General features: G+C 42.6%; 1 protein-coding gene across 1 annotated transcript; it reads right to left on the bottom strand.

Annotated features, from left to right (window-relative positions):
• Positions 1–16,493: 16,493 nt before the first annotated feature.
• Positions 16,494–81,281, bottom strand: LOC121838937 (keratin-associated protein 5-11-like; the record flags this gene model as incomplete). The annotated part of the gene is given in 6 exon segments (XM_042294903.1): positions 16,494–16,509; positions 42,267–42,495; positions 58,230–58,238; positions 79,424–79,533; positions 80,920–81,112; positions 81,278–81,281. Coding segments are annotated over 6 exon segments (561 nt in total), but the record flags the coding sequence as incomplete, so codon positions are not given.
• Positions 81,282–104,668: the final 23,387 nt, after the last annotated feature.

Below are 104,668 nucleotides of genomic sequence, written 5' to 3'. Positions count from 1 at the left end.
GCTATGCTAGGCTATCGATAAACTTACACAAATGGTTGTCTTGCTTTGGCTCTAAAGCATATTTTGAAAATCTGAGATGACAGGTTGATTAACAACAGGCTAAGCTGTGTCTCAATATATTTCACTTGTGATTTTCATGAATAGGAATATTTTCTAGTAATATCTATGTCCGTTGCGTTATGCTAATTAGTGTCAGTCGATGATTACGCTCCTGGATCCGGGATGGGGTGTTACTAGAGGTTAAAGACTATCAGAAAGAATGTTTGTGCTTATTTGTTTTGATCCAAAGCCATGAACGAGGAGTCACTCAGTAGTATGTCGGTGCCGAGGCTATATGACTGCGCCATCAACTTGGTTATGTAGCAGACATCACCTGCTCATATTCAGTCAACACATATATCTTAAATATATCATGGAATTTAAATGAACATTTTAATTTCTCTTAGAATAAAAACCTTAGTGTAACAACAGTTTCAGTAAGTAACACTGACTTGTAGAAACAACAAATATGTGTATTTTTGGGACAATTCCTACACTATTGTTCTAAATTCAACCACCTTCTTCATTATCATCATTCAGTTCGTTGAAATTCAATTTTGAAGTTGTGCACAAATATCAGTTTCTACTTGGTTCATGTCGCCCATTCATTGTCAGTTAGAGACACATTAGCGCCTAGAGACACATTGGCGCCTTGGGACCCAAAAGCATAATCCGAGCTTTAACTCCCCCTTGCGCTAGTCTGGAGCAATGAAGCAGGGACTCAGGGTACCGTACTAAACCACAAATGACCTCTAAATCCCGCAGCATAATCTCAGAACTTTTAGTTGAGCAACCACTGTAAGACCCGTTTCCATTGGCACTTTGAATTGAATCTACCCTCACAATGCTGTAACTAACATTACCCCATACTCCTGCCAATGCCAGCCAGATTCAGAGCCATGTATTTAGCTTGCTGACGATAGCTAGATAAATGGTTAGTGTCATCACTAGTGTAACCGGTGCTGTACTGCACCTCTGTAACTCTACGTTGTGTGTGGGGTTGATTGAGACTATAGACGTGGACTTTGGAGATGAGGTAGTTTTAATTAAGCAGCATTCACTCTGCATCCTGCATCCAAAAGGAAATAAAACATTTGTAGAGCACATATGTTCTGTGAATCGTCGCCTCTTTCTCTCATAGTGCATCAAAATGATTTTTGAATACGAAAATTAGTACAGCCTCTCCTTAGTATACATAACATATTTTACATAGATAAAACCACATACCTGCATCCAAAAGGAAATAAAACATTTGTAGAGCACATATGTTCTGAGAATCGTCCCTCTTTCTACAACAGATGCACAATAGGAGGGACTGGGATCATTCGAGGAGCAAGCCATCGTTCACACATACAATAGCCTGCTAATACCTTAGCTAGCTATTAACCACATGTTGAATTCAGAATGTTGATATCATCCCAAAGAGTACAGTTACAAGTGCATCTTAACAATACCATCCACTTATGAGTAACCTCTAAATATACATCATTATTCATGAACAAAACACTGTGTGCATGACTTTGTACTTAAAAGAATCAAACTTTTCTGAAGACAGAAAAAGCGTGCCTACCTCCCATAGCGCATCAAAAATGATTTGAGCACGAGCACGCAGGGCAAAACGTAAGTACACACTCCCATACTCCCAGGATGCAGGCATGCATAATAACAAATCAACATGACATATTAATATATGAACCTGGTGAAATTCACATAGAACTTTAACATCTGCTACACTAGCATAACAGGCTAACTAGTTAGCTGAATTCCTACTTTGCTTGCCATGGTATTGGCTATTAGCTAGCTAGCAAGCTAACCAAGCAAACCAGGCGACAGGTTTGATGAGATGTAGCTAGCTAGCTAGCTTTCAATACAACCTGGCCAGCTAAAATTCCTGCTAGCTCACATTAGCTAGCTAGCTAGCTTGTTTCAACTCTGGTTTGCTAGCTAATCGTTAGGTAGCTAGCATTCGAGGGCTGACAGTTCTCATAAAGGTTTATTATGTAGTGCAAAGTGAATGAAGTATCCCGCTATGGGGTAATTTGTGTCATGTCTGACTACTGCAGTACTGCTTGTCCATGTGCTAGCTAACAGCAACAAGCCCAGATGAGCTAGCTAAACATTGCGTGATTATCCAGCAGTGATTATTTTGGTGGTTGCATGGTAACAGCGTCACCAGCCCGAATTCTAATCGAGCTGGCACCAGTTGTGAAATTGGGCTGCGCTGGCCCGGCTATCCCTCAACCCAGCTCGAATTTGAGAATTCCATTCGAGCCAGCTTGAATTTGGCCCTAATTTTAAGTGACAGTGGAAACGGGGCTATATTGTACTGCTACTAAGCAGCAGGGGGACATGGCTGAAGGGCTTGTTACTACCTCGTGTTAAACATGGTAAACACATGTTATTGCGGTTCAGGAAAGCTGTTCCTCTGGGATAGTCTCCAGACTGGGGAGAAATCCTGGACGTCTCAATGGAACACAAACCATAATCCTCCCTGTTTTACCGGCCCACAATGTATGAATGCCATGCGGGACCACTGCCACCCTTATTGTCTGTGTGATTAGGACAAAGAGGAGTTCAGCTCTGTGTGGTCATGGGCCCAGTGCCATCTGAACCAACCTCTAGGCCCTTCCAACTGGAGCCATTTGAAAATGATAGCGAGCTGAGCGCTAGCTGGGTTCTCGTCTCCTCTCCATCAACAGACACAGATAATGACTTATTGATTGGTTTTGACAAAAATCCATTAACTTAAAAGAGGAGCCCAGCTCTTGTAAGTCCACGATGACAATATCTTAAAAACTAAAAGTGATTAAAGAGTTTGTTGTTGTTGATAATATTGTTGTTGTTGTTTTTGTGTTGGTCAAGCTACTAATCATAGCTTTTTGTATCCTTTTAGGGTGAAACAAAACATAGCTGGAATGACATGACTCTTAAGATTTAGCTTCCAGACAGCTCTCAGAAGAATCACATTTCAGGACTGGATTTGGACATTTGGAAAGGAAAGAAGAACACATCTCACAGCTGAAGAAACCAGATGAAGAAACTTCAGTCTGGATATTTGATCTCTTGACAGACTAAACATTGGACATTTAATTTCCCTCCAAATAAACTCAGCTTAATTCTGTGAAGGTTGTAGCAGCGCACCCTATAGAGGAAATGTAAAAGGAAGAAGTTAATGTGTAGATCACACTTCCTCATACTTGTCCTATAGACACAGCAGACCAGTATCACACTTTTCCTAGCTTTTGGAGGGGCAGACAACAGAACAATATCACACTTCTCCCGGCTTTTAGAGAGACAGACAATTAACCTGTATCACACTTTTCCCAGCTTTTATAGAGAAAGAGAGCAGACCAGCATCTCACTTCTTCTAACTTTTAGAGAGAGAGAGAGAGAGAGAGAGAGAGAGAGAGACAGCAGACCAGCATCACACTTCTCCCATGCAGCCTCTAGAACCACTGACAGGAAACCTGTATCACACTTCTCCTCCAGAGAATCAGACAGGATACCTGTATCACACTTCTCCTCTAGAGAAAGAGACAGGAGACCTCTATCACACTTCCCCCAGCCTTTACAACCATAGTCAGGAAACCTATATTACACTTCTCCTCTAGAGAGACAGACAGGAGACCTGTATCACACTTCTCCTAACCTGGAGAGAGACAGACAGGAGACCAGCCCGGCAATGGAGTATCTTCTGGCAGAATCTGTCAGGGATTTTCTTCCTCTTCACAGAGACACATGCAGTCCTCATCTCAAACGGCACCCTATTCCCTCAGGGCCTCTGGTCAAAAGTAGTGTACCATATAGGGAATAGGGTGCCATTTGGAAAGCAGCCTGGCTCTGTATACATTTTATGTACATTCTAAAGTAGGCTGAACTGAAAGTGAACCATCCTAGTGTCTCTTTGTGTCCTCCTTCCCCACATTATGATGTTTACTGTGTTACTGTATACCAGAGGAAGCTGGAGGGTGGAGCTATAGGAGGACATGCTCATTGTAATGGCTAGAATAGAATAAATGGAAAGGTATCAAATCAAATCAAATCAAATTTATTTATATAGCCCTTCGTACATCAACTGATATCTCAAAGTGCTGTACAGAAACCCAGCCTAAAACCCCAAACAGCAAGCAATGCAGGTGTAGAAGCACGGTGGCTAGGAAAAACTCCCTAGAAAGGCCAAAACCTAGGAAGAAACCTAGAGAGGAACCAGGCTTTGTGGGGTGGCCAGTCCTCTTCTGGCTGTGCCTGGTGGAGATTATAACAGAACATGGCCAAGATGTTCAAATGTTCATAAATGACCAGCATGGTCCAATAATAATAAGGCAGAACAGTTGAAACTGGAGAGAGAGAGAAAGAAAGAGAGAAGGAGAGAATTAGAGAACGCACACTTAGATTCACACAGGACACCAAATAGGACAGGAGAAGTACTCCAGATATAACAAACTGACCCTAGCCCCCCGACACAAACTACTGCAGCATAAATACTGGAGGCTGAGACAGGAGGGGTCAGGAGACACTGTGGCCCCATCCGAGGACACCCCCGGACAGGGCCAAACAGGAAGGATATACAGGAAGGATATCAAACACATCAACATACGGAAACCACATGTTTGACTCCTCCCACCAAACTCCACTGCTGTACACACCGACCGCCAAGGACGAGATAGAAATTAATAATGCAGTATGCCACAGGCCTGACATCCTATTGCGCAAAATTATAGTCTTCTAATTGCATTTGGTTTTGTTCATTACCGAATAAATAATCCACTCAAATGAATAAATAATTCACTTGCAGTGCCTTATTGTATGCCAAGAAGCTTAGATAGCCCAGCTTGATGCTCTTATAAGAGTCTGTGACATACAGAGGGAGGAAAAATGAAATTCAGAAAGACGGCATTCAGGACACACAGGGTACCCAAACCGATCTAAAATAGCTTACCTTCCATAAAGGAGCTCTACTTGTGCATATGCCTGTTGCTGCATCCAAAATGGCACCCTGTTCCCTCTCTCTATTCCTCTCAGCTGATGTTGTCAGTGGAATAGTAGTCAGGCAACAGTTTTCCATTAGAGGGAGTGATTCTCTTTTGACTCTGATGCCAAGTCCCCGGACAATAACACTGACGTGATGTGTTTGTGTGTGAACTCTCTCATCACCGCCGGGGGATAGCAGTTAGTGGCTTCACTTCCATTCTGGAGTGCCTTATAATGCCAAGACTTATCTGGGATTATCCTGTCTGAGTTAATGCAGAGTAAGAGCAGTTAAATGGCTTATTTGATTATGAATGTCCATAAAGAATGTCACGATCCTGGCTGTCACTGTGAGACAGCTTTATTCCCGGCGTTCTCTTGCTCTGTAGACACACACACACAAGTTTGTTTTTCTATCCTTGTGGGGACCAAACAATTGATTCCCATTAAAAATGATATAATAATTACTTAAAATAATTACTTAAAATAATATAATTGTTACTTGTGTGGACTGGCGAAATTTATTTTTTATTGCCCTGGTTTTACTATCCTTGTGAGGACTGGTCCCCACAAGGATAGTAAAACCAAACCAAACTTTTTTTTTAAAACACAAAAAAAACAAATGTGGTAGGGAGGACAATGTAACACAAGATTTACTGTGGTAGAAAGGATTAATTAACCTGTACTTCTGACTCAGGGTGCATCCTAAATTGAACCCTATTCACTTTATAGTGCACTACTATTGACCAGGGCCTGTCACGCCAAATAATGTCCGCTGGTCAAATAGTTTCCCCCTCACAAATGATATTATTTCAGTGTAGATAAGGGAAGGGCAGGTTAAAATGAAAACACAACAGTCAGACAAGCCAGTGTATGAATCAAACAGATTTGCATATGAATGGGCTGATCTGTAAGGTATGAAGGGGTTATCACCCCACATGAATGGTGTGATCTGTAAGGTATGAAGGGGTTATCACCCCACATGAATGGTGTGATCTGTAAGATATGAAGGGGTTATCACCCCACATGAATGGTGTGACCTGTAAGGTATGAAGGGGTTATCACCCCACATGAATGGTGTGATCTGTAAGGTATGAAGGGGTTATCACCCCACATGAATGGTGTGATCTGTAAGGTATGAAGGGGTTATCACCCCACATGAATGGTGTGATCTGTAAGGTATGAAGGGGTTATCACCCCACATGAATGGTGTGATCTGTAAGGTATGAAGGGGTTATCACCCCACATGAATGGTGTGATCTGTAAGGTATGAAGGGGTTATCACCCCACATGAATGGTGTGATCTGTAAGGTATGAAGGGGTTATCACCCCACATGAATGGGGTGATCTGTAAGGTATGAAGGGGTTATCACCCCACATGAATGGTGTGATCTGTAAGGTATGAGGGGGTTATCACCCCACATGAATGGGGTGATCTGTAAGGTATGAAGGGGTTATCACCCCACATGAATGGGGTGATCCGTAAGGTATGAGGGGGTTATCACCCCACATGAATGGGGTGATCCGTAAGGTATGAGGGGGTTATCACCCCACATGAATGGGGTGATCTGTAAGTTATGAAGGGGTTATCACGTTTTCTTTGCCATTTCTGAAATGTAGTAATGTTTAAGACATGGATTTCATGTTATAATGTTAACAAGGTACCCAAAAGTAGTTTGAATTAATGTTTTCATTTAATTAGCTAAACAAAAAACAAAACTTGCTTAAATAAACAGTGAAATTGACGCGGAAATCAGCCTTGTTTGCATAACGATGATGAAAAGAATGTAGTTTAGGCTGTAGCGATCTTCAAAATTTGAATAATTTGGTCATCACACCAATGATATAGCAATGGACGCGAATAGTTTATTGAATCCCATTGTGATGTAGAGGGGGACACTATTTGGCCGGTACGACTCTAGTCAAAAGTAGAATACCTAGTCAGTTGTACAACTGAAAAGTGTATATTGCATTTAAACCAACCCCTCTGAACCAGAGAGGTGTTGGGGAGGCTACCATAATCAACATCCATGTATTCGGGAGTTAACCGGGCAGGGGCAGAACGACAGATTTGTACCTTGTCAGCTTGGGTATTCAATCCAGCAACCTTTCAGTTACTGGCCCAATGCTCTAACCTCTAGGCTACCTGAGTGCACTATATAGGGAATAAGGTGTCATTAGGGACACTGTAATGAGAATCACTGTATGGGATGTCTATGAAATAAATGACATGCCAGCATCTTAACTGTATTGAATTGACCCTGTGTGATGAAGTCAGTTTATAAATATGGTTTTACTGTTTTAACATGCCTCAGATTGAAGGTCCCGACAGATCCTGGCAGTTTGGCACATTTGGAAACTAAAAAATGCGTTAATGACTGGATAGTATTTACCTTTAAATGCCCTTGAAATAATACTTGCACAGCAAACAGATGTGTGAAAGGGAAGAACTGTCTCCCTAAGATGCATATTTTCCTGAATGTAAATATGTCTCTATTCTCTATTATTTTATCTCTATTCTACGCAAATGGCACCCTATTCCCTTCATAGTGCACTACGTTTGATAGAGTGCCATCTGCGTCTCACAGATCTGACTTTGAACTTTTGTTTCACACTGGGTTAAGTTCAGTCCATCTGCTCTTGCCCTCATCATAGACATCAAAACCATGGCTGTCCCAAATTGCACCCTATTCCCTAAATAGTGCACTACTTTTGGCGAGAGCCCTATGGGAGTCACCCAAGAGAATTGTTTTCAGTGGAGGGTTCAGAGGTGGTCTCTCCTTTAAACAAATGGAGTCTGATTTAAAATTTGGGTGGTTATTTCAAGAAAGGAGCCTTGTACTGTAGATGGGATTGTTTTCAGCTTCACTAAATCCATCACAGCCAGTTCCAAACCAACAAACATCTTCATCTAATTCTGGCCTATATTCATATAAATATTCCTTGACTAAAATGACCAGTTCTGTGTTATTTTCTAGGGGCATGGGCTAGATAAAATCCTTTTAGGTATTTTTCTCCACTTCAGACCCGGTTGTTTTTGCTTTCTTCTTCTTACGGGTGAGAATAACAAGAGAATCGCTCAATAAAACCCTGAGGAGTGCGGCTGGCTCATTTGTGCCGGGCAGAGGCTAGGGCTGAGGCTGGAGTTTAGATGGCCTTTTCAGCGGTCAGCTTTTGACAGCCAGGCAGTCTGGTGGTAATGGGATGCTGGGGCCTGGCTGTCTGGTTGTTATCTAGTCTGAACTATAAGCCTTGACTCGGCTTCTCTGCTGATAAACATGACCCTACACTGTATATATGGTACATGGATGTTCTGTTATTAAGTGTATTATTCAACTTTCACTGCGTGTTTTGTCCATTAGAAACAGGAACTGGGTCAGAAGATCCTTACCATTGTGAATAGCATCAAGCTAGACTGCAACCCAAATGACACCGTATTCCCTATGTAGTGCATTACGTTTGACCAGGGTCCATTTAGGACACACTCTCTCTCAGCCCTGTCTCTGATGGTTGGATAAGCCACTCTGTACTGTATCAACTGATTACTCTGTAGCAGAATATGCAGAGCCTTCCTCATCATATCGAAATAAAATTTCAGAAACAAGGTTCAATTGCTTTTTATTTTAACATATTATAATGCAGGAGGCAGAGAGGTCTGTGAGACAGAGGGGGTGGGTGGCGGGGGTGGGGAGGAGAGGTAGAGGGGGATGTGGAGGAGGGGGGCTTGGAGGATACTGGGAAGTCTGATGCTCTGCAACAGATTTGGATTCTACCCAGCACCTAAAATATTCCTTTCAATAAAGCACAAATCTGGTTCATCCATGACCCTCTGACCTGCAGAGTGTGCAAGGTGAACACAGGCAACAAGCCAAAAAAAAGAAGAAAATGGAACATGGTAAGATGGGGGTGACAACATGTATTTTGTTGGTGAGGAGTTCAGTAACATTGGGCTAAATTACCTCTGGGACACTGAGCTCAGAATGCAAGTCTCTCTCTACATCTCTGGTTTAGAACCAAACTGATTGAACTACGTCCCAGAAGCTTGGAAACTCACCCAAGCTCAATAAAATGGCTTCTCTTCAGCTCTTTAAGACACAACATTAAGTAAAGATTACTGCTTTGAAAATCAGTGTGTTTTCGTCTTCTTCTGTAGTTAATGAGAGAGTTCACTTAGTAAAGATTGTCTGTGTTAAAGCTTGGAATCAAATGTGGCAGACATCCAACATTCAACACATTTCATTTGGATTATAAAAGTGTTCAAACTGTTATTTGTCAGTAGATAGGTAGTCTATTTATTTGGATTCTCATAAGCTACAACCAAATTAACACTATTTTACTTATTCATTTTTTGATTTAAGTCAGTTGTACAGGCAGAACCCAACACCCCCTCTGCTGGAATGGCAGCCTACTCAGAGCCATGGACAAAGAGAAGCCAGCCTCTGTCTGACATACCGTAGCCTGGGAGGGAGAGGGCATTTTACTATAACCTTGACTAGAGTCAGAAAAGACCAACTCACCAACCCACGGCTTTGTAGTCATGGGCCACTTTGTGTCACCATTAACCCCCATCCCCCACCCCTCCCCAATGTCAGTTTACTATCAGACTGCAGAGGGCCCGGTGGCAAAACATTTAATGAAATTAAATGTCAAATGAAAGAGTGAGAGGACAGAAAACTTTGGTCACTGCAGGGCTGGAAGGATTGCTCCCTGAAAGAGAAAAAGGGACTTACCGTGAAAATGCTGTGTTCCTCTAAATGTTCTTATCCGATGTAGAACTAAAGATGAAATTACGCTCTCAAATTTGAAGATAATTTACACCTTCCCTCTGGATTTTCTTTCGAGAAAATAGACCTCATGATCTCCTACCAGCAGACCTGGGGTCAGTGTGGTACCAGCCTGTAGCGATCATCCTCGCCCTGTAGATGTCTATAATTGTCTGGGATGAACTGTGATCTGATCATCCCAAGAACCCTGAATATGAGGTGTGCGCAATGGCTGAAATGGGATCAGTGTGATAGCATCCCCAGGTCCCTGTAGATAATGTCAAGATGGTGCCAACAGAGAGGGCGGCCTCACTTGTAGTCCTTAGGAAACTTTTTAAAATGTAATTCTTACATTGTTAGCACAGAAAATCTTACGTTTTATTGCGAACAGGCGGGAAGAACTATTGGATATCAGAGCGATGTCAACTAACCAGCACTATGACCAGGAATACGACTTTCCCTAAGCGAATCCTTTGTCTGGGCACCCAGGGCATTCAAACTGATTCCAGAGGCTGACCCAAAACAACGCCGCCACAGAAGCGGCCTTCTGGTCAGACTTCAGAGGCGCACACACCACCCACCACTTCAGAGTATATTACTCGCTAATGTCTAGTCTCTAGATAACAAGGTAGACAAAATTAGGGTAAGGGTTGCTTTCCAGAGAGACATCAGGGATTGTAATATATTCTGTTTCACAGAAACATGGCTCTCTTGGGATATGCTGTCAGAGTCGGTACAGCCATCGGGATTCATTGTGCGTCACGCCGACAGAAATAAGCATCTATCCAGGAAGAAGAGGGGTGGCCTTGATGGCCTTGAGATATAAGCTATTTTTTTTGTCTCTCGGTCCCAGCTTTGATGCACCTGTACTGATCACGCCTTCTGGAGGTGAACGGGGTGGCCAGGCAGTGGCCTGGGTGGTTGTTGTCCTTGATGATCTTTTTGGATGCATCTGTAAAAGTTTGTGAGGGTTTTAGGTGAGAAGCCAAATTTTTCAGCCTCCTGTCTGTTTGGGTGGAACGTTTCAGTTTGTCTGTGATGTGTACGCCGAGAAACTTAAAACTTTCCACCTTCTCCACTGCTATCCCGTCGATGTGGATAGGGGGGTGCTCCCTCTGCTGTTTCCTAAGACCACGATCATCTCCTTTGTTTTGTTTATATTGAGTGAGAGGTTGTTTTCCTGACACCACACTCCGAGTGTCCTCACCTTCTCCCTATAGGCTGTCTCGTCATTTTTGGTGATCAAGCCTACTACTGTTGTGTCATCTGCAAACTTAATGATTGAGTTGGAGGCGTGCATGGCCATGCAGTCATGGGTGAATAGGGAGTACAGGAGGGGCTGAACACGCACACTTGTGGTAACCCAGTGTTGAGGATCAGCGAAGTGGAGATGTTGTTTTTTACCTTCACCACCTGGGTGGCAGACCATCAGGAAGTCCAGGACCCAACTGCACAGGGTGGGGTTGAGACCCAGGGTCTCAAGCGTAATGATGAGCTTGGAGGGTACCATGGTGCTGAATGCTGAGCAGTAGTCAATGAACAGCATTCTTACATAGCTATTCCTCTTGTCCGGGTGGGATAGGGCAGTGTGCAGTATGATGACGATTGCATCATCTGTAGACCTATTGGGGTATGCAAATTAAAGTGGGTCTAGGGTGACAGGTAAGGTGGAGGTGATATAATCCTTGACTGGTCTCTCAAAGCGCTTCTTGATGACAGAAGTGAGTGCCACGGGGTGATAGTCATTTAGTTCAGTTACCTTTCCTTCTTGGTTATAGGAACAATGGTGGCCATCTTGAAGCATGTGGGGAGATCAGATTGGGATAGGGAGAGATGGAATATATCCGTAAACACACCAGTCAGTTGGTAGGCATATGCTCTCAGGACGCGGCTAGGGATCCCGTGTGGCCGGCAGCCTTGCGAGGGTTAACACGTTTAAATGTCTTACTCACATCAGCCACGGAGAAGGAGAGCCCACAGTCCTTGGTAGCGGGCTGCGTCGGTGGCATTGTATTATCCTCAAAGCAGGAAAAGTAGGTCTTTAGTTTGTCTGGAAGCAAGGCGTCGGTGTCCGTGACGTGGCTACGCTTTCAGTTTTGCACGAATGTCGCCATCTATCCATGGTTTCTGGTTAGGGTATAATAGTCACAGTGGGTACAAAATCTCCAATGTACTTTCTTATAAGCTCACTCACAGAATCAGAGTATAAATCAATATTATTCTCTGAGGCTACCCGGAACATGTCCCAGTCCGCATGATCAATACAATCTTCAAGCGTGGATTCTGATTGCTCAAACCAGCATTGAATAGTCCTTGTCACGGGTACATCCTGTTTGAGTTTATGCCTTATAGGAGGGAGGAGAAAAATGTAGTCGTAGTCAGATTTGCAGGAGGGAGGACGGGGGAGGGCCTTGCATGTATCGTGGAAGTTAGATTAGCAGTGATCCAGAGTTTTGCCAGCACAAGTTCTACAATCAATATGCTGATAGAATTTACAATTGAAGTCGGAAGATTACATACAGCTTAGCCAAATCCATTTAAACTCATTTTTTACAATTCCTTTTGTTTCATCCTAGAAAAAATTCCCTGTCTTAGGTCAGTTAGGATCACCACTTTATTTTAAGAATGTGAAATGTCAGAATAATAGTAGAGAGAATGATTTATTTCAGCTTTTATTTCTTTCATCACATTCCCAGTGGGTCAGAAGTTTACATACACTCAATTAGTATTTGGTAGCATTGCCTTTAAATTGTTTAACTTGGGTCAAATGTTTCGGGTAGCCTTTCACAAGCGTCCCACAATAAGTTGGGTGAATTTTGGCCCATTCCCCCTGACAAAGCTGGTGTAACGGAGTCGGGTTTGTAGGCCTCCTTGATCGCACACGCTTTTTCAGTTCTGCCCACAAATGTTCTATAGGATTGAGGTCAGGGCTTTGTGATGGCCACTCCAATACCTTGACTTTGTTGTCCTTAAGCCATTTTGCCACAACTGTGGAAGTATACTTGGGGTCATTGTTCATTTTGAAGACCCATTTGCACCCAAGCTTTAACTTCCTGACTGATGTCTTGAGATGATGCTTTAATTTATCCACAAATGTTTCCTTCCCATGATGCCATCTATTTTGTGAAGTGCAGCAAAGCACCACCACAACATTATGCTGCCACCCCGTGCTTCACGGTTGGGATGGTGTTCTTCGGCTTGCAAGCCTCCCCCTTTACCCTCAAACATAACGATGATCATTATTGCCAAACAGTTAATTTTTTTGTTTTATCAGACCAGATGACATTTCTCCAAAAAGTACGATATTTGTCCCCCATGTGCAGTTGCAAACCGTAGTCTGGCTTTTTTATGGTGGTTTTGGAGCACTGGCTTCTTCCTTGCTGAGCGGCCTTTCAGGTTATGTCGACATGGGACTCGTTTTTACTGTGGATAGAGATACTTTTGTACCTGTTTCCTCCAGCATCTTCACAAGATCCTTTGCTGTTGTTCTGGGATTGATTTGCAATTTTGCACCAAAGTACATTCATCTCTCGGAGACAGAACGCGTCTCCTTCCTGAGCAGTATGACGGCTGCGTGGTCCCATGGTGTTTATAGTTGCATACTATTGTTTGTACAGATGAACGTGGTACGTTTGGAAATTGCTCCCAAGGATGAAGCAGACTTGTGGAGGTCTCCAATTTCTTTTCTGAGGTCTTGGCTGAATTCTTTTGATTTTCCCATGATGTCCAGCAAAGAGGCACTGAGTTTGAAGGTACAGTGGGGCAAAAAAGTATTTAGTCAGCCACTAATTGTGCAAGTTCTCCCACTTAAAAAGACGAGAGAGGCCTGTAATTTTGTAATTTTCATCATAGGTACACTTCAACTATGACAGACAAAATGAGAAAAAAAATCCAGAAAATCACATTGTAGGATTTTTAATTAATTTATTTGCAAATTATGGTGGAAAATAAGTATTTGGTCAATAACAAAAGTTTATCTCAATACTTTGTTATATACCCTTTGTTGGCAATGACAGAGGTCTTTCTGTAAGTCTTCACAAGGTTTTCACACACTGTTGCTGGTATTTTGGCCCATTATTTTGGCCTATGCCTTGAAATACATCCGCAGGTACACTTCCAATTGACTCAAATTATGTCAATTAGCCTATCAGAAGCTTCTATAGCCATGACATCATTTTATGGAATTCTCCAAGATGTTTAAAGGCACAGTCAACTGAGTGTATGTAAACTTCTGACCTACTGGAATTGTGATACAGTGAATTATAAGTGAAATAATCTGTCTATAAACAATTGCTGGAAAAATGACTTGAATCATGCATAAAGTAGATGTCGTTACTGACTTGACAAAACCATAGTTTGTTTAACAACTGTCACTAACACAGAGAGGCTGCTGCCTACATACAGACTTGAAATCATTGGCCACTCTAATAAATAGATCACTAGTCACTTTAATAATGCCACTTGAATAATGTTTACATATCTTGCATTACTCATTGCATATGTATATACTTTATTACATACCATTTATTGCATCTTGCGTATGCCGCTCGGTCATTGCTCATCCATATATGTATATGTATATATTATTATTTCATTCCTTTACTTAAATGTGTGTATTACGTAGTTGTTGTGGAATTGTTAGATTACTTGTTAGATATTGCTGCACGGTCGGAACATCTGCTAACCATGTGTATGTGAACAATAACATTTGATTTGATTTGAATTGTGTGTAATGGCTGAACTGGGATCAGTGTAATAGAATCCCCATGTCCCTGTAGATGGGTTGTGCGTAATGGCTGAACTGGGATCAGTGTAATATCATCCCCATGTCGCTGTAGATGAGTTGTGCGTAATGGCTGAACTGGGATCAGTGTAATAGCATCCCCATGTCGCTGTAGATGAGTTGTGCATAATTGCTGAACTGGTATCAGTGTAATATCATTAGGGCAGCAGGTAGCCTGGCGGGTAGGAGCGTTAGGCCACTAACCTAATGGTTGCTGGATTGAATCACTGAGATGACAAGGAAAATATCTGTCGTTCTGCCCTTGAGCAAGGCAGTTAACCCATTGTTCCCCAGGTGCTGTTGACGTGAATATCAATTAAGGCAGCTCCCCGCATTGGGTTAGTTGCGGAAGACACATTTCAGTTGAATGCGTTAGGTATCCCCCCTCCACAGGTCCATCTAGATGAGTTGTGTGATATGGCTGAACTGGGATCAGTGTGATGGCGTTCCCAGATCCCTCAAGATGAGGTGTGTATTGTATTGGGCGGATCCTCATATCTCTCCTCTCTGAAGGATGAATCAATGCAGCATGAAGAAGATAGTTTCCAGCCCATTTCCCCCTCTGATTACCCCCCCCACACACACACACACACACACACAAAGCTTCTTGATATTACCCCCCACCACACACAGCTCCTTAATAGCTTGTTGTGTCATAAATCTGCCTTTACCACCCAGGCATCACAGATGGATCACACTGGATGTTTTACATATTACATCGGGCAGCAGGTAGCCTCGAGGTTAGAGTGTTCTGTATGGTGTTTTTTCTTTTTTCTTCTCACCTTTATTTAACCAGGTAGGCTAGTTGAGAACAAGTTCTCATTTTCATCTGCGACCTGGCCAATATAAAGCAAAGCAGAGCGACACAAACAACAACACAGAGTTACACATGGAGTAAACAAACGTACAGTCAATAACAAGATAGAAAAAATCTATATACAGTGTGTGCAAATGGCGTAAGGAGGTAAGGCAATAAATAGGTCATAGTAGCGAAGTAATTACAATTTAGCAAATTAACACTGGAGTGATAGATGTGCAGATGATGATGTGGAAGTAGAAATACTGGTGTGCAAAATAGCAGAAAAAGTAAATAAAAACAATAAGGGGATGAGGTAGGTAGTTAGATGGGCTATTTTACAGATGGGCTGTGTAGAACTGCAGCGATCGGTAAGCTGCTCAGATAGCTGATGCTTAAAGTTAGTGAGGGAGATATGAGTCTCTAACTTCAGCGATTTTTGCAATTCGTTCCAGTCATTTGCAACAGAGAACTGGAAGGAGAGGTGGCCAAAGGAGGTGTTGGCTTTGGGGATGACCAGTGAAATATACCTGCTGGAGTGCGTGCTACGGGAGGGCCGTCCAGAATAGTGATGCTAGTTAGACTAGCGGATGGGTGAAGCGATTGGTTGAAGAGCATGCATGCAGTTTTACTAGCATTTAAGAGCAGTTGGAGGCCACGGAAGGAGTGTTGTATGGCATTGAAGCTCATTTGTAGGTTTGTTAACACAGTGTCCAAAGAAGGGCCAGATGTATACAGAATGGTGTCGTCTGCGTAGAGGTGGATCAATTAATCACCCTCAGCAAGAGCGGCATTGTTGATATATACAGAGAAAAGATTCGGCCCAAGAATAGAGACTGCCCCATAGAGACTGCCAGAGGTCTGGACAACAGGCCATCCGATTTTTCACACTGAACTCTTTCAGAGAAGTAGTTGGTGAACCAAGCGAGGCAGTCATTTGAGAAACCAAGTCTGTTGAGTCTGCTGATAAGAATATGGTGATTGACAGAGTCGAAAGCCTTGGCCGGGTCGAAGAAGATGGCTGCACAGTACTGTCTTTTATCGATGGCGGTTATGATATCGTTTAGTACCTTGAGCGTGGCTGAGGTGCACCTGTGACCAGCACAGAAACTGGATTGCACAGCGGAGAAGGTACGGTGGGATTTGAAATGGTCAGTGATCTGTTTCTTAACTTGCCTTTCGAAGACTTTAGCTAGGCAGAGCAGGGCAGGATGAATTTAGGTCTGTAACAGTTTGACCAGGCATCCTCTACTGACTGGATGAGGTCAATGTCCTTCCAGGATACCCGGGCCAGGTCGATTAGAAAGGCCTGTTCGCAAAAGTGTTTTAGGGAGCGTTTGACAGTGATGAGGGGTGGTCGTTTGACCATGGACCCATAGCAGATGCAGGCAATAAGACAGTAATCGCTGAGATCCTGGTTGAAAAAAGCAGAGGTGTATTTGGAGGGCAAGTTGGTCAGGATAATGTCTATGAGGGTGCCCATGTTTACAGATTTAGGGCTGTAGCTGGTGGGTCCTTGATAATTTGTGTGAGATTGAGGGCATCTACCTTAGATTGTAGGATATCTGGGTTATTAAGCATATCCCAGTTTAGGTCACCTAACAGAACAAACTCTGAAGATAGATGGGGGGCAATCAATTCACATATGGTGTCCAGGGCACAGTTGGGAGGTGAGGGTGGTCTATAACAGGCGGCAACAGTGAGAGATTTATTTCTGGAGAGATTCATTTTTAAAATTAGAAGCTCAAACTGTTTGGGCATAGACCTGGAAAGTATGACAGAACTTTGCAGGCCATCTCTGCAGTAGATTACAACTCCTCCCCTTTGTAGGGATGGAAATCTCAGAATTTTTGTTGGCCTTCCTAAGCCATGATTCAGACACGGCAAGGACATCAGGGTTGGCAGAGTGTGCTAAAGCAGTGAGTAAAACAAACTTAGGAAGGAGGCTTCTGATGTTAACATGCATGAAACCAAGGCTTTTACGCTTACAGAAGTAAACAAATGAGAGTGCCTGGGGACACACAGGGCCTAGGTTAACCTCTACATCACCCGACGAACAGAGGAGGAGTAGGATGAGCGTACGGCTAAAGTCTATCAAAACTGGTTGTCTCGTGCGTTGGGGACAGAGAATAAAAGAGCAGTAACCATAAGGTTGCCAGTTTGAATCCCTGAGCCACACAAGGTGAAAACTTGTCAATGTGCCCTTGAGCAATACACTTAACTCAAATTTTTCCAGGGTCACCATTGATAATGGCAGACCCTAGCTGTTACCCAACTCTCCGAGGTGTCTCAGGGAAAGTTGGGTTTCCAATTCACACGTGTAAAATACACACTTGTACATGTGTGATATTGGACAAATATAAGCACCCACCTAATTATTATAAACACTAATGTGTCTTTGGGGTATGGGTAATGTGTGACAGTGCTGTACTATATGATTGGTATGTCAGAGGGATCCAGGCTAGACTGTATGACATGCAGTCTGTACTGTACTGTATGTCAGAGGGATGTAGGCTAGTCTGTATTATAACCAGTATGTACTGTCCATATGTCTAAGGGATCCAGGCTAGACTGAACAATATATCCAGTCTGTACTGTACGTCAAATTGATCCAGGCTAGACTGTATAATATCCAGTCTGTACTGCACTGGATGTCAAAGGGATCCAGGCTAGACGGTATCATATCCAGTCTGTACTGTATGTCAAAGGGATCCAGGCTAGACTGTATAATAACTAGTCTGGACTGTACTGTATGTCTTAGGGATCCTGTGATGTGAATAGGGGTCCAGGCCCACAGGCTAAATGTGAAGTAACAGGAGCTGGACAATGGAAGGATAAATGTTCCTTCATCTGAAGAAGCTCAATCTTGCCCTGTTTAAACCAGGTGCTCACATACGTCCCGTGTTCTGATGTTGTCCACATTCTGATTGTGCCCATGTTTTCAGACTGGTGAAGATGATTAAAAGACACATTGTGAACTGATTGTGATCAGATCTTTCTGACCCCCTCCGGAGGTGGTCTAGCGGCATCTGGACATCTTACGAGTGTAAACGGATCCGTTATTATCCTCATTATCCCGCCCTCTAAAATCATTGATTTGATTTACAGTTGTTTATTTATAACCATGACATAAGCAGCAACCACTGTGTCTACTGCTCTAATATAGTCTCGATAGTCAGATTCCCTGAACTTTTGTGACTGAATCAATATTGATACCTTCTCTAACAAGAACATCTATAAAGCAGACAATATCAAATTATAGGAAGTTTGTTCGTTCACAATAAAACAAGACTGGCAACCAGCAAGCATGTCCTGCAGAGAGTCTGCCATCGATTCATCAGGTGAATAGATACATGTGCAGCATTAAGTTAAAGCTAGTGATCACATACATCATAATACAGAGCACCCTACAAAGACAAATAGATGTTTCTCAGGAGAGTCAGGGCTGTTTACAGGCAGCATTTGTCTTTCTAGCAGCAGCAGCATGGATCCACTGAAGAGGAGGATAGACATATATGCAAACCAATCAATTGAAAACAACATTGAAAGAGCCAAATTCAGTTAGTATTTTCGTAAGATTAATATGAATTCATTGCCACGTCCTCACCAATTACTGCCTTTTTTTGTGGAATGCACATTCTTTTTACTTATGATAAACAGAATATGCTTTCCCACCTCTTTCTAAATGTGAGAGAGTCATTTCATTCTCGAAGCAAAGGTTCTCATGAAATTCCCTTCTCCCTGCTGAAAACTGCTTTGAAATCACCTCTGTCACCATTCCCTCCATAGGAGAATGCAGACTTTTATTGGGAGATTGTTTTGCTCAGTAAATGTGAATGGTGTATTGCTTTCATTATACAAACTCTGCAGTGAAAGTGATACTTTGCCATATGCATATTTTTACGTCACTAAGTGCAACCTGCGAAATTCAATCGGTGGAAGGGAGCTACCTTGAACTGTTTAACATGAACTCATTCTAATTGAACTCTCCTGCTCCTTCCAGCTCGGCTAATCTCTGTCAATAGGATGAGACACAATGAGGTCGCCATGCCAACGACCATGTCACCAGCCAACCAGAGACGTAATCTGAGATCTCTTGCACAGCAGTGACAACATCGACTCCTCCAGCAGTGTTCTTTGGATGTTTTGTTTGTCTTGTACATTTAACATAATAGGATATGCCATTTGTCAGATGCTTTTATTGAAGCAACTTAGCATGGTGCGTGTGTACATGTTGATATGGGTAGTGGAAATTGAAACCACAATCCTGCAGAATGTTGCACGTGCCATGCTCTACCAACTCTGCCACACAGGACCACAGATTTAGACTGTGGAACATTTCTTCAGGTAGTTCTACCTTCCTATGACTCAAAAGTGTGTGTTGATAGCATAGATATCAAACATACAGTATGAGGTATGTATCATATACTGGTTCTATATACAGTGCATTCAGAATGTTTTCAGACCCCTTGACTTTTTCCACATTATGTTACATTACAGCCTTATTGTAAAATGGATCAAATACAACATCATCCTCATCGGTCTGCACACAACACCCCATAATGACAAAACAGGTTTATAGAAATGTTTGCTAATTTATTCAAAATAAAAAACAGAAATATCTTATTTACATAAGCATTCAGACCCTTTGCTATGAGACTCGAAATTGAGCTCAGCTGCATCCTGTTTCCATTGATCATCCTTGAGATGTTTCTACAACTTGATTGGAGTCCACCTGTGGTAAATTCAATTGAATGGACATGATTTGGAAAGGCTCACACCTGTCTATATAAGGTCACACAGTTGACAGTGCATGTCAGAGCAAAAACCAAGCCATGAGGTCGAAGGACTTGTCCATAGAGCTACGAGACAGGATTGTGTTAACCTTCCCCAGGCACAGATCTGGGGAAGGGCACCAAAACATTTCTGCAGCATTGAAGGTCACTAAGAATGCAGTGGCCTCCATCATTATTAAATGGAAGAATTTTGGAACCACAAAGACTCTTCCGAGAGCTGTCCGCCGGGCCAAACTGAACAATCAGGGGGGAAGGGCCTTGGTCAGGAAGGTGAGCAAGAACCCGATGGTCACTCTGACAGAGCTCCAGAGGTCCTCTGTGGTGATGGAAAAACCTTCCAGAAGGACAACCATCTCTGCAGCACTCCACCATTCAGGCCTTTATGGTAGAGTGGCCAGACGGAAGCCACTCTACAGTAAAAGGCACATGACAGCCCTCTTGGAGTTTGCCAAAAGGCACCTAAAGAAACAAGATGCTCTGAAACCAAAATGTAACTCTTTGACCTGAATGCCAAGCGTCACATCTGGAGGAAACCTGGCACCATCTCTATGGTGAAGCATGTTGGTGACAGCATCATGCTGTGTTTTTTTTTCAGCAGCAGGGACTGGGAGAATAGTCTGAGGGAAAGATGAACGGAGCAAAGTACAGAGAGATCCTTGATGAAAACTTGCTCCAGACTGCTCCGGAACTCAGACTGGGGCGAAGGTTGACGTTTCAGCAAAACAACGACCCTAAGCACATAGCCTAGACAGCGCAGAAGTGGCTTCGGGACAAGTCTCTGAATGTCCTTCAAGGACTTGAACCCGATCTAACATCTCTGGAGAGAAGACTCGAGGCTGCAAATGCTGCCAAAGGTGCTTCAACAAAGTACTGAGTAAAGGGTCTGAATCCTTATATAAATATGATATTTCAGTTTTAAACTGTTTTTGCTAAGTTATTTTGTGGTATTGTGTAGAGATTGATGAGGGGAAAAAACAACTGAATCCATTTTAGAATAAGGCTGTAATGTAACAAAATGTGGAAAAAGTCAAGGGGTCTGAATACTTTCCCAATACACTATATGATATAATAGGCTACCAACTTTAGTTGATTATGTCGGTTCAATTGACTATCTGAAAGTTTCTAAATGACAGATGTCTCAATTGGTGTAAATATTTCCATGCCCATAATAATTAAAAGATGTGAATATCCATGCCTAAACAAATATAGCCTCAGACAACCAAGTACTATAATTTACAGATTTTCCTCTTATTTATTTCCTTCTTGACCTATAGGCTAAATGAGGATGTGTTCAGGCTTTAACATCGAGAAAGTCCTGTGCCTTCCTTTAATCTTCGTCATATTTTTTCATCATCATATAAACGCTTGGCCAGAATAATTCAGGGATTAACTAGTCAACAACAAAAATAATTTGGCTCTGGGATGTTTGGATTAGTCTTGTGTCTGTCCGAGCTTCAAACTGTCAGCTGTGAAACAAGATTTGTTTTTCCTATTCTTTGCCAGAGTTGATCTACAACCTACTAATCACAACTGAACTCTAAATCACCTTTTTCAATCACATCACTGGGAAAATAAAATATTAGATCATTTATTGGGGCATATGCATTTTCCATTTAAATTGCTCACTCAAAGAATAACAAACTGCTTCATTTAGGCTGATGCGGATCATCAGTATTAAGATAAGAATCAATGCAGTAATTACAATATTACCTCATGTCCCCAGTGGGAGTGGTGTGTCATTGACTTTCGGTCCTCTTAGGATCGGATGGGTTGATGAGTGCATCCAGACAAATGAATGCTTGGCCTTGCATTTCAAGGGTTAGTTGGTTTAGTAATGACAACACAAAATGACCATATGATGACCTGTAGTCCTCAGAAAGGCCAGAAGTATCCCTACCCTCTAGCTTATGTCCACACTCTCAAGTTCAGCTGCATGTTTCTGTTAAATTAATTTCAAAATGTCAATATTTAAAATCCTGTGAATCCTGTGAAAGTCCTGAATTCGTAGTCCTGATGCAATAGTCCTGCAGTAAATAGTTGACATGCACACAAACCTGTCCTACATTAATGAAGTGTGGCAAATAGCAGTACAGTGCGGAATAATGAACAAAAAACACACGTCACACACGCGAGCAGCACTTATGGCAGAGCAGTAGAGTACATTCGAGTCAGGTTCTGCTCTCAGAGGACAGAGAGGCTGTTATAAACTGATGAGGTGGAGGAGAGCTGTATGGAAATGATTCCTGGGTCTTTTTTAAAGCATTAATTAGTGGCTCTGTCACTGACGACCATTCTGTAGAGATGACTAATACTCCCTCCCTCCCCCTCCCTCCCCCTCCCTCCCTCCCTCCCTCCCTCCCTCCCTCCCTCCCTCCCTCCCTCCCTCCCTCCCTCCCTCCCTCCCTCCCTCCCTCCCTCCCTCCCTCCCTCCCTCCCTCCCTCCCTCCCTTCCACAGGTCCTCATGACCAGTTGGCACAGGGATGTCAAAGTTACATTCACATAGAATGCTCTAAGAGCAAAGGAGTCTCATTGCATCAGAGGAGGCTGGAGGGAGGAGCTATAGGATGATGGGTTCCTTGTAATTGTTGGAATGGAATCAATGGAAAGGAGTCAAACATGTGGTTTCCATGTATTTAATGTGCTTGATCAAATTCCATTGATTCCATTTCAGCCATTACAATGAGTCAATCCTCCTATATCTCCTCCCACCAGCCTCCTCTGCATTGCACATACAGTAGAACATACCCTGGCAGGTATGCAATGTATCAAGTGCTGTTACAGTACCACTATATGCCTTGACACAAAGTCTTCCATTGTTGAAATCAAAGGACTTTTTCTGGTCAGTTTTGGGTTGACTAGATAGGACAAGTCTCATTCAATCTCAAAATAAAATTAAAAAAATTATTGGTTGCATACACATATTTCGGAGATGTTAATGCCTCTGTAGCTAAATGCTTGTGTTCATAGCCCCGACAGTGCAGTAATATCTTGCAATCTGCAGGCAGGAGAGCATCCTACATCCCAATCTAAAATAAGAGGCTTGAACATAGACCCAAAGTGGCACTCTATAGGGACTTAGAAATTACTAACATTCATCTTAACATGTTTCCATCTAACCATGTCTTTCTACAGAGTAAATCTAAAAGAACAGCAGAGCAGCTGGCAGGCTTCGTGAAGGGTCAGAGTTCAGAGAGGACATGCAGATTGTAGGACAGAAGCAGGTCAGCATGGTCAGCCAGGCTGCATCCCATTCCCTATGCCCTACTTTTGAACAGGGCCCATAGTGTGCTGGTAAAAAGTAGTGCACTAAATAGGGAATTAGCCAGTCAGTCCACGCTCGACATCCAGTCCAGGCATGGGCCGTTTCTGCAGGATGCTGAGTACAGACCCACGTCTGCTCAGCCACAATCCACCAGCCCACCTCTAACCCCCAGTCGGTCAGGGGTTTGATCCAGCCGTCACCCTGCAGCTGCCCAGCTGTTGCCAGGAGACCCAGAACCTCCTCCGGACCCAATTATGCCCAGCCGGGTCTCTCTCCTCTGGGTCCTCTCCCCCAGCTGGCCCCCTCCACAGGGTGTATTCCTCCGAGGAGAGGGGAGAGGAGAGAGAGAGGGCGAGGATAAGGAGAAGAGGCAGAGCCAGGCATGACACTGATGTGTGCGTACAAATGCTGAAGGGGAGGGCAACAGGAAGTGCAACCTTTGAGGCGATGCCAATAAAGTGTTTTCAAATGAATGCCACTCTTGTCAAATGCTCGCTTTTTTTGTAGCTACACTGCCATAGCCACAATGTCCAGGGTTAGTGCCCGAGGCTATTACACAATCACAGTCACTTTTGTTTTTGTAGTCTCTCATTGGCTGCGTTTAGACAAGGAGCCCAATTCTGATCTTTTTTCCACTAATTCATGTTTTGACCAATCACAGCAGAACTTTTCACATCAGATCTTTTTCAGAGCTGATCTGATTGGTCAAAAGACCAATTAGTTAAAAAATATTCAGAATTGGGCTCTGTCTAAATGCAGCCATTTTGGCTTTCTTTACCTCTCCATATTACTGTCTGTTTCCCTCGTGCTCTCTTTGTCTGCTCAAAATGTTTTCCTTTTGACATTGTTGGTTTTGTCCATTAAGAATATTTCTCTATTAAGAGTATGAGAATGGTTCCGTATGAAGACTTGGCTGACAGAACACATCTAACTTATGTTAATGAGGTCTCCCAGAGCGACTAGCTGGCCAACTGCCCTACAATGTGAGACAGTGACAATCTATTCTGTCAATTAGCCTGTTCTACAACCAGAGTGTTGGGGACAGCTGGTCACTGTGATCCGACGCCAGCCAATATATCACAGATTTAATATTCAGTCACTGCAGAGACCAGCACCTCCCTCTCTCCAGCTATTATTTTACATTTCTTTCCAGGACTTAAACAGATTACTATTTTCTACATTGTAAAATAATAGTGAAGATATCAAAACTATGAAATAACACATATGGAATCATGTACTTAACCAAGAAAGTGTTAAACAAATCAAGTATATTTTAGATTTTAGATTCTTCAAAGTAGCCACCCTTTGCCTTGATGACAGCTTTGCACACACTTGGCATTCTCTCAGTCTTGAAAGAGATACCACATAACGCTGAGCACCTGTTGGCTGCTTTTCCTTCACTCTGCGGTCCAACTCATCCAAAACCATCTCAATTGGGTTGAGGTCGGATGATTGTGGAGGCCAGGTATTCTGATGCAGCACTCCATCACTCTCCTTCTTGGTCAAATTGCCCTTACACAGCCTGGAGGTGTGTTGTGTGTTGTGTCATTATCCTGTTGAAAAACAAATGATAGTCCCACTAAACGTAAACCAGATGAGATGGGGTATTGCTGCAGAATGCTGTGGTAGCCATGCTTGGTTAAGTGTGCCTTGAATTCTAAATAAATAACAGACAGTGTCACCAGCAAAGCACCCCCACACCAACACACCTCCTCCTCCATGCTTCACAGTGGGAACCACACATGCGGCGATCATCCGTTCAATTACTCTGCGTCTCACAAAGACACGCTGGTTGGAACCAACAATCTCACATTTTGACTCATCAGACCAAAGCACAGATTTCCATCGGTCTAATGTCCATTGCTCGTATTTCTTGGCCCAAGCAAGTCTCTTCTTCTTATTGGTGTCCGATAGTAGTGGTTTCTTTGCAGCAATTCGACCATGAAGGCCTGATTCACGCAATCTCCTCTAAACAGTTGATGTTGAGAGGTGTCTGGTCCTCATGAGAGCCAATTTCATCATAGATCTTGATGGTTTTTGAGACTGCACTTCCACTTTCAAAGTTATTGAATTTTCCGTATTGACTGACCTTCATGTCTTAAAATAATGATGGACTGTCGTTTCTCTTTGCTTATTTGAGCTGTTCTTGCCATAATATGGACTTGGTCTTTTACCAAATAGGGCTATCTTCTATATACCACCCTACCTTGTCACAACAGAACTGATTGGCTCAAACACATTAAGAAGGAAAGAAATTCCACAAATTAACAAGGCCCACCTGTTAATTGAAATGCATTCCAGGTGACTACCACATGAGCTGGTTGAGAGAATGCCAAGAGTGTGCAAAGCTGCCATCAAGGCAAAGGGTGGATACTTTGAAGAATCAAAAATATGACAAATATTTAGATTTGTTTAACACTTTTTTCCTTGCTACACGATTCCTTATGTGTTATTTTATAGTTATATTGTCTTCACTATTATTCTACATTGTATAAAATAGTAAAAATAAAGAAAAACCCTTGAATAAGTAGGTGTGTCCAAACTTTTGACTGGTACTGTACATAATGAACCATGTGACAGAATCAGACATTTTATTAGCTTAAATTTGCGAATTGAGACGTTCGCTATCCTAGAAGTTAATTGGGAGGATTTGGATCTAGAAAAAAAATATGTATTGACTATTTCTGTACTATATTCTCTCACTTTATTTGCGTGAAGCACATGACTGGGACAATGGTTTCATTGGATTCAGCATATGGTCATGCTACTCTTATCAACCACCACCAGACCCACGACAGCTATTCAGCCAGGATACAGAACTCAGAACTACTCCCACAGTGTTCAACCAGCACCAGTATTCCCTATACTTTTGCTATTTTTGTTACATTTAATTGTATCTCAAAAAAAGTTCTGACATTAAAATGATTGCATATTTAGACAATCAAAATTGCCAGGATTTTGTGTGTGTGTGTGTGTGTGTGTGTGTGTGTGTGTGTGTGTGTGTGTGTGTGTGTGTGTGTGTGTGTGTGTGTGTGTGTGTGTGTGTGTGTGTGTGTGTGTGTGTGTGTGTGTGTGTGTGTGTGTGTGTGTGCGCGTGTAAAGAGCTCCACAACAGACAAATGAGATCCTCCTCAATGAGCTAAACACAGTGTGACAAATGGGTCAACTCTGGTCTGATTGTAATAACACAAACTATTCCGTTTTTCAGAATATTGTGAATAAGCATCTCACGGTTCGGTAGACACATTTTTTTGCAAACGTGCACAATTAAACTGCATTCCTTTCAGTGCACAGACCATCAATATCATCAAAGATCGGTTCAGCTTCAGAAAGAACACACACAATGGGTCGTATTTGACCGTAGAGAGGTGAGAAAAGGGAATCATTTTTACTACTTCTAGACATAACTGAAGACAAAATCCAAAAAGTGAACTCCTTCAGGAGATCCAATTTAGTTTGTCTTCATGGGACAATTTGATTGGATGAAGACATAATGCTAATTGCCAGGCAGTCATAATATGTGTTCCAAATGGCACCCTATTCCGTATATAGTGCAGTACTTTTTTTATGGGCCCTGGTCATAAGTAGTGCCCTAAATAAGGAATAGGGCGCCATTTGGGATTTAGTCCTGGTAGTGACCCTGCTAAAGAATCCAGGCCAGGGAGGATTCTAGTCTGAGTGTTATAGTGAGGAGGGTTGGGGCAGGGAGGCTGGAAAGGGAGGTGGATTGGGGGATGGAGGCTGGAAAGGGAGGTGGATTGGGGGAGGGAGGCTGGAAAGGGAGGTGGATTGGGGGAGGGAGGCTGGAAAGGGAGGTGGATTGGGGGAGGGAGGCTGGAAAGGGAGGTGGATTGGGGGAGGGAGGCTGGAAAGGGAGGTGGATTGGGGGAGGGAGGCTGGAAAGGGAGGTGGATTGGGGGAGGGAGGCTGGAAAGGGAGATGGATTGCCTTGTGACAAATGAACATAAAAAAGGCCCTGTGGTTCACACAAGCTCTATGAGAAAACCTCTCCCTCTACTGATATATTAATCTGTGGTCTCACCCACCGTTAGAGAGAGCTGTGATCTGATACCTTTCCGCAGCCCTGGACCACTCTCATTCACATAAAACTGAAGCAATTTAATTCAAAACAAGGGCTCTGTCCCTAACGGCACCCTATTCCCTATATAGAGCGCTACAGGGCTCTGGTTAAAAGTATAGGGAACAGGGTGTCATTTGGGACGCAGGCAAGAACTTTATCTCCTCCTCCCTATTCACCCGTAATGTAAACCTGGGGAATATCACAGTGATTTTCTACTGCTGACGTGCAGGCTAGGTGGGATTTCATTGGCTCTAGGAGCATAAAGATGATCGTTAAGGTGAGGACGACAGAGAACAAGGTTTCTTTTAGTGCAATTAGTTTCATCCTATAAAATACTGTACCTTCTCTGTAATTACCATTGGATAGCATTAGCATTGGATAGAAAACACTCTGAAGATTCTAAAACTGTTAACATAATGTCTGTGAGTATAACATAACAGATATTGCAGGTGAAAATCCATCCAGAAATTTTCTATTTGAGGTCACAGGCCATTTCAAAAATCAAATCAAATCAAATTTTATTTGTCACATACACATGGTTAGCAGATGTTAATGCGAGTGTAGCGAAATGCTTGTGCTTCTAGTTCCGACAATGCAGTAATAACCAACAAGTAATCTAACTAACAATTCCAAAACTACTGTCTTATACACAGTGTAAGGGGATAAAGAATATGTACATAAGGATATATGAATGAGTGATGGTACAGAGCAGCATAGGCAAGATACAGTAGATGATATCGAGTACAGTATATACATATGAGATGAGTATGTAAACCAAGTGGCATAGTTAAAGTGGCTAGTGATACATGTATTACATAAGGATGCAGTCGATGATGTAGAGTACAGTATCAACGTATGCATGAGATGAACAATGTAGGGTAAGTGACATTATATAAGGTAGCATTGTTTAAAGTGGCTAGTGATATATTTACAACATTTCCCATCAATTCCCATGATTAAAGTGGCTGGAGTAGAGTCAGTGTCATTGACAGTGTGTTGGCAGTAGCCACTCAATGTTAGTGGTGGCTGTTTAACAGTCTGATGGCCTTGAGATAGAAGCTGTTTTTCAGTCTCTCGGTCCCAGCTTTGATGCACCTGTACTGACCTCGCCTTCTGGATGGCAGCGGGGTGAACAGGCAGTGGCTCGGGTGGTTGATGTCCTTGATGATCTTTATGGCCTTCCTGTAGCATCGGGTGGTGTAGGTGTCCTGGAGGGCAGGTAGTTTGCCCCGGTGATGCGTTGTGCAGACCTCACTACCCTCTGGAGAGCCTTACGGTTGAGGGCGGTGCAGTTGCCATACCAGGCGGTGATACAGCCCGCCAGGATGCTCTCGATTGTGCATCTGTAGAAGTTTGTGAGTGCTTTTGGTGACAAGCCCAATTTCTTCAGCCTCCTGAGGTTGAAGAGGCGCTGCTGCGCCTTCCTCATGATGCTGTCTGTGTGAGTGGACCAATTCAGTTTGTCTGTGATGTGTATGCCGAGGAACTTAAAACTTGCTACCCTCTCCACTACTGTTCCATCGATGTGGATGGGGGGGTGTTCCCTCTGCTGTTTCCTGAAGTCCACAATAATCTCCTTAGTTTTGTTGACGTTGAGTGTGAGGTTATTTTCCTGACACCACACTCCGAGGGCCCTCACCTCCTCCCTGTAGGCCGTCTCGTCGTTGTTGGTAATCAAGCCTACCACTGTTGTGTCGTCCGCAAACTTGATGATTGAGTTGGAGGCGTGCATGGCCACGCAGTCGTGGGTGAACAGGGAGTACAGGAGAGGGCTCAGAACGCACCCTTGTGGGGCCCCAGTGTTGAGGATCAGCGGGGAGGAGATGTTGTTGCCTAACCTCACCACCTGGGGGCGGCCCGTCAGGAAGTCCAGTACCCAGTTGCACAGGGCGGGGTCGAGACCCAGGGTCTCGAGCTTGATGACGAGCTTGGAGGGTACTATGGTGTTGAATGCCGAGCTGTAGTCGATGAACAGCATTCTCACATAGGTATTCCTCTTGTCCAGATGGGTTAGGGCAGTGTGCAGTGTGGTTGAGATTGCATCGTCTGTGGACCTATTTGGGCAGTAAGCAAATTGGAGTGGGTCAAGGGTGTCAGGTAGGGTGGAGGTGATATGGTCCTTGACTAGTCTCTCAAAGCACTTCATGATGACGGATGTGAGTGCTACGGGGCGGTAGTCGTTTAGCTCAGTTACCTTAGCTTTCTTGGGAACAGGAACAATGGTGGCCCTCTTGAAGCATGTGGGAACAGCGGACTGGTATAGGGATTGATTGAATATGTCCGTAAACACACCGGCCAGCTGGTCTGCGCATGCTCTGAGGGCGCGGCTGGGGATGCCGTCTGGGCCTGCAGCCTTGCGAGGGTTAACACGTTTAAATGTCTTACTCACTTTGGCTGCAGTAAAGGAGAGACCGCATGTTTCCGTTGCAGGCCGTGTCAGTGGCACTGTATTGTCCTCAAAGCGTGCAAAAAAGTTATTTAGTCTGCCTGGGAGCAAGACATCCTGTTCCGTGACTGGGCTGGGTTTCTTCCTGTAGTCCGTGATTGACTGTAGACCCTGCCACATACCTCTTGTGTCTGAGCCGTTGAATTGAGATTCTACTTTGTCTCTGTACTGGCGCTTAGCTTGTTTGATAGCCTTGCGGAGGGAATAGCTGCACTGTTTGTATTCAGTCATGTTACCAGACACCTTGCCCTGATTAAAAGCAGTGGTTCGTGCCTTCAGTTTCACACGAATGCTGCCATCAATCCACGGTTTCTGGTTAGGGAATGTTTTAATCGTTGCTATGGGAACGACATCTTCAACGCACGTTCTAATGAACTCGCACACCGAATCAGCGTATTCGTCAATATTGTTGTCTGACGCAATACGAAACATCTCCCAGTCCACGTGATGGAAGCAGTCTTGGAGTGTGGAGTCAGCTTGGTCGGACCAGCGTTGGACAGACCTCAGCGTGGGAGCTTCTTGTTTTAGTTTCTGTCTGTAGGCAGGGATCAACAAAATGGAGTCGTGGTCAGCTTTTCCGAAAGGGGGGCGGGGCAGGGCCTTATATGCGTCGCGGAAGTTAGAGTAACAATGATCCAGGGTCTTTCCACCCCTGGTTGCGCAATCGATATGCTGATAAAATTTAGGGAGTCTTGTTTTCAGATTAGCCTTGTTAAAATCCCCAGCTACAATGAATGCAGCCTCCGGATAAATCGTTTCCAGTTTACAGAGAGTTAAATAAAGTTCGTTCAGAGCCATCGATGTGTCTGCTTGGGGGGATATATACGGCTGTGATTATAATCGAAGAGAATTCTCTTGGTAGATAATGCGGTCTACATTTGATTGTGAGGAATTCTAAATCAGGTGAACAGAAGGATTTGAGTTCCTGTATGTTTCTTTCATCACACCATGTCACGTTAGTCATAAGGCATACGCCCCCGCCCCTCTTCTTACCAGAAAGATGTTTGTTTCTGTCGGCGCGATGCGTGGAGAAACCCGTTGGCTGCACCGCTTCGGATTGCGTCTCTCCAAGATACAAGATTTACATCATTTCCCATAAATTCCCATTATTAAAGTGGCTGGAGTTGAGTCAGTGTCAGTGTCAGTGTGTTGGCAGCAGCCACTCAATGTTAGTGGTGGCTGTTTAACAGTCTGATGGCCTTGAGATAGAAGCTGTTTTTCAGTCTCTCGGTCCCAGCTTTGATGCACCTGTACTGACCTCGCCTTCTGGATGATAGCGGGGTGAACAGGCAGTGGCTCGGGTGGTTGATGTCCTTGATGATCTTTATGGCCTTCCTGTAACATCGGGTGGTGTAGGTGTCCTGGAGGGCAGGTAGTTTGCCCCCGGTGATGCGTTGTGCAGACCTCACTACCCTCTGGAGAGCCTTACGGTTGAGGGCGGAGCAGTTGCCGTACCAGGCGGTGATACAGCCCGCCAGGATGCTCTCGATTGTGCATCTGTAGAAGTTTGTGAGTGCTTTTGGTGACAAGCCGAATTTCTTCAGCCTCCTGAGGTTGAAGAGGCGCTGCTGCGCCTTCTTCACGATGCTGTCTGTGTGAGTGGACCAATTCAGTTTGTCTGTGATGTGTATGCCGAGGAACTTAAAACTTACTACCCTCTCCACTACTGTTCCATCGATGTGGATAGGGGGTGTTCCCTCTGCTGTTTCCTGAAGTCCACAATCAACTCCTTAGTTTTGTTGACGTTGAGTGTGAGGTTATTTTCCTGACACCACACTCCGAGGGCCCTCACCTCCTCCCTGTAGGCCGTCTCGTCGTTGTTGGTAATCAAGCCTACCACTGTTGTGTCGTCCGCAAACTTGATGATTGAGTTGGAGGCGTGCGTGGCCACGCAGTCGTGGGTGAACAGGGAGTACAGGAGAGGGCTCAGAACGCACCCTTGTGGGGCCCCAGTGTTGAGGATCAGCGGGGAGGAGATGTTGTTGCCTACCCTCACCACCTGGGGGCGGCCCGTCAGGAAGTCCAGTACCCAGTTGCACAGGGCGGGGTCGAGACCCAGGGTCTCGAGCTTGATGACGAGCTTGGAGGGTACTATGGTGTTGAATGCCGAGCTGTAGTCAATGAACAGCATTCTCACATAGGTATTCCTCTTGTCCAGATGGGTTAGGGCAGTGTGCAGTGTGGTTGAGATTGCATCGTCTGTGGACCTATTTGGGCGGTAAGCAAATTGGAGTAGGTCTAGGGTGTCAGGTAGGGTGGAGGTGATATGGTCCTTGACTAGTCTCTCAAAGCACTTCATGATGACGGAAGTGAGTGCTACGGGGCGGTAGTCGTTTAGCTCAGTTACCTTAGCTTTCTTGGGAACAGGAACAATGGTGGCCCTCTTGAAGCATGTGGGAACAGCAGACTGGTATAGGGATTGATTGAATATGTCCGTAAACACACCGGCATGCTCTGAGGGTGCGGCTGGGGATGCCGTCTGGGCCTGCAGCCTTGCGAGGGTTAACACGTTTAAATGTCTTACTCACCTCGGCTGCAGTGAAGGAGAGGCCGCATGTTTTCGTTGCAGGCCGTGTCAGTGGCACTGTATTGTCCTCAAAGCGGGCAAAAAAGTTATTTAGTCTGCCTGGGAGCAAGACATCCTGGTCCGTGACTGGGCTGGATTTCTTCCTGTAGTCCGTGATTGACTGTAGACCCTGCCATATGCCTCTTGTGTCTGAGCCGTTGAATTGAGATTCTACTTTGTCTCTGTACTGACGCTTAGCTTGTTTGATAGCCTTGCGGAGGGAATAGCTGCACTGTTTGTATTCGGTCATGTTACCAGACACCTTGCCCTGATTAAAAGCAGTGGTTCGCGCTTTCAGTTTCACGCGAATGCTGCCATCAATCCACGGTTTCTGGTTAGGGAATGTTTTAATCGTTGCTATGGGAACGACATCTTCAACGCACGTTCTAATGAACTCATGAATTTCATTGCTAGTCCACCGGATATACAAATAAAAAGTACCCAGATTGCAGTTCCTATGGCTTCCACTAGATGTCAACAGGTTTTAGAAAGGGTTTCAGGCTTGTTTTTTGAAAAATGAACAAGTAGTTGTAGTTTTTCCCAAGGCATCTCTCGTTAAGTAGTCTTGTGACGCGCATGAATGAGGTGCCTGCTCTTCGTTATTTATCTTCCCTATTGAACATACTATTCTCCGTCTTAAATTGTATTGTTTATTTAGATATTAGAGTACCTGAGGATTAATTCGAAAAATCGTTTGACTTTTTTGGACGAACTTTACTGGTAACTTTTTGGATTTCTTTGTATGCATTGTATCCCCCCCTTACCCCTGTCACTGTCCATTTCTTGTTTTTAAAGGATGATAGAAGTGCTACACCTAGTGGAGAGAGATTGTAAGACAGAAATAGTTGCTTTAGGCATGCTGTACGTTACGACATGACAAGTCAAAATGTAACAGAGGGTCAGTTTTTTCAACTTTTCTCCAATACTATAGAGCCATTACCATGTCGATCAACGCTTGAATAGAAACCTAGTTCACACCCCTGATTTTGACGTAAACACAGTTGCTACAGTCCCATTAGTTTTCTTTGTAGCCTTGTTTGAATGTTGCGTTTGCGCACATTTGTACGGAATGGGGTGAGTTTACCTTAACATTAAACCGTTAGTAATGTTTTCTCAGAATGCCATTTCACATTTTTAGTTATAGCCTAATGTTAGCTAGCTAATGAGCTAACATTGCACCTATTTTGTTACCTTTATTTAGCTATGACAATCGGTTTGTATTACTAGTACTCTGGATTGGGATTAGAGGTAATTGTTTAGCTGGCTAGCTACATGCCTAAACACTAGACAAGTTAAAGCTTGCTGTTAGCTTGCTAGCTAACATTACGTGTATGAATCAAATCAATCTTTATTTGTCACATGTGTTCGTGGGTACAAGTGTCAGTGTGCCTGGGTACAGGTTAATTGAGGTCATTTCTACATGTAGGTAGAGGTGAAGTGACTATGCATATATAATAAACAGTGAATAGCAGCAGTGTACGAAACAAATGGAGGGGTGTCAATGTAAATAGGCCGGTGGCCATTTGATTAATTGTTCAGTAGTCTTATGACTTGGGGGTAGAAGCTGTTAAGGAGCCTTTTGGTCCTAGACTTGTTGCTCCGGTACTGCTTACCCTGTGATAGCAGAGAAAACAGTCTATGACTTGGGTGACTGGAGTTTCTGGCAATTTTATGGGCTTTCCTCTGACACCACCTCTGAACTGTGTGTAGTGATGTTATCTCAGAATGAAAATATTTGTATCTGGAATTTGTCTTTCAGCATCAGTTGACCAGTCATAAAAAGAGAATGGTCTAATGCCTCCCATCAAAAAGAGAGCTAGCCCAAGCAAGCACAGTTTACACCTGAAGCATTAGGACTTGCAGCGAGTGGTAAACTTCATCAACTACACAGATGATAATGCAATAGTATTACCAGGACGCCACACCTTGGTGGAAAGCTGCTGCCATCTCATGTGTCAAAAGCAGCAGTGTTGAGTCTCTACAAGGAATCGATGACAACACTTGGTATGTAAAGCATCAACACGTTTTGATTATTTAATTGACCTCCAAATGATTTGCACTACTTTTTTGATCTCACGTTATTTCTGTATTTCCAGAAGCTGTTAGGTCAGCCAAGCTGAAGAAGCAATAGCAGCATCTAATGCTTGTTCAGAATGAATGGTCTGTCAACCAGAAGATGTATGCTGACTGCAAGACCAACCATCAAGACCTGCAGTTGTCTATGGGACCCTACTGAACCAGCAAGCAAGACATCAGGATGCATTACAGCTGTGATTTTGCTCAACAAGTAAGCAACATTTCCTCCTTTATACTGATTAAGCAGCGCTTGATGAGATCGCTGGTGTTGTGAAGGACAGCATTATGACAGGGGTCAATATCCCACAGCTGGTTAGACTGGAGGATGATACGGTGCTGGTGGAAAGCTATGACTGGCAACGACACCTGACTCCATACATTAGCCCGCTGCCACAGATCAAGCAGTGAAAATCACTGCTTCATCACTTCAGGTGAAAATCATTTTCATTGCATTGTATGTGGTTATTCTTCTTACAGTGAGGGAAAAAAGTATTTGATCCCCTGCTGATTTTGTATGTTTGCCCACTGACAAAGAAATGATCAGTCTATAATTTTAATGGTAGGTTTATTTGAACAGTGAGAGACAGAATAACAACAACAAAAAATCCAGAAAAACGCATTTCAAAAATGTTATAAATTGATTTGCATTTTAATGAGGGAAATAAGTATTTGACCCCTCTGCAAAACATGACTTAGTACTTGGTGGCAAAACCCTTGTTGGCAATCACAGAGGTCAGACGTTTCTTGTAGTTGGCCACCAGGTTTGCACACATCTCAGGAGGGATTTGTCCCACTCCTCTTTGCAGATCTTCTCCAAGTCATTAAGGTTTCGAGGCTGATGTTTGGCAACTCGAACCTTCAGCTCCCTCCACAGATTTTCTATCGGATTAAGGTCTGGAGCCATGGTACAGGACCAGGTTTCAACTGCTGTGCAATGCTGACATCCTTCCTCCCGTCTTGCGACGAAAAGGCTATTGGCATCACATGCTCTGCACCAAAGTCTGCAGTGCCTCTATTCAAATGACTCTCTCCTAACATACGCTACATTTTTTTTGTATCCTGCTGGTCAGCCACTTTACCCCTGATTGTATGCATATAACTACCTCGTCTGTTGTTATTGACATTGTTCTTGTACATACTGTAAATTATTTTATTTATATTGACACTATCTATTTCTGATATTGCTACTATGCAAGTAACAATTTGGCTGTACCGTTTACACCTTCTGTAGAGACTCATCCAATTAACAAGACTATTGATATGTAAAATAAATTTTGATATCTGTGGTCGTAACATGATTTTGTAACATACTACAACAATAGCATGTGACCATATTAATTTATATATGGAATACTATTTGATAAGTGCGTGTGTAACAGCATATAAAGTGTCACGCCTGCTCCTGCTCCCCCTCCCTGGTGCTCGAAGGCACCAGGCTCCCCAGCATTACGCACTCCTGCCACCATCATTACGCACACCTGCCTTCCCTCCGTCATGCACATCAGTGTATTATTGGACTCACCTGGACTCTATAACCTCTGTCATTACCTCCCCTATATCTGTCTGGTTCCCTGTTCTGGTCCTGGCTTCAGCATTAATTGTTGTTTGTCGTTGTTTACCCGTGTGCTGACGCTGTTCCTGTTTTGTTACCTGTCTGTTCCTGAATAAATGTTGACTCCCTGTACCTGCTTCTCATCTCCAGCGTCGGTCATTACAATAAAGCATGCTAATGTACTGGTGTGAAGGCATTTGGGCAGTGGTGTAAAGTACTTCAGTAAAAATACTTTGAAGTATTTTGGGGGGATACCTGTAATTTACTATTTATATTTTTGGCAACTTTAACTTTTACTTCACCACATTCCGAGAGAAAATAATGTACTTTTTTACTCCATACATTTTCCCTGACACCCAAAAGTACTCGTTACATTTTGACAGGAAAATTGTTCAATTCAAACACTTATCAAGAGAACATCTCTGTTCATCCCTACTGCATCTGATCTGGCAGACTAACTAAACACAAATGCTTCGTTTGTATATTATGTGTTGGAGTGTGCCCCTGGCTATCCGTCAATAAAAAAATAAAAAATTATGGCATTTGGTTTTGTTGGGGGATAATCAGAATTAGTTGGTAACATAGGTAAGATGTTTTATATTCATCATATGTTTGTAAGTTACTTCTCATCAGAATGTTATTTTTGTATAATACTGTGGCGGGGTTGCAGTATCTGTTCTATGTCAAGACTAAAGGCTTGGGCCGGAGAGAGGGGAGAGGTCAAGTGTGTATCTCTTGGCTCCACAATGTCTGTGTGCCAGTCAGTGTGTCTCTGTGATCTTGTCAAGATAGGATGGATTTGATATATGAATGTTGATATGGAGGATTTGTTTATGGTTCTGAGTTTGAGTAAAGAACATAGTTTAGGAGACAAAGCTGAACGATAAATTATGCCTATGCTGTCTGGCTGTGTGTGTCTTTGCTATTAAAGGATCTCAGTTGCAATGTGTAAGGGACTCTCAGAGAATTCATTGATAGACACTGAATTGATCTGAGAGTCACAGGGTTGTGATAGAGCTCATATAATTAAAGATGGACTTTGTGATAACCAACTCTGACTTGTGTGTGGTTTGCTCTCATGATTTGGTAAATAGAGGAAATTTCCACGACAGTTTAACGTAAGGAATTTAAAATTATTTATACTTTTACTCAAGTATGACAATTTAGTACTTTTTTCACCACTAGATGTGGCTGGGGGTTATAGCATTTCTTTCACATGACCCATCAATTTAGAGAAGTGTGTCTGGGTAAGCATCATCTAATATTTATAAAATATTTGGACACTTTCTGTTTACCTGGAAATGTTTCGTTATTGTAGGTTACTACCACTTTTAGTCTTAATCTTTACTACAGTACTAACTGTTTATCACATGACCTCACATGTGAATCCTTAAAGAGATGACTGGGACTGGTTTAAGAGGGTGTGAACAATGTTGAATGGGTGTAGACAAAGGAGAGCTCTCCAGTAGGTACCAAAAATATTCAAAGGCACTTTTCTCAGTACTGAGCATAATTAATTTCCCATTGTTCCTCAAAAATGCAGTTTATGGTATACCATTTTGTAGTTTCTCCAGTCTCTACTAATTACCAATGTAAAAAAACAATTTCAATTTTTGCTACATAAGACTGAATACAGGTGGTGAGTAACATTTGTGGTTGCCTACCTCGACGACATCCTCATTTATTGCCTGTCAGCTCAAGAGCACGTCTTCCATGTCCGACAGGTCCTCCAGCTTTTCGTGAAGGCGGAGAAATGTGAGTTCCATCGCTCCACCATCTCCTTCCTAGGATACGTCATCGCTGCAGGGAATATTCAGATGCACCCTGACAAGGTGAGAGCGGTGGTGGATTGGTCTCCACCCATATCCAGAGTGCAGCTGCAACGTTTCCTGGGGAGTGCTAATTTCTACCGTTGTTTTATCCGGGGTTACAGCACCTTTGCTTCCCCCCGCTCTGCACTCACCTCTCCCAAGGTTCCGTTCATATGGTCTCCAGCAGCTGACCGTTCGTTCTCAGACTTCAAGCAGCGATTCACTACAGCTCCCATCTTAATCCGTGGTGGAGGTTGATGCCTCGGACTTCGGAGTGAGGGCTGTCCTGTCCCAGCGTTCAGCTCCCTCATTGGGTCATCGGCCAGCCTATCCTCTGGTTTCATCCATCTGTCTAACAGCCAGTCGGAGCGAGCCAATCAGGACCTGGAGACGACTCTTTGTTGCATCGTGTTTGCCAATCGCACCACCTGGAGCCAACAACTCGTGTGGGTGGAATATGCCCACAACAACCTTCCCTGTTCTGCTCCTGTTCTCACCTTTTGAGTTTTCCCTGGGATACCAGCCCCCACTTTTCCCAGAGCAAGAGGAAGAGGTCAGCATATCTTCTGCCCAGATGTTCATCCGTCGCTGTCTCCGTTCGCTCTTCTCAAGTCCACCTCCAGCTATCGACAACAGGGGGACCTCCACCAGACCCTTGCTCCCCGCTACCATCTTGGACATAGGGTATGGCTTTCCACTTGGGATCTGCCCCTCCGGTTGAGACCTGAAAACTTCCCCCCCCCATTTTATCGGTCCTTTCCCAATCTCTAAGGTCCTTAGCCCATCTGCTGTTAGCCTTCTGTTGCCCCACAACCTCCGTAATTATCCCACTTTCCTTATCTAGAAATAAACCCCTGTCTCACAGCCCTTTGTCTCCTGTTTCCAGAATGTGTTTTTTATACACTTTCTAATTATGGCATGGGGTTGTTCAATGACAAATATTCATGTTATATATTCGCCTCACTCTCAGAGAAATACAGTTGAAGTCGGAAGTTTACATACACTTAGGTTGAAGTCTTTAAAACTCATTTTCAACCACTCCACAAATTTCTTGTTACCAAACTATAGTTTGTGAAGTCGGTTACTTTGTACATGACACAAGTAATTTTTCCAACGATTGTTTACAGACTGATTATTTCACTTATAATTCACTGTTTCACAATTCCAGTGGGTCAGAAGTTTACATACACTCAGCTGACTGTGCCTTTAAACAGCTTGGAAAATTCCAGAAAATTATTTCATGGCTTTAAAAGCTTCTGATTGGCTAATTTACATAACTTGAGTTGATTGGAGGTGTACCTGTGGATTTTTTTCAAGGCCTACCTTCAAACTCAGTGCCTCTTTGCTTAACATCATTATGAAAAACAAAATAAATCAGCCAAGCCCTCATAAAAATAATTGTAGCCTTCCACAAGTCTGGTTCATCCTTGGGAGTAATTTCCAAGTGCCTGAAGGTACCATGTTCATCTGTACAAACAATAGTACGCAAGTATAAACACCATGGGATCACGCGGCCGTCATACCGCTCAGGAAGGAGGCGCGTTCTGTCTCCTAGAGATTAATGTACTTTGGTGCGAAAAGTGCAAATCAATCCCAGAACAACAGCAAAGGACCTTCTGAAGATGCTGGAGGAAATAGGTACAAAGTATCTATATCCACAGTAAAACGAGTCCTATATCGACAAAACCTGAAAGGCAAGGAAGAAGCCACTGATCCAAAACCTGCCAAAAAAATGCCAGGAGGGACGGGTCCACTTTACAAAATAGATTGCATCATGAGGTCGGACAATTATGTGGATATATTGAAGCAACATCTCAAGACATCAGTCAGTTAAAGCTTGGTCACAAATGGGTCTTCCAAATGGACAATGACCCCAAGCATACTTCCAAAGTTGTGGCAAATAGCATAAGGGCAACAAAGTTAAGGTATTGGAGTGGCCAACACAAAGCCCTGACCTCAATCCTATAGAAAATGTGTTGGCAGAACTGAAAAAGTGTGTGTGAGCAAGGAGGCCTACAAACCCGACTCAGTTACACCAGCTCTGTCAGGAGGAATGGACCAAATTTCACCCAACTTATTGTGGGAAGCTTGTGGAAGGCTACCCAAAACATTTGACCCACGTAAAACAATTTAAAGGCAATGCTACCAAATACTAATTGAGTATATGTAAACTTCTGACCCACTGGGAATGTGATGAAAGAAATAAAAGCTGAAATAAATCATTCTCTCTACTATTATTCTGACATTTCACATTCTTAAAATAAAGTGGTGATCCTAACTGACCTAAGACAGGGAATTTTTACGAGTATTAAATGTCAGGAATTGTGAAAAACTGAGTTTAAATGTATTTGGCTAAGGTGTATGTCAACTTCCGACTTCAACTGTATGTAGTACTGCTAGGTTTAACACAGGCACATGTAACAAATACGTAGCTACATTTTTATAAAGAACTGTGCAAATGCTACATTTGTGACATCACTTTTAAAAATTATAAGAATAATTTAATAAAGTAACATGAGATCTGTATGTAAAACATTTACATTCTACATTTGAGTAATTTAGCATATGCTCATATCAAGAGCAACTTACGGTAAATGTATTTATTTTAAGATATCTAGGTGAGATAACCACATATCACAGTCAAATATACAGGATTCAAACATTCCATTCTAGCTAGACAATGAATATTTAAAGTGTTGCAACAACAACAACAAATCCTACACATCTAAAAATCTATAAATAAAAAATCAGAGCACAGTAATATTTTACACAAACATATGAAAGTTCCCATAAGCAATAACTTCTGGATAGAAACGTTTCACATGATCATAGATCTGTAGTCGTTTCATTTCTGTCCTCTGAAAGTAATTGTGTAACCATCTCTCTCTCTGAGAGGCTTTTCATTACCTGGATCGCACTGTATTACAGCCTCTCCATGCTCAACCAGAACCTATCTGAACAGCACTTTTAACCCTCGATTGGATATTGATCGTGTTTTCTTTAAGCATATTGCTGGAAGCACAATTTCTCCCCCTCGACCCCCCCCATGATAGTATTGGCTACCATGTTGCATGAAGACAAATGCTTAACATACTATGACTGTGTCCCATGGCATCTGCCGGACAGGTCCTTCAGGAAAACTAAAATGTTAGTCTTCCAACTGAGCTTGCAGTATGATATTTTCAAAAGCATTTATGTTTTTCAATTCAATAGATCCTCGTATTTCATTACCTGAAGCAACACTAGACAGTCAAGTTCTGAAGCTGTTTCATACTGGCATTATATGCTATTAATAAATCACGCGATTGATGAGGCATGTGTGTTCTCATAACCCCATTCAATCAACGCACCACGGTAACAGCATCTGACATTGGCTGTTATTCGATTGAAGGCGAGTTGTCGGCAAGCACACACCACTTGATATTAAAAAGTAATTTCCGTTTGAGACTACTTCTAGTGCATTTACCATGAATGTGATCTCCGCAAACATTGCGTAAATTGCCTTTAACCCATAAGATTCTAAGCCTTGTCTAACTCGGGGGAGGGGTTCTACTAAGCGATATGGAATTGTTTTAAGAAGATCATACCAGGATCATTTTGCTATTTGATTTAGAATTTTAAGACCGCTTGAACAATCAAAAAATATATACAAATATAATTTGATTAAACCTTTTATTTGACCCATACAAACGCATTGAATCACAGATTCACTACATGGAATGAGACAGTCCCCCCTAAAAAAAATCGAAAGGAAGTTTGTTCTGAAGTGTCTATCCTCTATCTGAGAGATATAAGAAAGATTAGGAAGCAATATATATATATATATATATTTTTACATGTATTCAACCCCTTCTTTTTTTTGATCACTAAACAGTCTCCATACACAGTATACTCCCCCCCCCAAAAAATTCAACTGACTGATAAAAGCTTATTCAGTTATATATACATGCTGTGTGTGGAAGATCAGTTACGCTTATTATAAAATTGAACAGCGATAATCAGATGTCATTGTGATCTATAAGCAGTAATTGTCTCACACAGAGAGCTAAGAACTAAACGTTCAGGCTGCATTTACACAGGCAGCCCAATTCTGATATATTTTCCACTAATTGCTCTTTTGACTAATCACATCAGATTTTTTTTCAGAACTGATATGATTGGTCAAAAGACTAAAAAATCAGATTTGGGTTTTCTGTCTTAATGCAGCATAAGATATGAAGTGAAGCTCTATGTGTGTGGGAGGAATCCTTCATCTCAAAATCACTGCACCACTGTAGCCATGGCATTCATGAAGACATGCATGCATGTAGGCACGCACACACACACACACACACACACACACACACACACACACACACACACACACACACACACACACACACACACACACACACACACACACACACACACACACACACACACACACACACACACACACACACACACACACACACACACACACACACACACACACACACACACACACACACACACACACACACACACACACACACACACACACACACACACACACACACACACACACACACACTATCTCTCTCCCCCTCTCTCTGTAGCAATGGCAGTCATTACAGTGAATTATAAGAACATATTGGCCAGTCTTAACAAGGGATTGGCATTAGATATTCTGTCACTGTTCTGAATGCTGATATTTATCTCCCTTGGTATCTCACGTTGCATCCCAACTGGCATCCTATTCCCTTCATAGTGCACTACTTTTAGGCAATGCCCATGGGGATCTCGTCGTATATAGGAAATAGAGTGCCATTTGGGATGCAGACTCTGACTTGTTCTGAGACAGGTGGTTACCAACACTTGGTTAACTCAATGCCGTAACTAATGGTTCAGATTCTTAAAGAAGTATTGCAATAAGGAGGTCTACTTAATCAATATTTGCTGATGACATATGTGATGCACTGTAGAGAGAAGAGTCTTCTTTGATCAAAGGAATAGTTAGATCAATGGAAAAGTATGTTTTCAATCATACAAACCTTTGTCAGAGCATCATCCTGAGCACTGAACATGGAAATACAAAGTGGGTCTGTGTCTGACACTGGTAGGTCCCTCGCCTTGCATAGTATGCATGGATAACAAGTAGTATGCACTAACATTGAGCCACCCATTTGTCCCAAATGGCACCATATTCCCTGTATAGTGCACAACGTTTAACCAGAGCTATTGCATTATATTGGGAATAGGTTGCCATTTGGGATATACCCTAAGATTTAGAAGATGTAAATGATGCAACGTTGAAAAAGACTGGGATTGTTAGTCCAGTTGAATTAGCCACTGCGTTGTGCCGGGCGGACTGGCACACACACACATGGTCTTGTATAGCTAAGCTTGTGGGGACACACAATTCATTCCCATTCAAAATCCTATTTGCACACACACCTGCACACACACCTGCACAAACATCTGCACAAACATCTGCACACACACACACACACACGCACACACACACACACACACACACACACACACACACACACACACACACACACACACACACACACACACACACACACACACACACACACACACACACACACACACACACACACACACAAACACACACACACACACACACACAACCTGGGTTCGACAATGTTCTGGAGAATATTCAGACCCCTTGAATTTATCCACATTTTGTTACGTTACAGCCTTAAACACGACCGCCCCCGCACACACACACCTGCACACACACACCCGCACACACACACCTGCACACACACACACACACACACACACACACACACAGAGTATTCAGACCCCTTGAATTTATCCACATTTTGTTACGTTACAGCCTTATTCTAAAATCAAATCAAATGTATTTCTATAGCCCTTCTTCCATCAGCTGATATCTCAAAGTGCTGTACATAAACGCAGCCTAAAACCCAAAACAGCAAGCAATGCAGGAGTAGAAGCACGGTGGCTAGGAAAAACTCCCTAGAAAGGCCAAAACCTAGGAAGAAACCTAGAGAAGAACCAGGCTATGAGGGGTGGCCAGTCCTCTTCTGGCTGTGCTGGGTGGAGATTATAAAAGAACATGGCCAAGATGTTCAAATGTTCATAAATGACCAGCATGGTCAAATAATAGTAATCACAGTGGTTGTCGAGGGTGCAACTTCCAGGTGGATTGGGGACAGCAAGGAGTCATCATGCCAGGTAGTCCTGAGGCTAGGGCTCAGGTCCTCCGAGAGAGAGAAAGAAAGAAAGAGAGAATTAGAGAGAGCATACTTAAATTCACACAGGACACCGGATAAGACAGGAGAAATACTCCAGATATAACAGACTAACCCTAGCCCCCCGACACATAAACTACTGCAGCATAAATACTGGAGGCTGAGACAGGAGGGGTCAGGAGACACTGTGGCCCCATCCGATGATACCCCCGGACAGGGCCAAACAGGCAGGATATAACCCCACCCACTTTGCCAAAGCACAGCCCCCACACCACTAGAGGGATATCTTCAAACCACCAACTTACCATCCTGAGACTAGGCCAAGAAAAGCCCACAGACAACCCAAGGGGGAGCTCCAAGCCAGACAGGAAAACCACATCAATGACTCAACCCACTCAAGTGACACACCCCTCCTAGGGATGGCATGGAGGAGCACCAGTAGGCCAGTGACTCAGCCCCTGAAATAGGGTTAGAGGTAGAGAATCCCAGTGGAGAGAGGGGAACCGGCCAGGCAGAGACAGCAAGGGTGGTTTGTTGCTCCAGTGCGTTTCTGTTCACCTTCACACTCCTGGGCCAGACTACACTCAATCATAGGACCTACTGAAGAGATGAGTCTTCAATAAAGACTTAAAGGTTGAGATTGAGTCTGCGTCTCTCACATGGGTAGACAGACCATACCATAAAAATGGAGCTCTATAGGAGAAAGCCCTGCCTCCAGCTGTTTGCTTAGAAATTCTAGGGACAATTAGGAGGCCTGTGTCTTGTGACCGTAGCATACGTGTAGGTATGAACGGCAGGACCAAATCGGAAAGATAGGTAGGAGCAAGCCCAAGTAATGCTTTGTAGGTTAGCAGTAAAACCTTGAAATCAGCCCTTGTCATAACAGGAAGCCAGTGTAGGGAGGCTTGCACTGGAGTAATATTATATATTTTTTGGGGTCTAGTCAGGATTCTAGCAGCTGTATTTAGCACTAACTAAAGGTTATTTAGTGCTTTATCCGGGTAGCTGGAAAGTAGAGCATTGCAGTAGTCTAACCTAGAAGTGACAAAAGAATGGATTAATTTTTCTGCATCATTTTTGGACAGAAAATGTCAGATTTTTTCAATTTTACGTAGATGGAAAAAATATGTCCTTGAAACAGTCTTGATATGTTCGTCAAAAGAGAGATCATGGTCCAGAGTAATGCCGAGGTCCTTCACAGTTTTATTTGAGACTACCGTACAACCATTAAGATTCATTGTCAGAGTCAACAGAAGATCTCTTTGTTTCTTGGGACCTAGAACAAGCATTTCTGTTTTGTCCGAGTTTAAAAGTAGAAAGCTTGCAGCCATCACTTACTTACGTCTGAAACACAGGCTTCCAGTGATGGCAATTATGGGGCTTCACCATGTTTCATCGAAATGTACAGCTGTGTGTCATTCGCAAAGCAGTGAAAGTTAACATTATGTTTCCGAATAACATCCCCAAGAGCTAGTAAAAACAATAGTGGTCCTAAAACGGAACCTTGAGGAACACCGAAATTTACAGATGATTTGTCAACAAACTAGGACAAACTATCCACAGAGACAAACTGATATCTTTCCAACAGATAAGATCTAAACCAGGCCAGAACTTGTCCGTGTAGACCAATTTGGGTTTACAATCTCTCCAAAAGAATCTCTCTTGCCAATGTCCAGTCTCTTGACAACAAGGTTGATGAAATCCGAGCAAGGGTAGCATTCCAGAGGGACATCAGAGACTGTAACGTTCTTTGCTTCACGGAAACATGGCTCACTGGAGAGACGCTATCCGAGGCGGTGCAGCCAATGGGTTTCTCCACGCATCGCGCCGACAGAAACAAACATCTTTCTGGTAAGAAGAGGGGCGGGGGCGTATGCCTTATGGCTAACGTGACATGGTGTGATGAAAGAAACATACAGGAACTCAAATCCTTCTGTTCACCTGATTTAGAATTCCTCACAATCAAATGTAGACCGCATTATCTACCAAGAGAATTCTCTTCGATTATAATCACAGCCGTATATATCCCCCACCAAGCAGACACATCGATGGCTCTGAACGAACTTTATTTAACTCTTTGCAAACTGGAAACCATTTATCCGGAGGCTGCATTCATTGTAGCTGGGGATTTCAACAAGGCTAATCTGAAAACAAGACTCCCTAAATTTTATCAGCATATCGATTGCGCAACCAGGGATGGAAAGACCTTGGATCATTGTTACTCTAACTTCCGCGACGCATATAAGGCCCTGCCCCGCCCCCCTTTCGGAAAAGCTGACCACGACTCCATTTTGTTGATCCCTGCCTACAGACAGAAACTAAAACAAGAGGTCTGTCCAACGCTGGTCCGACCAAGCTGACTCCACACTCCAAGACTGCTTCCATCACGTGGACTGGGATATGTTTCGTATTGCGTCAGATAACAATATTGACGAATACGCTGATTCGGTGTGCGAGTTCATTAGAACGTGCGTTGAAGATGTCGTTCCCATAGCAACGATTAAAACATTCCCTAACCAGAAACCGTGGATTGATGGCAGCATTCGCGTGAAACTGAAAGCGCGAACCACTGCTTTTAATCAGGGCAAGGTGTCTGGTAACATGACCGAATACAAACAGTGCAGCTATTCCCTCCGCAAGGAAATCAAACAAGCTAAGCGTCAGTACAGAGACAAAGTAGAATCTCAATTCAACGGCTCAGACACAAGAGGCATATGGCAGGGTCTACAGTCAATCACGGACTACAGGAAGAAATCCAGCCCAGTCACGGACCAGGATGTCTTGCTCCCAGGCAGACTAAATAACTTTTTTGCCCGCTTTGAGGACAATACAGTGCCACTGACACGGCCTGCAAGGAAAACATGCGGTCTCTCCTTCACTGCAGCCGAGGTGAGTAAGACATTTAAACGTGTTAACCCTCGCAAGGCTGCAGGCCCAGACGGCATCCCCAGCCGCACCCTCAGAGCATGCCGGTGTGTTTACGGACATATTCAATCAATCCCTATACCAGTCTGCTGTTCCCACATGCTTCAAGAGGGCCACCATTGTTCCTGTTCCCAAGAAAGCTAAGGTAACTGAGCTAAACGACTACCGCCCGTAGCACTCACTTCCGTCATCATGAAGTGCTTTGAGAGACTAGTCAAGGACCATATCACCTCCACCCTACCTGACACCCTAGACCTACTCCAATTTGCTTACCGCCCAAATAGGTCCACAGACGATGCAATCTCAACCACACTGCACACTGCCCTAACCCATCTGGACAAGAGGAATACCTATGTGAGAATGCTGTTCATTGACTACAGCTCGGCATTCAACACCATAGTACCCTCCAAGCTCGTCATCAAGCTCGAGACCCTGGGTCTCGAACCCGCCCTGTGCAACTGGGTACTGGACTTCCTGACGGGCCGCCCCAGGTGGTGAGGGTAGGCAACAACATCTCCTCCCCGCTGATCCTCAACACTGGGGCCCCACAAGGGTGCGTTCTGAGCCCTCTCCTGTACTCCCTGTTCACCCACGACTGCGTGGCCACGCACGCCTCCAACTCAATCATCAAGTTTGCGGACGACACAACAGTGGTAGGCTTGATTACCAACAACGACGAGACGGCCTACAGGGAGGAGGTGAGGGCCCTCGGAGTGTGGTGTCAGGAAAATAACCTCACACTCAACGTCAACAAAACTAAGGAGTTGATTGTGGACTTCAGGAAACAGCAGAGGGAACACCCCCCTATCCACATCGATGGAACAGTAGTGGAGAGGGTAGTAAGTTTTAAGTTCCTCGGCATACACATCACAGACAAACTGAATTGGTCCACTCACACAGACAGCATCGTGAAGAAGGCGCAGCAGCGCCTCTTCAACCTCAGGAGGCTGAAGAAATTCGGCTTGTCACCAAAAGCACTCACAAACTTCTACAGATGCACAATCGAGAGCATCCTGGCGGGCTGTATCACCGCCTGGTATGGCAACTGCTCCGCCCTCAACCGTAAGGCTCTCCAGAGGGTAGTGAGGTCTGCACAACACCGGGGGCAAACTACCTGCCCTCCAGGACACCTACACCACCCGATGTTACAGGAAGGCCATAAAGATCATCAAGGACATCAACCACCCACCAGCCACTGCCTGTTCACCCCGCTATCATCCAGAAGGCGAGGTCAGTACAGGTGCATCAAAGCTGGGACCGAGAGACTGAAAAACAGCTTCTATCTCAAGGCCATCAGACTGTTAAAGGCCACCACTAACATTGAGTGGCTGCTGACACTGACTCAACTCCAGCCACTTTAATAATGGGAATTTATTAATTTATTCTTTTAGTTTTGGAATTGTTAGTTAGATTACTTGTTGGTTATTACTGCATTGTCGGAACTAGAAGCACAAGCATTTCGCTACACTCGCATTAACATCTGCTAACCATGTGTATGTGACAAATAAAATTTGATTTGATTTGATTTGATTTTTGAAATGGCCTGTGACCTCAAATAGAAAATTTCCGGATGGATTTTCACCTGCAATATCTGTTATGTTATACTCACAGACATTATGTTAACAGTTTTAGAATCTTCAGCGTGTTTTCTATCCAATGCTACCAATTATATGCGGATCCTAGCTTCTGGGCCTGAGCAACAGGCAGTTTACCTTGGGCACGTCAGTCATCCGAACTTCCAAACACTGCTCCCTAGCCCTAAGAGGTTTAATATACAAGGGGCAGGCAATTGGTAGGCCAAGGCAGGCAAAAAGTCGTAATCCAAATCAGAGTCAGGCAGGTACAGGACGGCAGGCAGGATCAGGGTCAGGACAGGCAGGATGGTCAGAACTGGGAAGAATAGAAAACATCACAGGAAACATGGGCACATGCTGGTAGGACTTGACGGGACATGACAAACTGGCAACAGACAACAGAAAATACAGGTATAAATAAACGAGGTAACGGGAGACCTGGTGGGTGTTGGAGACAATCACAATACAGGTGAAACAGTTCAGGGCGTGACAGTCATGCTGATTATTTAAGTTTCCTCATATTGTTTATCCCTGCAAAGTCTTACCAAAGACCTAAACTAAGTTTCTATAAGGGCACAAGGTAAGACCCAAATGGGCACAAGGGCACAAGGTGAGACCCAAATGGGCACAAGGGCACAAGGTGAGACCCAAATGGGCACAAGGGCACACGGTGAAACCCTATAAGGGCACAAGGTGAGACCCAAATGGGCACAAGGGCACACGGTGAAACCCTATAAGGGCACAAGGTGAGACCCAAATGTAGACACAGGAGGCAAATGGTAAAGCTCTGATTTTAATTATAACAAAGGGAGTAGGCAAAGGCAGGTCGGGGACAGGCGAGAGCTCATAACCAGGTCAGAGTCCAAACAGTACCAGACGATAGGCAGTCTCGAGGTTAGGCCAGGCAGGGGTCAGAAACCAGAACAGTACAAAGGGATAGGCAGGCTGGTAGTCAGAACAGGCAGAGTGGTCAGGCAGGCGGGTTCGGAGTCAGGACAGGCAAGGGTCGAAACCAGGAGCACTAGAAATAAACAGAGACGGGAAAAAATAGGAGCAAGGAAAACCACTGGTTGACAGACTGGCACAGAGAGACAGGAAACACAGGGATATATACATCGGGGATAATAAGCAATACCTGGAGGGGGTGAAGACAATCACAAGGACAAGTGAACCAGATCAGGGTGTGACAAGCCCTACAGACAATGTATTTATTGTTTTAAGGTTGAGAGCTTTTTTAAGGTGGGGGGGTCAAATGAAAATAAATATTTTGTACAATGAAGATAAAACCTTCAGAGTCTAGTGTGGATGAATAACATTTAGATTGGTAATTACAGAGAAGGTACAGTATTTTATAGGATGAAACTAATTGCACTAAAAGAAACCTTGTTCTCTGTCGTCCTCACCTTAACGATCATCTTTATGCTCCTAGAGCCAATGAAATCCCACCTAGCCTGCACGTCAGCAGTAGAAAATCACTGTGATATTCCCCAGGTTTACATTACGGGTGAATAGGGAGGAGGAGATAAAGTTCTTGCCTGCGTCCCAAATGACACCCTGTTCCCTATACTTTTAACCATAGCCCTGTAGCGCTCTATATAGGGAATAGGGTGCCGTTAGGGACAGAGCCCTTGTTTTGAATTAAATTGCTTCAGTTTTATGTGAATGAGAGTGGTCCAGGGCTGCGGAAAGGTATCAGATCACAGCTCTCTCTAACGGTGGGTGAGACCACAGATTAATATATCAGTAGAGGGAGAGGTTTTCTCATAGAGCTTGTGTGAACCACAGGGCCTTTTTATGTTCATTTGTCACAAGGCAATCCATCTCCCTTTCCAGCCTCCCTCCCCCAATCCACCTCCCTTTCCAGCCTCCCTCCCCCAATCCCCTCCCTTTCCAGCCTCCCTCCCCCAATCCACCTCCCTTTCCAGCCTCCCTCCCCCAATCCACCTCCCTTTCCAGCCTCCCTCCCCCAATCCACCTCCCTTTCCAGCCTCCCTCCCCCAATCCACCTCCCTTTCCAGCCTCCCTCCCCCAATCCACCTCCCTTTCCAGCCTCCCTCCCCCAATCCACCTCCCTTTCCAGCCTCCATCCCCCAATCCACCTCCCTTTCCAGCCTCCCTGCCCCAACCCTCCTCACTATAACACTCAGACTAGAATCCTCCCTGGCCTGGATTCTTTAGCAGGGTCACTACCAGGACTAAATCCCAAATGGCGCCCTATTCCTTATTTAGGGCACTACTTATGACCAGGGCCCATAAAAAAAGTACTGCACTATATACGGAATAGGGTGCCATTTGGAACACATATTATGACTGCCTGGCAATTAGCATTATGTCTTCATCCAATCAAATTGTCCCATGAAGACAAACTAAATTGGATCTCCTGAAGGAGTTCACTTTTTGGATTTTGTCTTCAGTTATGTCTAGAAGTAGTAAAAATGATTCCCTTTTCTCACCTCTCTACGGTCAAATACAACCCATTGTGTGTGTTCTTTCTGAAGCTGAACCGATCTTTGATGATATTGATGGTCTGTGCACTGAAAGGAATGCAGTTTAATTGTGCACGTTTGCAAAAAAATGTGTCTACCGAACCGTGAGATGCTTATTCACAATATTCTGAAAAACGGAATAGTTTGTGTTATTACAATCAGACCAGAGTTGACCCATTTGTCACACTGTGTTTAGCTCATTGAGGAGGATCTCATTTGTCTGTTGTGGAGCTCTTTACACACACACTCCAGCCACTTTAATAATGGGAATTGATGGGAAATGATGTAAATATATCACTAGCCACTTTAAACAATGCTAACTTATATAATGTTACTTACCCTACATTATTCATCTCATATGCATACGTATATACTGTACTATATACTGTATACTGTATACTGTACTGTATATCATCGACTGCATCCTTATGTAATACATGTATCACTAGCCACTTTAACTATGCCACTTTGTTTACATACTCATCTCATACGTATCTACTGTACTCGATATCAGCTACTGTATCTTGCCTATGCTGCTCTGTACCATCACTCATTCATATATCCTTATGTACATATTCTTTATCCCCTTACACTGTGTATAAGACAGTAGTTTTGGAATTGTTAGTTAGATTACTTGTTGGTTATTACTGCATTGTCGGAACTAGAAGCACAAGCATTTCGCTACACTCGCATTAACATCTGCTAACCATGTGTATGTGACAAATAAAATTTGATTTGATTTGATTTGAAAAGAATGTGGTGATCGATGGTATCAAAAGCAGCACTAAGGTAATTTACCACCTGCACTGATGCCATTATAAGGTCATTTACCAGCTTCACAAGTGCAGTCTCAGTGCTATGATGGGGTCTAAAACCAGACTGAAGCATTTCGTATACATTGTTTGTCTTCAGAAATGCAGTGAGTTGCTGCGCAACAGCTTTTTCCAACATTTTTTTGAGAGAAATGGGAGATTTGATATAGGCCGATAGTTTTTTATATTTTCTGGGTCAAGGTTTGGCTTTTTCAAGAGAGGCTTTATTACTGCCACTTTTAGTGAGTTTGGTACACATCCGGTGGATAGAGAGCCGTTTATTATGTTCAACATAGGAGGGCCAAGCACAGGAAGCAGTTCTTTCAGTAGTTTAGTTGGAATAGGGTCCAGTATGCAGCTTGAATGTTAAGAGGCCATGATTATTTTCATCATTGTGTCAAGAGATATAGTACTACAACACTTGAGTGTCTCCCTTGATCCTAGGTCCTGGCAGAGTTGTGCAGACTCAGGACAACTGAGCTTTGGAGGAATACTCAGATTTAAAGAAGAGTCCGTATTTTGCTTTCTAATGATCATGACCTTTTCCTCAAAGAAGTTCATGAATTTATTACTGCTGAAGTGAAAGCCATCCTCTCTTGGGGAATGCTGCTTTTTAGTTAGCTTTGCGACAGTATCAAAATTAAATGTTGGATTGTTCTTATTAAGTTGGAAAAACAGAATGATCGAGCAGCAGTGAGGGCTCTTCGATACTGCACGGTACTGTCTTTCGGAAGACTTCCAGTTTGGTGTGGCGCCATTTCCGTTCCAATTTTCTGGAAGCTTGCTTCAGAGCTCGGATATTATCTGTATACCAGGGAGCTAGTTTCTTATGACAAATGTTTTTAGTTTTTAGGGGTGCGACTGCATCTAGGGTATTGTGCAAGGTTAAATTGAGTTCCTCAGTTAGGTGGTTAACTGATTTTTGTCCTCTGACGTCCTTGGGTAGGCAGAGGGAGTCTGGAAGGGCATCAAGGAATCTCTGGGTTGTCTGAGGATTTATAGCACAAGTTTGGATGATCCTTTGTCGGTGTTTGAGCAGATTATTTGTTGTGATTGCAAACGTAATAAAATGGTGGTCCGATAGTACAGGATTATGAGGAAAAACATTAAGATCCACAACATTTATTCCATGGGACAAAACTAGGTCCAGAGTATGACTGTGGCAGTGAGTAGGTCCGGAGACATGTTGGACAAAACCCAATGAGTCAATGATGGCTCCGAAAGCGTTTTGGAGTGGGTCTGTGGACTTTTCCATGTGAATATTAAAGTGACCAAAAATTAGAATATTATCTGCCATGACTACAAGGTCCGATAGGAATTCAGGGAACTCAGTGAGGAACGCTGTATATGGCCCATGAGGCCTGTAAACAGTAGCTATAAAAAGTGATTGAGTAGGCTACATAGATTTCATTCAGACTTTTTTGTAAATTGAAATTTGCTATCGTAAATGTTAGCAACACCTCCGCCTTTGCGGGATGCGCGGGGGATATTGTCACTAGTGTAACCAGAAGGTGAGGCCTCATTTAATACAGTAAATTCATCAGACTTAAGCCATGTTTCAGTCAGGCCAATCACATCAATATTAGGATCAGTGATTAGTTCATTGACTATAACTGCCTTGGAAGTGAGGGATCTAACATTAAGTAGCCCTATTTTGAGATGTGAGGTATCACAATCTCTTTCAATAATGGCAGGAATTGAGGAGGTATTTTTTCTAGTGAGATTGCTAAGGTGAACACCGCCATGTTTAGTTTTGCCCAACCTAGGTTGAGGCACAGACACGGTCTCATTAGGGATAGCTGAGCTGACTACACTGCCTGTGCTAGTGGCAGACTTCACTAAGCTGGCAGGCTGGCTGACAGCCTGCTGCCTGGCCTGTACTCTATTTCGTTGTGGAGCTAGGGGAGTTAGAGCCCTGTCTATGTTCGTAGATAAGATGAGAGCACCCCTCCAGCTAGGATGGAGTCCATCACTCCTCAACAGGACAGGCTTGGTCCTGTTTGTGGGTGAGTCCTAAAAAGAGGGCCAATTATCTACAAATTCTATCTTTTTACCTTTATTTAACTAGGCAAGTCAGTTTAGAACAAATTCTTATTTTCAATGACAGCCTAGGAACAGTGGGTTAACTGCCTGTTCAGGGGCAGAATGACAGATTTGTACCTTGTCGGCTCGGGGGTTTGAACTTGCAACCTTCCGATAACTAGTCCAACACTCTAACCACTAGGCTACCCTGCCGCCCCTTTTGGGAGGGGCAGAAAACCGTTTTCAACCAGCGATTGAGTTGTGAGACTGCTGTAGAGCTCATCACAGAGACAATTACTCGATGCCGACACATCTTTCTAACTGATTTACACGCTCAAGCTATGTTGCGCTTGGTGACCTCTGACTGTTTCATCCTAACATCGTTGGTGCCGAAATGGATAACAATATCTCTATACTCTCTACACTCGCCAGTTTTAGCTTTAGCCAGCACCATCTTCAGATTAGCCTTAACGTCGGTAGCCCTGCCCCCTGGTAAACAGTGTATGATTGCTAGATGATTCATTTTAAGTCTAATACTGTGGGTAATGGCGTCACCAATGACTAGGGTTTTCAATTTGTCAGAGCTAATGGTGGGAAGCTTCGGCGTCTCAGACCCCGTAAAGGGAGGAGTAGAGACCAGAGAAGGCTCGGCCTCTGACTCCGACTCGCTGCTTAATGGGGAGAACCGGTTGAAAGTTTCTGTCGGCTGAATGAGCGACACCGGTTGAGCATTCCCACAGCATTTCCCTCCAGAAGCCATGAGAAAGTTGTCCGGCTGCGGGGACTGTGTGAGGGGATTTATACTACTATCTGTACTTACTGGTGGCACAGGCGCGGTTTCATCCTTTGCTACACTGAAATTACCCTTGCCTAACGATTGCATCTGAAGCTGGGCTTGCAGCACAGCTATCCTCGCCATAAGACGATCATTCTCTTGTATATTATGACTGCACAGCGACTGCAATAAGAAGGTATCATGTTAATGTTACTACTTAGCTTCGGCTGGTGGAGGTCCTGACGAACCACGTCCAGATAAAGCGTCTGGAGCGAAAAAGTTGAATGAAAAAAAAAGAAGTTGAGTGAGGGAAAGCTAAAAATATAAATGGTAATTAAAAAGTAAAAACCGTAAAGTTGTCAGGTAGCAGAGTAAGGTTAGCAACAAAATGCACAGCAGCACGTAAACAAGTCTGCAAGTTGTGTCAAAATGACATGTGTGGTTCTCGTCCAAAATGTATTCAATTTTTTTTCCTCCACAATGTAAACACAATACCCCATAATGACAAAAATAAAAAATATGTTTTTACAAATGTTTGCTAAATTATTCAACACAAAAACATGAAATATCATATTGACATAAGTATTCCGACTGAGTTCTTTGTTGAAACACCTTTAGCAGTATTACAGCAACTGTATTTGGGGAGTTTCTCCCATTCATCTCTGCATATTCTCTCAAGCTCTGTCAGGTTGGATGGGGAGCGTTGCTGCACAGCTATTTTCAGGTCTCTCCAGATATTGGGTTCAAGTCCGGGCTCTGGCTGGACCAAGGCACCCCCAATGCTCAGTTTGACCGGGCGGACAGCTCTAGGAAGAGTCTTGGTGGTTCCAAATTTCTTTCAATTAAGAATGATGGAAACCACTGCGTTCTTGGTGACATTCGATGAGAATAGGGTAGCATTCGGCACACAGGCATTGTCTGTTTTGTTGCTGATGTACAAAATCAATGATTCATAAAGAAGGTTTAGTGACCCAGAACACTTCAGCCAAATCTTGGTGTCATGAAGGCATCCTAGCAAAGAAATGGAACAGAGCCCAACTCAATATAGTCAAATTTATTTAAACTACCCTCAATACACTTGTACACAGTTCGATGGACAAATATTCAACCCAGAACATCAACATATTCTTCCTCTAACATGCTAGCATGTACACACACACACACACTTAGAAACACAGACACTTGCACACACACACATGCAGGTGCGCACACACACATTCAGGTGCGCACACACACATGCAGGTGCGCACACACACATGCAGGTGCTCACTCACATACACACACACATGCATGTAACGATTTTCATTGGTGGAAAAAGGAGTAGACCAAAGCGCAACGTGGTACGTGTTCATGATACCTTTAATAGACTGAACACTGAATACAAACGAACAAGAGAATAAAGGTAAACTGAAACAGTCCCGTATGGTGAAAACACTGAAACGGAAAATAACCACCCACAAACAAAAGTGGGAAAACAGGCTACCTAAGTATGGTTCTCAATCAGAGACAACGATTGACAGCTGCCTCTGACTGGGAACCATTCCAGGCCAAACACAAAGAAATATCACACACAGAAAAAAACATAGAATGCCCACCCCAACTCACACCCTGACCAAACTAAAATAGAGACATAAAAAAGGAACTAAGGTCAGGACGTGACAATGCAGGCATGCACAGTAACTAACCAACAATCAGTCAACTCATATTCAATCATTACTGAGGGCCTGTTTTGCACAGTGTTGGTAATCAATATCCTGGTGAATCTCCTACAGGGTATATGCCACACACACACACAGCCTGGAGGAGCAGAGAGGGGTCTGGTGCATAGTGTTGGAAAAAGTATACTATTGTCATACTTGAGTAAAGGTAAAGATACCTTAATAGAAAATGGTATGGTTTTAAATATACTTAGGTAACAAAAGTAAATGTAATTGTTAAAATATACCTAACTATCAAAAGTAAAAAGCATAACATAATTTAAAATTGCTTATATTACAGTTTTTTGTGATTGCTTACACACTTGTTGCAGAATTTGTCTCATTGTGTCAAAACTCTCCCCACAAGCCAAATAAGACATAACACTTGGAGATAAGCATCTCACTTCTATGTCAAAATGAATCTCTGCAATCAAAACCTTACAATCCTTTTTCTAAATGGCATTTTTCCAACAAAATGATACCCACATGCACCGTTTGAATGACTCTTTCAAAGCAGCAACAACACACTGATGTACTTTATACAAAACACTGTCTTTAGTACTTTGTATACCTTTTTGTTCTCATACAGGCTTCTGTGAAAGATTGTTCCAGTACAGTACATTTACTCACATTTCAATAAACACAAAAATAGAAAGGCTTTTGAAAAAAATATATTCAGCTTATTTGTTTTGCCATTGCAGGTTTGTACAACAAGAAAACACAAAGAATAGTAGAATTACAGTACAGTCGTCAATACAATATGTTACTGTAACCTCAAGGAAACAAAAATAGTAAAATTACAGTGCAATGATAAACCAAAAATATTTTTGTATGGGATTGTATGGGATGGGTGTGGATGGTTTATGGATCCCGCCTTCTATTAGGGTCTGGCCACATCACCTCATCCACATGAAGCAATGTCATCCCTGGCTAGGCAACGGGGAAAATGTCGCCAACCCTGGACTGACCCCCAACTCAATGTCTCCGCATGCCTCTACCATTGCTTGCAGAAGAGGCAGGCGGGCATGTGGTTGGCGTTCAAACGCTTTCCAACGCCAAGCAGAAAATAATTCCTCAATCGAATTGAGAAATGTGGAGTAAGGGAGCAAGTACACAACTATGAATTTATTGTGGTTGGTGAACCAGTCCCTGACCGGAGCAGCCTGGTGGAAACTAACATTATCCCAGATGACAACAAACCTGGGCTGCTCTGGTCCGTCCTGTACAACTGCATTATGTAGTGCATCCAGAAATATGATTATGTGTGCAGTATTGTAGGGACCGAGGGTGGCATGGTAATGGAGAACTCCTTGCAGACTAATGGGGGTACACAAGGTGACATTTCCCCCCTGCTGCCCAGGGACATTCACAACGGCTCTTTGTCCTATAACATTTCGGCACCGACGCCTGGTTTTAGCTAGATTGAATCCAGCTTCATCAATGAAAATGAACTCATGAGGCTGTACAGTTGCATCAAAGTCCTGGACTCTCTGTAACAGAAAATGCATACACTGTATCGTGAATGTGTATACCTCAAAACACAGGACTACAATGTCTACATTTTCACACAAGGATGGGAGTGGGGGGTAGGTTGGGTCAGACACATTCAGTCAAAACTACATGCTACAGGCAAGGCAGGTGCCCCGACAGACAGCCCCCCACCCCCAGAATGGGGGCACCTGCCTAGGTCACATAATGCTTTGTCTGAATGCATCTATACAGTGCCAAAAGGACACAATCTACTGCCATTACTGTATTACAGTATAGTACAGTGACACTAACACATCGTCACAGTGAAGGTCTTTGACTCTAACACTGTTCCTCTCAAATGGAACCCTGTACAGCTGCTTCATCGTAAGTTGGTGTTGACGCAAGACGCCGAAGAGTGTCGACATACTGACATGGTTGATATTATGGAATGTTGTGTGATCTGCGATGATTTGCTCTCGTAGTTGATGTAGGCGGATGGTGTTGTTTGCCAACACTAGATTGACAACGGCCAGTTCCTGTTCATGGTGAACAGACGTGGCCTTTCACCCTCAGGAGGTCGTCTGGCAGTTCTCTAGAAAATACAACAGTATGATGTCATTGGTTAGGTTCTTTTTTACATATTGTACTGTCATACTGTACACAGTAACATCACAACTGTATTACATGTACTTCACAGCACTATACCTATTTTTTATTCACCGAGTATATATTGTAGGACTACATTGTACTGTGATGCAGAATGACAATTACATGCGTACAGTCTAGTGTAGAAAGTTGAAGACATACCTGTTCTCCAGTCTAAATGTCCGTATTATGGATGCTGCCGTGTAGTGGCTAAGATTGGGCTGGACTCCCTCATCGTCAGGCCATGATTTAAGACATGGTCCATCAAAGTGACCCTAATGTCGTCAGAAATATGTCTCCGTCTATTGCCTGGTCCCCTTCTTTGTTCTTGTCCTCGTCCTACTCCTCTCTTTCTTCCTCTTCCTCTACCTCTTCCTCTTCCTCTCGCTCTCACTCCCTCCATGTTTGCAAAGTTCTCACAAAAGAGGTGAGCTTTCCTGAGCTCTATTTGTAGTGTTTTCATGTTTGTTTGTGTGTGTTGCCAATTTCAGGTATGTTTTGCATTAAGAATATAAGTGTTTTCCCAATGATTGCAAGTGATTTAATTATTGAACGAAGTGTCTAACGTAAGACTCATTGTGTAGTGTTTTACAAGTGTGTTGCAGAATTGCAAACAAAGTGCAAAGCAGAAAATGTGTTTGTATTTTTGGTGCCTTTGTTTAAGGCATGGTTACACAAGTTAAGGGTTTGATGCTTTTGTCTAAGCATTCACTTTCAGTATGTAAGCAATCGGCAAAAACTTTAAGCAAACCAAACGGCACCATTTTTATTTGATTTTTTTCAGATAGCCTGGGGCACATTCCAACACTCATTCATCATTTACAAATAAGGCATAAGTGTTTAATGAATGTACCAGATCAGAGGCAGTAGGGATGACCAGAGATGTTCTTGATAAGTGGGGCGGCAGGTAGCCTAGTGGTTAGAGCATTGGGCCAGTAACCAAAAGGTTGCTGGATTGAGTCCATGAACAAGGCAGTTAACCAACTGTTCCCTAGTAGGCTGTCATTGTAAATAAGAATTTGTTCTTAACTGACTTGCCTAGTTAAATAAAGGTTATATACTGTATAAGTGTGTGAATTGGACCATTTCCCTGTCCTGCTAAGCATTGAAAATGTAATGTGTACTTTTGGGTGTCAGGGAAAATGTATGGAGTAAAAAGTACATCATTTAATTAGGAATGTAGTGAAGTAAAGGTAAAAGTTGTCAAAAATATGAATAGTAATGTCCAGATACCACAAAAAAATATTAAGTAGTACTTTAAAGTATTTTTTAATTAAGTACTTTATACCACTGCTGGCGCACACTGTACAATGTAGAAAGGGATTAGAGTGTGTTAGTGCTCTAGCTAGCAGCTTCTTCTTGTTAGTGGTGTGTGTGTTTGTGTGTGTATTGCTTGTATTGTTGCCTTCTTCCCCTGGCTGTCCTAATGGGCTGCAGAGGCTCCGAGTACACGTTGCTTTTAAGGTCAGGGATGCATTCGAATGGCACCCTATTCCCATATAGTGCAATACTTTTGACCAGGACCATAGGTCTCTAGGAAAAAGCAGTAAACTGTGTTGGGAATAGGGTGCCACTTTGGATGCACCCCAGCAGAGTATCTCCCGGTCACAGCATTCTGATGCTGCCGTACTGTTGTTGTCGTTGTATTTGCCATGTCTTGACGATATACAATTTCTCTTTCTTATCTGGCATTTTGTTTGTTGAGAACGCGATTTTCATCTATTATTACCACAGTATGGTCTGAGAAATGAAGTCTTTATTCTTACAGCCTCTATAATATCAAACATTGAGTTGTTCTGATTGACCAGCAACACAGTATTCTGTACAAAACGCAGCGTAATGATGTCAGGCTGACGACTGACAGACCATATGTTTAGGTTAGAGATTGATTGAAAGCAGAGGTCATGACGATGACCTCCAGACAATCTCCATACAACCTCCAAAAAGACCTCAAAACGTTGCACCCAGTTTTCAACCAGACAAAAACGTCATAACACTGCGTACCAAATCTGGTCACACATCTGTAGGCACCCTGCAAGCAGCCTAATTTAAAACAATTGATCTTGAATCTCGACCCAGATGGCCTGACCTGTGTCTGAATCTGATGATAACATACGTTGCGAAGATGACTCGGATGAGAACCACCAATGCCTCTATCCTGATTTTTGATCACAACCCTGCAATTTCAGTCCTGGTCCCTCTGTCCCTGTGTCTTCAGTCTGCAGTCTAAATGGAGGTTGTAGAGTCAGGTTCAAAATGATTGGCACCTTTGATAAAGATGAGAATAAAAAGACTGCATATAATCAAATATTATGATATTGGAGAACACATTGGACCGATCTCTTCAATTCAAACCACATGTTTTCAATGGGATTCATGTCCGGAGACTGAGATGGCCATTGCAAAATGTTGATTTAGAGGTCAATTAACCATTTCTTTGTGGATTTTGATCAGCGCCTGGGGTTATTGTTGTGCTGGAAGCTCCACTTGCGGCTCCGGTTTTGGACTAAAATGTCCTGGTGTTTTATAAAGTTCATGATGTCGTTGACCTTAACAAGGACCCAAGGACCAGTGGAAGCAAAATAGCCCCATAACATTAAAGATCCACCACCATATTTTACCGTAGATGCTTTTGTTTTCATGTCATCTGACCATAGCACCGGTTGCAATCCAAGTGCCAATGCCGTTTATCAAACTCCAGGCGGTGCTATGTTTACATGACATGAAAACAGAGCTCTTTGGCAATGCACGTCACCGGCAACTTTGGACCTGACTGTATGTATGACTAGCATGCTTCCAACGGTACAGCAACAGCCCAGACCCCATTCTCATTCATTTCATCTTTCATTGTTCTCATTTTCCACCACATATTAATTTATTTCAGGAGGGAGTCATCTATAAAACATTAAATAGCCGTCTAGTACCGACCACTGAGAAACAGGCCAGGATTGATATCCAGCAAATAGAACTGACAAAAAAATATGGTTCTGCGCAAATTGCCTGAGTTTTCCCTGGATGGGAATCATCATGTGTTTTTTTTGTCAGCCATGGTGATTGTTTATTTATACATGCAAAAGATATGCATTCACTCTGATATCTGACTGATCTGAGAGGTTTTCTTAACATTCCCCCTTGAAATGTGTCCCATTTTTTATTCATGAAATACACAATAGTACATGGTATGGTTAAGTATGCTCATATTGGGACTTCCCTAAAATAGCTGAATTGTGAAAAAGCTTTTTGCTAAATGGTATATGCGGTTCTGTACAGGCTCACTCCTCTCAGACACCCCTGTATATAGTAAGCCTTATGCAACGTGAGGTCATGCAAGTTAGCTGAGAGCGCTGTGGAAGTTCCAAACAGAGAAGGCAACAGTACACAACAGTGGGAGTAATGTTAACCTGGCACAACAGAAATATTCAAATATTTTGTAAAAATGGTCATGCATTATGAACTATAGCTTAAAAAGACTCCTATTTCCAACTAACTCAATAAGTAATTACTTTATCTTAGTCGTCAGAGTAGTACTTATGTATGCAAACACCTTGGATGGGGTGAAAATAATATGTATCACTTTGATGGAGAGGTAAAAAGGACAATTCTTGTAAAACATTTTGGACTTTGACAAAATCACATGGATGTCCGTTGTGTACAGTCCATTTCCCATCCATTTCCTTTCACACCCAACATTGGGCACACGTAGGCTGGGATTCATTCAAAGGGCCGTTGGACTAGCAAATGCGTCGTTTCCACAACTTTCCCGGATATTACATTCATAGTAAATGCTGCGGATGTCTGCTCAAGCTAGCAAGCTTTAACATGCTTGACATGGGGCTAGCTTCAACATGCTATAGGTGGGGCTAGCAGCTAGCTTTAAGATGATAGAGGTGGGGCTAGCAAAAAAATGCTAGATGGGTGCTAGCCCTAACACGCTAGAGCGGTGTTAGCTTAAACACGCGAAAGGGGTGCTAGCCCTAACATGCTAGAGGTGGGGTTAGCTTCAACATGCTAGAGGTGGGCAAACTTCAACATCCTAGAGGTGGGGCTAACTTCAACATGCTACAGGAGGGGCCAGCTTCAACATGCTAAATGTGGGGCAAAATTCAACCTGCTAGAGGTGGGGCTAGCTTCAACATGCTAGAGGTGGGGCTAACTTCAACATGCTAGAGGTGGGGCGAACTTCAACATGCTATAGGTGGGGCTAACTTCAACATGCTAGAGGTGGGGCTAAGTTCAATATGCTAGAGGTGGGGTTAACTTCAACATGCTAGATGTGTGGCTAGCTTCAACATGCTAGATGTGTGGCTAGCTTCAACATGCTAGAGGTGGGGAAAACTTCAACATGCTAGAGGTGGGAATAGCTTCAACATGCTAGAGGTGAGGCTAACATCAACATGCTAGAGGTGGGGCCAGCGTCAACATGAGAGAGGGGTGCTAGCCCTAACATGCTAGCGGTTGGGCTAGCTTCAACATGCTAGAGGCGGGGCTAACTTCAACATGCTAGAGGCGGGGCTAACTTCAACATGCTAGAGGTGGGGAAAACTTCAACATGCTATAGATGGGGCTAAGGAGAACATGCTAGAGGTAGGACTAACTTCAACATGGTAGAGAGGTGGCTAACTTCAACATTCTAGAGATGGGGATAGCTTCAACATGCTAGAGGTGAGGCTAACTTTAACATGCTAGAGGTGAGGCTAACTTCAACATGCAAGAGGTGGGGTCAGCCTTAACATGCAAGAGGTGGGGCAAACTTCAACATGCTAGAGGTGGAGCTAACTTCAACATGCTAGAGGTGGGGCAAACTTCAACATGCTAAATGTGTGGCTAGCTTCAACATGCTAGAGGTGGGGCTAACTTCAACATGCTAGAGGTGGTTGCTAACTTCAACATGCTAGAGGTGGGGCAAGGTGCTTGCTTATCTGTGCAAGTCAAACAACAAAAGATCAGTTTGAAGAAGTAAATGTCAGCTATTAATTCATCCTCCCTGAGGTGGTAACTGCCTGTTCTAGTCATCACCTCAGAAGCTTATGTTTCTCACCTTTTTGGCTAATTATTTCCTCCCAAAACGTCGATGAAAGGACCCTGTTTAACCTTTATGGCAGTGGTTCCCAAACTTTTTATAGTCCCGTACCCCTTCAAACGTTTAACCTCCAGCTGTGTACACCCTCTAGCACCAGGGTCAGCTCAATCTCAAATGTTGTATTTTGCCATCATTGTAAGTCTGCCACACACACACTATACAATATATTTATTAAAACAGAGGAATGAGTGTGAGTTTTTGTTACAACCCGGCTCGTGGGAAGTGACAAAGAGCTCTTATAGGACCAGGGCACAAATAATAATACAATAATAATAAATCATTTTGCTCTTTATTTAGCCATTTTACATTTAATACCTTATTTGTTCATCAGAAATTGTGAATAACTCTCCACAGATTAATGAGAAGGGTGTGTTTGAAAGGATGCCCATAACTCTGCAATGTTGGGTTGTAATCTTAACAGCGCGATTTGCCAAGGCAGGATACTGACTGCAGCCCAATCCAGAAATCTGGCAGTGGCTTCTGATTAAATTCAATTTTCACACAACCGCTTGTTGCAATTTTGATGAGGCTCTCTTGTTCAGATATAGGTAAGTGGACTGGAGGCAGGCCATGAAAGGGATACCGAATCTATTTGTTTGTGTCGTCCATTTTGGGAAAGTACCTGCGTAATTACACACCCAGCTCACTCAGGTGGTTCGCTATATCGCATTTGACATTGTCCGTGAGCTTGAGTTCATTTGCACACAAACAAATCATACAATGATGGAAAGACCTGTGTGTTGTTCTTGTTAATGCAGACAGAGAAGAGCAGAGAAGAACTTCTTACTCATAGCCTCAATTTGGTCCCGCACATTGAATATAGTTGTGGAGAGTCCCTGTAATCCTAGATTCAGATCATTCAGGTGAGAAAAAACATCACCCAGATAAGGCAAATCCTGTGAATAACTCATCATCATGCAAGCGGTCAGACAAGTGAAAATTATGGTCAGTAAAGAAAACTTTAAGCTTGTCTCTCTTCAAGAAAACGTGTCAATACTTTGCTCCTTGATAACCAGCGCACTTCTGTATGTTGCAAAAGCGTTACATGGTCGCTGCCGATATCATTGCATTACGCAGAAAATACACGGGCCTTGCTTTAACAAAGTTAATCATTTTCACTGTACTGTCCAAAATGTCTTTCAAGCTGTCAGGCATTCCCTTGGCAGCAAGAGCCCCTCGGTGGATGCTGCAGTGTGCCCAAGTGGCGTCGGGAGCAACTGCTTGAACGTGCGTTACCACTCCACTATGTCTCCCTGTCATGGCTTTGCTCCATCAGTACAGATAACAACACATCTTGACCACCAAAGTCCATTTTATGTCACAAAGCTGTCCAGTACATAAAAAATATCCTCTCCTGTTGTCCTGGTTTACAATTGTTTGCAGAAGAGAATGTCAGAGAACCCCCATCGATAAGAGACAATACTGTGCAGCTGTATTCATCAACTAGGCCAAGGCTTTCGACTCTACTCTATCAATCACCACACTCTTATTGGCAGACTCAACAGCCTTGGTTTCTCAAATGACAGCCTCGCATGGTTCACCAACTACTTCTCAGACAGAGTTCAGTGTGTCAAAGGGCTTGTTTCTGGCAGTCTCTATGGGGGTGCCACAGGGTTCAATCCTCGGGTCGACTCTTTTCTCTATATACATCAATGATGTCGCTCTTGCTGCTGGTGACTCTCTGATCCACCTCTACGCAGATGACACCATTCTGTATACCTCTGGTCCTTCTTTGGACACTGTGTTATCTAACCTCCAGACGAGCTTCAATGCCATACAACACTCCTTCCGTGGCCTCCAACTGCTCTTAAATGCATGCTCTTCAACTGATCGCTGCCCACACCTGCCCACCCGCCCAGCATCACTGCTCTGGACGGTTCTGACTTAGAATATGTGGAAAAATACAAATACATAGGTATCTGTTTTTTGTATTTGATATATTTCACCTTTATTTAACCAGGTAGGCTAGTTGAGAACAAGTTCTCATTTACAACTGCGACCTGGCATAGATAAAGCAAAGCAGTGAAATAACAAAATAAAAAATAAAATGGTTGTAGCAGTACTACCAGTAGAGCTGGTCATATGTACCTCTATGGACACAGGCCTTACTTTTTTTAACCATTTATCAATTTCCGAGCAAACGGAATGAGCAGCAGATACGTTTGGCTACGTACGGACCATTAGTAGAATTCCCGCGAGAGAGTAATAGTTAATGTGATTGGATGTTAATTATTTGACTAGACTACCTGTATTTGACATTGTGTTGATATTTCACTGAACACTAGACTACGTTTCATTTTATTTTTGGCAGTGAAAAGGAGCTACTCAGGCGAGAAAAAAACATCACACAAATGTTTAGCTCTGTTGTAAAATCTAAATGGAGTGTTTGAAACGGCATTGCGCATACCCTTGGGGGTACGTGCACCCCAGTTTGGGAATAGCCGCTCTACGGGATCGGTGTCCCTGTACCGGGACGGTTGTTGCTCAGTATGCGATAACTTTCCGGGACATAGACGTTTCTTATATGGGCAGAAAGCTTATATTCTTGTTAATCTAATTGCAGTGTCCAATTTACAGTGACTGTTACTGAAAAAAAATACCAGGCTATAGTTTGAGGATAGTGCACAACAACATAACACTTTTATCACAGCAACTGGTTTGATACATTCACCTCTGAAGGTAAATAATGTACTTACATTCAGTAATCTGGGTCTGATTTGTCATCCTGACGGTCCCAGAGATAAAGTGTAGTTTTGTTTGAAAAAAATAATTTTTGTATTCCCATGTAGGAACTGGGTTCTACAGTTACACCCACCCAGCCCGGTCATCTAGATGTGTCTTTCCTGTAGGGAAACTACTAATTCATCATGCATGACATTTCTGGGAGTGTGTAAACTAAAAAAAAATACAACCATAGAATATTTGTATGTTCTCTATACTTATGTACTTGAAAATGTATAAATTGACAATTTCAGGACATTTGGGCCAACTCCTGGCAGACTTGATACAAAGTGTAGTATTGTAATTATACACTGGATCAGTCTAAAACTTTCATCACACACTGTGACCATCTTGTGGACAACATCTAAATTACACCTAAATTCCTAAATTGACAGCCTTTTTCTTGCGTTTCAAAGATGATGGCACAAAAAAAATTGAATGTTTGGACTATCTTTTACCAGATCTAATGTGTTATATTATCCTACGTTAATTTCACATCAAATCAAATCAAATCAAATCAAATTTGATTTGTCACATACACATGGTTAGCAGATGTTAATGCGAGTGTAGCGAAATGCTTGTGCTTCTAGTTCCGACAATGCAGTAATAACGAACAAGTAATCTAACTAACAATTCCAAAAAAACTACTGTCTTATACACAGTGTAAGGGGATAAATAATATGTACATAAGGATATATGAATGAGTGACATTTCCACAAACTTCAAAGTGTTTCCTTTCAAATAGTATCAAGAATATGCACATCCTTGCTTCAGGTCCTGAGCTACAGGCAGCTACCTAATATAATGTTTACATACCCTACATTATTCATCTCATGTGTATATGTATGTACTGTACTATATATCATCTACTGCATCTTTATGTAATACATGTATCACTAGCCACTTTAACTATGCCACTTTGTTTACACACTCATCTCATATGTATATACTGCACTCAATACCATCTACTGTATCTTGCCTATGCCGCTCTGTACCATCACTCATTCATATATCTTTATGTACATATTCTTTATCCCCTTACACTTGTGTCTATAAGGTAGTAGTTTTGGAATTGTTAGCTAGATTACTTGTTGGTTATTACTGCATTGTCGGAACTAGAAGCACAAGCATTTCGCTACACTCGCATTAACATCTGCTAACCATGTGTATGTGACAAATAACATTTGATTTGATTTGATTTGATTAGATTTGGGGATGTCATTTTAGGTGAATATTGAAAGAAATTTGAAGAAAGTCCCCAGAGCAATGTTCCAACATCTAGTGGAAAGCCTTCCCAGAAGAAGGGAGGCTGTTATAGCCACAAAGAGGGGACCAACTCCATATTAATGTCCATGATTTTGAAATGAGATGTTCGTTGAGCAGGTGTCCACATACTTTTGGTCGGGTAGTGTAATCCCCATAAGTAGATTTTTCATCACATTTTTCAGGAGGCTAAATATAATACCAAGGAGCTGTATGGTGTACGTGAGCAATGAAAGGAAAGTGTTGTTATGAACACTTTTCACTGTGTGTGTGTGTGGGGGGGCGTGTGTGCGTGTGTGTGTGTGTGTGTGTGCGTGCATGCGTGCGTGCGTGCGTGTGCTTGTTTGTGTGCGCGTGTGTGTGTGTGTCTGTGCACCTGCGTGTGTACCATTATGACAATGTCAGTGTCTGTTGACATCACCCAGTAAGCAAACACACGTACATTGGCACCTATGGAAAGACCCCAAAGACCTGTAGATCCACATGTGATCCTTCCATATTACACATTAAAGGTGTTAAACAATCCTTTCAATTTATCTAGTCAGTGTAACATGCAGTTGATGGCAGATACACTCTCCAGTCATATCCAAGGAAGCCCTGGTACGGAGACCTGCTTTTAAAAGCATCCATTAACTGTCTCTAATGGTAGTTCTGTACATATTGTAAAAGACAGGCTACCTTGATTGATATCATTGTCGTGGGACATATTCATTAATCGGCTGTGGCAGCCTATTGGGTAAGCAGGGTAGAAGGGGTCATGGATAGGGTTGAGGGGGCAGCGGGATTGGGTTTGAGGGGTGGAATTTAGATTAGATTAGTTGATTTGACAATGCACCTGGAGTCCAGTTGAAATAGGATGCTAAAGGTATATGTGCTGTATATATACTGTAAATATATGTATTTTTATCATTTCCACCAGGTCCTCCAACCAGCGGAGGGGATTGCAGGATGAGGCTTGAGGGGGCCAAATCATTTGGTTTTATTCACTGCAGCTTTCTCTCTCCGGGCGGATGGCACCTAAACGACCGGAGCGCCTTAAAGACCAAATCAAGTTAGGTAAATCACCACCTGTGCCTTAGTGAACAGGATAATAATAGTTCAGCTAGCTGAGGACTGGCGAGCAGAGAGCCGGGGGCCAGGCCACAGAATGAGCAAGTTTGTCTTCTCACTCTCGCTCTCTCACTCGGTATGACTGGGCTCTAATGGGGCATTTTGTATAATTCTTTATACAACGTACCCAGATGAGACGATCTGTACCGGTCATTAAATAATGGTTATTTTGTCACTTATCGCCTTATTTATTTCTTCTAATATCAAGATATTATACACATTTATTCTCACATTAAGATGAAAGGATTTGAAATGTTGTGCACCAGAACAAAAGGTTTTTATGTGTGCAGACCATACCAAAGTTCCTTTCAGCCCACATCCCGGGTCATTGTAAACAACCAAAAATATCACTAAGAATCATCAAAATGTTCATTTTCAAAAATCTTCTTACATTCTTCTTTTGCTAAACCGTACTCACTGTAATCCAGGTGAAGCAATGTACACAGACTACTGTCAGTCCTGAACAATGCTAGATGATATTAAACTGTTGGGAGGAAGGTATACTGTAGGTTTCTATAGCAACTATACTAGATGGTATTGAACTGTTGGGGTGAAGGTATACTGTAGGTTTCTATAGCAACAATACTAGATGGTATTGAACTGTTGGGAGGAAGGTATACTGTAGATTTATATAGCAACAATACTAGATGGTATTGAACTGTTGGGAGGAAGGTATACTGTAGGTTTCTATAGCAACAATGCTAGATGATATTAAACTGTTGGGAGGAAGGTATACTGTAGGTTTCTATAGCAACTATACTAGATGGTATTGAACTGTTGGGGTGAAGGTATACTGTAGGTTTCTATAGCAACAATGCTAGATGATATTAAACTGTTGGGAGGAAGGTATACTGTAGGTTTCTATAGCAACTATACTAGATGGTATTGAACTGTTGGGAGGAAGGTATACTGTAGGTTTCTATAGCAACAATACTAGATGGTATTGAACTGTTGGGGTGAAGGTATACTGTAGGTTTCTATAGCAACAATACTAGATGGTATTGAACTGTTGGGAGGAAGGTATACTGTAGATTTATATAGCAACAATACTAGATGGTATTGAACTGTTGGGGTGAAGTATACTGTAGGTTTCTATATCAACAATACTAGATGGTATTGAACTGTTGGGGTGAAGGTATACTGTAGGTTTCTATAGCAACAATACTAGATGGTATTGAACTGTTGGGGTGAAGGTATACTGTAGGTTTCTACAGCAACAATACTAGATGATATTGAACTGTTGGGGTGAAGGTATACTGTAGCTTTCTATAGCACCAATACTAGACGATATTGAACTGTTGGGGTGAAGGTATACTGTAGGTTTCTATAGCAACAATACTAGATGGTATTGAACTGTTGGGGTGAAGGTATACTGTAGGTTTCTATAGCAACAATACTAGATGGTATTGAACTGTTGGGGTGAAGGTATGCTGTAGGTTTCTATAGCAACAATACTAGATGGTATTGAACTGTTGGGGTGAAGGTATACTGTAGGTTTCTATAGCAACAATACTAGATGGTATTGAACTGTTGGGGTGAAGGTATACTGTAGGTTTTATAGCAACAATACTAGATGGTTTTGAACTGTTGGGGTGAAGGTATACTGTAGGTTTATATAGCAACAATACTAGATGGTATTGAACTGTTGGGGTGAAGGTATACTGTAGGTTTATATAGCAACAATACTAGATGGTATTGAACTGTTGGGGTGAAGGTATACTGTAGGTTTCTATAGCAACAATACTAGATGGTATTGAACTGTTGGGGTGAAGGTATACTGTAGGTTTCTATAGCAACAATACTAGATGGTATGGAACTGTTGGGGTGAAGGTATACTGTAGGTTTCTATAGCAACAATACTAGATGGTATTGAACTGTTGGGGTGAAGGTGTACTGTAGGTTTCTATAGCAACAATACTAGATGGTTTTGAACTGTTGGGGTGAAGGTATACTGTAGGTTTATATAGCAACAATACTAGATGGTATTGAACTGTTGGGGTGAAGGTATACTGTAGGTTTCTATAGCAACAATACTAGATGGTATTGAACTGTTGGGGTGAAGGTATACTGTAGGTTTCTATAGCAACAATACTAGATGGTATTGAACTGTTGGGGTGAAGGTATACTGTAGGTTTCTATAGCAACAATACTAGATGGTATTGAACTGTTGGGGTGAAGGTATACTGTAGGTTTCTATAGCAACAATACTAGATGGTATTGAACTGTTGGGGTGAAGGTATACTGTAGGTTTCTATAGCAACAATACTAGATGGTATTGAACTGTTGGGGTGAAGGTATACTGTAGGTTTCTACAGCAGCATGAGAAGAGCCGTTTGACAACTAATTACTGTCGGCAGCTGTCAGATCTGTAATGGCGTCGCTTTGAAAGTTTGATACTATGGTTCTATTTTTATTTTTACAGCTCTTACGGCTCTCCCAGGGATGATCGGGTAGCTAGTTATGAATATGCTTCAGAGAGAGGAGCTAAGATGAGAGAGAGAAAGAAAGATAGAAAGAGAGAGAGAGAGAGAGAGAGAGAGAGAGAGAGAGAAATCTGAATTCCCTCCTGCTGTAAATGTGACCACATTAATTATAGAACGGCAGTGCAGTACTTATATCAGTTAGATTCTTGCCACATATTTTTACGATATGAAGGGCTGATTTCTTTCTTTAATGGAGACGACAGGTGTCAGCTCAGCTCCAAAAAAATTACTGAAATGTACCTAAAGTTGTCAGACGGTGACATTCTGAGGAGGTTGAGGTGTGAGGTGTCTATTCCTGTATCCTTAGCACAAGGGGAAAGGGGATGGGGGTATGGAGGAGGCTGGGGCCTGCAGAGTGGAGTGGAGGGTGGGGGATTAGTGGGGGAGCTTTGAGAGGGAGCAGGATGGGGGTTGGTGGAGGAGCTTTGAGAGGGAGCAGGTTGTTGGGTAGGTGGAGGAGCTTTGAGAGGGATCAGGGTGGGGGTTGTTGGGAATGTTGAGTATCCAATTATTCCAACCTGTACCTATTTAATGTTCTGGAAACCACATCCCCTGTACTGTACATGACCAGCACCACACACAGATGCACGCACACACACACACACACACACACACACACACACACACACACACACACACACACACACACACACACACACACACACACACACACTATGCACTTCACTTTATTTTCTTCAGAGGGCTGTTCTGTAGCTACTCAAATTATTTTTCTTTCAAAGGCAACGTCAACACAGTAACTCACTGGGTTGTAACTGTAGATTCGATTATAGCAGCCCACTTATCAAATATAATATCCTTCATCAACATCTTTGGGATCTTACACACAAACAAACAAGCAGGTTCCAACAACACGTATCTGTTAGCTATAATTATCCATTAGGTAGAGTAGAGTTTGCTGCTGCATGACTAATGGAATAAGAAAGCCATTAGTGTCTCTCCAACTTGTCCTAAGAGCCACTGTTGTTAAGGGACCAAGTTCTTCTCAGATGACTGGAAGAAGAAGCTATCATGTCATTACGCTTTGGCAGGATACACACAACGCATCCCTCCCGAAGCAATTTGCTTACTACATCAATTAAATTAAAGATGTCTTTGAGGTCATTTGAAATGCACAAGATGAATTTGTCCGTAAGAGTGCTTCCCATCTCTCCTGAGTCTCTTTTGGAAGGTTCACCTTGGGTTGAGGTTTGTTCCCCCATCTGGTGCAGAAGGATCAATACCCAGACTAGCAGAAAAGGGCAGGTGACATGGATGGCTGTGAAGGAGAGAAGTGATAATGGACCCACGGCTTGTCTGATAGCAGCAAGTCTCAACCTCTCCCTCATCCTGTTACATATCAGGTGATTGTTTCCAAGGTGACTGTATTACGGTTCAGGGACAAGATGCTTCTGGCGCTGTGTTGCTGTTGTAGGATCCCGTGTGGCTCAGTTGGTTGCCAAAAGTGTGTTTAGCATCCCAGTAGCTCTGCAAGTGCGGGGAGGATATTCTCCACTGCTGACCTGCTCTCCAGGCACCATCGCATGAGCCTGAATCCACAGACTCTGGTTAAACTTCAAAGGCACTAATAAGTGATTTTTTTGTTTAATTTGTATTTATTTCTAAGTAAGTCACAGCCTATATGCTCAATGTATAGATTGTAATGATTTAATACAATGAAAGGTTGTTTAAATGCTGAGTGCTTTATGTCCCTACCGGCCTATTGTGTCGCACTTGCAAATGCTTCCCAATATAGGCTTTAGCCTTGAAATAATTGTAATAATATAGCCTAAATAATGTATTTTCGTTCCTTCTTAGGCTCGCTGTCTGGCTCCTGACCTATTTAGAGTGTTTATATGCCGTTTAATATGACATGAAGCCTATGAAGCCCATGAAGCCTTGGTGTCCACATCAACATGTGGACATCAACTTGGTGTCCACATCAACAACAAACTAGAATGGTCCAAACACAGTCGTGAAGAGGGCACGACAAAGCCTATTCCCCCTCAGGAAACTAAAAAGATTTGACATGGGTCCTGAGATTATCCAAAGGTTCTACAGCTGCAACATTGAGAGCATCCTGACTGGTTGCATCACTGCCTGGTACAGCAACTGTTCGGCCTCTGACCGCAAGGCACTACAGAGTGTAGTGCGTACGGCCCAGTACATCACTGGGGCTAAACTGCTTGACATCCAGGACCTCTACACCAGGCGATGTCAGAGGAAGGCCCTAAAAATTGTCAAAGACACCAGCCACCCCAGTAGACTGTAGACTGTTCATTCTACTATCGCATGGCAAGTGGTACCGGAGTGCCAAGTCTAGGACAAAAACCCTTCTCAACAGTATTTACCCCCAAGCCACAGGACTTCTGAACAGGTAATCAAATGGCTACCCGGACTATTTGCATTGTGTGCCCCCCCACCCCTATTTTTACGCTGCTGCTACTCTCTGTTTATCATATATGCAATAGTCCCTTTAACTATACATTAATGTACATACTACCTCAATTGGGCCGACCAACCAGTGCTCCCGCACATTGGCTAACCGGGCTATCTGCACTGTGTCCCACCCACCACCCGCCAACCCCTCTTTTACGCTACTGCTCTGTTCATCATATATGCATAGTCACTTTAACCATATCTGCATGTACATACTACCTCAATCAGCCTGACTAACCGGTGTCTGTATGTAGCCTCACTACTTTTATAGCCTCGCTACTGTTTTTAGCCTGTCTTTTTACTGTTGTTTTATTTCTTTACCAACCTATTGTTCACCTAATACATTTTTTTGCACTATTGGCTAGAGCCTGTAAGTAAGCATTTCACTGTAATGTTGTATTCGGCGCACGTGACAAATAACGTTTGATTTGATTTGATTTGAAATAGTGTGCTTCTTACGTTTACCTTTTCATGTGTATTTAAATACTTTTCATTCAAATTCAACAGCTCAACTCCACCCACAGGGCTCTGGTCAGAACACTGATTTAATTCACTTTCATTTCCTCATGTCTGAATTACATGGGAATAAAAGCGATCAGGGTTCCTGTGACAACCATACAATAACTATATAGGTTAATAAAAGGAAAAACACACCATGCCACTCACAGGAACTGCATATAGCCACAACGGGAAGAAAGAAAAGCTTTGGGTCAAAACGATTATGATGTCGAGACACGCCCGCTTCTGTCACTTAGTCACTAGTTTAACTCTTACTTTTGTTCACAAAGACAAACACTTCAGATGAAAGGAGTTGTGCACTGACAACGTAAACGCCATGACAGTCAACCATCTCCAAGTTGTAATGCTTCCGCAGTGACAGTCAACGTTGAGTTGTACTGTGTATTTAACCATGTGATTTTCTACAAGTGGTGCATGTTGTGTTGATGTTAGAGCAGAGGAAGGTGTGGCCTCTATTGATGTTGAACTGGGCCATCTTTGGTCAGCAGTTAGGGCAAGGCAGTCCTCAGGCATTATGTTTTGTTTTCCATGACAACTGATTCATTATTGATCAAATATATTTCCGGTACCAGTATTATGACAAGCAGCTTTTGATTTTTTTTTTTTTAACTCCCGAGTGGCGCAGCGGTCTAAGGCACTGCATCTCAGTGCAAGAGGCGTCACTACAGTGCCTGGTTCGAATCTGGCCGTGACTGGGAGTCCAATAGGGCGGCGCACAATTGGCTCAGCATTGTCCGAGTTTGGCCTCGGTAGGCTGTCATTGTAAATAAGAATTTGTTCTTAACTGACTTGCCTAGTTTAAATAAAGGATAACAAATTCGAAGCCCATGCCACCGTCATGCATTTAGGAACAGTAACCTGCAATATACCCCATTCTGGGGTTTCAAGTTGAGAACCTGCAGTATCTGGGACTACTGACCTTTCCTGCTCAGAGATAAATGGAGAAGTTTACAACTACATTTTGGCCTGTGGTGAATCACACTTAAATGCTCTGCTTATTATCTAAAATAATGCAGCAACTGTTTTTAGACTCATTTTTCTCAAGATTCTGTATGGTTATTTTCATATAAGTAATTGATTGCCCTTTAACAGAGCTTGTGTAAGAGAGTATAGGTCACATCATTAAGGTGTGCCTCTCCTCCCTCTCTCCTCCAGATCTGTAGACCATGGAGACATTAGCATAATGTTTCTCCAGCCAATCTGGGTCTAAATTGGAGTCCTAAATGACACCCTGTTCCTTATGGGCCCTGGTCTAAAGCACTATATAAGGAATAGGGTGCCATTTGGGAAGCAGCCTGAGATGAGATGAGTCGTGAGCTCCGCTTCATCAGGAAATGAAGTGTAAAATAAAGCCAGAGATGAGACCTTGTTGTTTTCCTGGAATGGACAGATCAAAATAGAGAGAGATGGAGACAAAAAGAGATGGAGGTAGAGAGATGGAGACAAAGAGAGATGGAGATAAAGAGAGATGGAGACAAAGAGAGATTGAGATAAAGAGAGATGGAGATAAAGAGAGATGGAGATAAAGAGAGATGGAGACAAAGAGAGATGGAGACAAAGAGAGATGGAGATAAAGAGAGATGGACAGATGGAGATAAAGAGAGATGGAGACAAAGAGAGATGGAGACAAAGAGAGATGGAGATAAAGAGAGATGGAGACAAAGAGAGATGGAGACAAAGAGAGATGGAGATAAAGAGAGATGGACAGATGGAGATAAAGAGAGATGGAGATAAAGAGAGATGGAGACAAAGAGAGATGGAGACAAAGAGAGATAGAGATAAAGAGAGAAGGAGATAAAGAGAGATGGAGACAAAGAGAGATGGAGACAAAGAGAGATAGAGATAAAGAGAGATAGAGATAAAGAGAGAAGGAGATAAAGAGAGATGGACAGATGGAGATAAAGAGAGATGGCGATAAAGAGAGATGGACAGATGGAGATAAAGAGAGATGGAGATGAAGAGAGATGGACAGATGGAGATAAAGAGAGATGGAGATAAAGAGAGATGGACAGATGGAGATCACCTCGAATAAGAAGAGTTTATGACACTGATTGTCATTATGAATATCCTTCCTTCATATTCACAAAACAACAGCAGCAGATGGTCTGATACATTACATGGCTTAAATAATGTGTATAATTCTGTTTGTTGTGTTATCACTTTAAAGCATGACTTACTTACTGAGATGTATTTGCTCAGCAAATAACACTACGGACAGTTACAAGAGAGATTATTACTGTCGTAGTACTCTATACAGGCAATAGGGTGTAATTTGGGAAGCGGACTATATCTGTCATAACATGACTTCAGTTGAAATACGAAAGTCCTCAAGTGCCAATAATGACATTTAGTCCCTATGAGTATATGAACTACACAGTGGTGGAGAAATCAATCATTTGTACCTACAGTCCATGAGGCTCATATATATTTCCCTATTCTTGTAGACGAGTGAGAACCTTCCTCCTAAGGCTCAGCTTGGGTAGCACCCAAATAGTCCCCTATTACCTATATAGTGATCTACTGTTGACCAGGGCCCATAGGACTTACTGAAGAAGGTGCCATTTCAGACACAGCTTCGATCTGTAATTAGCGAGCCACTGGTTTCAACCCTTCTGCTGCCACTGCCGCATTTTTATCCTCAATTACCTTTAAACATTTTGGACGCGGATCAGACGAGACCCGTCTCCGAGACGCTGCTCTCTCGCTGCCGAGCGCAGAGCAGAGCTGTCATTGAGTTGACGCTAATGGAATTTTAAATCTCCCCTCACAGCGGAGTAGTTCTACGTAAGTGCGAGTCCCAATTAAGAGGAGGGTAATTTAGCCTGATCTCCAAGGGGGCGACGATAGGCCGTAATCAATATCTAAATGCAGGGCTTAGCCGCTTAGCAGACAAGTTATTTCCTCTGGTGGTGACACAAGCCAGGTTGGCTACTTCTCCTGCTGCATTCAGAGCAAGAGCACAGGGCAACTTCTACCCACTTCTCTCCCAACCTGGACTCAGGGGTAGACATAACATATTAAATGTAAATCATACTATGTTATGACTAGACTATAAGACCAGGCTGTGGCTTCAGAAATATTCAGAGATCATCTCTAAAGTGGTTGTACGTAACGTGAAACAATACAACGTCTTCAAGAACTAAGAGCTGCTTTTTTAATCAAAACATGAGATTTTAGAGCGTACAACTCAGAAGAAACCCAAAGAATTTCAGTCTACAAACACTCTTATATACAATATACAATCTGCACACACACAAACAAAAACATTAGCATCATGTACAGATGTAGGATCTTAATTTGAGCTAGGTAAATAATACTGCAGCAACAGAAAATGTGAATTATTATGTGGATTATTAATCATGGACATTGTAAGGGAAAATAAAGTCTGAAATTTCAAAGATGAAATTACAGTCTTCAGGAGCCTTTTTAAACATCAAATACACTACAAGTTCAAAATGTCGTGCAAAAGTTATCCTGCAACAGAGTGATCAAATTAAGATCTGTAGCACATCATGGGGTGAATTCTTAACTCACGTAGACTATAATACACCTCATTCCCATAGTAAATACCCAATATGACTGGTTAGATATATTAGCTGTATTCTATGAATAGGGAGGGTATTATCATTCAGCTCTATTTCCACTCACCTCTTCAATTTTACATTACATTCTTTTGATTTTCATCTCGGAATAATTTCCCCTGGCCGACAGGAGATGGATCGTCTTAATCAATAACTTCAGACAACACAATGAATTATAAATACTATGCGTGTCCCATTCGGTACCTTATTCTCTAAATAGTGCACTACTTTGACAGGAGCCCTATTGGCCCTGGTCAAAAGTAGTGCACTCGAAAGGTAATAGAGTGCCATTTGGGACACAACCCATATCCCTGCATATCCCTGCCTAACTTTTATTCAATGACTCCCAGCACCCTTATTAGTATCTATCTCCCTGTGCCATACACACACTATAACCAGCTTGGTGATGTTAAAACCTTGTCCTAAATAGATTAGCCTCTATTAAAACTACTTCACCGTGACATGGCTCTTCAAGGTGCGTACGCACTCACTGTCAAGGACAGCGCGGTAATGAGTCTGGACTTTATTTTCCCATTTTAATGCAGTCTGTGGAGGATAAGGCAGGATAAGGCTGGGTACAGGAATACGCCCTTCGCTCAGTGAAAAGCCATTTACTGCCAGAGTAAGATCACTGTTCTGCATCACAAATGGCATCGTATTCCCTAAATAGTGTAATACTTATGACGGGAGCCCTACGGGCCCTGGTCAACAGTAATGCATTATATAGGGAATAGGGTGCCAGTTGGGATGCATTCTGTGTCAGTTGGGTCACCTAACAGAATGTATCCACTTGAGATGCCTGCTGGTGGGGGAGAATGATTTGTGTTGCAGTCTCCTCCTTCACCGGGACTGATTCTGCTAGGATGTATTACATACAAAGCCTTTCTTTGTAATACACTTCAGCTTCTAACCACAAAGTCAACACATAGGCTACCCATTTGGACATACACACGCACACAGTGAGAATTCCTGATAACAATACTTTTCATTTCATTGCTCTTACACCTGTGTATATCCACTCATATAATAGCAAATACAAAACACTTACCACTGTTACATTCTATTTCCCCTTCATTTCAGTGCCGGTCACTTATTTAACAAGTTTCACTTTAGTAAAGGTCATCAAGATCACAACAGTTAAGATGTTGTTTTAGTTTATAGAATGAACAAATCAATCAACGAACCAAGACAACCATTTATCTTCCTCATTCAAGATTCTTCTCTCTAATTTCTAATTCTGCTGTAGAATGTGCAAAGCATTTGGCACAATGGTTGTGATAGAAGTTATATTTTTTAGAGTGACAAAACGGAGAGTTTGTCTCACAAAAAAAATGTTTACCCGACCATTGTGCGGTGTTTCGCTCTCCACAACGCTTATGTAATTACTTTTGCGCAGAAAAACTCTCTGTTGTATTACAACGGATGTATGCCAAATGTGTTGTACATCGGCTGTACAACTTCAGTGTGTATAGGGCCAGATAAATCTGTTTGTGTTAGTTCATTGGTCTGGATTCATGCAATGTGTTTGTGTCTATTCCAGGGTGTGAACAAATGGCAGCAGAAAAGTGGTGGTTTCTCCTCCGAGGTCAGTAGAGTCAATGAGCATATCATATCACATCAATAGTTATCATGTCACATTCATTTTAAGGGGAAGCCTGAGCGCTCTCCTCTCACTCACACATACACACACACACACACACACACACACACACACACACACACACACACACACACACACACACACACACACACACACACACACACACACACACACACACACACACACAACTAGTGTACACACATGCACAGCAACACACACCAGACCACTGTGTGTAAGTGCATAATTTAGAAGAGCCTCAAGACATTAATTAAACCTGGATATCCTGGTCCTGGGTATTGCTGAAATCCCACTTCCATCTACGAGAGGTGGGGCGAGAGCGAGGCAGAGATATCGTCACAGTATCCTTTCCACTGCGATGAGTATGGCTGAGTATTAGGTTATCAGTGGAACACCAATAATTGCATTATTAATTCTCACATAAGGCCTGCTGCAGAATGTCTAAATATTAATTCCAGTCGTCTGCAAATATTGGTGCCCATAGGCTGCTGGTCAAAAATAGTGCACTATAAAGGGAACAGAGTGCCATTTGGGATGCAGGCTTAGACTGACTCCAGATTAAAATGTCAGCACAGCCAACGCACACCCACCCTGTGACCCCTGCTGAATGTCAATTAATGCGATATTTAGTAGTCGTTTTTTTTCTTCTCTGTGCCCTCCAGGCTGTTTGATTATCCTGAGCAGAGGGGTACGTACTGTACCAGTGTCTATTAATGTTCATCAGACTGTAAATAGGCAGTGGTGGAAAAAGTACCCAATTGTCATACTTGAGTAAAAGTAACCTTAATTGAAAATGACTCAAGTAAAAGTGAACGTCACCCAGTAAAATACTAGAGTAAAAGTCTAAAATTATTCGGTTATAAATATGCTTAAATATCAAAAGTAAATGTAATTGCTCAAATATACTTAAGTGTCAAAAGTAAAATAAAATTATTAATATTTTCACATTCCTTTCCTTGGTGCAGATGGTACAGGCTATCAGATAATAGCTTCTTATGCTTTCGCCGAAAAGCATTTTAAAAATCTGACATGTTGGCTGGATTCACAACAAGTGTAGCTTTAATTGAGTATCTTACATGTGTGATTTAATGAAAGTTTGAATTTCATAGTATTTTATTTGAATCTGGCGCTCTGCATTTTCCCTGGCAATTGGCCAGTTGAGACATTTGCGTCCCACCTCTCCCTAACTAGTTTTAAGCAAACCAGACGGCACCATTTTCTTTGATTTTTAAATTTACCGATAGCCAACACTCAGACATAATTTACAAAACAAAGCCAGATCAGAGGCTGTAGGGAAGGCCAGGGATGCTCTCTTGATAAGTGTATGAATTAGACCATTTTTCTGTTCTGCTAACCATTAAAAATGTAACGAGTACTTTTGAGTGTCAGGGAAACTGTATGGAGTAAAAAGTACATACTTTTCTTTAGGAATGTCGTGAAGTAAAAGTAAATGTAATCAAAAATATAAGTAGTAAAGTCAAGTACAGATAAGTATTTTTACTTAAGTACTTTACACCAATGTACGTAGGCATGTATTTAGCCAGCATTCTGACCACATTCACACACACACACACACACACACACACACACACACACACACACACACACACACACACACACACACACACACACACACACACACACACACACACACACACACACACACACACACACACACACACACACACACACACACACACACACACACACACACACACACACACACACACACACACACACACACACAACCTGGGTTTGACAATGTTCTGGGTTCATCAGTGTTCTAGCTGAAACAGTGTTCTGGCTTCAATAGTGTTTATTCTCACAGACAAATGGCCACTATGACATTTAAATTCTCTGGGTAAAACAGTCATTATATAATACTGGAGAGCTGGTGGCAGAATGGAACTTTACCCATAATTGGTCATGTTTCATAATCATTTTCTGAATAGAAATCTATTAATTGATTGATTTTCACTGTATTCATGTTTTCCCCCTATCCTCACACAATGAGACTCCGTTCCAGCTCCTTCCTCCCAATTTAACCACAGATTACGTGTTCCTCACATACTTTACGAATATACTTTCTTGTTTTTTAGTCCATGTGTTCAGACTATTTGCACTTAAATCATTTGCTTTTCAAAGTTATAGAATTGCAAGAGCCTGTCTGTACGAACCACGTTCAACAGATGTAGATGGTCCTATAGCGTACCTCAAAAGCAAGGGGTGCTTAACCACAATGGTTAAGGTTTATTTAAGGCTACACGGTCATATCATGACTTCCTGTATATTGTAGTACGTGCTCAAGAAAGTTCATTTTCAACCCAGTTGGAGAAATATATGTAAAAGCATCATCCCTTTTGGGCTAAGTTGAACCAAAGGGTTAAATGAGCCATCACTAGTTTCTAGGAAACCATACACAAAATGAATCATGTGACCAAAATGTAGGTAGAGGTCATCATTTCATGGAGTCTGTGAAGGAAGGAACCAAATAGAAAAAGTGGTAAGCAAGTTAGGTCCAAAAATGGATTTTCACAAAGTCAAATGAATCTATTGTGTTAGAGGTTTCATTATGATTGTTTTTAAACAGACTTCGATAGTTTTAAGATTGTTCTGTCCATCAGTTGGGGTTTATATAATCTACAATATGAGGATTTGAACCTAGCATGAAAGTGTATCCTCGTATCTGTGTGGACTAATATAGTCAAAATGTTTGCCTTGGAGTAAGTTGAGCCAATGGCCACCCAAAACAAGTGACGATTACATTTAGTCCGTTTTATGCACAACATATGCATAGTATTTTTGCAATGTGTCATGCATGTGAACTCAATATTGATATGGTTACAGAGGAGACATCATCATGTACACAAACCAGTGGTCTACCCCCCTCGAGGTTCTTGAGAGAGCAAACAAGGAAGTGAAAGATACACAACATCCTGAAATATATTTCGATATCTTTGTTAGATAAAGAATGCTATATTTCCCTTGACGCAGTGACACTGAATGGAAAACATGACTCAACATACACCACTCTCCACCTTCAGCTTTACTCAGAAAATCGGATAAGCCAAGAATGACGTCGTGTTCTCAGTGTCTACGAACCCAGAGGTGGCCATGGATCTCTGTCTCTGTCACTTCCCCTGCTAGAGCAGACTCCCCAACCCAACTGGCACATGACGATGTGTTATTCATACCAGCACATGAATAAGTGAAATCATAAATTCGTCCCTTTAATGAGAAAACATCATCATACACCTCTTTATTTCTTTCTGGAGCCAGTGGGCAAAACTGGTCGAAAAGACATCTGCCTGATGATTTTTGTCATGGTCCGTTTGTATAGTTATTGAAAATGTTTTTACCTGGTTGTAATCTGGTGAGCTGACGTTTCTTTTAACAAGAAAAGCAGATTGCAACTCGAAAACGATAGCATGACTTCCCATATCATTCTGCTGTAAAGCTGGCAAAACTAAATGTAATCTAAGTAACTGAACACATGTCCACTGATTGCCTTTGTCGATATAATGGAGTGATTTGTCACTTAGAGGATCTCATTTCAGAAAGAATGTCCTACATTTTCCTGGGCCAATGTCTGAAATGGGTTATTGACACATATATACACACAAATTGAGAACAGATGATGATAAGTTTGTCTGAGTCAGCGTTTACTCTCCCTTATGCCCACGTAGTAAGGCACGGAATACGTCTGGTCCGGGAAGAGCTGTGAATAGGCCTGCATGCATACAACCATTATTCATTAAATTACAATTTAGGCACAAAATACAGTAGATACTGTATGTCTGGTTTGTGGAGCTACAGTATATGAATAGAAACACACTAACACAGTGTACAACAGTATACAACACAGTTCCTCTCCTCTACAATACCACAGTTGCTATAACAGAGCTTTATCGTCTCCACAGTGTGCTCTGAGACAGCCAGATGATCCCTGTGTCACGGAAAACGCTGCAATTTATCCGTTTCTGAGGACTTAGAGCTTTATCACCAGGGTGTTGTTGTGCTGACTGTGCTTGCCTATTGGGAAGTCACAGACAGGGCCAGTAATAGCTGTAAAAAAAAGAATGTATCCTATTGGCCCTGGTCAAAATTAGTACACTAAATAGGGAATAGGGATATTATCTAAATGTTTTTAAGGAACCAAAAGTTGTCAGTGTAAACATGCATTGTTCCTGGTACTACAGACTTCCCTGCACCAACATAAATGTTCCCTTGGGGAGATAGTTAGACACCAAACTTATATTAAAGTCTTTATTAGTCAGTGTCTCGGTAGACGTTGAGTCGATCCAGGGACCAAATCCCTTTTCAAACACAGTGACATGTCTCCCCACCATCCTCCACAACAGGAGTGATACCCTTCTATTCTCTCCCTGACAGTACAACACAGAGGCCACCATGTTCTGTCTTCATCCCCTTTAATACAGCTTTTAAATTTCATGAAAGGTAAACGAGAAGAGAGAAAATATAAGAGCCTCTAAAGCCACCAGCAGCAGGTAATTTGATTAACCTCCAGAGGTTGAACCATTGGCATTTATAGCGGCTGGGAGAAGGAGAGGGCACAGAGGGTACAACCAATCCCATCACTAAACACAGCTGTGACAAATAGCTCTGACAATCCTGTCAGTGTGGTTAGGCAGGCGGCTGGGGGGGGGCGTCAGGCAGTGGCGTCGTCTGTGAGGCGTCTCATTCTGAATGGAGACACGCCGGGTCCTCTGTGACAAATCACCTCACAACGACAATCTGTTTCTGAGCAGAACTTTCAGCTGTCAAAGGATCTGGAGCCTTTGAGATGACTAAAACTCTGCTTAGTTTTCTTCCATTTATTTTGTGTGTGTGGAGGAGGAGGGGGTTGCTTTTTTATTTCCCTTCTTTCTTTCTTGAACATCTAAGTTATTACTTGACTAATACCTGTGTTATTTAGAGCTTTCTGTGAAAAGTCCAATTTCCAATGTACTCATTATAAAGAGCACTTACTTCTCAGTTGAAACAGTTTGCATGACACACAAGGCTATTTTGTTGAAAATGCCAAGTATATTAACTTTCCATATGGCCACACTGGTCCTTGAAATCTGTTGACAAAGCTTTTTACATGCTCTTTTTTTTCTACCACAGCAAAATCTCAAAAGGCTATCAACCATTTCCCTGTTTCCAAAACAATTGTCCCATAGAGAGATGTTCGCTATTAGGCATGGCATATTAAAGGTATGAGGAGCTATCAAATGACGCAATGCTGAGGAAGTTGTTGACCACAAATGTTTAGATTTTGACATTGACAGTCATCTGATGTCCTAAAATAAAAAATCTAAACATTCCGTTCTATGATGACTCAATTATTTTTCCCTAATCCAGGTATAAAGTCATATTGCTGTGGACAGGAAAGATTATCCCCACTCCTATGGGCCCTGCTCAAAAGTAGTGCACTTGAAAGTTAATAAAGGTACCATTTGGAACACATCCCCAGCCACATTCAGCCAGATGAACCATTAGGCTTACAGCATCTCTGTCTCAGATCACTCTAATGTCTAATGGTCTCTTGCACGCGCGCACGCACACACACACACACACACACACACACACACACACACACACACACACACACACACACACACACACACACACACACACACACACACACACACACACACACACACACACACACACACACACACACAGTAATTCCCAGTGGCATTTAGGGGAGGTGATTTATCTGATTGGGACTTCCCTCCCTGTTCCCTCCAGCGGGGCCGTCTACACTAGGTGAGGGTTTCTCATTGTGCTGAACAGATGGAGGCTCATGCTGCGCTGCTCCTGATGGAGTTTCATGCGAGTGTAATCTCCCATCGCTGGGCAGTACCTGTACGAGAAGGGGGGAGGCAGAGGTCTCCTAATACTGTTTGGTTACTAGCTTAGATGTTGTTCTGCTATAGCATGTGACTACTCAATACAATGTATACATTTGATAGATTTGCATGTTTTGAGAGATTTCAATTTGTTTGTGGTATGTATCCATTCGTTCAAAAACTGAAATCCTTTCCTGGCATTTGGTTTATTGCTTTGCATGAGCAAATAGGTCATTTAATTTAACCTTACACCCCTTCCCTTATTATACATGATGAGGCCTGGGTTCTTCTCTTCCACGTCAGGTTCAGTGTTACTTAGGTAACCGAAGAGGAGGAAGGCTCCCTTTCCATCTCACATAACCATTCATCTTGTCATAGTACCATCCTCCTCCATATCTTTAAATATGCATTTAAAAGAATGAAGTCATTCCGTATATTTGGCATATAAAAGATAAGGGCTCATCATTAAAAATCCATGTAAGCCCTTTAAGCGGAAGAGAGGTGATTTCACACATGACTGCGTTGTTTGGCGGGGTGCTGTTACCCAATCCCGCACCCCCCAGATGCCGACGATGTCCTTGGTTCTACCTCTTCCCCCGTACCATGCCAGACGAGGCGAGGAGCGTTGCCGTGGCGGCGGAGTGGCGGGATGGATATGTTGTCGGGACTAATGAAGCACATAGAACAGAAGCTGAGAGAGGAGGGGAAGGAAGGAAGGATCAAGGGAAGGAAAGGGAAGGGATGGAAAAGAGAGGCTCTCTTTCTGGAAGGGTATCGCTCAAGAGATGCTGTAGAGCCTGTTCCTAAAGGCCAGCTACTGTAGGGTACCATACAGAAAGAGCACAATTCTCCCTCTTCACCATTTGAACTATGTAGTGTAGTAAAAGGCCTCTGAGATACATGTTTGTTATATCTAGTATCACAACAGTGTACTAATATCTGGAAATATTCTGTATTGTGTGAGTCTTAAAGTACAATGCTCGTAATGACAGAAATGCTACCAAATATCCCATAAAGTATCCTATCCCATCTGGGTTTCCATAATCATAAAAACATGATTTGGCTTTCTGATTAATCCAGTATTCTCAGGCTCCGGTCTCTCCTTAGCAGCCCAGCAGACCTAATGTTACATCTACTATGCACGACTTGGTCTTAATGGACTTCTCACAGGGAGGCTGGGAAGAAGGCTGGCCCGGACTGGGCTTGGTTATTAGGAGGCAAACTCATGTGGAACGAACTTTGTCCTCTGGGGAGAGAATTATACAAGTTCAGAGGAAACACACATTACCGGGAGTGAAAGACAGGGGGAAAGAAATACAAAAGAAAGCATGTTTTTTCGTCTTGGCAGCGTATACAATTTACAATGAGGATAGGATTCCCTACAGGCCAGGGAAAACTCTGGGCCCTATTTATGGGCTCTAATAGGGCCTTGTGTTTTTCCTGGTCAGGCACATAGACAGGGAAGATACTGCTATGTGAATCACGAAAAATACTTAATTTTACACTGAGAGTGTCAAAATAACACTTGAGTAAACATGCAGATTCACACCAAAAGGTGGTGCTAAATGTCTTGTAAACTATTTAATTAGCTATATTCCTTTATCACTGCACACATTTAACAGGCAGTGAAAGCTATTTGCATGGCGACCAATAGGGCACCCATGGGGATCTGGTAAAAAGTAGTGCACTATACAGGGAATTGATTGCAATTTGTATCCTGTTCCATGGACTCAGGTTGGCAAATAAACAGTCTGAAGGGCCCAGTGTAAATAACAGAGCCAGTCACAGTGTTGAATTAATCACCTCCTCCAGCTGTGTTCTCTAATTGGAATAATCAGCTGAAAGGCTATCAACACTCTACGAGACAATATTAACCAACCGCTTACCTGAGACAAACATACACACAGGCACGCAAGCACGCACACACACACAGTCTAAGATGCAATATTAATCAACCACTTACTGTACCTAACTCTCCCTCCCTACTCACACCAATCAATCAATCAGTCAAATGTATTTATATAGCCCTTTTTACATCAGCCAATGTCACAAAGTGCTTTACAGGAACCCAGCCTAAAACCCTAAACAGCAAGCAATTCAGAAGCACAGTGGCTAGGAAAAACTCCCTAGAAAGGTAGGAACCTAGGAAGAAACCTAGAGAGTAACCAGGCCCTGAGGGGTGGCCAGTCCTCTTCTGGCTGTGCCGGGTGACGATTATAACAGAACATGGCCAAGATGTTCAACCGTTCATAGATGAGCAGCAGGGTCAAATAATAATAATCACAGTGGTTGTAGAGGTTGCAACAGGTCAGCACCTCAGGAGTAAATGTAAGTTGGCTTTTCATAGCCGAACATTCAGAGCTAGAGACACAGGTGCGTTAGAGAGAGAGTCGAAAACAGCAGGTCCAGGACAAGGTAGCACGTCCAGCGAACAGGCCAGGGATCCAATGCCGCAGGCAGGACAGTTGAAACCGGAGCAGCAGCACGACCCGGTGGACTGGGGACAGCAAGGAGTCATCAGGCCAGGTAGTCCTGAGGCATGGAGGGGAGGGAGAGGAAGAGAGAGAGAATTAGAGGAACCATACTTAAATTCAAACAGGACACCGGATAAGACAGGAGAAATACTCCAGATACAACAGACTGACCCTAGTCCCCAACACAAAACTACTGCAGCATAAATACTGGAGGCTGAGACAGGAGGGGTCAGGAGACACAATGGATCCCCATCCGACGACACCCCCGGACAGGGCCAACCAGGGAGGATATAACCCCATCCACTTTGCAAAAGCACAGCCTCCACACCACTAGAGGGATTTCTTCAAACCACCAACTTACTACACTGAGGCAAGGCTGAGTATAGCCCACAAAGATCTCCGCCACGGCACAAACCCGAGGGGGGCGCCAACCCAGACAGGAAGATCACGTCAGTGACTCAACCCACTCAAGTGATGCACCCCTCATAGGGACGGCATGGAAGAGCACCAGTAAGCCAGTGACTCCGCCCCCATAATAGGGTTAGAGGCAGAGAATCCCAGTGGAGAGAGGGGAACCTGCCAGGCAGAGACAGCAAGGGCGGTTCATCGCTCCAGTGCCTTTCCGTTCACCTTCACACCCCTGGGCCAGTCTACACTCAATCATAGGACCTACTGAAGAGATGAGTCTTCAATAAAGACTTAAAGGTTGAGTCAGATTCTGCTTTTCTCACATGGGTAGGCAGACCATTCCATAAAAATGTAGCTCTATAGGAGAAAGCCCTGACTCCAGCTGTTTGCTTAGAAATTCTAGGGGCAATAAGGAGGTCGGTGTCATGTGACCATAGCGTACGAGTAGGTATGTACGGCAGGACCAAATTGGAGAGATATTGTAGGTAGGAGAAAGCCCATGTAATTCTTTGTAGGTTAGCAGTAAAACCATGAAATCAGCCCTAGTCTTAAAAGGAAGTAAGTGTAGAGAGGCTGGCACTAGATTAATGTGATTTTTTTTATTCTAGTCAAGATTCTGGCAGCTGTGTTTAGCAATAACTGAAGTATATTTAGTGCTTTATCCGGATAGCTGGAAAATAGAGCATTGCAATAATTTAATCTAGAAGTGACAAAAGCATGGATGAATTTTTCTGCCACATTTTTGCGTATTTGGAAAAAATACGTCCTTGAATTAGTCTTGATATTATCGTCAAAAGAGCAATCAGGGTCCAGAGTAACAGCGAGGTCCTTCACAGTTTTATTTGAGACGACTGTAGAACCAAGATGAATTGTCAGATATGACAGAAGATCTCTTTGTTTCTTGGGACCTAAAACTAGCATCTCTGTTTTGTCCCAGTTTAAAAGAATAACATTTGCCGCCATCTACTTCCTTATGTCTGAAACACAGGCTTCCAGGGAGGGCAATCTTGTGTCTTCACCATCTTTCATCAAACTCTTCAGCTGTGCATAGCAGTGAAAGTTAACATCATGTTTCTGAATGACATCACGAAGAGGTAAAATATGTAGTGAAAAGAATAGTGGTCCTAAAATGGAACCTTGAGGAACACCGAAACGTACAATTGATTTGTCAGAGGACAAACCATCCACAGAGACAAACTGATATCTTTCAGACAGATAAGATAGCCATCACCTGCTTGTGTGTGTGTGTGTGTGTGTGTGTGTGTGTGTGTGTGTGTGTGTGTGTGTGTGTGTGTGTGTGTGTGTGTGTGTGTGTGTGTGTGTGTGTGTGTGTGTGTGTGTGTGTATGTGTGTGTGTGTGTATCTGTTGGTTTTTGGCTGACAAATTCTTGGTGATCTCCTTTCAGAAACCTATGAGGGTGCATTGGTAAATATCAGAAATGTTAACAATAGTGTTTTAATAGTGTTGTGAACCAAAGCCTTCTATTCACCGTGTTCTGTGAATCACCTTCGATAGACACATCCACCACACAAAGAGATTGAAATATGATAATAGAGTCCACACAATATGGGAAACATCAGTTCTGAAAGGACATGGTTTGAGCTCAATGATATTACCTGATATAAAGTGGGAGCTTACAGACCTCCCTTGCCCACTGTAATTATGCATCTGAATGGTGCCAATGCATTTCAAGCAGCCGCATTATTACAGCTGCCAGACAGTCGCTTCCTCTCCCGATCTCTTCAGCACACACGCACACACCTCAACTCTATTTAACTATTCAACAGGAGGCCGTTTTCCTACGGATCCCCAGATGGTTGTCAATTTGATACAAAGTGGAAAAAGGGATTTCGGCTCAAATGAATACATCCCAGTCATACAGGCCAGACTGAGAGCTGAAGTGAAGCATGGGAGGTATCGGCTGTGTCTGAAATGGCACCCTATTCCCTATACAGTGCACTGCTTTTGGTCGGGGCCCATATGGAATAGTGTGCTATTTCGGACACACAAAAACACCTTACTGTGGTACTTGTCTTTCAAACTAGCACTGATTTAGCCGATAGCTGCTTTTTTATGAGGTTTGACTTGCAATGACTGTCAAATGTGGTCATACTCACCTGACCTTAAATGCACTGCTTGTAAGTAGTTCTGGATAAGAACGTCTGCAAAATGACCAAAATATAGTATAATTATAAAATGTTTCTTATCTCTCTGACACAAGAGATGTTAGCAGTGGGTACTAGGTCTCTGAGAGAGGGGGGAATTTGGTATGTTTTAAAAAGTTGACATGCTTCACTGTCACAGTAAACTTTGACAGAACAGCCAGGCTGGGCTTTCACTAAGCCATTTATTCTCATTAAAAACTCCCTCTATACAGTGGTCTGCTTTCAACAGACCATTAACACAACTCTCACAGAGACAGGACCCCCTCTTTACCCAGCTCATACTGTCACAACACTTGACATGGGATGTGCCTAAAATGGCACCCTATTCGCTTTACACTGTAATCACCAATGTGCTGTTATTACTCAAACTTTGGTGGAAACCTATTGTGCTACCATGTCAGTACAGTTACTTGAAGTGATGTTGTAGTCCTTGCTCAAACCAATAGAGTTACTCTGACCCTGTAGGGGGTAGTGCTGTGGGGGTCATGAACATTTGTCAGCTGGTTATTGTTAATATTGTTGATTGAGCTTAGAACACAGACATTTTATAAATGAATATATTTTCGTAACAAAGATGACATAATCAATATTTTCAAGCTGTTGCTACTTAAACTTATTTCCAAGCTTTTTGGGTGCAATAAGCATATTTCTTTGTTTTTCCCTACTACAAAGAAAGTATTTGATCCAGTTTGCAACACAACATGTTAGCACTATACAATATTAAAACATTTAATAAAAAATGTGCAATAGCATAACAGAGAATTCAGGAGGGAACATTAATGTTCCCCTCTGCCTCTAACACTTCTGTAAGCATTTTCAATAGCTTTAGAATGTACTACTGCCAAACCAACAGACCACATTAACTTCAACAACATTCTCAGTAACGATTACAGAAGCGTTTTAGTTTTAGGTTTTAGTTTTTTTGCATGTTGTCATGACGTTGGCCTGGGGGTAGGTTTATGACAGTCATAAATACCTCTTTCCCCCTTTTTCCTCTCTCTACCCTACTGATGTTACATTTGCAAAACCCTTGGTTAACATAGAAATTCTGGGAACATCAGAAGGTGGGGGGAAATGAACAACATTCTGGTAATCCGACCAATTGAACATATGCAGTGCTACTTAATGAATATGATGTCAGTTCGGTTGTCATCTGAGACATTCTCATCAATGATAAGATGACAAACTCTACAATGGAAAGTCTACACATCAGAGTTATCGGATTCACATGGAATTGTTGTTCAATTAAATGTTTGAATATGAAATTATTCGTGATGGGATGAAATGTGATTTTAGCTTCTAAAATGTGAGATTTGGGTTTTCATAAGATAGGGCTCTGCTCAATCAGTGGCCCGCCCCTGTGAAGGGACAGGGGCTATAAAACTTTTCAAACACGTCCTCCTCTCCCTTCCTATATAAGCCCTTGACGACAATATAACCTCCTGTTCCGAGGACGTGAGGACGACGGTCCGATGTCAGAATGGTTCAGATAATAACTACAGAACGAAGCCAACATCAGCGTGAGCTTTGGTTGCGAATGGTATGAACTTTGAACTCTTATTCACTACAGAAGTGATACCTCCTAGCCATTGAGTTAGCAACAGCCGCTGCAAACGAGGGTTAGGAAGGAACAGACAGAGTATCCCGTCTACCACACAACGACGTTACTACAACGTATTCAATTACCAGCAGAGACATTCTTCAAAGGACTCGGTTGGGCAACACGGCCTTCCATCTACCACCAACCTACCGAAGCGCAGCTCAGAGTAAATATTTACTGCATTTTCCGTTTCCAAATGGGCGGTAATTTAGAATGCATAAGATACTGTATTTACGATAGCACAGCTTCGCCCTTTGTTCCTCAGTCTTCCCGCTCTTTCACTTTCACCCAGCCCCTTTTCTTTTGTGTAACAAGCTGTCATATCTGTTCCGCCTGCTAGGGACGTTTTCCTTTATGACGTAATTTGTAATCAAGTTATGATTTAATTATGTGTATATGTAAATCTGTGTGATTAGTTAGGTATTTAGTAAATAAATAATTAAACCCAATTTTGTATTGCTGATTCAATTTGTTAGCCAGGGTTTGTGCAGATAACCAAGAATTTACAACTTTCAGATGAGACTGAATTAAGATGACCATTAATCTTGACGATTAATATTGACTCTTTAAGAGTTTATTCGGAAGATAACAGCTCTATAAATATTATTTTGTGGTGCCCGACTCTCTAGTTAATTACATTTACACGATTAGCTCAATCAGGTAATATTAATTACGGAGAAATTATTTCATAGAATAGCATGTCATATCACTTAATCCGGCATAGCCAAAGACACGACATTGTGGTTGTTTATCTACCTTAGTTGAATGCACTTACTGAGGTAGTTCTGCTAAACATCTGCTAAATGACCAACATGTGCCAGGGTTTGTGCAGATAACCAAGAATGTAATGTAAAAATGTACATTTGCAAAGCCTGAAGGGTATTATTCTAATAAGCTCCGCCCCCAAACAAGACTAACTCTTTGATCGAAAAAAGTAAACTATTCAATTTCAAATAAATGCAACTTAAATCACTTATTTTAAAAAAACATAATAAGTTGAATAATACAGTTTACAGTTTTGACCAGAAACTAGTGTACTGTCTCTCAAGACTGTTATTTGAACCCCCTCTCATGTTAGAAACAGCGGCCGGCCACCCAATAGCGTGACAGGGGTGGCGACCCAATTGTGATTGGCCCCAAAAAAATACTGTATATCAGTATTTTTTTACATATCTATAGTGCCTTTATAAAGTATTAATACCCCTTGACATAGTTCACCTTAGGCGATAATTAAAGCTTTGAGTCTTTTGGGGTAAGTCTCTAAGCACTTTGCACACCTGGATTGTATGATATTTGCCCACTATATATTTTTTAATTCTTCAAGCACTGTCAAGTAGATTGTTGATCATTGCTACACAGGCATTTTCAAGTCTTGCAATAGATTTTTAAGCCAATTTATGTCAAAACTGAAACTAGGCCACTCAGGAACATTCAATGTCGACTTGGTAAGCAATACCAGTGTAGATTTGGCTTGTGTTTTAGGTTATTGTCCTGCTGAAAGATTAATTAGTCTCCCAGTGTCTGTTGGAAACAGACTGAACCAAGTTTTCCTCTAGGATTTTGTCTGTGCTTATAGCTGTATTCTGTTTCTTCATATTCTAAAAAACTCCTTAGTCCTTACCGATGACAAGCATACCCATAACATGATGCAGCCACCACCATGCTTGAAAATATGAAGAGTGGTACTCAGTGATGTGTTGTGTTGGATTTGCCCCAAACAGAATGCTTTGTATTCAGGACAAAAAGTACATTTCTTTTCCACATATTTTGCAGTATTATTTAAGTGCCTTGTTGCAAACAGGATGCATGTTTTGGAATATTTTTATTCTGTACAGGCTTCCTTCTTTTCAATCTGTCATTTACATTACTATTGTGGAGTAACTACAATGCTGTTGATCAATCCTCACTTTTCTCATCTCACAACCATTTAAACTGTTTTAAAATCACCATTGGCTTCATGGTGAAATCCCTGAGCGGTTTCATTCCTCTATGGCAACTGATTTTGGAAGGATGCTTGTGTCTTTGCAGTGACTGGATGTATTGATACACCATCCAAAGCCTAATTAATAAATTCATCAGGTTCAAAGAGATATTCAGCGTCTGTGTTTTCAATTTTTTACACATCTACCAATAGGTGCCCTTCTGTGTGAGTCATTGTAAAACCACCCTTGTATGTGTGGGGTACAGAGATAGGGTAGTTATAAAAAAAAGTATGTTAACCACTATTATTGAACACGGAATGAGTCCATGCAACTTTTTTGCGATTTGTTAAGCACATTTTTACTCATTTAGGGTTGCCATAACAACGGGGTTAAATAATTATTGACTAAAAACATTTCAGCTTAAAAAAAAAAAACATTTGGGGTATTGTGTCATAAAACCTCAATATAATCAATTTAAAATTCAGGCTGTATGTCAACAAAATGTGGAAAAAGTAAACAGGGTGTGAATACTTTCTGAAGGCACTGTATATTATATAATTTGTGGGTTATGTTTTAAATGCTAATAAGAGTGTGGTAAATGTGTACATTTTCCTGTTTCAAAAATATATTGTTCAAACAAGATGTTCAGTTACTTACAACTCTGCCCCTCAGTGACTGCAAGCAACAGAAACTCTGCCTCTGTGGACACATAGGCCGTGCAAAAATTGCTTGGATTGTTTTGCCATCTATTTGCTATGAGGGGGAACGGACCCGCATATATGATAAAAGCACAAAGTAAATGGACCGTCCTGGGGCCCGTTCAGTCAAAACTTCAGTCAGAACTTCTGTCAAAACTTCAGTCAAACCTTCAGTCAGAACTTCTGGGTCTGCTCGTCTACCTCGACTAGGTCTGATCTATCAAGTACAGATGGCACTAAAGCAAAAAGCTAATTGTAATTAACTTGTAAATAAATAATCATAACAGTAATTGGAGCCTGGGACCTGATAAACCAGACAACTACATCCAACAACAGTCGAAGGACAGAGGGACACTCTGCCCCTCGTGGATCTGATAGGACAAAAATGCACTGCCATTTTGATCGTTTCCCTCCATGTTGTTCATCATGTTCTGCTGTAGGTGACAGGGCGACAAGTTGTGTGAACTAAAACAACATAAAACTGGTGTATCACAAAGAATCATCACATTAACTAGCCAGCTATAGTAATTTTGACAAACATTGAGAGATAGTTGGGTTATATGAACTAGTTATCTACCTTTGATAAGCAGCTAGCAAGCTAGCTAGCTAGCTTGTAGCTAGTTAGCTCCCATCCCAATGTCTAGTCTTTCGAAACTAATATCTGACTAACTCGGAAATATGAAGTTCTTTCAGAATCAAATCTAACTGGTTAGCGCATTATACTTGTGACATTATACTTTGTGACACAAGTTAGCTAGCTATCTCCAGTTTGATAGTATGTCATTTGTTTGTGATGTGAGCTGGCTGATCACGTTAGTGGCTTTTCGGTTTTTGTCATGTAAAGGTGAAATAGGTGTTTTTAAGTTGTTGTTCAAATGCACATATCACTTTGTTTATCTTTCCAAAGAAACTACTGGTAGTTCGAAAAATTGGCAGCATATTTCTGTTTTGTTGACAACTCCAACCACTTCATGCCCCGTGTGTATTCACCCAATCAGCGGCCATCGCTGGTTAGAAGTTTAGAACAAGAAAGTATAAGCTATATAGAAATAATGACACTCAAATTGAAAAATCATTGAACAAAATAATAAGGATCAAGGTGTGGATCACAACACATTCCACATTCCAAATCACCTAAATAAAAACAATGAAACTACTCTGCAGTTCTCAATTATCGTGGGTTAAGGCGGAACTGATTCTATCTAGCCCTGGCACACCAGATCTTTTTTTCTGGATCCTTATCAACTCATAATGGGACTATTTAATTGATGGGTAGCCAGGTTTTATTATATTGTCATCATGGCACTACATGCATATTCCAGAGAATGAAACCACAGCCTATTTGGTAATAAAATCATCTTCTGTATAATATCTTTAGAAATAGCCTACAATAATTCATTCAGAGGAATTACAGTACAACAACGAGCTACAAGGAAGAGCTACCGTAGTGATGGCACATTGAAATTTGAGTACAGAGGCGTGTGTGGTGTGTGCTCGTGCAGGTGACTAGATACAACTATCAAAAATGGTCATAGCTTTTGTTTTAGCCACATCAGAAAGGTAGGCCTACATATTCGTTGCGTCCCCGACATCGATCCTTCTGCAGTTAAGTGGATGGCTTTGTTTAGCCCTGATAAAGTGACCAATTTTACCACGACAAAAACCTGATGTTTAATAGTCCCAAATCTATATTTCATTAAACTGATGACACAGCATACCCCTCTCTCTCTCCTCTCTCTCTGTCTTTACTCCTGGTTTATTGATCTGCTGTGTAGTGAATAATACATGGTTTTACTGCTGGTGGTAGGGCTGGTGTTACTCTGTTAAAAACTTCACCTTTCATTACTTATCTGATGAACCACAGTGATTCCACCATGATACTGCTTAGTGTGAGTCCCCAATGACGCCTTATGAGCCCTGAGAAAAAGTAGTGCACTATATATTGTATGCAATAAGGTCCAATTTCAGACTCAGACATAGGGGGACCACACCCATTAAAGTATTATTTCTCCAGATTTAAGGTTGATATATTTTCATCGTTTTGGCTGGCTGCCAAATAAAGTGCTGGACCAGGGAAGAGCACGGAACAGCTTGGATTGCCCCCGTATACTCACAACAGAGTTGTGTTGAAGTAGCAGGAGAATCTATCTCACTTAGCTGTTCATAAGGTTTCCATTTTCAGTTTTCAGAGGACAAGCGAACAACAAATACTACTATTGAATGTGGTCCTGTGAATATCAGACCTTTGTTGCAGTCTTGTTGTCACAGGTGTTTCTAGCAGTGGTGTAAAGTACTAAGTCCTACTTAAGTCGTTTTTTGTGGTATCTGTACTTTACTTTACTATGTATATTTTGGACAACATTTACCTTACTACATTCCTAAGGAAAATAACATTGACATCTTGCTTCCAGACAAACTAAACACCTTCTTTTCCTTTTTGAGGATAATACAGTGCAACCAATGCGGCCAGCTAACAAGGACTGCGGGCTCTCCTTCTCCGTGGCTGACGTGAGTAAGACATTTAAACGTGTTAACCCTCTCAAGGCATCCCTAGCCACATCCACAGAGCATGTGCAAACCAGCTGGCTGGTGTGTTTACGGACATATTCAATCTCTCCCAATCCCAGTCTGCTGTCCCCACATGCTTCAAGATGGCCACCATTGTTCCTGTACCCAATAAGGCAAAGGTAACTGAACTAAATGGTAAGGCAAAGGTAACTGAACTATCTCAACCCCGCACTGTGCAATTGGTTTCTGGACTTCCTGACGGGCCGCCCACAGGTGGTGAAGGTAGGAAACAACATTTTGCTGATCCTCAACACTGGGGCCCCACAAGGGTGCATGCTCAGCCCCTTCTGTACTCCCTGTTCACCCATGACTGCGTGGCCACGCTTCCAACTCAATCATCAAGTTTGCAGACGACACAACAGTAGTAGGTTTGGTCACCGACAACGACGAGACAGCCTATATGGAGGAGGTGAGGGCACTCAGAGTGTGGTGTCAGGAAAACAACCTCACACGCAACGTCAACAAAACAAAGAAGATGATCATGGATTTCAGCAGAGCGAGCACCCCCCATCCACATCGACGGGACAGCAGTAAACACGGTGGAAAGTTCCTTGGCGTACACATCACGGACAAACTGAAATGGTCCACCCACACAGACAGTGTGGTGAAGAAGGCGCAACAGCGCCTCTTCAACCTCAGGAGGCTGAAGAAATTTGGCTTGTCATCTGAATCCCTCACACTTTTACAGATGCACAATCGAGAGCATCCTGGCGGGCTGTATCACCGCCTGGTATGGCAACTGCACCGCCCTCAACTGTAAGGCTCTCCAGAGGGTAGTGAGGTCTGCACAACGCATCACCGGGGGCTAACTATCTGCCCTCCAGGACACCTACAGCACCCGTTGCCACAGGAAGGCCAAAAATATCATAAAGGACAACAAACCACCCGAGCCACTGCCTGTTCACCCTGCTACCATCCAGAAGATGAGGTCAGTACAGGTGCATCAAAGTTGGGACTGAGAGACTGAAAAATAGCTTCTACCTCAAGGCCATCAGACTGTTAAACAGCTGTCACTAACACAGAGAGGCTGCTGCCTATATACAGACTTGAAATCATTGGCCACTTTAATAAATGGATCACTAGTCACTTTAATAATGCCACTTTAATAATGTTTACATATCTTGCATTACTCCTCCCGTATGTGTACACCATCTATTGCATTACTCATCCCGTATGTATGTATTTTCATACCATCTAGTGCATCTTGCCTATGCCGCTCAGTCATTGCTCATCCATAATATTTATATCTATATATTCTTATTCCATTCCTTTACTTAGATTTGTGTACATTAAGTAGTAGTTGTGGAATTGTTAGATGTTGTTAGATATTACTGCGCGGTCGAACTAGAAGCACAAGCATTTCACTACACTCACAATAAAATCTGGTAACCGTGTGTGTGTGACCAATACGATTTGATTTGATTTACTGCCTCTGATCTGGCGGACTCACTAAACACACATGCTTCTTTTGTAAATGATGTCTGAGTGTTTGAATGTTGCCCCTGGTTATACGTGAAAATTAAAACAAGAAAAGGGTGCTGTCTGGTTTTTTAATAGGAATTTGAAATTATTTATACTTTTACTTTTGATGCTTAAGTATACTTTAGCAATTACGTTTACTTTTGATACTTAAGTATATTTAAAAACAAATAATTTTAGACTTTTACTCAAGTAGTATTTTACTGGGTGACTGTCACTTTTACTTGAGTTGGTTTCTATTAAGGTAATAGAATGACATGACAGTTACGTTTGACAGTTAAGTACTATAGCAACAGAAACAAACATCTTTCTGGTAAGAAGACGGGCGGGGGCGTATGTCTTATGGCCAACGTGACATGGTGTGATGAAAGAAACATACAGGAACTCAAATCCTTCTGTTCACCTGATTTAGAATTCCTCACAATCAAATGTAGACCGCATTATCTACCAAGAGAATTCTCTTCGATTATAATCACAGCCGTATATATCCCCCCAAGCAGACACATCGATGGCTCTGAACGAACTTTATTTAACTCTCTGCAAACTGGAAACGATTTATCCGGAGGCTGCATTCATTGTAGCTGGGGATTTTAACAAGGCTAATCTGAAAACAAGACTCCCTAAATTTTATCAGCATATTGATTGCGCAACCAGGGGTGGAAAGACCCTGGATCATTGTTACTCTAACTTCCGCGACGCATATAAGGCCCTGCCCCACCCCCTTTCGGAAAAGCTGACCACGACTCCATTTTGTTGATCCCTGCCTACAGACAGAAACTAAAACAAGAAGCTCCCACGCTGAGGTCTGTCCAACTCTGGTCCGACCAAGCTGACTCCACACTCCAAGACTGCTTCCATCACGTGGACTGGGAGATGTTTCGTATTGCGTCAGACAACAACATTGACGAATACGCTGATACGGTGTGCGAGTTCATTAGAACGTGCGTTGAAGATGTCGTTCCCATAGCAACGATTAAAACATTCCCTAACCAGAAACCGTGGATTGATGGCAGCATTCGTGTGAAACTAAAGGCACGAACCACTGCTTTTAATCAGGGCAAGGTGTCTGGTAACATGACTGAATACAAACAGTGCAGCTATTCCTCCGCAAGGCTATCAAACAAGCTAAGCACCAGTACAGAGACAAAGTAGAATCTCAATTCAACGGCTCAGACACAAGAGGTATGTGGCAGGGTCTACAGTCAATCACGGACTACAGGAAGAAACCCAGCCCAGTCACGGACCAGGATGTCTTGCTCCCAGGCAGACTAAATAACTTTTTGCCCGCTTTGAGGTCAATACAGTGCCACTGACACGGCCTGTAACGGAAACATGCGGTCTCTCCTTCACTGCAGCCGAAGTGAGTAAGACATTTAAACGTGTTAACCCTCGCAAGGCTGCAGGCCCAGACGGCATCCCCAGCCGCGCCCTCAGAGCATGCGCAGACCAGCTGGCCGGTGTGTTTACGGACATATTCAATCAATCCCTATACCAGTCTGCTGTTCCCACATGCTTCAAGAGGGCCACCATTGTTCCTGTTCCCAAGAAAGCTAAGGTAACTGAGCTAAACGACTACCGCCCGTAGCACTCACATCCGTCATCATGAAGTGCTTTGAGAGACTAGTCAAGGACCATATCACCTCCACCCTACCTGACACCCTTGACCCACTCCAATTTGCTTACCGCCCAAATAGGTCCACAGACGATGCAATCTCAACCACACTGCACACTGCCCTAACCCATCTGGACAAGAGGAATACCTATGTGAGAATGCTGTTCATCGACTACAGCTCGGCATTCAACACCATAGTACCCTCCAAGCTCGTCATCAAGCTCGAGACGCTGGGTCTCGACCCGCCCTGTGCAACTGGGTACTGGACTTCCTGACGGGCCGCCCCCAGGTGGTGAGGGTAGGCAACAACATCTCCTCCCCGCTGATCCTCAACACTGGGGCCCCACAAGGGTGCGTTCTGAGCCCTCTCCTGTACTCCCTGTTCACCCACGACTGCGTGGCCATGCACGCCTCCAACTCAATCATCAAGTTTGCGGACGACACAACAGTGGTAGGCTTGATTACCAACAACGACGAGACGGCCTCCAGGGAGGAGGTGAGGGCACTCGGAGTGTGGTGTCAGGAAAATAACCTCACACTCAACGTCAACAAAACTAAGGAGATGATTGTGGACTTCAGGAAACAGCAGAGGGAACACCCCCATCCACATCGATGGAACAGTAGTGGAGAGGGTAGCAAGTTTCAAGTTCCTCGGCATACACATCACAGACAAACTGAATTGGTCCACTCACACAGACAGCATCGTGAGGAAGGCGCAGCAGCGCCTCTTCAACCTCAGGAGGCTGAAGAAATTTGGCTTGTCACCAAAAGCACTCACAAACTTCTACAGATGCACAATCGAGAGCATCCTGGCGGGCTGTATCACCGCCTGGTATGGCAACTGCACCGCCCTCAACTGTAAGGCTCTCCAGAGGGTAGTGAGGTCTGCACAACGCATCACCGGGGCAAACTACCTGCCCTCCAGGACACCTACACCACCCGATGCTACAGGAAGGCCATAAAGATCATCAAGGACATCAACCACCCGAGCCACTGCCTGTTCACCCCGCTGCCATCCAGAAGGCGAGGTCAGTACAGGTGCATCAAAGCTGGGACCGAGAGACTGAAAAACAGCTTCTATCTCAAGGCCATCAGACTGTTAAACAGCCACCACTAACATTGAGTGGCTACTGCCAACACACTGTCAATGACACTGACTCTACTCCAGCCACTTTAATCATGGGAATTGATGGGAAATGATGTAAATATATCACTAGCCACTTTAAACAATGCTACCTTATATAATGTTACTTACCCTACATTGTTCATCTCATATGCATACGTTGATACTGTACTCTATATCATCGACTGCATCCTTATGTAATACATGTATCACTAGCCACTTTAACTATGCCACTTGGTTTACATACTTATCTCATATGTATATACTGTACTCGATATCATCTACTGTATCTTGCCTATGCTGCTCTGTACCATCACTCATTCATATATCCTTATGTACATATTCTTTATCCCCTTACACTGTGTATGACAGTAGGTTTTTTTGGAATTGTTAGTTAGATTACTTGCTCGTTATTACTGCATTGTCGGAACTAGAAGCACAAGCATTTCCGCTACACTCGCATTAACATCTGCTAACCATGTGTATGTGACAAATAAAATTTGATTTGATTTTGATTTGATTTAAACTCAGTTTTTCACAATTCCTGACATTTAACCATAGTAAAAATTCCCTGTCTTAGGATAGTTAGGATCACCACTTTATTTTAAGTGTGACATGTCAGAATAATAGTAGAGAGAATTATTTATTTCAGCTTTTATTTCTTTCATCACATTCCCAGTGAGTCAGAAGTTTGCATACACTCAATTAGTATTTGGTAGCATTTCCTTTAAATTGTTTAACTTGGGTCAAACGTTTCGGGTAGCCTTCCACAAGCTTCCAACAATAAGTTGGGTGAATTTTGGCCCATTCCTCCTGACAGAGCTGGTGTAACTGAGTCAGGTTTGTAGGCCTCCTTGCCCACACACGCTTTTTCAGTTCTGTCCACAGATTTTCTAGAAGATTGAGATCAAGGCTTTGTGCTGGCCACTGCAATGCCTTGACTTTGTTGTCCTTAAGCCATTTTGCCACAACTTTGGAAGTATGCTTGGGGTCATTGTCCATTTTGAAGACCCATTTGGAAGACCCATGTCTTGAGATGTTGCCTCAGTATATCCACATAATTTTCCTAAGTCATGATGCCATCTATTTTGTGAAATGCACCAGTCCCTCCTGCAGCAAAGCACCCCCACAACATGATGCTGCCACCCCGTGCTTCACGGTTGGGATGGTGTTCTTCAGCTTGCAAGCTTACCCCTTTTCCTCCAATCATAACGATGGTCATTATGGCCAAACAGTTCTATTTTTGTTTCATCAGACCAGAGGACATTCTCCAAAAAGTGCGATCTTTCCCCGTGTGCAGTTGAAAACCGTAGTCTGGCATTTCTTAGGCAGTTTTGGAGCAGTGGTTTCTTCCTTGCTGAGCGGCCTCTCAGGTTATGTCAATATAGGACTCGTTTTACTGTGGATATAGATACTTTTGTACCTGTTTCCTCCAGCATCTTCACGAGGTCCTTTGCTGTTGTTCTGTGATTGATTTGCACTTTTTGCACCGAAGTACATTCATCTCTAGGAGACAGAACGTGTCTCCTTCCTGAACGGTATGACGGCTGTGTGGTCACATGGTGTTTATACTTGTGTACTATTGTTTGTACAGATGAACGTGGCACCTTCAGGTATTTGGAAATTGCTCCCAAGGATGTACCGGACTTGTGGAGGTCTACAATATTTTTGCCTGGGATCTTTTGATTTTCCCATGATGTCAAGCAAAGAGGCACTGCGTTTGAAGGTAGGCCTTGAAATACATCCACAGGTACACCTCCAATTGACTCAAAAATGTCAATTAGCCTATCAGAAGCTTTTAAAGACATGACATCATTTTCTGACATTTTTAATGGCACAGTCAAGTTAGTGTAAGTAAACTTCTGACCCACTGGAATTGTGATACAGTCTATTATAAGTGAAAAAATCTGTCTGTAAATAATTGTTGGAAAAATGACTTGTGTCATGCACAAAGTAGATGTCCTAACTGACTTGCCAAACTATAGTTTGTTAACAAGACATTTGTGGAGTGGTTGAAAAACTAGTTTTAATGACTCCGACCTAAGTGTAAGTAAACTTCCGACTTCAACTGTAGGTAATGTTGAACCCAGTTGGTTAGCTTTAGCTGACTTCAGATTCATGCTACAGCATTTCATGCACAGTGGCTAGCTATGGCAATTCGTTTGCACTCTAAACAAAAGGCTCCACTTCGCCAGATGATTACATGACACATCAAGTTAGCAGGTGTGTCTGGGGGTGATTACAGCCATCTATTATATTTCATGAACATGTATATATGTCTAGACAATAGTGACCCATTGACTTAGTTAGATGTGGCTGGGGCTGGTTCTAACATTTACTTCACATGACCCATCAATTTAAACAAGTGTGAAAGCATCATCTAATAACTATGAAATATTTGTACAATATTCTTATCTGGACACATTCTAGTTTTGATATTGCTACTATGCAAGTAACCATTTCACTGTCCTGTTTTACACATTCTGTATCCTGTGCATGTGACAAATAAACGTAGATGATATTTGATATAGTGTGTGTTTACCAGAGACGGTAATGTGAAGAACAACGTGACCTGCTCCAAAGTCAGATTAGGATATGGGCCAAGGACTAGATTGTGTATTTGTATTACTACTCTTTGCAACTGCTTTCACTACTTTAGTCTTGAAATCTTTGGTTGTTTACTACACTACCCTACTCTGTTTACCTCATGGCCTCACGTGTGAATCCTTAAAGAGATGGGTGGGGCTAAGGCTTAAGAGGGTGTGAACTATGCTGAATGGGTGTAGACAAAGAGCTCTCCAGTAGGTGTACCAACACACATTCAAGGCCATTTTCACAAAAGTGGGGTTACACGTTTATCAACCTTCATAGCAGAATAACTTTGTTCCTCAACTGCAGTTGTAAAAAAAAAAATATTTAAAATGTTGCTCCATAAGACCAAATTGAGGTGATGGGTCACATTTACTGTTGACCGTCTCCCATCTATTGAGCTGGATGTTCTTTGACCCACAGAGAGGGATCAGTCCTGTTGTTCTGGTTGCATCATATAGCATGACGCTATAGCAAAACATAAAGCATTGATTTAAACTGTCCTTGTCGTTAGAGTGAGCTTGTTGTTTCTAATATACTCTATTTCAGCAGTGCTGTCACAAGTCTAGCCTGTTCACTGTTGTAGCCTTATGAGCCTTTCTCTTATTTCAATGTGACACAACTGACATTTCCTTGCAGCCTATAACAACTAAAACAATATTTATGACATGACGGTAAAAATGTCTTCCCAGTTAAGATGTTGCTGTAGTATGTAAAGTGTTGGTTCATCACCCTCATGAATGACTCCTATACCCTGTTTGTAAGTCTTTAATCATGAACTCCTCTCACAGAGTTTCTTTGCCCATCTCAT

The sequence above is a fragment of the Oncorhynchus tshawytscha genome, linkage group LG13 (assembly GCF_018296145.1).
Source record: "Oncorhynchus tshawytscha isolate Ot180627B linkage group LG13, Otsh_v2.0, whole genome shotgun sequence".
Lineage (NCBI taxonomy): Eukaryota > Metazoa > Chordata > Actinopteri > Salmoniformes > Salmonidae > Oncorhynchus > Oncorhynchus tshawytscha.
The sequence above is the reverse complement of the archived record's forward strand: the minus strand, read 5'-3'. Positions and strand labels throughout refer to the sequence as shown.